At 39.2% G+C, this 121,896-nt stretch overlaps 1 protein-coding gene across 7 annotated transcripts; it reads right to left on the reverse strand.

Moving 5' to 3' along the window:
* Positions 1-42,270: 42,270 nt before the first annotated feature.
* On the reverse strand, positions 42,271-120,815 carry PPP6R3 (protein phosphatase 6 regulatory subunit 3). Of its 7 annotated transcripts, XM_049820575.1 has the most exons (27): positions 104,642-105,997; positions 103,689-103,859; positions 103,199-103,311; positions 95,326-95,453; positions 92,861-93,093; positions 91,139-91,325; positions 90,132-90,269; positions 89,558-89,623; positions 89,002-89,114; positions 88,199-88,312; positions 87,372-87,501; positions 85,356-85,508; positions 83,208-83,357; positions 82,616-82,680; positions 73,365-73,480; positions 72,738-72,823; positions 67,961-68,047; positions 63,772-63,869; positions 61,543-61,597; positions 60,676-60,806; positions 59,402-59,520; positions 57,821-57,974; positions 57,143-57,249; positions 55,475-55,625; positions 51,372-51,389; positions 50,937-51,059; positions 42,271-47,274 (listed from the first exon to the last, which is right to left on the reverse strand). In XM_049820575.1, exons 4-27 carry the CDS (start codon positions 95,335-95,337, stop codon positions 47,223-47,225), a joined length of 2,658 nt encoding a protein of 885 aa, XP_049676532.1. In that variant the 5' UTR covers positions 95,338-95,453; positions 103,199-103,311; positions 103,689-103,859; positions 104,642-105,997; the 3' UTR covers positions 42,271-47,222. The 7 variants fall into 7 exon arrangements, with proteins under 7 accessions (XP_049676532.1, XP_049676534.1, XP_049676537.1 ...); XM_049820577.1 differs by lacking the exons at positions 95,326-95,453; positions 104,642-105,997 and adding an exon at positions 120,668-120,814; XM_049820580.1 differs by lacking the exons at positions 51,372-51,389; positions 104,642-105,997 and adding an exon at positions 120,668-120,814 and having other exon boundaries at positions 63,772-63,818.
* Between the last annotated feature and the right edge of the window lie 1,081 nt (positions 120,816-121,896).

Below are 121,896 nucleotides of genomic sequence, written 5' to 3' on the forward strand. Positions count from 1 at the left end.
TGCCTGGGTGGAGGAGGGTGGAAGCACAAACTGTGCTCCAGTAGAGTCAACTCTGACAGTGGGCGGAGGAGCTGCAGGAGGAAGTTAACAGGCTATGCTGTATTAGAGAGGGTGAACAAGAAATAGATTATTATTTGAGACTTTGCAAGAAGAAATACTAGTGCCCTGTGGCACTGACCTCTAAGGACTACCAGACAAAGAGTTTCAACAGTGAACAGACAGTACCTTGGAGAATGAGCCACCATTGTCTTAGGTGACCCAGGGAAACAGGCCATCATTTCACCCTCTTTCCTTGTATGTACCAACCAGCAACAGGTATGAAGCCTTGGCAGTGGACAAAGCCAATAAGAAATATTCATAGGGAGAAATGGCACCAGCACCACACACTAAAAGCTGCAAAAGGAAGCAGCGAGTGCTAGTGGTGGGTCACTCTGCTGAGAGGCACCTCTCTGCCTGCCTGCTATACAGTGAAGGGAAGTTTGCTGCTTCCCAGGAGCCAAGACAGGGAATGTCAGAGGGACACTGCACAGACCACTCTCCACTACTTCTTTTCCATGTGGGCACCAATGACATGGTAAAGCTAAACCTGGGCAGGATTAATCAGAACTTCAGAGCCCTGGGGGCACAAGTGAAGAGGACAGGTGCTCAGGTGATCTTCTCCTTTGTCCTGCCACTCAGAAGCGGGGGTGCAGGCAGAGGTCTACACATCATGCAGATCAATACCTGGCTTCAACTCCAAGGCTTTGGTTTCTATGATCACAAGACATTTTTTGATTAATACAGCCTCTTAGAAAGACATGGGGTCCACCTATCTAGAAAAGGCAGATGAATCTTTGCTAGCAGATTGGCTGATTAAGTGAAACATACTTTATAAACTAATGAACGTGGGGGATTTTGTCCAAAGCTGTGACACTTGCATATTCATAAGCAACAGGCTGGATGTGTGCACCTACCAGGGTAGTGAGGAATGGTCCTCAACCCTCCCCAAATGCAAAAGCCCTAAGATGAGCCATCTCAAGTGCATGTATACCACTGCACATTGTCTGGGTAACAAACAGCAGGAACTGGAGCTCCATGCTCAGTCAGAGAGCTATGATGTCATAGGAATCACAGAAACTTGGTGGGAAAACTCACACGATGATGACCACAATAGATGGATGCAAGCTCTTTTGGAAAAATAGGAAAGGAAGAAGAGAAGGTAGAGTTGCACTTTATCTAAAAGAGAAATTTGAGCATATGGTGGTGAGCTATGGAGACCATGAAAGTTGTATAGAATGCCTTTGGATCAAGATTAGAGGAATTGTCACCAAGGGGGATCTTATGTTAGGTAACCTTCCAATCAGGATGACAAGGCCAACGAAACCTTACTTTGTCTGCTCAAGGAAGTCTTGAGGCCAACAAAACCTGGTCCTCATGAGTGTCTTCAATTACCTGGACATTTTTGGGGAAAACAACACAGTGGTGCACAAGTCCTCCATCTGGTTCCTGGAATGCATTGAGGTCTGCCTCCTGCTACAGATGCTGGACATGCCGACTCAGAACAGCGCCTTGCTATGTTTACTGCTCACAAACTGAGAAGTCTCACTTGACAACATAACTACTAATAGCAGCCTTCGATACAGCGATCATAACATTGTGGAGTTTAAGATCCTGTTGAGCACACTAAAGACCAGTAGGAGGATAAAGGCACTGGATTTTAAGAGACCCGACTTCAATATGCTCAGAGCCCAGCTGCAAGGGATTCCACAGGAAGCATCCATGGAGGGGAAAGGAGGCAAAGAGTGCTGGGAGTTATTTAAGAACAACCTCCTGGAAGCATAAGAACAGTCCATCCCCTATAAAGGGAAACAAGAAGGCAGAACAAGAGACGACTATGGCTTAACAATGAGATTTTGGCTGTGCTTAAAAGCAAAAAAGAAGCATACCGGCTATGGAAAGGTCACCAAATACCCATTGAGGATGACAAGAACCTTGCCAGGGCAGAGATGCAGTCAGGAAGTCAGCTGGAACTGAAATTAGTCAAAGATGTCAACAACAAGAAAAGGGTCTTCAGATGTGTGAGCAGTAAGCAGAAGCACTGGGAAGACGTAGCCCCATTACTAAATGCGGCAGGGAAACTAGTCACTAATAGTGCTGACAAGGCAGAGGTTCCCAATACCTTCTTCGCCTCTGTCTATGCTGGTGTAGCCGGACCCCAGATCATAGGATCAAGTAGCTACAACAACACGTATGTTGACCCACCAGTGGTGGAGGAAGGGCTGATTTGAGGCTTCTTGCAAGGGCTCAACCCACATAAACTCTATGGGCCTGGACAGAATCCACCCCAGGTGTTAAAAGAAATGGCTGACATTGTTGCAAGGCCACGGTCTCTAATCTTTGAAAAGTCATGGAGATCAGGGGATGTGCCTGATGACTGGAAGAGAGCAAATGTGACACTCATCTACAAGAAGGGCCTCAAAGAGGAACCAGGAAACTGCAGCACCATTAGTCTCACTTCAGACCCTGGGAAAATAATGGAATGAGTCCTCATGGAAACTATTACAAGCCAAATGAAGCAGGTGATTGGGAAAAGCCAACACAGACTTACCAAAGGCAAATCATGCCTGACTAACCTGATCATCTTCTACAGCAAAATAACATCTTCTGTTGACAGGGGGAGACCTGGACTTCAGCAGAGAGTTCAACAGTGTTCCCCATAGCCTCCTGCTTGACAAACTGGCACAATACAGATTGGATGGGTAGTCTGCAAGTTGGGTAGGAAATTGATTAACAGGCGTCACTCAGAGGTTGGTGATCAATGTTTTTTACTCAGGTTGGCAGCCTGTCTCAAGTGGGGTCCTCCAGGGATCGATATTGGGCCCCATCCTGTTTAACATCTTCATCAATGGTCTGGACAATGGGGTTGAAATTACCTGAGGTGAACATGTCAGAAGCGTGAGCCACCTTACAGAGAGACCTGGACAGGCTGGAAGAGTGGGCTAGCAAGAACTGTATGACATTTAATGAAGACAAGTGCAAGATCCTGCACCTGGGATGACATAACCACAGCCCAGTACAGGCTAGGACCTATGTGGTTGGGGAGCAGCCTTGCTGAAAGGGACCTGGGTGTCCTGGTGGACAAGCTGAACACGATTCAGCAGTGCGCCACTGCAGCAACGAAGGCAAATCTGATCCTGGGCTGCATCCACAGGGGCATTACTAGCAGAGATAGAGTTGTGATCATCCGGGTCTAGTCAGTGCTTGTCAGGCTGCACCTGGAGTACTGTGGCCAGTCCTGAGCCGCACAATTAAAAAAAAAGACACAGACAGACTGGGGAGGGTCCAAAGGAGGGCCATGAAGGCTGGAGAACCTAGTCTATGAGGAAAGACTGAAGGATTTAGGTCTTTTCACCCTGGAGAAAAGAAGGGGATCTCATCACAGTTTTCCAGTAGCTAAAAGGCAGCTACAAAGAGAATGGAGGCTCTCTTTTCACAAGGAGCCACATGGAGAAGACAAGGGGCGAAGGGTACAAGCTGCACTGGGAAAGGTTTCATCTTAATATAAGAAAGAAATTTTTTACAGTGAAAACAATCAATCTCCCAGGAACTTAGTGGAAGACCCATTACTGAGGTTTTAAAGACTTGAGTGGACAGGATGCTAGATAATAGGTTGAACCAGATGATTTTTTGTGCTCCCTTCCAACCTGGGCTGTTCTATTATCCACCTAATATATTACTTCTAAATTACAATAAGTCAGATATCAAAATATGTGTACTAAAATAAGGACCCATAAGAAAACAGGTCAGCAATTTCATGGCTTTTATTTTTTAACAGGACATAAAGCCAATTGCCTCTTTAACAAGCATGTTGCAATATCATAATACAAAAAGCCTCACAAATAGGCATTTCACATAAAGTACATTCACAGTATTGCGAAAAGGAACTACAGAATAATATTTACATCAAATAAATATTTTCCAAAAATATTTTTGTATTAAGTTCATTTAAGTATAAGAAAATTAGGCAAAATGTTAAAAGGTAGGTATTCAGTTACAAAATACAATTTTGTATCTTTGTTGTTACTGGGTTTTATTTTGTTAAAGCACAAAACGGAATTAGCAGGATGATATTACACAGCCTTTGTTATCCTACTGTAAATGCACCCAATTAGTCTTTTGCTGCTTTGATAAGAAATAACCTTACAGGCCCACTGTGTAATTTGAAAACAGGTTAGGGAAAATTCGGTGTTTTGCCCTGTATTCCAGAAGTGGAATGCTTGAGCACATTTAATCTCTTGCAAGGAAGACTGAGGGTGAGTGCTGAACAGACTGTTCTCCCTCATCTTCCCAATGGAAAAATAAATAGGGAAAAAACTTTCTTCTATTCTCCTCTAAAGTCTTTTCACCTGATGCCCTGGTGATAAGAATACACTAGTAGTAACTATGAGGCAGAAGTTGTTCTCCCCAACAAAAAAAACTTAAAAAAACCCAACAAACAAAAGAAGAAAAAAACCCCTCCAAAATTAAAATAATTTGATCTCAGGCTAAAACTAGTTCTCAGTGGTCCAGCTTTGAAATGTGGAATTTCAGCTATGATAGAAAACAAGAATTTTATGACTTCTTGAGACATACAGTTCAAAAGGGATTGTGCAAAGCTAAAAGTTACTTTAAAGTTATCTTTGTTCACACCTGTGATTCATATGGCCGCAAAACTTCTGTTATATTTGGTAGGATATATACTGAGAGCCTGATGAGTGCTGAACACTCACATTTCTGATTCTCAGTGGGAACAGAAGTCTTTAACATCTTTCAAGATCCTAACTTCCATCAATATTTTTTGACATATAAAGGTGTACATATTGGCCTTTTTTTTTGTATTTGAATATCTTTTGTTAATACATTTTTGTATTGTCAGTGGAATAAAGGGGAGAAAAGTCAGTATGTCTGTGCTGCATGTGACCTTTTCCATGGCTTTGCAGAATAAAAATGTCAATGATGTCATGCACAAGGTAGGTTAAATAAGATGCCTGTGCAATGGTGTTGTATTGTTGAAAAAGGAATGTTTATGAATTCAATATCAAAAAAGCAGTTTACATCCTGTTTGTGTGTGGATTTTTGCCCTGTAAAGTGCCTATTGTTTCCACTGGCTACAGAGAGAGCCCATGCTCTTAATTTACTCCAGGATTTAGATAATGTGAGTTGCCATGTTATTTGCATTTGGGAGCAACAGTAGAAGGCTGATGGTTTCTTGTCAAGCCAAAACCACAAATAAAAGGCTATTAAGGTTTAGAGAGGGCTCACACACTCTGCTGAAATAGTAGCTTTAAAACCAAGCAAATGAAAAATTTCCCCAACAATCACTAAACAGTCCCAGAAAAATGGAAATAAATCAGGGCAGGTAGAGAACAGAATTTTCTGTGCAGGTGTGCATGTCTTTGTAGGGGGTTACTTCCCACCAAACTCACTTCAGTTCCTTAGCAATTGCTCACCACCACAAGTTTCCTTATTACAGAAAATAAATGAGATGTTGAGGTAATCACTCGCTGCCCTGCCCCCCTCTCCCCACCCCCCCCCCCCCCCAAGATAAAGCCTGAGAATGAAGAAATAAGAGGGACACACAAGATAGGATTCAGCTTCTTAGCTCTAGGAACTTACATGTGAGTACGATACCAAGCTCCCATGATAGTGAGTGGAGAGGGAATCAATATGGTCAAGAGTGACTCCACCTAAGCTAATTTAAGTACCGACATGTGGTTAGTTGACTAGCACTCTAGATTCCAGTGACTCTTTTGGCTAACTATCTATTGACTGTTATGGAAGTTTTGACATGTAGCTTACCTGTAGGGACCTAAATTAATGGCAAATAATTCCAGCCCTGATGACAATCTTTCAAACAATTAAAAAATGTTAGAAAACAGTGATCAGTTGTTATTCATTCCTAATGGGTGGTAGAAGAAGGTAGAGCTGGATTAATCTGCAAGAAAAAAATGTTGAGGTTAGTTATTAGGAAAAACTTCCTAACTATATGGTTAGAAAAAGAATGTCGTAAGAAATATAATGGTAGAGGATTTATGTGGAGGCTTCTCTAAAGAACAGGGTCAGTGTCTGTGTCAAGAATAATGCAGGTACTCTTAATACTCCAGAGGAGTAGCACATCAGCTACATGATCTCTTTGTTCTACCTGTATGTCTCTCTCTGTGTCAACACTCAGGGACCATGTGTTTCTTAGAATTATTTCAGATCTATTTATGATATGACATAATCTGTTTTTTTTTTTTTTCTTTACTGTTGTGATTGATTGCACATTTTAACTTTGTGTACTCTCCCAGCACATTCATCATGTTTACTACCTAGCTTCCCTCATGTGTTGCCATCTTACATTTTGTTATCATCTCCCTTACTACTTCCTCTGTCATTCTTCTGCTTTGCTGTAGGATCATCACTCCTTTTCGTATTCTCTCTATCCCTGTCTCATTTTATTTCCACTCTTTTTAGTCTGTTTTCCTAAAGAAATAGAGCTTATAGTATTACTCTGTTTGTGGTCTCTTTTGTCCTTTTCCCACACAGGATTTTGGGAAAAAAAGCTTAAAATGAAGCATGACATCAATCATAAGGCATAATCTGTAGGAAACTAGGTTTCATTGACTTCAGTGATGGCTGAATTAAAAATCTTTTTATTTTCATAGACTTATACAATAATTAAATTGGAGAAATCCTCTAGAGGTCATCTAGTTCATCTTCCTGCTGCTAGCACGTCCAACTATATCTGGTTTCTCAGGGCCTTAACCAGCTGAGGTCTGAATATCTCCAAAGCTGGAGATATTCCCTCACCTCTGTGGGCTTCTCCTCCAGTGTTTGACTATCTTCAAGGTGATTTTTTTTTCTTCCTCTTATCTAGCTGCAATTTCCTATCTTGCAACTTGCATCTGTTGCCTTTCATCCTACCATTGTGCATATCCTAAACCGTGTGCAGCTGTAGCACAGAGGAAAGTTTAACTGCTGTTAGTACTTTGTGTGCCTGTGTGAAACAGAGCACATAGCCTCTTTTCTTCAGATAAATATATTAAAAAAAAATCACAATTTTTGTGTAATCAAGATGTTGCAAAAACAATAACCAGTGGGTTTTTTTTTTTTTTTTGTCTTAACTGGAACCTGAATCTGGATAACAAGAAGTCCTTTGATTTAACTCTTGAGCACTTTGGCTTATGCTATGTGAATGTTAGCAATTATCCTTATCCCTTGCCTTTCTAACAACCATGATTATGCTATGTATGACTATAAGTTAGGAGGACTTTAGTGAAAACAGCAACTGTAGTTTTCATTTTGGGATAGTGACACTTGAATCAAAATTTATGCCAAGCTATTTTTCAGAATTTCACAGAAAGGTCTGTCAGCATGTCCATCATTTTGCCTTATACCTTATCATCTGTTAGCTGCAGAATAAGACCTACATATTTTGTTGAAAATATTTTTGAAGAGTTTTTTCCCAGTTTAATACAAAGTAAAAATTAAAAAGATCACCAAAAGCAAGGCACTAATAAGAGCTATCTGATTACAGAAGCTGGTCATAGTTTACCAGAAGTTTCACTGCTTCATGTGCACATCAGTTGCCTGTATTAGCATCTTAGATTCTATAATTTTTTTAGTTTGCTTACCATTACAAATAAAATTGCAGAAGGTATAGTTTAAACCTCTGCTAATGATATATTTAATGTGAAGAAATAATGTTTATAGCTTTTCCCTAATTTCTTTTCTGAACTTTTCCTCACTAGAGTCCACTATCCTCTTTAACACAGAATATTTACAATTTCTTGTACTTACAACAATAATCCACCTAATTGTTTAAGACAAAAAGATTTCCTATGTAGTATTTTCTTCTGAGAAATATTGTTTGCTTACCAATCGATCCTTGCTTCAGTATGAGAAGATTCTACAGAGAAAAACCCAACGAAATGGACTCAAGTTGTTTTAAGGGGTATTTTTAAAGCAAACCCATTTCCTTCTCTGGAAAGGGTGGTCACTGCTATCACTTACAAAGAGCAGTTAAATCCCACTGATCCAGTCAGATATATAGTGAATATTCACTCACCCTTTAACATTATCATCCCAGTTATCAAACCAACTAACAGTATGGGTAATTCAGAGGCACACAAGAAACAGAAAGAAATCCTTATTATGTCCTTTCTTGAAAGCTTTTAAAGTTGCGTGTTGCAAGTGCACATACATGTTTCTTGGGTCTAAATTTTTAAGATCTATTATGATACATTTAAGTATGCATATTTTCTCATGTGTGGTTGAAAACTATAGGTATAATATACAATGCAATTGCTAATGTTATCTTACTTTCTAATCTATTTGCAAAATTTTCAGTATTAAAGTTCTATAATACTTGCATTAAGTCTATAGATCAGTCCTGAATGAATTTCATATGTTCATACAAGTATGTTCTCTTACTGTCTTTTGACTTCAATTTGTACTTTTTAAGTAGTACCTCATTGTTCTGAGGCTATAGAGGTGACTTCTGTAAATACCTGACTTTCATGAAGGAGAAAAGAAGCAGAGATAAATGTTTTCTCACGTTAAGGTTTTCGTGATATAGTGCTCACAAACTTATCCCTGTCAGGGTTTTTCTTCCTTCTTTTAAATTCTCCAAAGCATTCAAAATCAAAAGCATCGTCTATGATTAAAGAGCTGATTTCTTTTTTTATATACAGGAAATTAATACAATGAAACTTTATGTTAACTGTAATAGCCTCAAATGTTTATAAAGGTAACTAAATGGATTAAGTTCCATAAACTTTCTGCATATAAAACTGCTAGATTTTCTCTCCTGGCTCTCCTCTTACCAGGCAATGAAAAAAGGCTATTGAAAAAAGGGCATTCAGTCAAAGAGTTATGAAGGACTATTATTCTAGCAAATCTTGTATATTATTTGTTAGAAGGTATGACTTCTTTGACCTTTAAGCCTCAGTAGATGTCTTTAATACGTGGTACAATTCACTATGAATCTTTAAAGGTTGTTTTCTCCCCAGACATATAACCCTCTATGACCCAGTCTTTAGAGGATGCTTGTTGAAATTGTTTAATTTATGAGAAGAGAAGAAACACTGGTTTGTAGAGGAAGGCAAACAACTTCTGGAATTTATCACACTAACTTGCAAGTTCTGACATCAGAAGAAAGCTTATTAGTCCAGTTTGTTGAACATAGCTCATCCACACAAGGGAGTGTCTTTTGATTTTATGATTATTTTAATTCCCAAATATAAAGGGATTTCTGTAAAAAGTGCTGTAGAAGTGCTGCACTCTTTGTCCAAATTTAATAGAACCAGCAAAACTTAATTCCCTCACCACAAGTGAGCCTGACTTCTTTATTCATATCTCCACACCTCTTTCAATCTTTATTTCTGCTTTTTAAATTGATTTTTAAAATATATTTCAAAATTTATTTTGTCAGGTAAAAGGTAATTTTTAAAACTTACTTTACAGTTCAGTTTTCAAAAAATATGAGATCAGTGTACCATGTTTATCTTCATAAAGTATGGATGAAATGTTTTGACAGACCTTATGAACTTTCAGAACAAGAATAATGTCTTAGCAAAGTAAATTATTTCTTACTAGGCTAATTGTATTATAATAACTAAATTGTTACTGGTTCCTGAGTCAGCTTAATCTCTCGACACATAAACTGCAAAAGCTAGTTCTCTGTCTCATCGGTTCTTTGCTCTGTAGAGATTGCAATCATCTTCTGGTATGCAATTTAATTTTCTTCTGGTTCACCTGAGAAATGCTTCCAGGAACCTAATGAATAATGAGTTCAAAGAACACTTCAACACAGAGCAAAATGTAAAAAAACCCAACCCATAGCTTGATGACATATGAATTTGCAGATCAGGAAAGACTGATCATATGAGATATGATATTCCTTTGTCTTGGCTCCTGTCCTCAGATGGCATGCACCTACAGTTGCTAAAATTCGGGCTGATATAATTTGGACTGTAAATATAATGAAGATGTCTTCTGGATCAATTTCTAAAGGAGATGTTCCTTCACATCATTTTCTGTTAATGAAGAATGAAGGTGGTGTTTCACATGGATTCTACTTCTGATTTATGAACTGATTTATTTATCTTTTTGATCTGATACCTTGTGGCTGCACTTCTGCCCATTGTTATTCAATGTCTCTTTCCACTAAAGACAAAAAAATTCCTCAGGGATAGTTCCATCTCACCACCAAGGCCAGTGAGGCTGAACACTTCTACTGCCCATCTATTACTGTGATTGCTTTTGATGATAATATGTGGCTAGTGTAGCTGAGAGTATACCCTGACCTTTAGCCAGAATTCCATTATTTATTGTGTTTTTTCTGTTCTCAAAATGGTGTCCTTAAACACTTGTTTCTACCAAGCATATGGATGAAATCCAGTTCTTCTTCCAGGACCACTTTCTCTCTTTTTTCCACAAAGCCTTTTGTTCTTACTTGTCTTCACAGATTTATCCAGAGCATCTCATGCCTAGTATCTTTTTGCTGAATTTTTGTATAACTTGATTTTTTTTTGCAAATGTAGCCTTGTTCTGATGAGACAATTAGCAACCTCTGAAGCAGAAGAAAGGTGGTTGTTGTTGCTTTAAGCTGGACATGGCCAATCTATATATATTTACGGAACACTTTTATTACAAAAGAGATGGCTACTGAGTCCATCTTCATGTCACATGCCTTGCTCTCAGAATGGACCCTACAAATATTTTTCAGTCTCTTTATAGATCTAAGAGTAGATCAGTGCCTTTCCCAGCATGAGGTTTCCCCAGACGGAGTGCCTTCAAAGTTTGTCAGAATGTCTTCGAAGAGCAATTACCTTTCAACACATTCCACTAGACAAAAGAGAAAATCTCTCACAGTCCTTAGAGCACATATTATATCCACCAAATAATAATGAGTGGACATTAAATAAGCTATTCTGAAATTTATTCTGGAGCTGTTTCATCAGCTATTGGAAGCACTAATCATGGCAGCTCTCATCTGGAAAGATAACTGAAAATGTATTAATATTTCAACTTTGGTATCTTTGGTAGTACTGGAGTTGTAGAAAAGCCAGGCAACAGAGCTTCATGGTTCTGAAAGGGACAATGAAAGGTTAGATACTTTGGGCAAGCAGTCCTATTTTTAAAGGGATAAACTCAAAGCATTTTCTTATTTTATGTTTATTGCACTGTTATTATCCTGTTACTGATGAGGAAACCAAACTGTGCTAAACAGTCACAAAAATTCTTAAAGTACTGAAATCAGGAGGAACTGTTGCCAGAATACAGATGATAATAAAATAATTTAGAAAATGCTTGTGTACATTAGCTGCTTAAGCTACATATTTCCATCATGCTACTTTGGAAAGCACATTGTAGAAAACCTGAAATTTAGGTATCCAAGCCAAAGTCATTGTTGCATATGAAGTAGAAAATTTTATTATTTTCTAGCAATAATTCTGAACAGGACTTTTAGTATGAAGCTGGCAATAGAAGATTTCTTTTTATAAAGCAGCAATCACTGAGATTTCAGGTTTTGTTTCCCATCTTTCCAGGTCTGAAATCCTAAGATCATAGAGAGCTTTAAGTTTAATGTCATGGCCTGTCATAACAGACCTTGTAAATATACACCAAATGCTGTATGATGGGTCAACCAGCAGGCTTACACATCTGGAGACCATGAAGGGAAGCAGACAGACAAGGCTGCAACTTCATGGAGAATGATGTAGTCATTCCACAGGGAAGGGAGCACCATGCTCACTAAGTTTGTGCTAACTAACTTGCTGCCCACCAATAATCAGTATAATGTCCTGGAAAAGAGAAAGAACAGAGTCCAATATTCACAGAAGAACTCAAGAAGAATCACAAAAATGAACTGGTTGTCAAGTTCTTTCTAAGGAGATGCATCCATATAATGATCTGACCTCCTGTTCAGAAGGTTGTGCTATTTATCAGGAGTTGCAATCTGTGACACCACAGAAAGGTTGCCAGAGCTCATGCAGGCCTCAGACTTGATACTTAATCATATGGGCATTAATGGCATTGCTAGCAAGATGACTAAAGTTAGTAATAATATTATCACACACATATATAGAATATGCATGTTCTAAGTGAGGGTTGGTTTTCACACAGATATTTATTTTCAGGGTTTTCTATTAACCCTCTTTTGAATGGGAGCAAAACCAGAAGAATCCTTACATTCTCTTTCAATAAGCATAAAGAGGAGATGAGCTTCTGAAAGCATTCAGAGTATTGAGCAATCTTACCTCTACCAGTAGCCTCTCAGAAACTATATAGAAAAAAACACTGAGTCTCTTATTTTGTGATAACACTGAGACACATCAGTCAAATAAAATGGGAGCGCACTGTTTGGTAGGGTTAAAATATCTGTGTGTAAAAGGCAAACCCAAAAAATCCAATCTCTCTGGAGGACTGCTGCCAAAACCCTCTCATGAAAAATGTATGGAGCCTTCTCAGTACCCCAAAAAAGAATGTAGGCTAAAAAAATAATATCAGCTCTGTCTTCCCTGTAACAGGCCCCCACTCAAAGGCCTGGTTTGCAAGACAAATGAAGGAACTGATTTTGTTCTACCTATCTTCCCAAATGCCAAAGCATAGGTGTTTTGGGTTTGTGTGGTGGGGTTTTTGGTAGCGGGGGAGGGGCTACAGGGGTGGTTCCTGGGAGAAGCTGCTAGAAGCTTCCCCGGCTCCAAGTCAAACCCACCTCTGGCCAAGGCCGAGCCCATCAGCAACAGTGGTAGCACCTCTGCAATAACGCATTTAAGAAGGGGAAACCTGCAGTGGAGGAGGGCAGTGGGATGTGAGAGAAAGCCCCGTGCAGACAGCAAGGTCAATGAAGAAGGAGGGGGAAGAGGTGAGCTGGAGGAGGGATGCCCCTGCAGCCCATGGAGGGGAGCGGGGGAGCAGACGCCCACCTGCAGCCTGGGGAGGAGCCCACACTGGGGCACAGGGATGCCCCCGAAGATGGCCGTGACTCCATGGGAAAACCTGTACTGGAGCAGCCTGTACCTGAAGAACTGCGGCCCATGGAAAGGACCCACACTAAAACAGCTCATGAAGAACTGCAGCCCATAGGAAGGACTCACACTGCGGAAGTTTGTGGAGAACTGTCTCCCGTGGGAGAGACCCCACACTGGAGCAGGGGATAAGCGAAGAGTCCTGCCCCTGAGGAGGAAGGAGCAGCAGAGACAACATGTGATGAACTGACCCCAACCCCCATTTCCCATGCCCCTGTGCCACTGGTGGGAGAAGGTGGACAAATCAGGGGTGGAGTTGAGCCCAGGAAGGAGGGAGGGGTGGGGAGAAGGTGTTTTAAGATTTGGGGTTTACTTCTCATTATCCTTGTTTTGATTTGATTGGTAGTAAATTAAACTGATTTTGTTTCTTCCCCAAGTTGAGCCTGTCTTTTGCCTGTGACCATAAGTGGCGAGTGATCCCTCCTTGCCCTTGTCTTGACCCACAAGCTTTTTTTTTAATATTTTCTCCTCATCCCACCAGGGCCAGGGCGGAGGAGTGAGCAAACAGCTTCACGGTGCTTTGTTGCCAGCCAGGCTTAACCACAACAGTAGGCTAGGATATCCTAGACATAGTCTGGGACCTGATGCAATATATCTGATCAAGGAGAGGCTTAAGACTACTGCTTCCAGCATTATTTGGCCTTTTGTGCACAGATACTATGCTCTGTGTCTTGCAGTATTTATAAAGAGAAAAATTTCTCAGATGTTGGAGCAATATTAGAGCTTTATCCTAGTGAATCAACACTTCTACATTATATGAGCGTCTTGATTGTATGCCATTTTGAAAACTATCTGTTATTGCTGGGAGCCAAACATGAATTTGCAGACTTCAAATTGATTTTTTTTTTCCACTTCTATCTGAGGAAAAGTTTTGTTGACTATATACAATTTTATCAGCTATTACTTCAAAGGACTTGAACTTAGAGACTAATGACTAATTTCCTTTGAATGAAAGTTAGCTAACAGTTTCTATCAATTATCAGCAGATAGTTGCAAACTCTTTAAGAAAAAAAAAAAAGCAATATCTCATGAGGTCTTTCGAATTGCCATCTTTGGAATTACCACACACTTCTATTATGTAGCACCAAGCAAATCCAGATAGCTCAGCAAACACCACATAGAAATTTCTCCAAACTGTGTTTATGATTAGTTTTTTGTTTTGATATTGGATCTACTACCCCTCCCAGCTTTGTGCTTCTGATAGAAGGAAAGAATAGGAAAGCTTAAAAAAGGACATTCATGGGCAAATTTTATTCCTTCTATTTTCCCCATCCATACCCATTTAATTTTGTATGTTCTTTGGACAAACAGAAACAAATGTACAACATTTTCAAATCCAGGTGTACCAGAGAATATGTTACCATATTTCTGTTTACTATCTTCATTCTGTGTTTCCTGGGAGTTACTTGGAAATTTTTTGTTTTTACATGGGGAAAGAAACATCTATTCTATTTGTCTATTTATTCTATTTGTAGACAAAATCATTACTTGGTTGAACACTTCATCTGGATTGTAAAGTTTAGAAGTACTGTTCTATGGACATATTTTAATCAATTTTCACCTCATTATTATCAGTCTAAGAATGCCATCAGAAGGTTTGGAGATTCATGTTTTTTGCAGAGTTTGAACCAGCAGTGTCATTTTGAATTTATCTTGCTTAGACATGTAACAACAAAAAAAATGTTGAGTTTAGTACTTTACAAGTCACCCCTACTGGATCACTTTTCTGTATGTTGCAACTCAGAGTAAAATGACTACCATCTTAGTCTATTATATCATATTCATTTGGCAATAAAGCTAAGATAAGAATGATTCATACCTCTTTTGGAACTATTATTTCAAGCTATTTATAGGTTCAAGAAGACATCATTGCACACACTTGATGGCTGTATTCAGAACCATAACATCGCATTTTTCAGGAAGTGACTTTCACACCATCCAGCTTCAGGTGTTTAAGTACCTAAATTAGGAGGTCTCAGCAAAGTGATTCTGAATATTTGTTAGTAATTTCTCTCTTTCTACTGAAAATATGAGCAGCTAAGATCTTGTCTTAAGAGTCTTAGTTAGATGCTAAAGGTAGATGGTGTGAATGCCTTTATGTAAAAAAAAAAAAAGATTAAAAAAATTACACTTGTCTACATTACCTAGAAGCCTTTAAAAAAAGATTTAAATGTTTTACAAAAGTATAGGTTTGTTCTTCAATCAAATGCCTGACTTTATAAGCCAGTCTTCACTGTAAGATTGTACTTTTTTTCTTTTTACATAGAATATAAAAAGTTCATCCTTCATCTGAAATTTTAATTCTCTAAATGTACAAATGCTGAGGTAAAACAAATGGGTAGTTTTTCTTCAGATTAATTCAATGGCTAGATACGTCTCTGTGCATTTATTCTTTCTTTCTTACAGCAGAGCAGTTCAATTATTACTGAAAATTTACAGGCTCTATTTTCCCTAAATAATTGAATAAAGAAAATTAAATAAAGCCCCCCAAAAGCAGAAATATGCCTGGCAGACAGCTAGCTTACTAGTTTTCTTGTATAATTGAATAATATTTATCAAATAAGCTTTGTATATACTGAAAAAGCAAGAAACATTACAGACTGTTAAAATACTTGTGCCTGTTTTTCATTAGATATCTACTGTCTTGAAAAGGTAAATGGTGTGCATTAGCACTTCAAGAAGAAAACAAGCAATTTCATAAACGTTTCTGTAATAAACATTTGTACCAATGTAGATTTTGCTAGCATGATAAAAATAGGAATAATTGTGCTTATTCTGTTTCCAGTTTATTTTTTTCTGTATGTCCTGGGTATCATCAATATGTCTTTGTGAAAAGAACTGGTATCAGTAGCTGCAGAATCTGGCATGACCCACATGTTACAATTTAACAAATAAATGAAATAGCATGGGTGGCCAAAAGGACTACCTCCGCTATTGGGTCAAAATATGCACACATGCATAAAAATAGATCCTTGCTTTCCCATCTGTCATTTGCTAATCAAAATGGCTTACTGTAGTCCTTGAAAGCTAGTAAATACAGAATCTGGTGAAGGTTAAAAAGAAGTGTTTCATAAACAAAGTCCTAATACAATACTGAAAAAATACATATTTTGACAGATGTCTCAGTTGCAAGATGATACTCTCTGGGAAGAAGAGTGTTTTCTCAATAGGAGGTTTTAAATTACTGAGGATTGTATCTGGTATTTTGAGTTAGGAACAACAGGCAGGTGAGCAAAGGTGGATTCAGGAGGGGGAAAAGGAAAAAGGTTGCCTCTTTACTTGTAGACATCTCTCTAGGCTAAAGAAAAATAAATGTGGAAAAAATGGGGGTAGGATTTATTTTGCCTACCTACTTTTAGGCAACTGCACATGAGCTAGTGAGTTATCTTAGCTCCATTAGAGTTAAGAGACCTCTTCAATACGGCCATTGGAACTTAGAGTACAGGTATATCTAACTGTAGATAACTATGTACTTTGAGATGAGATAGGTCACTTCCTGGATTCCATTGACTAGCTGTCTTTCAACTATAATGGCAGCTTGAACAACTAATTTTTATGTAAACACTTACGCTGTGGACATGGCAAGTCAGTTACTTACTAAGTGGTCAAAATTGTACCTTGCAACATGTCAAATCTAGTTACTTTATGGAAAATGCTTGTTTATGAGAGGGGGACTTTTGTGCTCCATCGACTTTCAGTTGTCTACTCTGACTTGTTTTTGCCTTTATAGGTGTACTGCTTTTGGCTGAGATGATAGATTTCATTTTCTTCATAGCAGTTCATATGGTTGATAACACACCAGTGTTTCAGCTGTTGCTGAACAGTGCTTGCACAGCATCAAGGCTTTCTTTATTTCTCCTGTTGCCCCATGGGGGCGTACAAGATGTTAGGAGAGGACATTGTCAGGACAGATGTCCCCAACTTCAATACATGTTCAGTGTATTTCCATATTCTTAATATCTGACTGGTGTGGCAGCCTGTGGCAGACTGTCTGCACTGGCTTCCTGAATGCCTTTTTGTCAGAAAGTTTGTTTAGTTCATGTAAATGTAGCCTCCTTTCAGAAATTTCTGTTGGTAATTGATATTCTGGTCCTGTACATTACCCTATTGGTAATATACTTCCCCTTGTAAGTAGAATTAGTACAGGAGTCAACTGCTATAGGAAGTACAGTCTATATGTTTTGTAAGTAGGCATTTATTCTCACTGATGAATTCAAGACTGAAGTGAAATTGGACTTCAGATGAATGTGGAGAAATATGACAGATGAAAGACGATGAAATGAGAAATCTTTTTCACAATTTAGCTTATAATCTTTCAAGTTTTGTGTATTAACATTAAAACAGTATCTAGATACCCACTGGCAAAGAGCTGGTAAGGACTTGCTGAAATCCTTGGTATTTTAAGAGCTAAACTTGGAGCATAAATGGTTGGAAGATTTCATTGTGTAGTGTGGGGAAACAGTTCAAATGCTTTTGTTGCCTTATATAGCAGCAGACATCTTCTGAATGTATCAGAGAACTTTCTTTGACCTTGCTGCAAGGTGAAAATGAGACACGTGCTTTTCATTTGTTCCCCTTCAGATAAAGTGATATGCCTCAGGTTTGAATTAGGTCACTCCAGATTTTCACTGGGAAAAATGAACACTTCAAGAAGAGGAACAGAATGGAAGAATGATCACTGCCCCTTCTGTTAAATGGCATGTATGTCTTTGATTCGACACTACAAGTGATTATTTTTTCCTTATTTTATTCATTTGCCATGCAAGTTAACTGAAACTGCAACAGTAAGTAATACCTTTGCAAAGTAATTCTGAAGAATGTTACTGTTGATTAAATCCTATTTCTGTTACAGACTTCAACCTGAAAAAACAATGGCTCATTAACAAAAAAACCTAACCATGAAGTTGAAAAAACTTATTTTGTGTTGTCCTAAGGTTTCATTGAATTTTTCAATTCATGAATGTGGTTTCAAATTTCAAACTGTGCTTGTTAAAATGTGATGTTTTCCTTTTTCACTTGTAAACCAGGTATGAAAATGTCAGCTAATAAAAAAAAAAAAAAGCTTAAAGATTCATTGACTGCATAAAACAGCACAACTTCCCATGTATTATAGCTAGTTTCTTGTGTTGCAAAGGTCCTATAGACACAGTGTGTATAATACTAGTAATTACTGCAGTTTTTGAAGACTAAGAAAAAACTTACCCTTTGAAGTGGCAGGTTTTTTTTCTGATCTGAAGCTCAGATTTTAGAAATAGCTAGATCATTTTCCTTTCCATTATTTCTGTCACCACAGAGATCTTGCTCTTGGTTTCAGAAATTGTTACCATATCTTTAAAGAGCATCACATTTTCCTGTCAGTTATCACTGTATGGCCTACAGTTAGAAAATTACATTCATAGTTTATATAAATGAAATTTACTCATTTTCTGTATATTTATGGTTAGCTTGCTTATTTTATTTGCATTTTATTCCTGCATTAACTCCTATTTGAAGAATGTATGTGATATTTAGGGAAATTTTAATGCTTTGAAAGCCATTTCAATATTTAGAGGTGTCTAAAATATTTTTTATAGACTTCTCTAAAGGAAGACCTTTGAAATGCAATTGGTGTCAACCATGAAGCCTTGAGTCATTCTGGGATATTAAGAAGCAGACTCATCTTTTCTCAAGACAGCATTTTTTTAAAAAAGTACTAATTCACAGACTATTCAGAAAACATTAAATATTAAAATAGTCCTCTCATTGGCAAAATAATTCCACTGTAAGCAATGTGAATTACATTTGTTTGTGTGCAGTTCTATGTATCCTTATCATTCTATTTTCTAGATACTCTTTTATTGCTCAGTCTGGTTCCCTGGATATTCTCCATATTGAATTTTGCTGACACAGTTCTCACTCTTTGCCTTTTCCTTTCTTTTTTATTTGTTCTGAGCTTTTCCATCTCCACTCCACAACTGCACTCTGCCAATGAAACTGTTCATAAAGCCTCAGGGAATTGAGCAGGACTTGGCTTGAGACTGTATTAACACTGCTTAGAGGTGGGGGGGTGTGGAACTATTGTCCTAGTCATACATCAGTTCTTTTTAAATAAGCATTACCCTTATACCAAATGCAGGATGTGGAGGTGTTAACCACCAAGCTTCCCTATTAAGCAGTGTTTAAATATTTTTTAAATTAAAAAAACCCCAAAACAATAAACCACCCTAAATTTAGGGTTCTAACTCTGTATTTGGACACCTTAATGTAGTTTGATTACCTGTAAATTTTAATTAGCTTCTTCTGCGTCCATTTGCCTGTAATATTAAGTCTTCATAAATTTGTGGTGCTTAATGTTTGTGGTTCTATATTTAGTTAGGATCAGACTAAAAAAATCCAAACCTTCAACATACATATAACCTTATTTAAGAAAGCTCTCCAAGCAGTTTTACCTTGTAACACTGATCAAACATTTATAATTCCTGTAATTTAAAACTGTTACAGTCAGATCTAAGCAAAAAACTATGATTGCTGTTCCTTCACTAAATATGGCTTTGGAAGGAAAGTCATCATAAGAATCTCCCATTCTTCCTCAGTTTCCCCTCCTGTAGAGATTTTTAGGAAGGCAAATCAGGTGGGGATTCAGTTCCCCATGTAGTTATATGTTATAAATTGCATTCGTTGGTGTTGCTTTTTCAACCATGACATTCACTTTGATGCAGCACATGCATAAAAGCACATAATTTCATAATATATCATCTTTGTTAGGCTATTGACAACCATATCTGAGTAGAAACTGCACAAGAAAATTGGGATAAACTATAATTACTCAGATGGGCTTTTGAACATGACAGACAAGCCTGGGGTGTATATATGTGATGAATATTATGAGATGCTGATGCATGCAGGCACACAGAACAGCTCATTCAGGAACACAGCCACATAAGTTACTCTGCTGTATGCTTATCCACCCTCTGGCAGGCAGTAAGCTGTAGCTTTTTTGCCTTAGCAGTGGGTGTTAGGTATGAAGCTGTGCCTCTTCATGTAACCTGAATACAGCCATTGTGCAGGCTGTATGGTCCTGAGTTCCCTCCAGTCATCCAGCTGTGTTGCAGACTTTCCCTTAAAACTGCCTTTACCTTACATGTTTTATTTTTACCATCTTTTCTCCTACAAAATTGACAGCGAGCCTCTGGCTCTTGTCTTTCATGCCAGTTTTGCCCTATGCTATTTTTTTTGCTAGATAAATTTCCTTTTCCAGTTTTCCTTTTCTTTAATTTTTCATTTTGTCTTTTGCTTGGTGGCTTTTCTATTTCCTATATATGTCTTCAAACTTTGCCTGTTCTGTTATGGGCATATTCCTACCATAGAGGTTCACTGTTACTGTTTGTACTGTATAAGTGAGGATTTGGATTCAGATTCCCTTCAGGTACTGTAAATCCCAGGAAATTAATATGTCTTTGGTACACATTCAGAAATACCTTTTTGAGAAATATCTTGGGATGTGCAAGTGAACAACCCCAGCACCAGTACTGAACCCTCCTTCATTTTTATGTGAGTGACTTCCTGCAACTTGTAACCCAAAATAGGCTGACATTCCTCACTGCTATGAGTTATGAAAAGCAATATTTCCATCGACATGAGCCTGTAACAGATACTGCTGACCAAGGTGATTGTTTATGACCAGATCTTGATCTCTGTTTTCCATGAGTAAGCCTCATCAGAGAGAAAGATCTACAGTCTTGGTAGTGTTCCATGATGTACGTCTGCCATTCAGGAACATAAAAAGTAACATGACAGCTTTAAGGCTTAGATTTGTTATCTCCAGTCCCCAACACTGTTGTGCCTATTCACAGGCCTGTTCACAGAGAAGTCTGGAAATGCAATTATTCCATCCTCAGTATCCTCCATTTCATGGCATGCCTGTTGGGCAGCTTATGCAATTAGAGAAGATGTTGGTGGCTCTGATCCTGAGTTACTTCTTGTATCTTATGACGAGTAGTTGCACAGTGAAGGATCAGCTGTGATAATTTCCTTTCTATTGATGGCTAGTTGGTGTTTATTTACCCTTCAGCCCTATTTTTTTTAGAAGTTTGGTGAGACTCTTTCCTCCAGTTGGGGACCCTATGTAATGTATATCTGATTTTCAGTACCACCCTTTCCCCCCAGGACAGTTCTTAAATGCTTTAGCAACCTAATTGCTGCTATGGCTTTTCACTAGCATTTACAATTAACCTCTTTTAGCAGAACTGAGTCCACAGAGCCAGGCAATGATTCCCCTGTCTTTGTGTGTGGAGACTGCTTAGAGGCCAAAGGGCCTGGCTATCTCTATTCAGGTTCTGTAAAACTGGTAAACAGGCTGTGTCCATTGACTTTCAGTAAATATTAACTATGTAGTTCTTGAAATAGTTTAAAAGTGTGCTTCCATCACCTGGCTTAAGGATGAAATTATGGTATCTTGGGCTCAGATAATTCTTCAGGAAAAAAAAAAAAGAAAAAAGTGGATGCTAGTGATACTCCCCCCCTTTTTTTTTTTTCTTTCTTTTTTTTTTTTTTTTTTAAGATATTGCCAGACTGGCAGATTACCATCCCTGACTTCAAGATGATACAAGTGGCTTCCTCCATCCCTCTCTTCCCTCTTTCCTTCCTTCCTTCCTTCTTTCCTTCCTGCCTGCCTGCTTGTGTTTTCCTCAGCTGCTTCCAGCACTTTCCAGACTGCAGGTCAGATGCTGACCTATTCTGCCTTTTTGTTTAGCTATCATCTGTTATTGTACCTGCTCTTGATAGCATACTTCCTACTCAGCCATAGCTGTAAATTTTCCTTTTATTCTGTAGTTATATTTTAAAGAATTAGACATTTAAATGAATGATGCCAAGTTCCTAGAAACATTTTTATTTATGATTACACTTTCACTTACTCAAAGTTACACAATATGTATAAATGCAATACATTTAATTAACAAGAATGTTAATTTTTTGATGTACTGAATCAAAGTGGGTAGCAAAGAACTAGGCCTACTGCCTAGTTCTTAACCATCAAAAATACCTCCTACTCCCCAGAGACATATCTTCTAGAAAAAGGGATAGAATACTTAAACAAAACTTCTGGAAATTCTTTCTACTACTCTGTGGGTTCATCTTCATAAACTATAGCTATTCCTATGACCTAGGTAAATACTAATTACAGCAGAATATCAGGTACTCTCTGTAACAATGTTTGGCAATTTAGCAAATAAGAATAATAAAGAAATATTTAATGTCAATTGAATATCAATATATAATACTTCTATAGTGGTTACATCACCTAGATGGAAATATAAAATGTATTTTTTAATAGGAAAATCTTTTATTGAACAAAAACATAGATATTGGCACATTAAAAGGAATATGCATTGAGAAAAGCAGAAAAATTATTGTTGTGTAAAGATCAGCCTTGTGTAAGTCTTGTTCTAATACAGAACTTGTCAATAGGGAAAAAATGGTTCTTGCTGTGTGGCTGGCTATAAAGCCAGACTGTACTATAAAGAAGTTGTCGTGGTTTAACCCCAGCCAGCAACTAAGCACCATGCAGCTGCTCACTCACTCCCCCCGCACCCCGCAGTGGGATGGGGGAGAGAATTGGGAAAAGAAGTAAAACTAGTGGGTTGAGATAAGAATGGTTTAATAGAACAGAAAAGAAGAAACTAATAATTATAATAATAACACTAATAAAATGAAAATCGTAATAATAAAAGTATTAGAATATATGAGTGATGCACAATGCAATTGCTCACCACTCACTGACCAATACCCAGTTAGTTCCCGAGCAGCGATCTGCCCCCAGCCAACTGCCCCCCAGTTTATCTACTGGGTATGATATCATGTGGTATGGAATACCCCTTTGGCCAGTTTGGGTCAGCTGTCCTGGCTGTGTCCCTGCCCAACTCCTTGTGCCCCTCCAGCCTTCTTGCTGGCTGGGCATCAGAAGCTGAAAAAACCGTGACTTTAGACTAAACACTACTAAGCAACAACTGAAAACATCAGTGTGTTATCAACATTCTTCTCATACTTAACTCAAAAACATAGCACTGTACCAGCTACTAGGAAGACAATTAACTCTATCCCAGCTGAAACCAGGACAGAAGTATATTGTATTATTCCAAATTCTAACCAGTATTTAGAGTCTCAGTGAGGACATAAAGCATGGGGAAACTTTCGTAAGGGTAAGAAACAGTGTTTTAAAACTATTTTTATACCAATTTATCCAAATTTTGGCACAGTTAACTTACTATCACAATGGTATGATTTACTCTAAGTACCTATTAAACTCAAGTGTAAGGAAAGGATATGAAGTGTTAGCATGTTCTAACTTTCAAACTGAAATATTTCTTCAGCTGTAGTTGACAAAATCAACCAACTGATAAAAAAGGATTGTACCTGTGATTAATCTGGTGATTCTAAACCCAGCCTTGACTTTCAAGACACTTTTTATCCCTGTAGATGTACTGTATGAAAACATAACCATGAATAGGCAGATTGCTTTGGGACTCATTCCCCTTAGCTGGGGGTGCTGCTAGAGTGCTATTAATACCTCATCTAATAAATCTGAAACTTGCTGATAGAAAATTTCCATTTGTATTTTGAAATGTCCGCTTATGCCAGTATTTTCATGGTTAATACACAAGTCTGTTTACAGGAATGAGAAATGGTTTACACTTTAATACCTCCTTTTAATAAAGATCTGATTCAGCGCTTACTCTTTCAAGAAGTCATCTACTGCTGCTCTGACTCAGAGAGACAGTAATAGATGGCTGGGGAAAGAAAAAAGAAAAGGACAAGTGCAGAGGTACTGCTCCTGCTATCCCCCCAGTTATCATAGTCTGTGGCACGTGGACTTCCTCAGTAGAGGAGTGTATCTATTTAGTTATGTAGTTCCTTTTCTTAAATTTGTGGTTTAGTAATTTAGCTCAATGACCTTCTTGTGGTACAGAAAACTGTTAATTTCTATTCATATCTTCATCATGTTCTCAGTCACTTTTTTCAGTGCAGAAGACTCCAATTTCACATATGCTCTTTCTGACTTCTGATCTTCTCTGCTGTTGCTGTCAGTACCTTTTATTGTTATCCTGTGTTATGTGTTTGTGGGGGGAGCAGTATTCTAGATGCAAGTGCAAATTGGATTTATAGAGTTAAGTTTCTTATTTTGTTTCTAGTAATTCCTAAAATTCTTCTGGCTTTTTAAACTACCTCCTCAGCATGAAGTTGGCATTTTAAAAAACATTGCAAGAGTAATCCCAAGACTCTTCCTACAGTGCAGTAGCTAGATTAGAGTCTATTATAAGATTCTCTCAGTTGTTTTAACCCCAAGCATATCGCTTTATCTGCCATTTTATTGCCTGTTTTTATTCAGTATTGTGAAATCATTTTGCAACTCCGCAGATTACTTTCATTTTTGCTCCCCTATTTAAGTTTAGAGGACCAACTTTCCATGCATGCCCTTTTCTACATTACGTGAATGTGCTAAAACACAGTCTCATCATAGCTTTGTACGGGTTTCCACTAATTGATAACCATGTTTTAAAAGTCAGTGGAGATGTAGCATAGGTAGGATCCCCTTCATGAAGGGGATAGTAGCTTGAGCTGCTCAGAAACAGTTTAGGTTACAGACATGTATCCAAATGGTCCAACAATGATACATTTTTGATGTCTCCTAAGAGGGGGCTATAATTGACTTATGTAATTAAATCAGGACAGTGAAAAACCAGGGAGAATGAGAGAGAAGGGATTGTTTTTAGACCAATCCAATCTCACAGAACAGTAAGATGTCTAAACACTACAGTTAGAAAAATCTCATGGTAGCTGGTGGTCAGGCTGTCCCTGTACTCTACAGACTTAGCCAGTACCAGCTGTCCCTTGGGAGAAGCAATAGTTAAAGCTCTGCATACTAACGAACCAAAGTTGAAGATGTATGTGAACAGGGCTTGGACTCTGTTGTGTGCAAATAGCTTGACACAGAAATGTACGAGATTGGTTCAATAGTTGGCTCAGAATAACTCGGTTGTTCTGAACAATACTTAACATGCTTTGAGATTAAGCTCTCTTCCTTCACAACATCTTGAAACTGAGAGTTACATGTTTTTCTTTACTCTGTGCTTGCATTTTGCATGTGTTCCTGCTGCTCTGCATGAAAGCTGGGTTAAGATACAGTATTTCAGACTGTTCTGAACCTTACAAGCTTATTTAGACTTTTATTTTAAGAATGTAGCCAAAGAAAATTGTATAAATAAAATAGAGGATGGTAGAAGACCCTGGAAAGATCAGCACTAAGGAAATATAAGAATCAGCAGTATTAAGGAAATATATGGTTTGGGTTGGAAGGGACCTTTAAGGGTTAACTAGTCCAACACCCCTGCAATGAACAGGGACATCTTCCACTAGACTAGGTTGCTCAGAGGCCCATCCAACCTGCCCTTGAATGTTTCCAGGGATGGGGCATCTACCACTTCTCTGGGCAACCTCTTCCACTGTTTCACCACCCCCATTATAAAAAATTTATCCCTTGTATCTAGTCTGAATCTACCCTCCTTTAGTTTTAAAACATTACTCCTTGTCCTATCGCAACATGCCCTACCAAAACTATGCTTAATGCTCCTTATTAGTTCCATGAGTAAAAAGCATTTGTGACTCTCTAATGTGAATATGGTGGGTAGTTCAGCATCAGAAAATGCATCCAATATAGAAATAAGATATGCATATTTGACTACTTTAGTCAGCTAAAATACTGCCTCAGATCATGAAACAAACACAGAAAACAATTCTATTTTTCTACATTGTTTCATTCTGTCAGCCTAAACGTGGAAATCAAACTTTGACTGCTGTCTTTGAAAAAAACCTATAGCCTGTGCAAACGCAATCTGATAAGAATTAGAAGTTTACCGGGGGCATATCAAACAGTTATGAGATAAGGCCAGGACTTGCAGGGTTTGAGTCTGTTCCCCATACTTAGGAAACAGGGACATCTAAATCCAAAACTAGCCAAATGCAGAAGGGCCCAACCACCAGTCTGAATACTGTAGCTAGCAGCATTATGGGAAAAGTCATTGGCAAGGACAGAGAATAAAGTTTGCTTGAAATAGCTCTAATAGCTAGTTTTGACCATATCAGAACAAAATACCAGTTGCATAGTAAATGCGCTTTTAATTGTACCTCATCACAAAATCTCAAAAAACATTGCTAGGTCTTTTTCCTAAATACAAATTTAGGAACAACTTTAACTATGGTGGCATAATTGCCCCTTCCTTTCTTCCCCCACCCCCACCCCCATCTGATCAAAATAGTATTGCTTAGTCTATGGGGGAATGCTGCAGTGATGCAAATTTGGCACCTTGATTTCACTGGGTTCCTCACACACAGTATTGCATCTTCATGAGCCACTAACACACTGTAAATCCCTATATAAGTGAGATTTCTTTGAATAGTGCTATGTCACAAGAAGAGGAGGGGGAAAGAGGAATATTTTTGTGTAGAACAGAACTGTTTTATCTTCTCAGAGCTATTATGCCAAGCTGTGTTTCATCAGTTCAGGATGCTCACAGTCAGTGAAGAACATCTGTTGAAATGAATGTGCTGTTCCACATTTCTCTTCTCTGCAGAAAACAGCTACCCTTTCATATTAAAATGGCTTATACACTACTGAGCCTGAAGTGCTACTTCATTCTCCTTTGGGCTTTGCTCTCAAAGAACATTGACCAAGTCTTTTTTTTTTTTTTTTTTTTTTTTTTGAAAAAATGCCTGTGGCCCAGCAGAAATGTAGGGAATCCAGAACAAGATCAGAATTGCTCAATGTCAGTGCAATGGTATCCTCATTACTTCTCAAAAAAAAAAAAAATACCAACAACAATGGAAAATTTACTGCCCATCAATATTTGCTAATATAGGTGTGTCATTGCTAAATATACCTTGCATTTTTTGTATCTTTCAGGATGCAAATATGGTATTATGTTTAAAACACAGTATTGTTTTCATTTTTCTAAGTACCAGTTAATTCAAAGAATTCATGAAGAATAAAAATTACTCTCTGCAGCCAGGAAGACAGAACATTTTCTCTTCAACCTCGTCCTTGACTCCCAACTATTTTAATGCTATTCTCATAGAATGATGCTGTCATTGCAGTCTTTGACAAGCACCATATTTCAGGCAATACTGCACACTGTATGCACTCTGTGAAAAAAAACCCCTTTCAAATTGTGACCCTAACGAACAACAAACAAAAAAATGCCGCCCCCCCAACAAACCTAAAAAAATTAGGAAGCACCTGACAAGTCAGACACAAGTTGCCAAACTATCACTTTTTGAAATCCTAAGATTTCCCTTGAATCATTGCTGTGTATATATATACACCTCTGCCCTTTAACACATTTCTGTGTACTACTAGAGAGCTCCACAGCATAATCTTCAGCACAGAACTAAGAAGGGAGCCTCCATTCTGAATAGAAACATACCCATCCTGGGAATAAGTTGTGGCAGTCTGCCACAACCAAGTGTTGCTCTAGAAAGGAGAAAAAAAGTTCATTATTTGCAAGAAGAAATTGGAGCATGGGCAGATGATTAACAACATGTAGTAGTGACATCAAACACATCACAAATCTGAACATTCATATAACCATTTAATAATTTAAATTATTTTCTTACGTTTATTTTTGGGCAGCATATCTGAATTATGCTTGCAGTATATCTTCTGTTGATTCATTTCCTGGAGCTACTTTAAGTTGCTTGCTATGAAGACTGTACACTTCAAACCTATTCACTCTGTGTTTTCAGCAGTTTCAACTACTGATACCCTAGGCATTTTGGAACTGCAGAGCATGTTGTCCAGACAACTATAAGTCTGCATTTACAAAGCTTTTGAATGGTGAATGCATTCAGATAAGTTGAAAATGGATGTAAAGCTAGAAGAGAATTAAGGGTTTCATAGAATCACTTAGGTTGGAAAAGACCTTCAAGGTCATCGAGTCCAACCATCATCCATTCCCACTAAACCATGTTCTGGAGTTCCCTTGTCTACTTGCTTTTTGAATACCTCCAGGTATGGTGACTCAAGCGCTTCCCTGGGCAGCCTTTTCCAATGTCTGACAACCCTCTCCGTAAAGAAATTTTTCCTAATATCCGATCTAAACTTCCCCTGCCGCAACTTGAGGCCATTTCCTCTCATACTATCTCCAGTCATCTGACAGAAGAGACCAGCACCAACCTCATTACAACCCCCCTTCAGGTAGTTGTAGAGAGTGATAAGGTCTCCCCTCAGCCTCCTTTTCTCCAGGCTAAACAACCCCAGCTCCCTCAGCCGCTCCTCATAAGACTTGTGCTCCAGGCCCTTCGCCAACTTGGTTGCCCTTCTCTGAACACGCTCCAGCAACTCGATGTCTTTCCTGTAGTGAGGGGCCCAAAACTGAACACAGTACTCGAGGTGCGGCCTCACCAGTGCTGAGTACAGGAGGACAATCACCTCCCTGCTCCTGCTGGCCACACTATTTCTGATACAAGCCAGGATGCCGTTGGCTGCCTTGGCCACCCGGGCACACTGCTGGCTCGTATTCAGCCGGCTGTCAACCAGCACCCCCAGGTCTTTTTCCGCCGGGCAGCTTTCCAGCCACTCTTCCCCAAGCCCGTAGTGTTGCATGGGCTTGCTGTGACCCACGTGCAGGACCCGGCACTTGGCCTCATACAATTGGCCTCGGCCCATCAATCCAGCCTGTCCAGATCCCTCTGTAGAGCCTGCCTACCCTCCACCAGATCAAGCCTCCCTCCCAACTTGGTGTCATCTGCAAACTTACTGAGGGTGCACTTGATCCCCTCATCCAGATCACTGATAAAGATATTAAAGAGAACTCGCCCCAGTACTGAGCCCTGGGGAACACCACTTGTGACCTGCTGCCAACTGGATTTCACCCCATTCACCACAACCCTTTGGGCTCACCCAGCCAGCCAGTTTTTCACCCAGTGAAGAGTACACTTGTCCAAGAGTTTGTTACTTTTCAGGGAGATACTTTATAGGAGTTCACACATGCTGGAGACTTCTACTTCAATCAAATCACACATGGAAAGCAGTATCAAGGTTATAGAGAAAGAAGACCAGTTATTTTTCAACAAAGGTAAGTTTGAAAAGACTGAAGTGCATTTTAAACAATTCATGTTCTATCACTGATGGCTGTTGGCAAAGGCAGGCTTGAAGGCTAGATCCTTTAGGCTGAGGGTCAATCAGCCAGCTTCGCATAACAGCTTATAATAACAAAGTGTAGCAGTATACAGTATCAGTATGATCTACCAGCAAAGTTGTTCTGCAGACTGTCCTGGTTTCAGATGGGATAGAGTTAACTGTCTTCCTAGTAGCTGTACAGTGCTGTGTTTTGAGTTCAGTATGCGAAGAATGTTGATAACACTGATGTTGGCAGTTGTTGCTAAGTAGTGTTTAGTCTAAAGTCAAGGACATTTCAGCTTCTCATGCCCAGCCAGCGAGAAAGCTGGAGGGGCACAAGAAGTTGGGAGGGCACACAGCCAGGGCAGCTGACCCAAACTGGCCAAAGGTGTATTCCATACCATGTGACATGCCATTTAGTATAGGAACTGGGAAGTGTGGGTGGGGAAATCGCCACTCTGGGAATAGCTGGGTGTTGGTCAGCAGGTGGTGAGCAATTGCCCTGCGCATCATTGGTACATTCCAATCCTTTTACTACTGCTGTTGTCATTTTATTAGTGTTCTCATTATCATTATTAGTTTCTTCTTTTCTGTTCTATTAAACTGTTCTTATCTCAACCCATGAGTTTTACTTCTTTTCCCAATTTTGTCCCCCAGCCCCCTGGGTGTGGGGGGGGAGTGAGTGGCTGGGTGGTGCTTAGTTGCTGGCTGGGGTTAAACCATTACACAGACACAGGTATATCAGGAGAGTTAAACCTTCATCCCAGTATGATAAAGCCATTCACACTACTGAAAAGAAATTTAGGCTAGTAAAAACAGTTTTGTCAGAAGTCAGTGGAAATTTTGAGTTGCAGATATCCTGGGACTGAAAGACAGACATGGGACACTGCACACAGATGATGCAGTGAAAAACAGTGATGTAACCTGAGTGTATACTTTCATTCTAAGGACAGGTCACAGGTTTGTGGACAAAGGCAACTGGGAAACCAAAGTGTAAGGCACCTTCCTTACCTGACATTGTGCTTACTAAAATCATTTAGCATGAAATTTATTTAGAGGCCTGCAAGGCACACGTGTTACCTTGAAGAGGAGACTTCTAGAACCAGCTTACATGCAAAAGGAGACATGCATGTGGAGGAGTTCCTCCACAACACTGCAGGATGAACCTTGGACTCAGAGAATCACAGAATGGTTTCGGTTGGAAGGGATCTTTAATGAACACCTAGGTCCAACCCCACTAACTTAGGCACAGACATCTTCCACTAGACCAGGCTGCTCAAAGCTCCACCCAACCTGACACTTCCACATCTCTGTGCAACCTCCTCCAGTGCCTCACCAGCCTCAGACAGTTGCACTGCCAAGGGCAAGCCAGTGTTATCAGCCCTGCTAGCCTTTACTACCTCACTCTTTTTTTGTCCCACAGCAGGGATTCACAAGCCCTAGCAGCCTACATATAGCAGAGTCCACAGCTGATTATGTGATGTGTCCTTGCCATAGGAGCCCACATAACACAAGGCACAGGCTGGCTACTTTCTCTAGCAGTACTGCTTCTACAGGAACTGTGGATGAACAAAAGGAAAGAATAACAACAGTGCAGAAGTCAACAACTGCTAAGGTCTCTGCCATTCATTAAGATCCCTTCAAATTCAGTTTTGAACAGTGGATAACTTGTCCAAAACAAGATTTACAACAGATGGCTTAAAAGAAAAATTGCAAATTGTTATTGTAAAACATGGAGATAGGATTCCTAATTCAAACTCAAATTACTTTTCTTATATTTTAAGTCTGTAGATAAGTTTTGTCTTTTGAATCTATTATCTTTTGAATTAAGAAATAACATATTTCTGGCATATAATAAAGACTTAGAAGAAACCCATAAAGAAAAAAAATCTTATTTTGAATTTTTGTTTACAAAATATCAATGTGATTTTGATATTTCTGCAGCAATAGTTTTGTGAGTCAGTGTGGTGGTACAAATGAAATCAGCTCATAGTTGTAGTTCTGTTTCATTTGCTATAGCATTTCTGAGTAAACATACTTGCACAATGATTCTTTGCATTTTGCTAATGAAATTATGCATATTCTACCTTTTGAAGATTGCATTCTCATACGCAATATGCAAATTTGTATGAAAAATTGATACCTGTCCCACAGATCAAACATATCTTCGTATGATAAAAAAAGGAGAAAATAAGTTCTGTGTTTCTTGTGCAGCTTGGAGTACAGGTTGGGGTTTTTTTTCTAGATACCTTTAGGCTTATTTTTGCTGTACAGATTCACAAGATTTTTTTTGCATTGCTACCACCTAACGGTCATAATGTCTTGCCTTAGCTCTAATGGTAGTAATTTTGTGTCACTCATGTATTATTTCTGTCTGAAAGCTGTACAATAGCTTTTGTCTTTTTATAAAAAAATAAAATAGTAGTAAAATACTAAAATTACTGCCAGACTTTCATCATCCATTTTTTTCTATTTGCATGGTAGAGTCTTTTTTCCTCAGTGTTCCTGAATTTCTAATGATAAAGAGGGTTATGATTAATTTGCAGATAGAATAACCCTTTTCTGAATGCATACTACTCAACAAATGAACAAGCTGCTTACAGTAATTAAAGTAATGTCATCCTGTGCTCAAATTGCTTGTGCTAATAAAGCTAATTGGCAACAGCAAGCATTAACTGTGATTAGTCATATGCATCTAATGTCATCACCAGTGCCTATAATTTTCTACATAGAGGGAATTTCACATCTGTTTTAAATCACTTGTCTGTTGTCTGCATTGGTGTTCTTTCTTGTATTATTGTATCAAAGATACTTTTACTACAATAGATGACAGAAAAATTGATTTTCTTTTTCAAACAAAGAACTGCACAGTAGAGAACAAGATAAGAAGCATTTCCAAGTCACTTATTCTGAAATAAGTGTTTGATTTCAGCTAAATTAATAAATCTGCATTTTCTGTCTTTTGCATATAGTCTGATATCCCCTTCTACAGGAGGGAGATTATTTGCAACAGAAAATTAATCTAATAAATTTAGACCACAACCCATATTTCACAGTAAAACAGATGAGTCAAAAGATCCATTTTGTATTTGTTTTGGAAATTTGCAATAAATTATCAGGAAGACAAACTTTCCAGGCTTTTGCACCATTTATTATAAACAAACTCTTACCTGTAAGTAGAACAATAATTATTTGCTGTGTCAATCCAAAAACAGGGCAGACATTAAATTATCAAGAATCAGGAAGCTGAAGACGCAGCCTTAGAAACCAAAATTTACTACTTAGTTTTATTGCAGTGGTCTTTTTTTCTATTTGAAGATTTCCTTCTCCCTCCAGTTTTCAAACAGCTAACCAATAATTTCTACAATTTTTTTCATAAGTTACATTTACTAGACCTCTCTAATTCACATAGCTTTCTATGTTCTCTGTCCAAATGGGTACATTTTTCTAAAACCACAAAGGTGTTTTCGGGTTCTCCAGCTAAGGCTTTTTGCCAGTGCTGGATGGAGTAACCATTTCACATGTTACTTTGTTTGCTACACTTCTTAGTTTGCTTTTATCCAGCTGCTTGGAATTACTGAATGTTCAGCTCATGTTTGGCCTTATGCCTCACAGCTTCATTGACTGTGTGTAAGCTGAGACCAGTTGGTTTGCCTTTACTCATCATGAGGTGATATGATAGCTCTGTGTTTTTACAGAGAGACACACAGATAAAAGTAAAGGCAACATGTGTTCTTTGAACAGCTCTGGTGATCCCCTCTTGTTTTACAGCAATTTAGCTGGCTTTTTCCACTTCAGGTTTCAGGTATACCTCCATTACTCAAAGTTGTCTAGTTGCTTGTGAATTATTTTTTTTATCCCATTTCAGAGTATGATCAGATCATGAGTTTTTTTCATCATTCTTCATTTTCTAAGACTAAGTTCCAGATCTCCTCATAAAAATCCTCATAATTTTTGAATTTGCCATATTACTCATATGAATTATATGCATCACTATGACCTGCCTCTGTGGTTAATGTGACATTAATGTCAGTACCCTCACTCTTTCATAGAATAGTCTTAAGTTTCACAAAATAACTTTATTGTAAAGATATAAAGAACCTGATTCTTAACCATATCAAAGCATCAAATTCTTAATCAGGTTCAATTTCTTTGATTGTTTTTGCCTATATAGACCACAAATGGTTTGGGGTTTTTTTTTGAGAACCAGTAGAAATAAAAGATACAAATCTGAAATTGCATCTAGAACTGCAAATACTAACTTTCATTTTATCAGCAGACAACACAAACTTCATATCTTGTTCAAAAGATCTGAGCAACTTGTTTGTGAGCTCAGAGGATAGTTATCATATTGACTCACTTCTATCTATGCTTCCAGATTTCAGAAAATATTCTTTAACTTTTAATTGGCTTAGTTGGCAAAATCTTCCCATTTCTGAGAAGCCAGAGTAGTCCAAATAGGCTCGGAAGATTTTTAAATTTTGACAGCTTAGATAACTTTACAAGTACCCAACTCCTTTGTAATGGCAGCAGTAGTTGTGTTTATAAGAAACAGTCATACTGTTTGTTCGGACACATAAAATCAGCAACCCAGCTCTGTGAAATCTCTAAAAAAAAGCCTCAAGCTTTCACCTGTTATGCCCAAAAGTACTCTGCATTTGTTTTTAGAGCTTGTCACCACCACTAAAAACAGTTCATCCTTTCTATCCAATATGGCAAACTCGGATACTTACAAACCCTGCCCAGGGAGCACAGTTAGGGCTCCTAGTCTTGGGGATGACTGGGCATAGAAGCTTTGCGAGAATGTTTTATAACTGAAGATTTCAAGACCCAAGTTTAGATGCTGTTTCATCTGTTACGGAAGTATACTACCACTACCTGATCAGTGCACCCAACAGGGAGATAATTTCCTGGTATGACTGACAGAAAATGTTTCTGAAAAGAGATGAAGAGAGCAGGCATGCAGAAATATGATGCAACCACAAAAAACTATCTTGAGACCTCACAGACTGATTATGAGGAGAAACCATTTAGCCTGTAACCAAAGGAGGGACAGTAATGAAAAGGAAAAAGTCTAAGTTTCTCATGTTCCCCCTCAGGGATTTGGGTGGAGACTCTGCAGCAGTTAGTATAGCGATGTTAATGTTGCTGTATTTGTCTCCAAGAGGTTCACGCAAAAGAGAAGTCCTCTAGCATCAGTGCCGCCTGTCAAGGGCAAAACAGAGAATAACTGCTCTTGGTACAAAAAGATAAACGCTACTTTGTATTAGAAGCATGGAAAGTTGTAAAAATAGGGCCTATTTTCAGGTGTTTTTAAGGAGACCGAGTAAGCAGAGATTGTAATAAGGAATAAAATTAGAAAATAAGTAGATAAATGTGATCTTTTTGGCAAAGGTGGGAAGTTAAAGGGAAGTTGTGCCTCACAAGTCTATGAGATAGTGTTACAAATGGAGTTGTGCCCTGGAAAGCTAATCCTCATAATAGAAATGAAACTTACTTTTAAATTCAAGTTATTTAAATAACTGATCAGAATATGCATCTGAGGCACTTCATTTGTATGGTGCTACTTGAAGAAGTCATAGGATAATTACTTAATCCCTTAGCATTTTTCTTATTACTGCTTCTTCATGTAACCCATCTCAGTTTGAAGTTTTGTCTTTTTGTCATTTAAAAGCTTTATGGTTCTTGCCCTCACTTTGGATTTTACATCCTACAAAGTTATAATTTATTAGACCAGTAAGGGGCAAGCTGACCTGCCTCAGAAAGAAATGCAATACACTGCTACCTATGTAACTACTGTCCAATGCCAAAGAATATCACTTGAATTTTATTTGTATTCATTGTTCTTCTGACAAGTAAGCAAAAAATTTGCAAGTCTAACTATGAAGCTGGTCATCCTCTCACCTTCCCCAACATAGATGCTAAGTCAGTCTATCATCAAAAGGCTGGTGGAATAGGAGTAAGGAATATTATAGGGAAAGGAAACCCAAACCATTTTTTATAAAGACCTACCTGTATCATTCCATTTTAGTTAACATGGCTACTTGAGCCAGCTATTTGCCTAGGCTTTCCTGATAATCATTAGAGAGCCAGGTTCCTCTAGAGGAATACTCTGGATCTACCTATTGCATCTCAGGAATGCTGCCTTCTCAGATATAAACAATTGAGTCACTTCTTTCAGACTAAATATGAGAAGGTATTAATAGATGGGTACAGCCAGTCTAAGTTTTAGATGCTAAAAATTCAAGGTAGTCTTACATCAACTAATAATGCTAGTCTTACATCAACAACACAGTACCAATAATCTACCAAAAAAGTGTTATCGTGGTCATCATTCAAATGCATTTTCTATAGCAAATGTTTCACCAATAGAAAAGTGCCCAATTCTGACTAAATGTCAGTTTAATGACTTAAGAGTTTTTATTTATTTAAAGTGCATGGGGAGCATTACAAATTCAACAGAATCTCAGTACTACAGCCAAGACTGCTGATTTTTGTTTTATTGGTTTTTTTCCACTTTTTTCAATATGGAGTTAGTCCGCACTACTAAGATGGTATACTTCATCATTAAGAATTTTAAAACTTTTCTTGCAAGATAAAATTGTCCAGCTTTTCCTTCCTTATTTTTTCATGGGCACAACAGTCAGAGATTTATATTAGTGATCAGTGTAATGGACAATACAGGTAATTGAGGAGTTTTACTATGCTGTTCATTAGCTGTGCTCAAATCTATGAAAAGGGGGCATTTTTTTTCCCTGTACTGTTTTTGAAAGGGCAGCTATGTCTTTTTAATATCACATTAACAGCTGTCTGAGAACATGCCACCACTAAAACTTGATGAAAAAAACAAAAGCTTTGATCTCAAAGCTATTTAAGCATTCATATTCTAACACCTGTAATCTATTAGAAACAAGTTTGTATCTTTAAACTGAACAAATGTCTTCCTTTAAAGATAGTGACAGTAGTAAAATATACTATAGGAAATGCTTTGGTATCTTTAAAATCCTTAGAAAATAGGTAGATATGCAGAGTGGAAAAAACCAAACTACATGGGATGGGATAAGTGGTCATGGTTTCCCTTCTGGTTACAATGCAACTTGGCTGTGCAGCTTGTAAGGTTTTGAAGTGTTGGCTACTACCAAAGAGAGATACTGAATTTTACTGAGCCTTACCTTCTGCAAGGCATGGGGACCCTGCAAATTAAGACTCATGCTGAGCATTGACAGCCATGGGGGCTGGAAATCTGGGGACTCTGTTGCCCCTTAAGTGTTCTGCATCATCTTTGGCATCAGATCTCAAGCAAGCCTCTTCTCACTGCCCAGCTGTCAGTTCTTATTCCTCTTGCAGCAGAGTAGGCCCTTTTCTTCTCCTCAGAGAGGCAGGCTTCAGCATTCCAAAGAGGAAAAACACTTCTGATTTGGATTTCTACTGTTTTGCCAGTTCTCAAGAAGTGGGCAAGAGGAGGGAGGAGAAATACAACAAGAATTTAAGCATAGATTATCTGGAATTACCCTGTATATAACTCAAACTGAGCTAGTCACAGAGCATGTGACAGACCCACAGTTCAAGCTGATCTAGCATGCTTAAGTGGATTAGAGGGGGTGGAAAAAAACCCCAAACCAAACAACAAACCAAAACCAACCACATAGGGCAACAAGGCTACAAGAAGTTTGAGTCTAAAGGCTCAACAGTAAATGAGTTTTGGGTTGCTAGGACTCCCAATCAGTGCTTAGAAGTTAGTTATATTTCACATTACTACTAGAAATAAACTAAGCAGTTCTGACCTAGTTCCTCACTGTGGCAAACAAAACAATTAAAATTGCAGTATACTAAGTGATATCCCCCAATAAAGGTGTAAGTGTGATGCATCACACTGTAGATGTGATGTACTTAATTTTTGCTTTTGCAAAAATCTGATTTCAGATGCAAGGCACTGCAGTTGTATGGGTAGCTAGTAAGCTGAAGACAGATGTAAAACCTTTTTTCTGCATCATTTAACTCCTCAGGTATGGGGTAAGAACAGCTTTTTTATTTCAGTTAGATCTACTGCCTTGATTTATATAATATATGCCACTTAGAATTATATGCCAATTATATTATATGCCACTAATATATGAATTTTAGACCTATTATCAAACAAGGCTACTAAAATGGCGTGCTTTTTTTGATTGCTACCAGTAAGTTATTTTATCCAGATCTATTAAGAGACATCAATTAATATAACTAACTATATAATATAACTAACCAATATAATTCACCAGTCAGAGGCAGATTACTGGACTCAAAGCAATAGCACTAGGAATGAAGTGAAATGCCAGTCTTTGTTACACAGATTTGCGGAACAGATGTTTTGAATTGCCTCTCTCAGCTTTAGACATACATGCCTTTACTTATCAGCCTTCATCTCTATTTAGCTTCTAACATCTATGAAAAAGGAACACTTAATTCATAAATACTTGCCTTGAGTATGTGATTTTTGCAGTTTTAATAACAGTTTATTCTACCTTTGCACAGTCCCAAATCTCAGTTCTGTGAAATCTTCCATGAGACATCAGGCAAAAAAGAACTGCCAAATACAACACTGCCAGGATTCTTAATGCATAGAAAGCAAGAGCTACTTTTGTACTGTAAAAAATAATTCAAAAGCTGGAATCATTTATCTGTTACCCTATTTGTAATTATCATCTTTTGAGCATACAAAAACCCCTCATCTCCAGCACTGTTCCTTTTCCTTAAGTTCTGCAAGAAACTATCCTGAAGATAAAGCTCTTAAGCAAAATGGATACAAGTCTCTTACAGTGAAGAGTATTAGTATTGACATAGAGTTTGCTCTCTCCTTTACTTCTTAGAGTAAGAGCAGTTTGTTTCAAAGTTCAAATACTATACATGCTCTATAATTACTGCAGTGTTTCATCAGTTCCATCCACAGCCACTAGAGAAGCTGCTATGTCAGCAGAAAAGCAGTGAGCAATCCTTACACATATATTCAGTAAGCTGAAGACCTAATAAATGCATATCAGCTTAGTAGTAAACATCATTCATTACCTTTATTCCTCCTCAACAGAAAAGCTGTAGCTAATAGAAAAGCTTATGCTCATTTTTCAGTTTCTAAATATTCTTAGAAGTTTGTAGCACAAATCAAGGCTATACACTGTTTACAAAAAAAATCCTTCTTGCCCCATTACCCTATCCACTCTGAGGTTAAAAAAGGTTTTCTGTTCTGAGAATACACAGTGAAGATTGTCAAAGGTAGCAGTAAACAAGCAGAGACATACTAGTTTGGATCAAAGCTGGAACATATCAAAAGTCCAGAGACCATATTAAGTCCTACAGTCAGGTAAGAGCCTGTAGAATACCTTGACAACACATATGGTTGGGTGTTACAACAGTCTCAAAAATAATCTCAAAAATGAACTAATTACCCCTTCAAACATGCCATATTATCAGTCTGCATATTGTTACATGTAAGTGAAAACTAAATCTGCAGTCCTCATAGCAAGTCTAGACAGAAGTTTCTTAAGACAAATGATGTCAATAGAAAACTAATAACCTTGTGATTTTTGTCTAGCAGCAGCAATCATTTGAGTTTCTGAATCTTCACATTCCAGAGTCATATTTCAGTACATAATACTCAGCCCACAACATCAGTATAAATTCTGACTTCATATTAACAACTTCTTCAGAGGATTTGGTTACTGTGCATCCTGCTTCTTTCTTCTAGTGCAACTCACAACTTCATCTTTTTCCCTCATTATTAACTTGACACAGGAATCATGGCCATGAACTAGTCGAAAAAAAAATTCTCCCAGGAGCACAAGGTCATTCAGATGTTCTTGTTCTCAGCAGTCCATTACTTTGCAGGCAGTTAGCCAGCTAGAAAGATTTAACCTTCTTTTTCTAGCTCACTGGATGACCAAAATTGCAATGACCAAAAAGATAAACAAGAGCTTGCTTGAGATTAAGAACTCCGAATGCCCTTCCCCTGCTCTCAAAGCTTAACTTCGTCATTTATCTTCTTTATTTCTTTCAAGCCCATATCTTGACATGTACAATTGAGATCTTCCCATTCGACTCTGTTGCCTACCTATAATCTTTTGGTGACAGACTTTGCACATTTGTGAACATAAAGAATTTCTTGCTCCCAATAAGTATGTTTAAGTGTAACTGGGTGATCTAGTCCCTGTATGAATCTGTCACACTACCTCAGCACCGCTTTCCTTATTCCTCTCCAGCCACTTGGCACAAGAATGCATTAGGAAGTAGCAGCTACCCCCTCATTGAAGGAACTGGTTATGATAGCATATTTTCATACATTCTGTATGGCACATCTAAATATTTTGATGGTTTTAATATTTTGTACCTTCTATGAAAACTGGTTTGCTGCTAGGTGATTCTAAAAGTGAGATTTGGTAAATAATTATTAGAAATCTTATACTAAAATTATGGTTGAAACAATAGACAAAAGTATAGCCAAGCAATTAACTAGTAGGGGTAGTTATTCATAAGTTTTGCAGTTCTTTGCTCTTTCGACTAGATGTTCCTGTACACTAGATGAGAACAATGTTGAAACTGACCACGTGATTGAAACTGCTTTAAGTTTCAAGATCAAAGAACAAAAGACAAGAATAAAGACTTCAAGGACAGCCAGCAAGAACTTCAAATGGGTCGGTGGTCACAAAACCAGCCCTTCGACTCAAATGGATCCTTCATTGCACATGATCGGATGTAGGCAGTACTATGATAATCAGTTGCAATAATTTTTAAGTCTATGTATGCTAATCTGATTAATATGCAATTAGTTATTCTATATAACCTGTTTGTGCTAAAGCTGTGGCATGCACACTGGGTGGAATTATCCTCCGTGCATCCAGCACTGCAATAAAGAATGCCTGCTTTCTAAAACTCCAAAATGAGTCTTTGAGAGTTTTTTCAACCCGCTTTTCAATACCAGTTAGTCATTTAGAACATAGTCCATGCTTTCTCATATGACAGAGAAGGATGTTGGAGAATAGCTCAGATGAAAGAGCACTAAGCACCCTCATATGCACCATCAAGCTTAACATAACCTGCACCTCGTTTTGCAATGCAAGCCTTTTTCTGAGATACTCCATTCTACATAATTGGAGACTCCCACTAGGTATGAAAGCTTCCTTCAGAGCCGAGGCCTCTGCAAAGACCTTTCTGTGCAGCCTGCTCAGCTCAGATGCCAGGATGGCTGGGGGCAGGAGGTCCTGCAGGCACTATCTGTAGCCACTGTTCTCTGGGCTTAATATAAAGTCAAGGGCAATTTTTTCCTCCAGCAGAGACCAGGAAGCTCCAAATGAACAGCAGGTAACCATGCAGGTGAGTTTACTTCTTTCAGACTGTTTTCAGGATGCATTAGACCACTCCTTAGAGCAGCTGGAGGCTTGTTCCACCACAGAGACCCTACCTTTCCGTTCCTGTAAAAATTAACTCTATCCCAGCTGAACCCAAGACACTTTCTCACACAGGGTGTTATGATGGTTTACATCTGTGGAACACCAAATTCAAACCTGCAGTCAGTCTTTCACTGTGTTCTTGAGGACAGTACTGGTGACAGTTGCTGAAGCAGCTAGATCTCACCATTGTATCAAGAATTCAATGCAGCATGCAGAAGCATAGCAGTTAACAGATTAACAGCATCAGTGCAAGTTTACAGATGAACTACTTTTGGCTGAAATGAACAGTGTTGATTCAATAATCACAAATACAAGTTCTTGCCTTGGTTCCTGGGAAGCTATAAATATGTCAACAAAAAGGGTCAAACATATCAAGCAGTTGGACTATGAAAGAAGCAGAGAAATCTTTGACAAAGTTGAAGTTGGCCTCAATAAATCAGAGGCACCAGTTCCTCCTCCAGTCAAATTACACTCAGGCTGGCTAGCAACCAGGGATGATGTCTACGTGTGCAGAGACAGGAGCTTAAAAACATTTTATATTTACTGAAGTGCTTCCAAATGGGCTGTACCATATGCACAAGTACCTCTTTCTTCTTCCTAGTGTTCTACAGTTCAGTGCATTTAGGAAACGCACCATGCACACTGCAGTCAGCCTTGTTAAGAGAATATACCCTACCTATAGATGTGTGCGCACACAAGCATGTATCTATACATTTATTTATACAGCTTAGTTAAAAATTGTCTTAAGTGCTTGGACATCGCAATCAATATGAATTATGTATGAATCATGTAAATAACACACTTGAAACAATGTAGTTATCAAGAAGTCACCCACCACTTCCCAAGTTCAGACTTATCTTTGGAGTACTTCAAACTAGACATGCAGAGTACCAGCATTAAACAAAAAGTGCTGCACACTTCCTTAGCCCTTATATCTTTTCAAGCTACTTAATTCTGAAGGGACTACAGAGAAAGAATAGGATACCATAGTCCCATGAAAATCTCACAATTCCTAGTTACTACCTCTTCTCTTTTGAATGCTAGCTGATCAATGTGCACAGTCCACTATGGCTCTTTCCAAACCAGAACCCTTCTCATTTGAAAGCACACTGCAGAACGATGGTTTAGCAGTGACTACAGAAGAACAAACCTTTTAAAAAATACAGCATTAACAGCAAGTATTTCTACAAAGGTATAGCAGGAAAGATGCTGTGGAGAACTCCAACAACAGAAACAAGGTCACTTGCGTTTTAGCAGAGTCGGTAGGCTTATCTCAGCAATCTTGTGCCACTAATACAAGAGCCAGTAGAAGACAGTCAGTCAACCCTTCATATCTTTCATTTGAAAAAAATAGCAAAGAGGGATTTTCCAAACACCTAATTCTGTTAGGTGTACAGAAAAACAGGTTTTATTTGCAATGCATGCAGTGAGGCTCCAGTGCCCCTGAGAAAGAACTAGGTTAATTTATTACCCAAGATGTAATTGTGACAACCTTTGACAGATAACTGGTGTAGGTAAGAGGGGAAGGGAAGAACCCCCCTGTTGTGGTTTCAGCCCAGCCGGCACCAAAGCACCAGATGGCTGCTCGCTCACTTCTCCCCTCCTCTCCAGTGGGATGGAGAGAGAATCAGAAAAGGGGGGGGGGGAGGGGGGGGGGGAGAAAAAGGTACAGCCTCATGGGTTGAGATAAGGACAGTTTACTGGGACAACACAAGGAGAGAAGAAACAATAACAGTAGTACTAATAAAAGAATATACAAAACAAGTGATGTGCAATGCAATTGCTCACCACCTGCAACGTGACAGCCCCCCCACCCCCCTCCCCAGCCTGCTCCCCAGTCAGATACTGGGCATGATGTCATACGGTATGTATGGCTAGTTCAGGTCAGCTGTCCCAGCTGTGCCCCCTCCCAGCTTCCTCTGAAAACAAGCTCCACCCCAGCCGAAACCAGGACACCCCCCGCCCCCCAGGTAAGAAAGACAGGAAGAGTAGCACACAGTGGAGTTCAAAAGCAGTCCCAACAGATCTGTAAGTAACATGTCCAGGATCTATCTGAAAAAGTGAAGTACCTCTATTATGCCCTTGAGGATCAACCAACAATCTACCTAATTATCATCCACACACTAAAGTAGTGAGACAACCAAACTTTACCTGAGCAAAGTGGGTAAGCTGAATCTCATGAGACACGAGTGACAAAATCTACTCAACGACAGCTAGGCAAGATTTGGTTCTCTTAATCTGGATGACTGTATGCCAACAGACAATCATGATCTAAATTACAGTCTTCAGAATCCATGTTTTGAGATGCAGAGAACACTGATCACAGGAAAGCACCCACACCACGCAGAAGAGATCTGGAACGAGAAGTGAGAACACCCCTTCTGAAGATCCTAGAATCAGAATTGCAGTACTTAAGCTGGCCACAAAGATGAGCTAAAGGGAATCCTACCTCATTTTGCAAGGTACTTACTGATTTAGAGAAGATAAAATGCAGAAAAAGTTCCCCTCTCCGGTGGAAAAAGATGCATCAGACACTAAGCCCAGATTCATCCACTAGAAAGAAGTTCTGAAAGAGACTACTAGCAAAACACAATGTACAGTTCAGTTCTCGTTACTGCTTCAGCTTGTGGCAGAAGAGTAAGAAGCAAACACTGACTTCCCTATGATGTCATTAAGAGAAGTGTAAACACATAAGTCTAGGCACAGGGCAAATCACAGGCTTGGAACAATTTGAAACAGAAAGCCAAGCCAGGTCTGGGCAAGTCCAAAAGATTTCATGAAGTATCCTAGCAAAAGCAGGAAGGAAGATGCCTCTATTTTTATGCTAAGGGTTTTTTTTTTTATTTTAATTTTATTGCCTTAGTCTTCCTCCTTGCTGTAACCTTACATATTCAAACAACAATGGCACAGAAGAATGCCAAATCCTTACTTGTTAGGAAGCAAGATGCAGAAATTAAAAGAAGTTAAATACTTCACAAAAAGGGTTTGTTGCTGCTGCTGCATTAAATTCCATTTTCCATCTTGGTTTGGGAAACAATACAGACACTTTTATAAAGAAACCTGAAGCACTTGTATTACACTGGAGAAAGCACTATTTATTCTGAGAATCAGAAGTGATTGTTTAAGTGTATCAATAGAGCCATCGGTTACATACAACAAATACTTCCTGATATAACTGTGTAAGATGTATGTCAGAAAACAAAATCTCCAAGGAAATCAAAGCTAATTTAAACAGGAAAATAAGTTTATAACGAGCATAGTAATAACCTGATTGATCTTCCTCATAAGTCTTTCATAACTCCTCAGTGGATTTCATACAAAGAATGAATGTCACAGCAAGTTTCCACAGGAGTGTGCAGATGACAATATAGAACTCACTGTTTTCAAGAGGTAGATACTAGGCTTAACAGGAGCAAAAAGGTACGTTTCACTCAAGGGCCTGGTCACACTGGGTTGCATTTACAATGATATAATGAGATTGTTTCAACTATCTTCTTGTCTTCTCAGTAACTACCTGTCAACTCACAGAACAGGGGGAATGCTTGCTTAATTAACAACAACGTTAGTCAAGACAATGCCTGACACTTTTACTCAAAAATAATGGTTTAACTGGTCAAGAAGGCATGATTCATCCACTCTGCCAGGTAACAGAGACACAGGTCTGAAGACGCAGTGAGATATTGCACATATTGCTGGTCTAGCCACTTTTGCAACATGCTCTTACTTGAGTAAAAATCCTTTACCAGAGAAGTCCTGAGGATTAAATCCATTGCCCTTTGATATCAACCGACATCATTATTCCTCACTTTCAGATGACTAAGCCTCCAGTCATTTCAAAGAGCACTATGAAATGTGGTAATGCGTATATTATTCAGCATGAGCCATTCAAAGCAAGCTTATTTCATCCTAACTGCTGCTAAATACACTGTAGGAAGTCAAACCTGTACAAAGGTACTAGACTTCAGTCCATCTCACAAATGCATTGAAGTATGTTTTAATAGACAACTATAAATTCCATTGCATGCAAGTCAAATTTGATTAAACAGGCTGGGTAACACAGCCATTCAGAAGAACCTTCCAAGTACGTTCAAACGTTTGTAAGCATATGTGAGCAGCATAAAAGTGTTGGTAAAAGATGGCAAAAGGTGTGGGGGTGGTGTGTGTACATGCCCCCATACACCCTCCCCAAAAACACATCTCCAAAGCTTTCCCTTCAAGTTCAGGGTTCCTTGTACAAGTAATACAGTTAGTGGGTAAAACACACCCTACACCTCAGAACAAGGTCACACTACGTCAAATCTAGGTTAAATTCCAGGCTTAAACTCACATCCCACACAAGCTGTTAAAACTAACAATAAATGCAATAGTAAGGAAACACACTGAAGACCACTGGAATCAGCATGAGGGTAAGACAACCTAGTTTCCCTCTATTGCACCCTTTAATTAAAAGGCAAACTACACTGAAGGGTGAATTCCACTCACCACCACTTCTCACACCTCATGCCAACTGATATTACTTATCAGGAATGGAGGGAAGGGGGACAAAATACTCCTTTTTCAATTTTAAGCTCAGTATGAACTGTATAGTGGACTGATATGACAGTTCATTAATGGAGGGAAGGACAACATACTAGAAGACTTTGTTGAACTGCAGACAACAGGGCTGAAATACAGTTTCAACTAGTTTGCTGCCAGCATCTCCTTCACTTTTCATGGCTATGTAGCTAGTAAATTCAACTTGTTAGCAAGGGAAAAATACTGCACTGGAAAGGACTAAAGTTTCATTCCTTAAAAGCATGAAACTTAAGTAAGACAACACATTGCTCTACCTGGACTGCAAGTCATGTGTTGAAATGAGCGGTTTTGTTTCCACAATTGCTCAATAATTCCCTTAATTGTTCAATAACAGATCAGAAAGTGATAAAAGGACAGCTGCCAACCTTAAAGCTAATATACAAAACATTTTTGGTCAAGCTGATCTGGAAGCAATTCTGAACTGAAGAAGAAAACTGAATTCCATCAATTATAAAGTACAAATAAAAGGGCAAATAAATAAAATAGTTACCAATTCCACCTCTGATAGTGTTTTCCCCCTCAATTTTCACACAATTGATCAGTTAACAATTTGCAATGACAAGTGCCACAAATTTGCTGCAGAAAATGCAAGAGGAAACAATAAGGGCAATGCCATTATACATGTGTGGGTTTTTTTTTTTATTTCTGTATGCAATGTAATGTTTAGGCACGTTGCTTGGGACACCTTCTAAAATAAATCATTGGCCATTGTTTAGAGTATTCTTTTGGCTTTAAATACTGGTCAGGAAAACAACTGATGTAAAAAATAAATGAATATAACTATTACAGAAACAAAAATGAATTTGTATCTAAAAGTGCAGGAGGTGAAGTACTTTAACCCTTTCACCAGACAATGTGGCAATATACAGTATATTGCTTCTGTTTGTTTGAGAAGGCTGTTGGAATTTTACACTGACATAGAAAATTATAAATTACACAGAATTAGTTTCCATAATCACTATATATATACACAAACCAGCTGTGAAAAAAACTGGTTTAGAACATACAAATGAAAGCCTCACACAGATCAGTACAGTGAAAGTAACAATTAACATGCTCTGCTGCCAAAATTTGTATTAAAAACACTATATACTTTTAAAATGCATGTACTGTAATTACATTAGCAGCACGGGCATTTAATTTACTTGACTTGTCTAAAAGGATTATAGCGTTTTAAATACGCAGATTGTTCTGAAATGTTCCATTGTATAATGCATTGTATTAAACTAAATCTTGGTGAATGGGTTAAAAGGCAGGTGAATCACTTAAACACAACAAGCTATGTGCACTTCAAATATTCTAGTGTTTCACCTGTAAGGTATTGTTTCAAGCAAACAAGACTTAACAGAACATATGGCTTTACAGTAACATCAATTTGTCAACTAAGTTGTAGCAATAAATACTTAAAACCTCTACCAATAGACTTACATTTTTGATCTGTTTTAAACAATACGGAAAACAATTACCAATTAAAAAACCTGTTGTAAAATGTTGAACACCAAAAAATTTTCATTTAAATCACTTTTGTAAGCTAAAACAACCAAAATAACATTTATAGGGCATTTCAGTTTCAGAAGAAACATGAATTCATTTTTTCTTTTCTTTTTACAAGGTGAAAAATGTATGAAAACTGCTAAATACTTTGGTCACACTAATCATCAAATAGTTATGTCTCAAATACATTAGATTTGTGTATTCACTTTTTATAAAACTATTCTTACAGCCATTTTAACTATAGTAACACTACTGTCATCATTACATGGGTAGCAGGATCTTATTTCACAGGCCACCCATTATTTAGAACAATACAATATAAACATACGCAAAAATTATTGGTATTTCTCAATGTGCAATATTTTTTACACTTATGAATTTCTGTACAATGTCTTAAAATCTAGAATATAAATGTTGCTGGTCCTGATCCCTTGCGAAATTAGTGCAGCAGTGACTGGCTTCAACAGGGTCTAGATGAAATCCTCAAGAAACACTCAAACACCTGGATATCAGTTCACTTTCTTCAGCCAAGGTAGTAGACATCACATATCATACAGGGCCATTAACAGACGCCTCTCCTAAATGAGTGTGTTGATCAGTCCTAAGAGGCCAAAAAAGAGAGATGTAATTATACAAGAAACAAGAAGAGTCCAAAACAAATTTGGGTAGGTACAAAAAAACCCCCCCAAAACCAAACTGTCCCAGATCATGTGGAGCATGACCCTTGAGCTGGAGAGAGGAAACACAAGCTAATAGCATGCTCATCCCATTTATTTTCTGGAGTCCAGCATTTCTGGAGTCTTCATTGCCTAATTAAGCATAGCACTTTAATTAACTGAGCACACCATTGAAGAGTGTTTGATCTTTGTTAACTGAGCTATTAAGTGATCTCTAGAGATGAGGAATCTCCCCAAGAGAACAACTAATAAAAAGCACATTTCTGATACTTCTCCAAATCTTATTCTGTGAGACAAAATGTGGTATCAGGAGTATTTAAAGTTGCATTTGAAAGTAAGCAGCTAAGACACAACAGGAAAAACAAGAGTGTCTTAAAAAACCTGCTTTCATTACTAATCTAATCTACAAACTGCCATTTCACATATACTTTGGAAGTGAGTCCATTAGCATGAAAATTTCAGCAAGTATGGAGAAAAGTAAGGAGCAAACCTACAACAGTGAAAACAATAACAGTATATACATTTCTAGATAAGAAGCTTAGTGTAAAAGTGGGCTCAATTGCTCTGGACTAACACAAATAAAGAGATCAAATCAGTAGTGCATGAGAACATTAAAGAATTGCAAGCAACAAAGGCAAAAAAATCTCAACTTCCATTCAGTGGAAGTCTACTGAATACATTTGAAAACTCCTTTAAAGAATATAAATACCATTTGGAACTACACATGAGAAAAGTTACCTGTAACTCCTGTTCTCTGATGGTGTACATCACAGAGAAGCCACTCGGGTCCGTGCTCTACATGCACATGACCAGCAGGAGTCCCCTAGCTAAGTCTTTGGCTGCTATGCTCTAAAAACACTTTTTAAAAAAATATATACACATTAGAGAAAAGACAGACAGCACTAGACAAAAGTAAACAATTTTAGAGAAACCTGGAAGGTAAGAAACAAGGGCTGCGTGGACAGGAAGTCTGACAGTCCATACAGCAGTAAGTCATTTAACTGGAAAAAAGTCCATGACAGAACAGGGCTCCTAGCAGAGATTACTACTGCTGGCCACCAGCCAAAGACCTACCTAGGGGACTCCTCCCACTAGTCATACATGCATGGAGCCCCAAAACCACAATTACGTTTATCTTGATATTTATACTGCGCTTATATAAGGATCTGCTGTGACAGCCACCTTTAGAGAAAGTACTGAGCTTTGCTGAAGCCCCATGGATTCAAATGAAAGAGGTTCTTGAGATTTCCTGCAACTCAAAATCAATCCAAAGAACTGCTAGCTCTGAGGGCCCTCTGTTGATTTAGACAAGCACCTTTACTCAAAAGGCAATCACCTAGTACCCAAAGACTTCTTCCCTACATTTTAATGCTTATCAGCATTAAAACATTGTCTTGATAAAAACAGTACCTCCACTAAAGAAGAGGCTGTGAAAGACAGTTTCTGGGTTTCCCACTTCAACTAAGTATACAGGGTTAGTTTTTTTTCTTAGAATCCACTTCTTGATTAAATTTATGGAATTTATGCAGAGCAGAAAGTTCTGGCTTACAGGAAAAGGTAGCAGTGTTTTAGTATAACACCCAGTACCACAGAGGTTAGACATACTAGCTCATAAACAAGTCTAAAAAAAAAAATCTAAATTTGTCAAACATGCTTGCATCTTTCTTAGTCTGCATACAGCATAATCAGAACATGCAGCAGAGTTCTGTGTTGCATGTAGAGCTATACTCTAAATATTTGCTTACAAAAGCATTTAAATTTTGTCTTCACTAGAAAGCTAGATATAGAATATAGCATCCACAAAGTCTTAAAAATGATTACTTCTTTCACAGGATTTGTGTGAAAAATACATTTCTCTAATAATAGTTTAAAATCTATTGAAGTCAAGAAACACAACAGCTTTTGAACTACTAAATTTGAACTTTTGAACTATTTAAATACACATTCAGAAAAGATATATATGTGTATGTATATTCTGAATTCTGATTTTCAGAACCATACCCCTGTTTATACTGCAAGGCTAAAGTGACTCCTAGAATTCCTTTTAAGCAAGCAAAATACTCTCTCCCTTCAGAATATGCTTCCATTCAGAACATCCTCAGCTCCCCAACAAGAAGGCAGCATGCAGAGCTCTGACCCCCCAAGCCCTGCGCTCCTAGAAAGAGGAGCAGACCCTACATATTACTCAGGGTTTAGTAAATACACATTCAAGTTTTCCTTTTACAAGAGTTTTTTTTGAGACAGTACAGTTCCTCTGGTCACCCTCGAATTACATCCAAACCAGGAAATGGCAGCATACCACCCTTTGCCTTAACACCAAGAATCAAGCCTGTGGGATTGTACCTGATGTTCAACAAGCCATTAGTTTGCTAGGAAACCCGTAAACTCTTGCCTAGATATTAATTTTAAAGTACTCATGAATACCTAAGTTCCAGAACAAGGTCTTCACTAAATACTGCCTTCAAGGGTGGAAATCTTCTCACCTACCTTAAAGTCTTCATTGTTTTAGGCTTTTAAGATAAAGATGAATCTTGCTCTGACTGAAGTCTAGAAACTAGTGCAGATATGAAACACCTGCATTAAGCATTTCTAACACTTGGTGATTAATGTCACCCTACATGCATTTGATTTTGGTAATGCCATACTAGACCTGGAGTTGATTGTGTACGTTTCCATACCATTGTAACTTGGGAGGCAAAAAAATCCCCAAACAAGTACTTCAACAGCAAATGAAACAGGAGAAATACTGTCACAGGAGAAACTGCCTTTGTCAAATACCTTTTTTTGGAGAAAGGAGTACTACCTGACAATTTAAGAGAAAAACTTATGCAAGAGCAGCTTTCTCTGTTTGGTAGTACTCCCCTCAGAATTGTATCCTGAATTACTATTCTCTAAGACTGCACTATTAGCCAAGCTGCCAAAGAAAAATGTCATCTTTTCTTTCCTCCAATAAGCATGCTGAGCAATCCAGGCTCCTCCATATTTCAGGCAAGTTTTATTTGAAACAGATTATTTATGTACTTTGAAAAAGTCTTCTCCAAATCTACAAGTATTCAGATTAATACCTGATGAAGACAAGGGTGCAAGTAATAACTGATTCACAATCACACAAGCATGACTTAAGGCACCATTTCCTTTCCATACAGCTGCACTAGTGGACTCCCCACGAACTGTTCTGCAGTATAGAATACAGAATGAAAAAATGGTAGACCTAACTTATGCAAATTTTCAGGACAAAGTCAAACTTATTCCCCTAATGACTTTTTTTTATCATCATTTTCATTAAGTGTATCAATTCACTATTCTAACTTGATAACATATCACAAAATAGAATGGGAATATTGACAACACCCTGCAAGACAAATAGTACAAGGCAAATGCATTTTTGACAACTCAAAGAGTCTTACAATCAACAGAAAATATAACTTTTGAGAATTTCATAAAATAGATGCAAATACATGTTTAGATTGAGCTAATCTCAGAACTGATAACTAACAGGAATTCATTAATCTCTTTAGATCAATTCTATTAGAAAAACATGCAAACTGCTATTTAGAAGATTGAAAGCACCCTTAAATGCAGTTACCTCTGTTCTGGACTGCTGTTAGTAGGCTGCAGAGCTGAAGGAGCCTCTTCTGCAACCTCTGCATTCTCTTCTACTACATATTTACAAGAAGCATCCTGCGAGGTAGACAATTTTCCTTCCTCACTTAAAAAAAAACACAAAAGGAAAGAAGTTTAAATTTACTTATAAGGAAATTTCAGGCTACATGAGAAAATTGGGAGATGGGTCCATATGTCACATGCAAATGTATTTAAGTTGTGATTGCAACATGAATACAAGCACACAGCTCTAGACTTTACAAACACCTAATAATGCACCGGTGTTCACGTCCATTAAAACTTGACTGGATAAAAGGGCAGGAAATAGTGATTACAAATAACATCAGAAAGGAAATAAGGAATGTGTGTGTGATGCCTGAAGTGGTAACAATCAATCATGATCCTTTACTATACATACCGATAGGATTTCAACACTCTGAAGCCAGAAGTATGCAAAAAAGGAAAAAAGTATAAGAGAAATTCACGATTTCCCCAGAAACTGGCATTAAAGTCTGTCCATGAAACACATCAGAAGAATCATTAACTCATCATCATCTTTAATAAACTCCCTAATAACTCCACGATATATGGGTTAGGCAGTACTAAGAGTGCAGCCCAGTCTATTTAATGAACTTCCTCTCAGAGACAAAACTAAACATAGTTCAGTGAAAAAGCAGTACACTCACTATATAAGACACTACCATGTAACTAGGCAGCCTCAAAAGTCATTAACAAACAAATACTTGTGGTTTTGTCTCTTAATCAAAGTTTTTCTGCCTCTCTATTCCACCCTTTCCCACCTCAGCCACACCATTATGAGTGCACTAAAATACAAATTTGATCATACACTGGCAAGATGTATATAGATAACAGATATAAAGTAGCTCTGAAGTAGACACAAACATCAATCTTATACCTCTGTGGCAACAAAACTATATGCAAGAAGCCAGGAACATTTTAAAGCCACTCCCCTCTGCTGATTTTTCTTCCTATTCTCACAGTTCTCCTTTCAATCAATGCTTCAAATTTCAGTGAATCCCCCTCTTTCCTCCCATGCCTCCTTATATCTGCAGAGCCTGTAAAAATATTGTTTTTTGCATTTTAACCTCTCATCAAGATCCATTTTTCCCCATTGTATTGGGTTTGTGTGGCAGGGTTTTGGTAGCAGGGGAGGGGCTACAGGGGCGGCTCCTGGGAGAAGCTGCTAGAAGCTTCCCTGGCTCCAAGTCAAACCCACCTCTGGCCAAGGCCGAGCCCATCAGCAACAGTGGTAGCACCTCTGCAATAACGCATTTAAGAAGGGGAACCTGCAGCAGAAGAGGGCAGTGGGATGTGAGAGAAGCCCCTCTGCAGATACCGAGGTCAGTGAAGAAGGAGGGGGAGGAGGAGCGCCAGAGGAGGGGATGCCCCTGCAGCCCCTGGGGAGGCGGCAGGCTGTCCCCCTGCAGCCCATGGAGGGGAGCAGGGGAGCAGACGCCCACCTGCAGCCTGGGGAGGAGCCCACACTGGGGCACAGGGATGCCCCCGAAGATGGCCGTGACTCCATGGGAAAACCTGTACTGGAGCAGCCTGTACCTGAAGAACTGCAGCCCATGGAAAGGACCCACACTAAAACAGCTCATGAAGAACTGCAGCCCATAGGAAGGACTCATACTGCGGAAGTTTGTGGAGAACTGTCTCCCGTGGGAGAGACCCCACACTGGAGCAGGGGATAAGCGAAGAGTCCTGCCCCTGAGGAGGAAGGAGCAGCAGAGACAACATGTGATGAACTGACCCCAACCCCCATTTCCCATGCCCCTGTGCCACTGGTGGGAGAAGGTGGACAAATCAGGGGTGGAGTTGAGCCCAGGAAGGAGGGAGGGGTGGGGGGAAGGTGTTATAAGATTTAGGGTTTACTTCTCATTATCCTTGTTTTGATTTGATTGGTAACAAATTAAATTGGGTTTCACCCCCCCAAATCCAGTCTGTTTTGCCCGTGATCATAACTGGTGAGTGATCCCTCCCTGTCCTTGTCTCGACCCATAAACTTTTTGTTATATTTTTCCCCTCTACATCCCACCAGTGAGGAGGAGTAAGTGAGCAGCATCATGGTGCTTTGTTGCCAGGTGGGCCTAAACCATGACACCCATCAGATCTCCCCATCCAATTTGCCTTCATACTCTTTATATTTATTCAAAATAAAATACTTGTCGCTATCACCATCAGAACCGGTCTCCTAATTTTTGGGGGTTTTTTTGAAAAAACCTGCCATAATGCTTCCCTTTTCAGTCTCCATTTTGAACTAAGTTCAGAAACCACATTTTTGTCATTTTCAGTTTTCCACAAATCAACTACCATGCTTATGATGCTCCTCCTCCCCTCAATATTGACCTCAACACCATCAATTTTCTATTGGCAGGAAACGATATAAAACTTAAGTCTGGAAGCATCCATATGCCAGGTAAACAGGCCAGAGTGGGACCTGCTCTCATTACTCTAACTGTCCCTTAATCTAGACCTTCCCCCACACCCCCCCCCCCCCGAATTGTTTTAGGTATTTATTCCAAAGGAGGTACTACTTTTCTCTCCCATTTCTTGTTTTGGTGTATTTAAAAGTCGGTTTAAAGAAAGCCACATAATCATTAACTTAGTATGACGCCACATACTTATCAGAATAGAGCAGTCTCCATATTTAAGAACTCACCTTTCAGCCTCCTTCTACATTTGCTTAATCTCCCCTTTCCAAATCAAGATGCTGAGTCCCCATTGCTAGAGGTTTTCAAGATGTGATTGGACAAAGTTCTAGATAATCTCATCTGGGCTCCCATTCCCACAAAAGGTTAGACCAGATGATCTTTTGAGGTCCCTTCTGACCTGGGCAATTCTATGATATTGCCTTCCTTTGCACATCTGCATCTTTTTAACTACAAGAATTGAAATGCTTACTCCACAGCTGAGGCAGGTAATTCCATGAAGGCAGGCAGGCACTGCCACAACATGCTGCCTCCTCATACTAGTTTTTGCACCACTATCAGAAGTCACAGAACTTTAAAGTGCATGTGAACTAAAGCAGTTTAAGGAAACGTTTAAAAACACCATGGATAACTAAATCCAACTGTAAACATCTAACACAATGAGTGCCTACCATATAAAGAATTCCCCAAAACACAGAATAAACTGGAGAGCAGATGCATCATTTACTAAGTCAGCAAGGCACTATGGTTCCATGCCACATCAGTCTGCACCAAGTCACAATCTCCCTCTAAACTGCTTTGGTTCATTTCCTCTAACAATGCCATTTGATTTATAAGCACTATGCAACAATAAATGCTTCCTCCTCCATAGTGTACAAAACATGAGAAGTCAGGTGCAAAAGAGGTTAGAGTTGGTATTTATTCCTTCAATAATCAAAAGGATGGAAGCAAAAGTGACTGAAAGCTGTTAGATTTCAATTCCTGAATGATCCAAGATCAACAGCACTACCACTAATTGGACAAAGTAAAATTAATTTAAAAGAAGGGCAATATAAGGACTAGCACTGGGAAGTTTTTTCTACTGAAATGGACTGGGATTTTTTAAAGCAACTTCCAAGACATATGGACAATTCCTTTTCAATAACTAAAGCCAGAATAGGGACAGATACTAATTATTCTAAAAGAATGAGAAGATGGTTGCATGCTAAGATGCTAGTAAGTATGTTCCGATTTGTCAAGATCGGGGCGGGGGACAACACACCAGCTTCAGTTAATAAAGGCAAAATTATTTTTGCAGGTCAGACTGTAGCCTCTATTTCCTTATATAATGATTTGATACCAAATAAAAACCACTTGATCATTAAATCTAAGATCACAAGATCTTAGTATACACGATCTCAAACAGATGAAATGCAAGTGTGTTTTATTCCCATAAAAGGATCACGTTGTTGATATATCTAATATGGACTATAACCATATTTAAGACAGTTATTCCCAAATCAAACACTTTGTATAAGAAGATACCAAAACTAAGGAGTTTGTTCTTCCAGTTATTCTAGAATTCTATGTGCCACCTGTAGTCCAGAACAGATTTGACATCACCATCCATACCACCAAGAGTGATCACCCCAAATGTGTGATGAGTTACTCTCAAAAGCAGTACTTGGCTGCCAACTTCTATCCTCCATCCTCCTGGATGGGGGGGGGGGGGGGGGGGGAGTGGAATTCCAATCCAAATCTAAATTCTGTGCAAAATTTAAAAAGCTTAGCTTTGACATGCAATTAACTGTATGTTACAAGAATAATTGTACATAAAAAAATGCACAGTAACATGCATCAGGGTCAAAAGTTATTGAGTCAGTCTTCCACTGAAATTAAGGCTTGCTAAGGAAAATCATACATTACAGTAACTAACTGGAAGTAAAGTTTCAGAACAATTACTTTGGGAGAAGATCGCTAGTTAAAACATCAGGAATTATCACTTGCAATGAACTCTTTTTGATGACAGGTAGTGTTCCATCAACAGTGCTTATTTTACAAAGGTAGGAAGACAAATTGGTATTCTCACCTTTTGAAAACAGCCGTTTCAGTTTTAGCATCTACAGTAAGGCTCAGTGTCTCTTTCATGCTGCCGTTCATTACTGTTTCAGTTACCTTGTCTGCATTTTCTACATCATCCTCTCCATCTGAGCTGGCCTCCATAGCAACACTTCCTGGGGCTAGATACATAGAAGTAATTTAATAGGTGGCTGGTTATGTTTCTATTTCATGAGCAAGCATATAAACCAATATAACCAGAACAATAATTTTGCAGGGTTTGTACACTTCTTGAATTCTTCCTTACACACAGTCACCTTTCTGCAACCCCGAAGTGTAAATACTTCCTACAGATGGCTTAAGTCATATTCCATAACTATTTTTTTTTTAATTTTGCAAGCCATTTAGTGATTTAGATGTTACTGCAACAGGTTTGCCTGAACAAGACTTTAGTAGGATTATAGTGATGTATTATTTTTCTGTACAGTCAAATTCATTACACAAGCCCACACAGCACAAACTTGACAGTAAGTTTCCAAGTACAGACAAGCCTTTGGGAAGTCCAGTCTCCCTAAACTTCTCATCTGCACTTCTTGTTCTGTCTGTTAATAATATATACAAAAACCTAATTAGCACATGTTTGGCCTTTAACCAGTTCATACACGTAGAAGAAAGAATTAGTGCATGCATAGCGAAGGTAACCTGGAAAGGAATGAGCAGGAAGGGGAAATTTGAACACATTGAGCCTACTGGCCTATTGCCACATAGGAAGAGACTAGAAGTTACTAGTCTTCTCAGGCATCAGCTCAGCTAACTAAGTGCTGAGACAGGTGAAGATTCTCTAACAGAACACACTTAGCTTCTTTGTAATGCTTTTTCTGTTCATGATGTGCAGGCTTTTTAGAGGAAATAGTAACACTGGTTCCTGTTTTAAATAGGAAACTATTTTAAATAGTTCAGAAATTCTTTGACAAGTTGTCCTGGTTTCAGCTGGGATAGACTTCATTGTCTTCCTGGTAGCTGGCACAGTGCTATGTTTTTGAGTTAAGTATGAGAAGAATGTTGATAATACTGATGTTTTCAGTTGTTGCTAAGTAATGTTTAGTCTAAAGTCAAGTATTTTTCAGCTTCTGATGCCCAGCCAGCAAGAAGGCTGGAGGGGCAAAACGAGATGGGCAGGGACACAGCTAGGACAGCTGACCCAAACTGGCCAAAGGGTATTCCATACCACGTGATGTCACATCTAGTATATAAACTGGGGGGAGTGGGGTACCGCTGCTCGGGGACTAACTGGGCATCCGTCAACAGGTGGCAAGCAATTGCATTGTGCATCACTTGTACATTCCAATCCTTTTAGATTATTATTTTCATTTTATTAGTGTTATCACTATTAGTTTCTTCTTTTCTGTTCCATTAAACTGATCTTATCTCAACCCACGAGTCTTACTTTTCCCGAGTCTTACTTTTCCCGATTCTCTCCCCCATCCCACTGCGTGGGGGGGAAGTGAGTGAGCAGCTGTGTGGTGCTTCATTGCTGGCTGGGGTTAAACCACGACACAAGTCATTTTCATTACCTGGCAGAACAGCAGTAGAGCCAGATAAGAGGTCTCTGGAAGCCTAAATTTTAAAGTTCAGGGAGATCTTTCTTAAGTACAAGTCTTAAAATCAATCTTTGCATTTCTGAATGCAGAGTACTTACTCTCTAGCTGTGTTGCAAGAGCAGTTATGTTTGCACTCAATGGATCAATTGGGTCTGTGTTTGTTTCCATTTCCACAGGAGAATTACTTCTTAAGGAATCTTTTGAGCTTCAAATACAAAGTAAAAAAAGCTTTAGAGACATTTCTGAATAGCAGAATGAAAGTGTTCTTAAAACAATATTTTTAGTTCTAGATCAAGGCTATGAGTCCTAGAACTCTACTGAAACTGAATGACAAGTTTGTTTGTAGTAGTCTTGGGAAGATGTGCTAAACAGAAGTTGAGTAATGCAAAATCCACCAGAACAGAGCTGACTGAACATATTTGGTGGTGGTTTTATTTTTACTTGTTTTATTTCATTTGATTACAATTATTAGTGGGCATGTTCCTGCTTAATAAGGTAAACAAGTATCACTGGGTCCTTGTAGCATTTCCAGTATTTTTAACTGACTTTCTAAATGTACTCTTTGTAACTTGAAAGATGGTTCTCTCCTGAGACTGCCAATGCAGTCATCATCCACAACAGAAGTGATTTTATTAATTAATTGTGTATACAGTATAGCTAGACATTTTTCATTCTGAAGGAGCTCAAAAGTCAGTCACTTTTCTATCCACCATCAAATGGCAGGTGCTATTACATTTAGTAGTGAAGAACTTGCTCTGAATCACTAACATTCTTACCTCAAGGAGGATGTGAATTCAGAAAAGGAAGCCCAGCCAGTTTCTTTTGCTGGCACAGGTTCTTCTGTACTCCACACATCAGACCCAACAGATTCCAGATTGGCACCATGCGCAGTCTCCATGGGTATATCAAAGTTAGCTGACCAGTTTGGTGCTGAAAAACCACCGACAAGTTCATTAGGAACAAATTTAAATAAAGAATATGAGTGCACATATGCCTAACACACTGATTCTCTATAACGTACATTCTAAAAAAAGCAGCAAAATTCATAACTAGACTTAAAAGCACATGCAGAAAAATCCTCTATATACTGTTAAAAAAAAGAATGCATTCCCTAGAACAGAAATTCTGCTAGTAAGGCAGAATTTTAAAAGCAGTAACTCAAGAGTATTCTGCTAAAAATTGATAGTTTATCTGAAGAACAAAACCAATAAACCATACCAGATCACAAGTATCATCCCACTTTATTCTTTAAACTAACATCAACATTTGTTATCATTTTTCATTAATTTCTGTAATAACAACAAAAAAAAAATCTCAAGAGTTTTCATCCCTTTTTCAGTTTCCTATGCACATATTCCTGAACACAGAAAATGAACATGTCAACTTAGGTATGGGCAGTCTCTAAATTTTTCATGCACTAACACCACTGCTAAGTTTCAGAAAAGTTTAAGGCTTTTTACAACTTAAATATTTATTGGGATTTTAATTTTTGGAGCAACTGTGACTTAACAGCATCTAATTTAGGATAGGTCAATTCAAAATACTTCACCTACCCAAGGGGAAACATATTTGTCATTAACACTTACATACAAAAAAACAGGCTGAAAAGGAAGCTCTGACTAGCAATTAGAAATTCCAACCCAGGCAGATATGGGAGGAGACCCACATGGATCAAAACTTGTTTGACACACAGATGCCAACGACACCAATCTGACAAAAGAAAAGAAAACCCTTAACTTTTCCTTCTATTTTAAATTCTTACAGTCTAAACACAGGGCTTTTACCTACAAATATTGCCAGTTTAACTAAAGCTAGTTTAGTCTACTGTGACTTGAACGTGAAAACATTTAAACCAATTACATCGGTTAAGTTTCCACATAAGAGTCTACTGATGCACATCTTTCACTTGCACATGAAACCAGACCAATGCAAATTCCCTTGGCTTCTGTAGAAAGTCTTTTAAAACAGCATTGTTAGATGAAAAGTTGGTCTGAAAGGCTTCCAGTAAAAATAACCATATTTTAGGTTTGGAGATTAACCACCTATTAGTTTTGCAGGCATTCAAGATGCATAAATGATTACATTTCGTCCTCCCCTTTCTGACTCCTCCTCCTTTTTTTCCTCTTGAAGAGTAGAAATGTGAATTTTAGAAAGACTCAGTAACTTGACTCAAGATACATAAAGGAATTCTAACTTCCCAACATTTGCATGCTCTGTTGCAAGCAGTCTTTACAGTGGGAAAGACTACTTTATTAAGATAGTTGAATAGAAACAGTAAACGAGGAAAACTGCAAGGTAAGACTACTAGATCTAACGCTTTCCTGTAACTCAAAGCAGCTGGGAGAAAAGCTACGTACGTTCACTTAAGTCTACTTCCATTTTGTCCTCTGTATTGGTGTGCGATTCAAACAACTCTTGTTTTGTTCCATCCTCTTCTTCAGAATCAGTACTTTCTTCGCTGTCTGTACTGCCCGAACTTAAAATACAAAGAGATAGTTTACATTGAGTATTTAGTATCAGACTCTGGGCACAATGAAATACCGGCAAGTTTGAGGCTAAACAGTATTACAACAGCTATCATTTCTGATAGATTAACTAAGGTGTAATTTGTTAGCTGTTAGCATTCCCCTTCCCCGCATTTCTCCCAAAACCCCCAGGGTTTAAGGTTTTTCACTTAATCATGTAAAGAGGCTTTTTCCTCCATTTGCATTTAAAAGACAAAGATTGGTTTTACTCCTGTCATGCAAAAGGCAGCAGAACAGGCAAGTAAAGAATCAGATCTGTGTACAGAGATTGTTGGCCTATTTGGTCTCTTCACACTAAATGGAAATGCTGAAATACAAAACTCTTCAACACCAATCTAACAAGATGTAACTTGATTTATTTAAAAAAATCTAACAACAAATCTATTTTAAAATCTCCCCAACTGTATTCCAGTCCATCCTCTTTAACTTCATATATACTTTAAACCCTAGGGGCATCTCTCCCTTCCCGGTGAGTGCAACCAAGACAAAAAGCAAGGTAACGTGAGAAGGTAAGGATGTCCTTGAAACACATCACATTAAGCAACCATGACACCATCAGACAGGATAATTGGTTTTGTACAGAATATATTAGCAACTTGCATTTCAAAGGCCGCAAGGGAAGAGGAGATTGGGTTTCTGACTCAAGCCACAAGAAGGTCAGAAAAGCCAAGACTACCCTAGGACAAAATTCAGTAGATATCAAGGGAGGCTGCACAGCTCTGAGAGTTTTGGGGATCAGATGCTCCTTCCCCTCAACATACCTTCCTATGCAGTTTTGTCCACAACCACACTGGTACTGTAGAGAGGAAGGACAGCAACCTCTACAGAGGTGTCTAGAGGGACTGCATTGTCCAAGGCAAGAATGACTAAGCAGCTTTAAAAGCAGAGGGAAAGAATAAGAAGCAGGAAAAAACAAGCTACAACAGCTGAAGTGCAGGAAGAGCTGAGTAGGCAGGGCAGCTGTTGCCATCTTCTGCAAATTATGGCTGGGAGATGGCCACTAGAGCCAACTCTCTACTCATTTCTCCACAGTCAGCCTGAACCAAAAGACATGCTCAGTATTGAGGGCTCACTATACTGCCATTTGCATGAAAAACATTTCTTACCTGGAACGCCTCTGGGATTCTGGTGTAAATGCAATATGTTTTTCTTCCCAAATGTCTTCTTCATCAGAGCCACCATCATCAAACTGCTGTATCCGCTCCTTACAGCATGCCTCAAACAAGGCTATATTGCCCTAAATACAGCAAAAAGTATAACATCTGTATTTATGATTAATCATTCTGCTCCCATTAGTAAACATTTTGGAAATATATGACTATTCAGAAGAGAATCTTAAACTACTTGGGGGAGGGGGAAGAAAAAACATTTCTCTAAAAGCAGCAGAAAATCCGAATGTCCTAACAACTTAAAGCTTGTCAAGAAAACATTCAGTGGTGTTTGTTTTACTAAGCTAATAAGTTGAGTGGACCATCAAAGAACAGCTAGGAGTTTCAATCATGTTTAAGAATAGTGTGCACAAATGACTTTGAACAGTTTTTCAGATAACCATACCACCAAGTACCCCAGCGTTATTTTCTGTAGTGGAGTTCATTTCCGCTCAACTGACAAATAACGATCTAGGGTTAAAGTCTCTGGCCTTACTTTCCTGTAACCACAATCTCACTGGAAGACTGAAATAACTTCTACTGATAAAAACACAAGTGTGCAATATGCACAAATCAGATCCCAGCTTGTTTTTGAACCTGGCCATACAAATTAGAAACAATTCTGTTTAATACTGATCACAAGGAACAATAATCATGTCTTCCAATTAGAAAATCTCATGACACAGGAACAAGGTAGGGTAGTTATTTTTCAAAGATTACATATCAAAGGAGTAAATATAACAACCACCACCAAAACTCTGAGGTCACATGAATGAAAGTTTAAAAGACAGTAATTTTTCTGACAGTACAGGAACACATACTTACACTTTCATTTGTATTGAGGGTAAAGTTGATGTCTGAAACCCGATCAAAAGAAACGCTACAAAAAAAGCAGATGCATGCAATAAAACAAGATGTTGTATTATGACATGGAAGACATTTCATTTCTCTTAGGTGTCTCATTTTCCAATAATCTAAAAATACAAGATTAAAAAGAAAGTAGTTTCCAACATAAAACAGTCAAATTCCACATTGAGAAGGTCTGGCATTCATGTGATTTTTATAACTGTGAAATTTTTTTTAAACAAAAATACAAAACAATGTCATCTCTACCCTATAATTAGTAGTGAAGATGCAACAAGCCTAAGCAAGCATAACTGAAATGATATATGCAAGTATCAAACACTGTACTGTTATGCACTGGAGGAAAAAAAAATGTAGGCCTAGAGAATGCCTAATATGACTATGGTCTACCAAGATACAGCTCAAAATCCTGCAAAGATCTGCATTAGCAGTTCTTATACCTTCTAACCGATTTCAACACTCTACAGAAGGACCTTCTCAACAGGAAGAAAGTGAAAAATGTAATATCAACTTCTGTTTCCTAAACAGAAAAATTAATCTTTTTTTTTAAACCAATCACCGAAGTTTTTTTCCAAACTGAAAACTAAGTATTAGGCTTTACACATCTTCACATATTAAGTTATTGAGCAGTTTCACTACAGTAATTACAAACATGGCATTGACTAAAAATAGCATTAGGCAAACCAAATCTTTAGGGGAAGCAAAAAGAAATAGAGGAGAAGATGGGAAATACTACCAGACTTTCAGAAGAGTTAATATTTTCTTCCTCTAGCCACATATAGCAGTGCATTCAGCAGAGCAGTACTACTCTTCCTCTAATCCTCATTGCATTACAAAGTAGGGAACAAGGTAAGTGGTCTAAAGGAACATAAGTTTCAAGTGTAACTGAATTACTGAAGTAACCATCTAAATTACTGTACAACAGTAGGCAGGTAATTTAAGCTGTAATTGATTCTTGCACAAAAGGCATAACTTTAAAGTAACTTTATCTGCAGCTTAATTCAACTCATGAGTACATGATCAGTATATCTATTACAAATCTCAAGAGATCTGCTTACACAAGTAGTCATCTTCTTTCCACCAAGACCATATACTACCAAAGGCATGATCTTAAAGGAATTCCAACTCATATCCTTGCCAAAATCCACCTGCTTCTAACAAAGTTAAAGACTATCCTGAGGGGCTTCCTCTCCCATCATATCTTAATCTATAATCTCAGCACATTATGTGGTATAAAAAGGTAGCAATGCTTCTTAGACAGCATATGCAAGCTTCAGTCAATCATCACTTACTGAACATCTTACAGAAGAGCACTGAGACATTTTATTGTATTTTACCCTTCTAGAAGCCATCTTCAAGTAATGCTTTTTATTCTCATCTGCATGTTCTTGCATCCCAAGCCATGAATTCTTACCAAAGTCAAGATAAACTTTATTTTAAGTGAGAACCCCTATTCTTTCTTTTTTCCCATAAGACATCAGTTTACTTAGAAATGAAGAAAGAGATCAGTTTTTCTGGGGGGTGTTTTTGTTGTGGGTGTTTGAGTGGGGTGGGGATAGGGGGTGAGGGGGGGTGTTGTTTTGGTTTTTTGATTTTTTGTGTTTGTTTTACCTGACCATGATTGTTCTCATTTCCTCATCACTTACCATATTTGTAGAAATGAGTCTTAACTGCCTTGACCTTGAAAACAAAGGTAGATTTACGATGCCCTTCCTTACTATCCCCTATAGAAAAGTACACTCACAGATGTGTTATTCCTGTCATCTTTTCCCGGAAAGCTTAAAGGTAGAGCTATTCATCTGGTCTGGTACACACAGATGCAGAGGGGCGAGGGGAAAATCACTTTGAGGCACAGAGAAAGTGAAAGTGCCCCCAATAATGCCATATCATTGCCTAGACATAGCTTTAAAAAGCAGAGTTATAATTTAGTTATTTATTCACAAGCACTCTGTTCTCATGCTGGCACAACCAGAACATTAGAAAAGGAATATAAGCTGTGGCTTTCCTCTGTAAACTGTTCAGGAAGGCTTTTATCAATGAACACAGATGATACAAAAAATTGGGACTGATTGGCAACTGCCTCACATCAGTAAAGGCTTATATTTATCATCAGCAAAGCCACAGCCAAATACACAATAAGAAAGGAAGCTCCCGAGACTACAATCAAAGCCAGTATAATGTTATACTCACTTGCCAATGTCATCTTGATCAGCAAACTTCTCATCGTTGAAGCCAAACTGGTCAATAAAATTGGACGTCATTTGTTGCATCTGATAATCAGAAAAGGCCTGGCAACCCCAGGACCAATGACAGTGATATAATGATTCTAATAATACTCTAAATCCTATTTGCCCATTTTGCTCCAAAGAAATAAAAGTCTCCCTAATCTAAACATAAAGGGCAGGAAAAGGATTTGCCTTAACCTTTGAATTTTAAATGGTAACACTGACTACACACCTACTACATTTACTGACTTTAAAGCCAGTCTAATAGCAGCTCTCAATAAGAAAGTTAAATCTCTAGTTTAACCACATATTAATTAGCACCTTTCCAAATGCACCCCAGAGAAACAGTGAAATAACACAGTATACTATAAAAAAAAGCTATCTTTGCTCAAAATAACATGAAGAACCAGAAAAGTACATTATATATAGATACTAAAACACAGTTGCATGTTTATCATATAGTCAGCACTAGAAATGTCAGTCTCAGGCACACACACCAGCAGCGTCTAACCAACATCTCAATGCAGTGTCACCGACTCAACTGTACTTTTTTTTTCTTCTTCTTCTTTTTTAGATTTAAAGATGCCAGTGCATCCTGGGTTCAGCTGGGTTAGAGTTAATTTTTACAGGAACCTGGGAGATGTGGGGGTGGAGGGGCATAGCCGGGGCAGCTGACCTGAACTAGCCCAGGAGCTGTTCCATACCATGTGCCATCATGCTCAGTATATAAATGGGGAGCAGGCCGGGGGGGGGGGGGAGAGGAGGGGGTGTCCTCTGGACTTCCGGTGGGGGGAAGTGGTGGAGCGTCAGGTCCCGGGTGGTGAGCGGTTGCACTGTGCATCACTCCTTTTGTATACTCTTTCATTAATACCATTGTTGTTGTAAACTTTTTTTTTTTGTGCTGTCTCAGTAAACTGCCTTTATCTCAACCCTTGAGGTTCCAGGTGTTTTTTCTTTTCTCTCCTCCATCTCCTCCCTATCCCACCGGAGGGGGGCGGAGGAGTGAGCGAGCAGCTCCGTGGTCCTTTGTTACCGGCTGGGCTGGAACCACGACGCAGTGTCAACTGCCAGCAGGTGGGTACACGTTAAGGTACACATGGGCATCTTCTCTTATCCATAACAATAGTTTTTGTCCCTTATTTCCCTGGACTATAATTATCACACATTCTCCAGGGACTTGTAACAGTGTTATTTCCATGTGTAAAGTAAGCAAAAACTAAGATATTCTATGAAATACAGCTGTCACAACAACTCTCTTGGTCTCTTACCCAGGTAGCTAAAGGGACACAGTACACAGACAAAACCTTTGAAGAAGGTGGTCAAGCTGACCAAAGTGAATACGGAAAGAAAACAAGAGAATGGTCAAAAAAAGCAAGTTTGGATTACGGCATTATGAAAACTGGAAGAAAAAGAAAGGAGATACAGAAGGACGATATACAGCAAGACACTATCAGGGCTGGGAGTGGGTCTGAAAAACATTCATGACTAGTAGGGTCATCACACTAAGCAAGGCCAAATCAAGACCTCTTCTACGTTTTGATTCTAAATTTTAAGATCTGACAGTTAGTTCTAAAAAACTTAAGGATTTTATACTAACACAGTCAGTATATCAACATTACACAGGTAGACAATCAATTACTGGCTGTCCTCCCTATAAAATAATTACTCTGCTTTACACTGGTCACTGAGCTCTCCATTCCTGTAAAGTATTTTTACTACTATGGGTATTAAAATACAAATGTAACCGAAAGCAATTAGTGAATTACCTCCATGGAAAGAAAAAAAACCCAAAAGAAGTTAAACAGACTTCTGTTTACAGAAGTTAAAACCATTAAGACCACCACTCACCAGGATAAACAGAAAAATTAAGACATGAGGTTTATGACATCAGCTAGTTATAAAATTAATGTGAAATCTTATCACTACATCAAAATTGTCTACAAGTATACAAAAGTGCAGTTATAAACTGCTAGTATATCTCAGACCCTAGACAGCTCTATCCTGTTCTCCAATATATTTTCAGTATGCTTTAGAGACAAAAAGTGGTACTAAGTTGGTGGAGAACAGAACAATGCTTTCCTGGAGTAAAAGCTTCCAGAGCCACAGCAAGAGAGTACATTAAATACTGCTGGCACAAGAAACCTTACAACCCAGAACTAGGTGACAGAACACTTCTTCAAAGATGTCAGTTTTGAAGTGTTATTCAGAAACTTACATAAAAAGTGTTTCTGAGAAAGAGTGGGGGAAAAGAGAGACCTTCCCTTCTGGAGCAAAGGGTCTTCATTGGAAAACAGTATTTAACTAGATTTTGATGCCAGAAGAAAGAAGACATAGCAAATATAATTCTGCACAGGTGCACAGGCTGAAGTTGAATTTGACAAAAATAAACCAAAAATTAATAGGTCCCTTAGTATTTTCCTCCCTTATCCAATTCCTAATGGGTCCACTTGAATTCTGGAAATTTACCTCCTGTTTCCTCCTTTAACTATTGGTCTAGAATAGGGTATTCTAGCTTACGTCAGACACACCTTTATGAATGAATTTGTGCAGCTGAAGAATGCTTTAAGTAATTTCAATACATTTCCCATCAGTGATTTATCTTGTCTAGTATCATGCTTTCCTCATGAGACCGCTTTAGAAAGTATATTTCACTAGCGTAGCTTAGGGGAAAAAAAAAGACTAAGAAAATGGTGATGAAGTTGAAAGAAACAGCACTGGACCACCTGCATATTTCCAGATCAACTATCTGGGACTGCTTGGATTGCCTAGGCACAGCAGGTCACTAAGGGGATGCATGAAAAGCACAGAGATATTTGAAGATCTTACTTTCTCACTAGAGCTGGTACAGATAGCACTCAACTTAGCAAGTTCGTATTCAGGTGCACCTTATATGCACAGAAATCACATACATCAGATTCTTAAAATTTGAGCCACCACCCACAATTCAAACTTAGACAAGTAATTACTTATTATAAAAACTACATAAGATGCATAAAGTACCAAAGCCAGTCTTAGACTAGGTAGTTACTACATAGCTGTGAGCGTGAACTGAAAGATTTTGGTTAGTAACGCGTTCCACATAGGGGATCTATCGGCAGTCTTGCGCCACGTGGCTCCCACGCTTTCACCACCAGTGAAAGAATAGATAGATACGCATATAGCAGATAGGACTAGTATTATAGAAATGTCATCATTCTTCATCAAAATGACACCAATGTTCTCCATAATCACTCATCACAAAAATACTCTAATACCATAACCATAGTAAACACTGTATCATTTTCAATTAGTCAGCTATGAAAACATTAAAACTTCAAGGTGGACACAGCTTTGACTTAAACTTTCAGTCTGGTTGATCTGAAAATTCCCTAGGCATTCTAAATTTTTTTTCTTCATTAAACCAAAGATGAAATTATCTCTGAAACACTCACAAATGAGTTGTCAAAAGCATATACTGAATTTAAAAATAAGTGATCAAGTTCATTGGAAATTTAGTTCAGGAAGATTTGGCTACATACACTTGCCAGGTATCAATGGCCTATAAAGTTAAAAGCATTCGAGCTGCTAGATACTACCTGTCACAGTAGCATACTTGGCTCTTCATTTGTATTGCTGTGACAGCTGCAGACTTTAGTATTTTGCCAAAAACTAAAAACGTTTAACAATGAATAGCCAATCATCCTTGTTTCCTCAAAATAAGGTCAACATTTAAAAAAAAAAATCTATTGGCAAAACCAAACAAAAACCCGTATTCACTTTTACAGCAATTCACACTTGCCAGAAAACACAATTAGAAGCCACCATTTCAAACTTCTACATCTAAGTAATAACTAAAGTTAATATAGAGACTGTGTTCAACTTAGCCAGACGGCTGGCACATAAAATGTGTTCTTAGGCATAATGAGTAGAAATCTGCATACACAGCATGATCAAAGACTAAAATCCGGAAGGCACACCAAGAGATTGACTTGTGTTGAAAACCATACCTCTGGGTTTGAAAAACCACAGTTGTGCACACGCACACATGCCTAAGTTTTATTTTAAACTTCCTAGATTTGTATTTGCTTGTGATAGAAATAGAAGTTCCACTGCTTTTTTTTAAAACTTATTTTTACAGAAAGAGCAACTTACACTGTTAAAAGAATTCAACTCACCTGCTGCAAAGAAGAATCCTGTGAGAAGCCAGTTTCTTTAAAGTCAATTTCATCATCACTAGAAGAATGAATGTGGCAGGTAGTAACCTATACAAAGGAATTTAGTCATTTGCATAGTATGTGACAGCCACTCAAGTATACTCACACTACCTGGCTGAATCTTCAGTTTCACATCAAAACAAGAAATAAACTGAATTATTTTTAGTTTTCCCAACAGCTATACCACATAAAATAGTCCCTGAAATATTTCAATAGCATTAATACATACATGAGGATTAGATACCAAAAAAGCCAAAACTTTTGACTACTTCAGAATGACTATTTAACATAAAATAGCCAGTCCTACAGCTGACAGTTTTCTAAAACAAAATGAGACAAAACTTGCATCTTGTCTTTGTACTGCACAAAATATACTGAACAGCACATGAATTAAGTCACCAAAATACTAGATTATATACAGAGATCCTCCTCCTTTCCTATATATAAAATATATAAAAATTAAAGGGAAACTGTCTTGCCTATATACACTATTTACAAAAAGACAAAAGAATTAAACTTCAGAAATTCATAACCAATGTGTACTTGCAGAAACAAACATGGAGCTGTTGCCACCGCAACCACTGTTTTAAACATTACCCTTGAAATTAGAGATTTTTTTGATGATCTGACACAGAACTAGTGGGAATAGTTTGTTCAGTGACACTGCTATCTAAGCAACGTGTTCTTGAAGTACTCATCTTCAATCAGAACAGTACTCCAAAAGTAATTTTAGCTGGGACAGCAATTATCTAAAGTAACAGCAGTGACAGCTGACCCTTAAGACATACTGTATGAAGGATCACTAGTATAAAGCAATCTACAGATGACAAAGTTTATACTGCACTATAATATATTGCATTTTTCTACAAACCCCTAGAACTCCTTGTTACAGATTCTCAAGTTAAGTCAGGTGGTTCATGGATTCTTTATTTTTTGAAGAAAATACAAGTTTATACAAAAGGAGTACTGAAACACATACAAGGCTTCATACAAGACAGACACCTTTCTATGCTTCCACAAATATCACAGGACAGTGCTACTCAGGACACATGTACAAGAGAGAAATGAAGTTGTTAGCTGAAGTATATTCTGCTTTTATGCATTTTCCTCTGTTAGTATAACATTTACTTTAAAAAAAATAATTGGGAGTGCTTTATTCTTGCTCATCTACCATTCAGCCCTGCACTGCAATTTGCATACTAGAAGTACCCTGACTTCAAGTTAGTGAATTTCTGAAGGAAACCCAACCTATCAACACTAAAACTATCAATAAGTGGGAAGAATAGGAATGCATCAAGTGATCTCTGGACTACTTGTGTCTGGAGAAGAACTGTTACATCAAATGACAGACCAAGTCTATTGAAGGTTAGTGCTCAGTGTATATTTATGAAAATATTCTTGCAAAGTCTGCACACTTCAAGGTAATTATATGGCATTTCATACCACAACCTGAGCTGCCCTATAAACCAACCCCCCGATGTGGACAGTTTTTAAGAGGACAAAAGTTAACATACCTACTCCTTCTACAACTGCAATTTGTTGGGGGAAAAGACACCCAAACCCAAGTAAGAAGTTGTTTATTTAGTTTTAGTTACTACTAATGAACAAGTTAATCCCCAGTAGAAATCCTGCCCTTACTGCTGTAACAGAAAGGAGCTCAGGACTCTTAGCTAGACATAGTGTCTTCTTCCCCAAACTCTCCCTTTGGCAACCAGCAGATAAGATACCAGGCTTAAGATACATGAGTTACTTCTCTTGTTTTCTGACAGCTGCTTTAGTTGAAGCATAAACCTGGAAGAAGAAACTGGTATTACTCCACCCTAATAAATAAGTGGCAGAATTATGCCAGGGAAGGGAGTGGGAATGACCACTGCAAATTCCAGCAATTAATTCTTTACTTAAGCAAGCTGCTTACTGTTCAGACCAGTTGCTTTCTAACACTAACACACAGCACAGGCACTTTTCACAATAACTCATTCTAATGTGTGGCATTTTTTCCCTCGTTTCCTAGTAATACTGAGAAGGACTTCCCTCAAGAGAAATGAACTATATAGTGATTAAGGCAACCATGAACAGTTTGTCCTGTAAACATATTTTTAGGCTTAGGGGAGGTATACTCTCCTCACTTAGTCTAAGCACACCTAATGAACATTCAATGTCATGACTAATATTGGAAGGATGCCAAAGAGACATCTGAAGTTATACAAAGTCTCTTGTACAAACCTAGTATTACAAATTGTATAGCATTCTTCACTGTGCCAGCATCATTAAGGCACCCTGTCAAAAGTGAAAATGAACAATTACTCCACATTTGTTTAAACTTCAGCTAGGTAAGTGTAAGTAGGTAAGCTTAGTGAAATACTGCCTAACTTCTACCAGAAGGACAATTAGCAATGGAAAAACAAAAATAAGCTTCATATAAAGTCTGTAAAGTGTTTTGGGGAAACTCTGAGATAGTGCTGCTACATGCTCACTTCTAAGTCTGTAGTTACTGTTGTTTTAGAAAATGTAACAAGAACTTGTTTGAAAGACAGAGAAGCCTATAGAGGGAGAAAGAAAATGAGAGGGGTGAAGTGTTGATAGATTTACAATCAACAACCCTGATGTAAAACAACTGAAAAAGAATAGTCTTATGGCTGCAGAAGCAGTTCATTATGCATGGGACCCCAAGACCACATACCTTGTTCCATTATAGTAAAAGAGCTCTCTTTGTTGAGCACCAAATGACTGAAGCATTCAAAGTACTCACAAGATCAGTTATTTCCATAGCCTTCACAGAGCGAACTTATTTACATACTTTTTAATGAACTTCACATCATAAGAGTTTGCATACACAAAGATCAGATCATCTGATCTTTGTAAATCCAGTAAGTTGACTGCAGATCAAGTATAACAGTAAACCACAGCTCTGTCATTGAGGTCAGGAACTGTGTGCTTAACTATTATATCGCCCATGACTAGGTTCTGTTCAACAGCTTACTTAGGACAGGAAAACCTTGAAGTAAGTAACCTTATCAAGTAACTAAGTCTATTCATCTACCCAGCAATAAATATAAGGCTAACCCACAGAAAATTAAGAAAAGTGTGCTTAAGATCTTGCTCTGGGGACCTTGAAAATCTGCACTTTATATCAGGTATATAATTTCTCAGGTATAAACACTAGTTCTGATAAGCTGTTGTTTTAACCCAGGATGCTTTCATCAACTTACAGAAGAGCTCAAACACTCAGACATACTAGGTTGTCCAAGTTTATAGATGAAGAGGACAGGTCTAATGGAGAGCAAAGCACAGATCAAAAGCATGGGTATTAGGGGACAGTATGACTGGGAAGAAATACCATGGGGCTGTTCTTTGAGGATACACCCATATAATAACTATAACTTAAACACAACAAGCACAACAACAAGCTGAGTTTTCTGTAAGATCAGTCTTTTAATATCTCCTGCACCATTGCAGGAGTACTGCCCATTACCGCTTATCTTTGAACTACGTGCTAATCCAAAGCTCATGAGAATTGATCACGCAAGCAGAAACAAAGCCTATAACTTTAGAAATTCAAAGACACAGTATTTTCCAGATGGCATTTTAGATACAAGAATTTGTTTTAATGCTTCGTATTTCTATTCAACTGAATATTGTGGAGTTTAGAGATGTTTTAAATGAGGTTCTACAGTTGTTACATCAAGTATGTCCAAGTAAATGATTACATAACTAAAGAGCTAATTACAATGTTATTAATTATAAATCAGCTTAAAATTCTGCCTCTCTAGAGGACTCTTCTCTTGGCCTTGACCAAGAAGTAGTTTCTAACAAGAGGAAAATATAATTATTCTACAAGCACTATGAACTTCTTTGCATTCACAAGCTCATGGAAAAAATAGGACGTGTACATCATTTGGTCCTGTGCACAAGTTTCAGATTAATCTCCTATTGCTTCTACTGCCATACACATCATGTTAGCATCATGTTCCAGTTGCTGTATTATGTTGAAATAGCAAATGTAACAGTCTGTTAGTCTTATAGCCCAATTAATATGGCACCCGCACAAGTTAATGAAGCCACATGCAAAGCACTGCATCCCTGGAGAAGTCAGGTATATTAAAATTCATTAACTGGTCTGCTGCCATTGGAAACAGCCTCTGCTTATTAAAGTCTCCAAGTGATTACTCTTAAACTATGTTTAACATGATTACACAAAACCTCTTTGTACTTCTACTTAAGTTTAGCTTTTTTCTAAAAGTGTAATCACTGCTGCTGTGTGCAGAAGAAATTTGACAGGTGCACAACAAAAGTATGCAAAGTTACTTGACTTAAGCAAGGTCAGTAACATATGCAGTGGGATGCAGGTAGCATTTTTCCATTAAACTTACATAGGCTCATTTACATACTGTAGATAAAGCAATTAACACCAGCTCCTGCAGTTTTAGTTTGTACTCTTCAAGCAGACAGGAGCTTTCAATGACACTAACTTGAAGCTGTAAAGAAATCTTCCTTCTTAGCAACTGTCTGGGATGAGCTATACAAACTGAGCTACTGCAATATGCCCGTGCAAAATATTAATGGTATGGCTTTAGCTGAAAAGTAAACTAAAGAATTATCAGTTCCACAGCTCAGCAACTAGATGTACTTCTTGACACAAGTACATGGTAGTTGGGAAGATTGGTTGTGCTGCTAACAAAAAGAAACTGGGGCCCAAGTAAACAGCAGCAATTTTGATACCTTACCCATCACTACTTACCAGGTCCACTGTGTTCCTCTTGTTAGTTTCTCCTAAAGAGCTTGTGCAGAACGTCTCCCATCGCTCTCTGACCTCCTCTGGAAGCTCTACCGTAGGAAACAGGAAAAAACCCAATTTGATACTATTGACAATGGAACATCACTTAATTTTTAATTGTTCTCTTCTGCTCTAGCAGAAATACTGCAAAGAACATATATATCCTCCTAAACCCATACGGATTACTCCATCTAGCAAACAAGTCCAAATTAAGCAGATAAGCATCTCTCTGCATTTATTTCAGAGAGCTTTGATACTGTTTGGGGAAAAAGACTTAAGCATATGTTTAAGGATGGCTGGTTTTAAATTGAATGCATCAGAAATAATCAGTTTTTTCTTCTTTTATCCAACAGCTGGCTTTTAATTTAAGCTTGATTCATCTCCTCAAAATTTGATAATGAAAGCCATGAAGACAAACTTAAGACCATTAACATTACCTTTAATAAACTGTTACATCACCTTTAATGAACTGTTACATCACCTTTAATGAACTGTTACATCACCTTTAATGAACTGTTACATCACCTTTAATGAACTGTTACATCACCTTTAATGAACTGTTACATCACCTTTAATGAACTGTTACATTACCTTTAATGAACTGTTGGACTAGTGTACTGTTTGGCCCCTTATCTGTACTATGCACAATACAGTTTGCTATCCTTGTCAGGTGACCCATATAGCCATGCCGTCTTCCTCCTTCAGCCCTACAAGAGACAAAAGGAATTCAACTGCCCACACTCAGAGCAACCGTGCTACTATTTGTTACAAAACTCTACCAGAGTCAAGAAGTTACACAAGACAAATAGCATAATGGTTCTTAAGCAGAAGAGTTGCATCCTGAAACCAAAGGTTCACAAAAGTACTCAAGAATTTAAGATACCAACTGGTTTGACTACACTGAGACAGTTTAGAAGACTTAAAAAGCATGTAAACTACCAAGAAGGAAGTGCACAGTATCCGAGCAGATTAATTCTGCTTTCACTTTTCTGTGTGTAGAAAGAAAAGTATACAGCATTATTGATATACTGACAAAATTAACAATGGATCCACATTTTTTTGGGAATTTCTGTTGCTGAGAGTATTTTTCAAAACTCCAATACAATGAGCATTCTCTCAGAGCTTTGAGTAGTTGATCAAAAGAGAAAAAAAATTCTAAGTGTGCTCTAGTACTGCAGTTTCTTAACATTACCTTTAGCATACAGAGCTGGAATAGTATGACCAACTGAGATTTAAGGTAGGATCATTGCTTTCCTGAAGTTTAGGAATGACATTTAAGTGCATACCGAAGATACAATTACAAGGTGATTCAAATAGAAATTTTTTTTTAATGTGACAGAACTCGTTTGTAGAAACAGGAATTACCAGGTTTTAAAGTAGTGCTTTGAGTAGCTATCATCAGCTAGAACCATTCTGTATCTGACCAAAGAGCTACAAGTGAGAGCTCCAACTTGGACTGAATTTCTAGCATTTAGCTGCAAGCTAACCAGACATTTGCTGTGACAGCTTTTTAAGGTTTTGTGCTTTTTAAATGAAAAATCAAGACAGACCCACTCAATTGGCTAGACAAACCTCCTATGAAGTTGACTGAAATCTTTGTAAAGTGACAGCAGTTCAGGAAGTAGTTTATGTTACACAAACACAAATCACATCACTTGATTTTTCCACCATCATCATCTAAGACAAGGTAACTGAAATTATGTTCTGCGAGTGCAAGATGTCATGAATGAAACAGTATCACACTGTTTACAGAACAACTTGAGAGATTACTGTCTAATTTCAACTGCTTAGATAATAAGTACACTCAAAACAAGCAACACATGATGATGGCAAATACTAGAATTTCTAATACAGGATATGCCATAAAGTGCTTGTATTTGACAGAGTGGACGGACTTGTCATTGCCTAGCCAAAAAGTCTACAATACAATTGTACCTTCTGCTAGCAAATGCTTATTAATCCCAGTGAATCAAACGGCTTTTTACTACGTCAAATTTTCACCAGCAGAAAGCAGTCACCCTCAAGCTTCTACAGCTGCTCGAAACAACATTAACTGACAGATACAAAAGCATAAAAAAAAATATCCATTTCCTGAAGCAGCTAAGCTAAAAATACCTTTAGATTATCTTAAGGACTTATATTTTATATTTGGGTCATACCTATACAAAATTGGATAAAAGCATGAATTACTAACAACAGTCTGCTTGTTTCTCACAAATAAAAATCAATTCTTTCCAGATAAAAGCACAATCTGAGGTTTGCAACAATATTTTCCACATTACTATTTGCAAACATGAGACAAAATATTTAATTCATCCATATGGTAAGCACCAGATCAAGTACATTCTTATCCAACCAAAGAATAGTTTCAGGCTGGATCTATGGAAATAACTTTCCATACTTGTCCTGGGTTCAGCTGGGATAGAGTTAATTTTTACAGGAACCTGGGAGGTGGGGGCATAGCCAGGGCAGCTGACCTGAACTAGCCAAGGAGCTATTCCATACCATGGGACATCATGCTCAGTATATAAATGGGGAGCGGGCCGGGGGGTGGTCTCTGTTTTCGGTGGGGGAAGTGGCGGAGCGTCGGGTCCCGGGTGGTGAGCGGTTGCACTATGCATCACTCTTTTTGTATACTTTTTCATTACTGCCGTTGTTGTTGTTGTAATCTTTTTGTGTTTGTCCCAGTAAACTGCCTTTATCTCAACCTGCGAGGTTCCAGTTTCTTTTTCCTTTTCTCTCCTCCGTTTCCTCCCCATCCCACGGGAGGGGGGCGGAGGAGTGAGCGAGCGGCTGCGTGGTCCTTTGTTACCAGCCGAGCTGAAACCACAACAGTCCTTTTTGGCGCCCAACGTGGGGCACGAAGGGTTGAGATAACAACAGATCTGGCCAGAGTGTGTTGAAACAAATTTGCCAAACGCATTTCTTAGATAAATAGATGTTAGTCACAATGTTGTTTCATTTGTTTACCTGGTGGCGTTTTGTAAGCTCTTATATGCCTGTAGTCGCGTATCTCATCTCTGGGAGAGTGATTGGGATTATCATTTTGCTGTACTGGGCAAGGTCGCCTTGTGAAATGATTACATCACTGGTCATGAGGTTAAGCTGGTATCTGTATGAGGCAATGATAACATTTCCATACTTTGGGCGCCTTCTGTCGGATTTTATTAGTAATTACACCCAATCCATGGGGAAATTGGGGGGGATACCTCCCCCCGTCCATTCACCTCCCTTTTCTCCTTCCGACTAATTACAACAGCTTTTGAGAATTTTGAATATCCTTGGGATGCGCAAGCCAGTGTGCTGTTAGTGCTATGCCTCCTGAATATGTTTCAGGTCTTCTTAAGAGCTACAAAAAGGCTCTTTCCCAGAGATCTCCCCCAAAGCTGGATACTCATGGGTGGCACGGCATGTGGGAGGATATGGGCAGGTATCTAGAGAACTTCTCACCTCCAGTGGCTTGGAAGTTCACTCCCAAACAACTACAGAACCCTCATGAAGTGACAGAATATTTGAAAGAAAAATGTTGTGGCTATCCCAGAGACATACAACTCACTACATTGTGCTGGGCCCTGGCCAGTATCTACCAAACACTGCTTGATACTAGGCAGCACCCTCAGGGGGAAAAGAGGGAAAACAGAACAACAGGCACCGTGGCTACCCCAACCCTGACAACAGACACCATGGCTGCCCCTACCCCGGTGACAGACACTTCAGCTAAACCAGAGAACCAACCTGTGCCAGTATAAGTCGCCCCTGTACAGAAAAAGAAACACACAAAGAAATCAGTTTGCTTACTGAGAGATGAAGATGAACCAGGGTCATCGCGAGAACAGGAGGTAGAGGCAGAACCTGAAATAATTACCCGATCTCTATCCATGAGTGAGTTGCGTGACATGTGAAAAGATTTTAGCTGCCACCCAGGTGAGCACATTGTTACCTGGCTGCTCCGATGCTGGGATAATGGGGCTAGTAGTGTGGAATTAAGGGTAAGGAAGCCAAGCAGTTGGGATCTCTGTCTAGGGAACGGGGCATCGACAAGGTGATTGGGAGAAAAACACAAGTCCTCAGCCTCTGGAGGCGACTTCTGTTAGGTGTAAAGGAAAGCTACCCCTTCAGGGATGAAGTTACATGTCACCAAGGCAAGTGGACCACCATGGAGAGAGGTATCCAGTACCTGAGGGAATTAGCCGTGCTGGAGGTGATTTATAATGATCCAGAAAATGCGCAGTCACCCACAGATCCAGATAAAGTCCAATGCACACAACCCATGTGGTGGAAGTTTCTACGAAGTGCACCACCAACCTATGCCAACTCATCAGCAGTAATGTCCTGGAGAGAAGGCTATGGCAAACGGTGGATGAATTGGCTGTCCAACTCCGGCAATACGAAGGAAGTCTCTCTTCCTCCCTACGGGCCTGTGTCTCAGCTGTAGAGGATTTGTCCCGAGAGTTCCAGCAATTCAAAATGGATCTGTCCTCCTCCTCACCTGTACAGACCCGCATCGCAGTTATTGGGAGTAAGCGTTTCTCTGCCCAAGAGAGAGGAGAGAGAAAGTACACTCGACGGGCTAACCTGTGGTTTTACCTGCGTGACCATGGAGAGGACATGAGGAAGTGGGATGGAAAACCTACCTCAGTCTTAGATGCACGGGTACAGGAGTTGCAAGAAAAAGCAACCAGAAAAGAGAATTCTTCTTGGAAAACTGCTGGTCCATTCTCCCCGTGAGCAGTCCCCCAGATGCCGTAGATGGGCTGATCTCATTTCTGATCCCCTTGAAGGGACTTCCGATTCACGTGTGCAGAAAGTGAGTAACGGATATTCTAACCAGGATTAGAGGGGCCCTGCCTCCAGCCAGGTGGAGGAGAGGGACAACCGAGTCTACTGGACAGTGTGGATTCGATGGCCTGGCACATCAGACCCACAGGAATATAAGGCTCTAGTGGACACTGGTGCACAATGTACCCTAATGCCATCAAGTTATAAAGGGGCAGAACCCATCTGTATCTCTGGTGTGACAGGGGGATCCCAAGAGCTAACCGTATTGGAAGCTGAAATGAGTCTAACCGGGAATGAGTGGCATGAACACCCCATCGCGACTGGCCCAGAGGCCCCATGCATCCTTGGTATAGACTATCTCAGGAGGGGGTATTTCAAGGACCCAAAAGGGTACCGTTGGGCCTTTGGTATAGCTGCATTGGAGATGGAGGAGATTGAACAGCTGTCTACCCTGCCAGGTCTCTCTCAAGACCCTTCGGTTGTGGGGTTGCTGAAGGTTGAAGAACAACAGGTGCCAATTGCTACCACGACGGCGCACCGGCAACAATATCGCACCAACCGCGAGATTCCCTGATCCCCATCCATAAGCTGATTTGCCAATTGGAGAGCCAAGGAGTGATCAGCAAGACTCACTCACCCTTTAATAGTCCCATATGGCCCGTGCAGAAATCTAATGGGGAATGGCGACTAACAGTAGATTATCGTGGGCTGAATGAAGTCACGCCACCGCTGAGCGCTGCTGTGCCAGGTATGTTAGAGCTTCAGTATGAACTGGAATCAAAGGCAGCTAAGTGGTATGCCACAATTGACATTGCTAATGCATTTCTCTCCGTTCCTTTGGCAGCGGAGTGCAGGCCTCCGTTTGCTTTCACTTGGAGGGGCGTCCAGTACACCTGGAATCGACTGCCCCAGCGGTGGAAACACAGCCCCACCATTTGTCATGGACTGATCCAGGCTGCACTAGAAAAAGGTGAAGCTCCAGAGCACCTGCAATATATTGATGACATCATCATATGGGGCAACACGGCAGAAGAAGTTTTTGAGAAAGGGAAGAAAATAATCCAAATCCTTTTGAAGGCTGGTCTTGCCAGAAAAGAAAGTAAGGTCAAGGGACCTGCGCAGGAGATCCAGTTCTTAGGAGTAAAATGGCAAGATGGGCATCGTCAGATCCCTGTGGACGTGATCAACAAAATAGCAGCTATGTCCTCACCAACTAATAAGAAGGAAACACAGGCTTTCTTAGGTGTTGTGGGTTTTTGGAGAATGCATATTCCAAATTACAGTCAAATTGTAAGTCCTCTCTACCAAGTTACTCGGAAGAAGAACCATTTTAAATGGGGGCCTGAGCAATGACAAGCCTTAGAACAGATTAAGCAGGAGATTGTTCACGCAGTAGCTCTTGGGCCAGTCCGGACAGGACAAGATATTGAAAATATGCTCTACACTGCAGCTGGGGAGAATGGCCCTACCTGGAGCCTCTGGCAGAAAGCACCTGGGGAGACCCATGGCCAACCTCTGGGGTTTTGGAGTCGGGGATATCGAGGATCCGAGGCTCGCTATACTCCAACTGAAAAAGAGATCTTGGCATCATATGAAGGAGTTCGAGCCGCCTCAGAAGTGGTTGGTACTGAAACACAGCTCTTCTTAGCACCCCGACTGCCAGTGCTGGGCTGGATGTTCAAAGGGAAAGTTTCCTCTACGCATCACACAACTGACGCCACGTGGAGTAAGTGGATCTCACTGATCACACAGCGAGCTCGCATAGGAAACCCCAGTCGCCCAGGAATGTTACAAGTGATCACGGACTGGCCAGAAGGCAAAGATTTTGGAATGTCGCCAGAGAAAGAGGTGACACAGGCTGAAGAAGCCCCGCTGTATAATAAACTGCCAGAAAATGAGAGGCAATATGCCCTGTTCACTGATGGGTCCTGTCGCATTGTGGGAAAACATCGAAGGTGGAAGGCTGCTGTATGAAGTCCTACACGACTACTCGCAGAAACTGCTGAAGGAGAAGGTGAATCAAGTCAGTTTGCAGAGGTGAAAGCCATCCAGCTAGCGTTAGACATTGCTGAAAGAGAAAAGTGGCCAGTGCTCTATCTCTATACTGACTCACGGATGGTGGCAAATGCCCTATGGGGGTGGCTACAGCAATGGAAGAAGGGCAATTGGCAGCGCAGAGGTAAACCCATCTGGGCTGCCGCACTGTGGCAAGATATCACTGTTCGGATAGAGAAGCTAGTGGTAAAAGTACATCACGTAGATGCTCATGTACCCCAGAGTTGGGCCACTGAAGAACATCAAAACAACCAGCAGGCAGATCAGGCCGCCAAGATTGAAGTGTCTCAGGTGGACCTGGACTGGCAACATAAGGGTGAGCTATTTATGGCTCAGTGGGCCCACCTCAGGCCATCAGGGAAGAGATGCAACATATAGATGGGCTTGAGATCGAGGGGTGGACTTGACCATGGACACTATCACACAGGTCATCCATGAATGTGAAACATGTGCTGCAATTAAGCAAGCCAAGCAGCAAAAAGCCCTGTCACATGGAGGGCGATGGCTGAAATATAAACAGTGGGAGGCCTGGCAGATTGACTATATCACACTCCCATGAACCCGCCAAGGCAAGTGCCATGTGCTTACAATGGTGGAAGCAACCCCTGGATGGCTGGAAACATACCCTGTGCCCCATGCCACTGCCCAGAACACTATCCTGGGCCTTGAAGAGAAAATTTTATGGCAACACGGCACCCCAGAAAGAATCGAGTCGGACAACGGGACTCACTTCCGAAACAACCTCGTAGACACCTGGGCCAAAGAACATGGCATTGAGTGGGTATATCACATTCCTTATCACACACCGGCCTCCGGAAAAATTGAACGATACAATGGACTGCTGAAAACTACATTGAGAGCGATGGGGGGTGGAACTTTCAAGCATTGGGATACACATTTAACAAAAGCCACCTGGTTAGTTAATACTAGAGGATCTGCCAATCGGGCTGGCCCCGCCCAACCAAGACTTCCACATACTGTAGAAGGGGATAAAGTCCCTGTAGTGCACATGAGGAGTATGTTAGGAAAGAGAGTCTGGGTTAGTCCTCCCTCAAGCAGAGGCAAACCCATTCAAGGGGTTGTTTTTGCTCAAGGACCTGGGCACACCTGGTAGGTGATGCAGAAGGGCAGGGAGGTTCGATGTGTACCTCAGGGAGATTTGATTTTGGGAGAGAATAGCCAGTGAATTTGGCTGTATGATATTCAACTGCTAAATAACCTGCCAATGCATGTCATTGTATCTATAGTGTCTATATGCCATATCAAGGGTATTATTGTGAGAATTATCCAAATGACTGCAGGATGGACTTTTGAAACTGAGCCAAGTACAACAGCGATAGAACTTGAACTGGCACCCAGCAATTTCCTCAAGATCAACATCTTTGACCTGCAGACCAAGGGCATGAGTTGCACCAAATGTACTAGCCACAAGTTCCAGAGGCAGCGTACAACAACCCAAGATCTCACACCATCTCTCTGTTATCCTGAAGAACTGTTACAACAGATAGAGCCCCAAAATTGATGGACACATTAGAGGGATAGCCCATAGGCTAAAGGAACACCATGTGTGTGTCTGTGTGAGGTCAGGGGGTGGAGTCCATATACTTATATATAAGACAAGGAAAGTAGTAGTGGTTGATTGGGGAAAAAAAAAAGATCTGGGCATGATGTAGATGGTATAGAATAAGGGGTAGATAATGTCCTGGGTTCAGCTGGGATAGAGTTAATTTTAACAGGAACCTGGGAGGTGGGGGCATAGCCGGGGCAGCTGACCTGGACTAGCCAAGGAGCTATTCCATACCATGGGACATCATGCTCAGTATATAAATGGGGAGCGGGCTGGGGGGTGGTCTCTGTTTTCAGTGGGGGAAGTGGCGGAGCGTCGGGTCCCGGGTGGTGAGCAGTTGCACTGTGCATCACTCTTTTTGTATACTTTTTCATTAGTGCCGTTGTTGTTGTTGTAATCTTTTTGTGTTTGTCCCAGTAAACTGCCTTTATCTCAACCTTCGAGGTTCCAGTTTCTTTTTCTTTTTCTCTCCTCCGTCTCCTCCCCATCCCACCGGAGGGGGGCGGAGGAGTGAGCGAGTGGCTGCGTGGTCCTTTGTTACCGGCCGAGCTGAAACCACAACAATACTTCTCTCCTACAAGAGTCTAATTGCTGTTAAAGTTGGCAATTCTCTGTAACCTCAGGACAATATGATATGAAATAGAAGACATTTGGGAGTGCATGTTTGCTACAGTTAATTTAAGTCACATTCCTTTTCTTTGTATCACCCTCTTCAACTACTTCAACATCCTTATTTTCAGGTCAGTTACGTTAGCCATATATTTACCATCCAATTCATATCAAATAGGAAGAGGAATATTTTGGGGAGTAGAACTGTTTCAAATAATACACCAGCAAACCAGCAACACTATCCCAGTCAGTTAATTCAGTATTTTGACAAGTTAGAGCTAACATTTACTGTTCAGCATCTCCTGAGCCAAACTTTTACTCCCTCAGGTAAAGATTGAGGTTTTTGTCTGAAACTGTGTTCATAGCAGGAGAAAGTGTTAGGTACTTGAAACTTCCATCCTTTCCACAAACACTTTTAGAAGTTACTCCATTGCTGAGGACTTGGCTTTTCCTACTTGGGAGTCTGTCACTCCCCAATATGTAATATGCTTTGATGTGTTTATAAATAATCTTAAACTGCTTACTGGAGAAAAGTATTTCCTGTCCTCTCAAAACTTATTGTATGTTTCTGTACTTGAAGATCAGTAGACTTTAAAGATCGTAGTAATATCTTATAAATGGCAAGAATGAAAAACTATTGTATTCTCAAACGGTCATGGGAAAAAGTATTAGAATGCTACCAAAAAGTACTATGAGAGAAAGCTTTAATCCAAATATTAACATACGAGTGTTTTTGGAACTGGCCAGATCAGTTATGAATTGGTCATACATTCATTTCACAATTCAAGTCCTATGTAGAAGATTGCAGGGAATTAGAAAACTAGTTACTCACTGTTTCTTTTCATTCATCTCCCACGCTTCAAGTATTCGTTCTATTAATTGGCACTTAAGGAAGAGCTATCAGAAAAGCAAAATATGCTTAGTAGCAGTAAAGTAGAACACTATTATACATTTTACAGGTCATTTTAACAAATACTAATGTCTTACAAGACACCTAATTTCTGGTTGAGGATAAATACTTTCATTAAGGGTTTAAAGTTCAGAAGCAGCAGTCAGACCCCAACCACAAGCCTAAAAGCTAAACCTACATTAATTCTACTTCTCTTTATAGCTGCAGAGTTGTAGTAGCATAAAGCTATTAAAATAGCAATTTTAATTCTTAAAAGTAAGAGGAACTTTTCTTTCAAGGAAAATAAATACTTGCAGCTCTGTACACATGCTCACTTCAGGGCAGCAAAAGATCTACTCTATGGCACTTTCAGGTTTAACACCCTGAACTGACATTTTAAGAAAACACAGGTAAATATTCCTGTTCATTCCACACATAAATAAAGTAAAACTGGGGTATGTTTTGTTTAAAAGTAACTGCTACAATAGGCTGGAGACAGAAAAATTCAAGAGATTCCCAAAACCCCACAACTTACATGTTTCAGTAAGAGATTGTCCCCAGTGGAATCCTGATCTGTAATTGTGCCATTTTCTGGGCTTTCAAGAGGACTTGCAAGAATCAATGCAATACAGATTTCTACTTGAGTATGCAAGAAGTTATTCCATGTATACTTAAAGAACATGTCCTGAAAAACAAATTCAACAAGGTTTACACAAACCAAGGTCTTTTCGTTAAATGTAACCAACAGTCTGAACCCAGCAAGTCCTTTGAATGACTACACTGGAACAAATTCTTTAAGTTTTAAAGTATCATGCAAGAGAAAATTTGTGACCTACAAAAAAGTTAATCCTTGTGCTTGCTGTTATCTGAACACAAGGACTATCATACCGAATCAGAACAAAAACTCAACTGTAAGTGGATTTATCCTGGGGGTAACCAATAATACACTTTCAGAGAACAAAGACAGGAAGGAGTGACACTCCCCACTTATATTCTTTCTGCTAGCTGCAGCCCAGAAGGTCCCAGAGTCAGAAGTGTTATTTATGACTGCAGTAGCCCTTGACAGCTTGCTTTGAGTACACTTAAACTTCTAGCATCTACCATACCGTTTATTATGTGCTCCTCACTTCAGTGAGATTCCTTACAAAATCATATCTACCCGTTTTGAACCTGCCATCTAATTTTATTCTTCTATTACAGAAAGCTACCTCAGATAATCTAGATGCAGTTTAAGATTATTAAACACCTTACACAAGACAGAAATACTGAGGTTGAGATACAATAAACAGTGCTCATTGAGTCATGTTCCTGATTCTCCACATTATTCCTCATAAACATAGGAAATATTTTTTCAAGCTTTATGTCCAGCTATTTTAGACTACTTCTAACTGCAAAAGTCAAATAATTGCTGTCACTGGTAAAGTAAAATTAATTATGGAAATATGTGCAGTGACTAGAACAGTATTAAACAATTTAAGTCTCATTCAAAATACAGCTGAAGATCTCCAACTTTCCTTCAGTCCTCCTAAACTAGTGACATCATCCCATAAAGATATGCTACTGGAACTAGACAATTACTCTTCCTAACAGTCAAGTCTGCACAGAAAAGCATGTACTGTTTCAGCAAACAGCATGAAGCACCAAGAAGTTTATATGGCGATAATGACTTTTTTTATCCTTATGCAAAACCTGCAACAGAAAAGCATGTTCAAACCTCACTGAATTTAGTTTACAAAATAATCTACTTATAAGAACATGCACATGTTCATAGCACGTACATTCCCTTAGACAACGCATCTAGGAAAAACTTCAGTTACAGTGAAGTTCACTGTTTGTATACAAGTTAACACCTGTCTGCAAACCCAAGTTTTGCAGAGAAATTGAGACGAAAACATTGCAGCCACAGCTGTATTAAGGAAAAAGGGATTTTAGACTAAATCAATTCAGGGCAGAGAAAAATATTTACATTTTAAGTTTGCAACTGCCTGCTTAGAAGCAGAAGTTTACATATTGTTTTCAGAAACTGTAATATAAGTTCTAGCATGTTTTGCTAGTTATTTTTTAACTGATTCCACCATTTAAACTTTTTGGTCAACCTAAACACAAAGAACATGTCTTGCTGTAGTTGAATTATGAGATAGGAAGCACTAAAAGTACACATTCCACATTAGCAAAAAGCAGTGAGTTAACTGACTGAAAGTTTGCTGTACAACATCTTGCTTTCAGAGGTTTGAAGGCATGTGAGCTACCAAGAATAACTGTCTCTTTATAGGACAGTGCTGAGATATCATTTGGTGTGACATATATTGTTAAGAGAGGAAAAGGTGTTTTGAGGGAACAACTTTAGAAAAGAATGAAAACAGCAGGGAAGCCTTGAACATGGCTGAAAACTTGAGAACATACAGATGAAAAAATAAGCTTAAGAAAATCACTATATATTTATGAAGGTGTAGAGAATAAGAATCATTCAAGTGATCAGAGGAAAAAGCTGAGTTCAGACAGATGAATTTAACAGTAAAATCCAATATCAAAAAAGTTCTTAAAGAGTGCAATAGAAGCCATAACACAAACAGACTGAAAAGTTAGGCTGGAACACTTACTACAAATTATCTGTAGTGACAGAAATAAGACAAGATCTTAATAGCAATCCATAAAAATAAAGGCAGCAGCATAAAGTTCTTACCAGTATTACTCCTATGCTGTTAAGCTCTATAAGCTCCTGATTCACACTGCTTGTATTTGTCTGCAAAAGGCTAGATATTAATCTAATCACATTTAAACGTGTGTTTCCCACAGGTGGATCCAATACACCCCAGGTTGTCTTCATGACAGTTTTCTGAAAAAGAGAAGGGTACATACATAAAACCCATTAAAATATCTTTAAAAAACCAGCTCATCATTACCATGCACAATGACAGGGTAGTGCTTAAAAATATATACAATCAGGCCTTCAGCAACAGTCTTGCCTTCACTCTGCAAAAAAACATTTTTTTAGTTCTGAACTCTACAGCTTATTTTAAGTCCATAGACAGGAAGCACTAAGCAGCCACATGAAACCAATGACATTGTAAAAATTGATTGTAAACTACAGACAGGATCTCAAAGTAGATGCATTCTACCCACCTTTGAAAGGAATTAGAAGATACTTCCCAGGCAATGCTTCTCACTGGTTAGTCCATGTACAACTATAGTCTACATTGCTACAACATACCCAGGTAGGTAGACAGTCCCTAAGTATATTAAATGCCTCAACAATGCTAACTTCATATACTTGAAAACAATTTCATAAAAGCAACAAAGCTTCTCTGGTGTCTTATTCTGGTGTTACACATGAAAAAAGCTCCATCTGTAGTCTTTGAAAGAGTTACTTGCAACACAGCAAGAATCTCTTTCCATGCACTAATGGGTCTTTGTTATTACCATCATAAGCTTCAGGGTTCTTACATTGAAATTTATCTGGTTAACAAACCAGAACTGTTGTCACATAACTAAATGCCAGCCAATAAGAAAAACCTGGTATTCGCTACCATTAAAAGCTAAAAATCTAGTAGCAAATATGCAACCAACAGGGGAATTCACAATGAAAACATCTTCCTATCAAACACAAACACATTTTGACAAGGAGACACCACTGCCTTCTGTAACACCAGATGACATTTTTGCCTGACCAGCGCCACCCTTGCATCAGAAAAAAGATGACTGGCATCCTGCTAGTTCATTTAGTCCATTCCTTACATAAGGAAAATAACCTAAGGATACTCATTTAACTAGTGCTCAGAATAAGCAACAGATTCAATAACTTCACTAGATGACTTATTCAAATGCTAAGTATGTCCAACCACCAGAAAACTTCAGTATCTTATGTGACCCTGTTTTTACTGTAATATAGACCTGTGTCTTGCCATGTCGTTGCAACAAAGACAAGACAGTTTCTGTGCATTTTATTACCTGTTCTGCATTTGGAAATCTTGAGGTCTCATCTTCTCCAGGCTAAAATAAACTTTAACACTACCTTGACCCCCCCACATCTGGTATTTTATACACCTCTGGTCTTCATTTTCACTTTGGCCCACAGGTGCTTCTCTTATGGACTGTGGCACCCAGTTCAGGGTGCAGTGCTCCAGCTGAAATTCTACCAGTGAAAATTTGGGTGGAAAAATATAAATGAATCATAGGTAAACCCCCTATTTATACATCTTGTATTTATCTTTTGCAACAGCATGACATAGATAAGTTGCTTAAATCAAAGAATTTAACGTGCATAGAGTACAAGGTGCATGCCATGGGCTGGTCTACTTGTGTCCTGGGCAAGTCTAAAGGAACTGTACAGGCCTCGCATGGGCAATGCCAAAGTTCCAAAGAACTGAAGCATCCATAGTCCATATTTCCTATCCAGATAGGATTTCCAAGCAGAAAACAGGACCCACCTTGAGAACATATAGCAAATCTCTTTTCAGAAACTAATTGCTTCAAGGCTATTCTGCCAATTAAACAAAGTTTAAGCTGGAAAAGCATATCAATTAGCACAACATGTTGGCTCAGGGACAACAATAATGAACAGCAAAACTCACAACAGGTTGGGAAGGAGCCTGGGCACTTGCCCGAAAGTTGTCAAACTGGGTTTTGTTTGCTGTCTAAAATGCAGTCACACAGTGACAGTCTTGTTTCAATTAATTTGGTAACACAAGGTTTCACTTACTTTTGGAGGCTCAAGTAGGAGTTCGTGGAAGGATGAAAGTCGTGCTTTTATGGCTTCTAAAACACTTTTGTTGACAGAATATGTTGAATTGCTTATGCCTGGAGGGCAGATCTCTATATGGCCTTCAAATCTAAAACACACACAAGTAAAATCTGATAATTAATATCAAAACTAGTTGTAAAACATGTTTAAGATATGATTTTGAGAGTGTCACAGTTCTGAAGGCGTGTGAAAAGAATGAAGAGGCAAGTAAAAAACAGGGGTTTATATACAAATATAAATTAAGTGTGATGTAATGGTTGAACAAGGTTTTTTCCGAACACTGGCTCTAGTATTTTTAGGTTAATTGTGCTCCAATATGGTTTTGAAAGTAGAAATTACAGCTGTTCTTTTTCCTCTTTTGAGGCAGATAAAGAGCTTCACTCATCTATCCTGAACAGCATAAACGAGTTGAATGTACCACAGAGATCTGTTCAGCAGTTTCTCAAAGTAAAGTTATAATAAAATTCCACATAACTTTTTAAAAAGTCAATACCCACTCACTGCACTGTACATATTTACTCTATCCCTTGTATCCAGAAACAAACTGATGAAGTGTAATTAGTCTGATCTGTGAAGTGGCACTTAAACTAGCTTCTAAAAAGAACTGCAGAAAGACCAGTCATTTGGCGAAAGTTTAGTAATGCCAACCACCTTGCTCTTTTACTTGTTCATCTACAACAGGCTACAAAACCAGTTCAGTTGTAAGTACATGGAAGGCACTTGCTATTGCTGAACAGTGGTTCAGTTAAATTATGCAGGCATAATTTAAGAAAAATAAGACTTACGTCTGTCGTCTTGTCTCAAGTAAGGTCAATAGTATTTGGATTGCACTGACTATTGCAGATTCATTTTTTTCTCTATGAAAAATGTTAGACAGCAGTTGCTCTATGATTTCTTGTCTGAAAAGAACAACACTGGCATCAGATACAACACTACTTCAGGATACATCTGTCAACAGAAGTAGCTACCATTTGCCCACGTAAAATTAATAAGGGGATAATACAAAGAAAACCAGTAGCTATTTCGAACTAGCAGGTACCACTAGGACAATCACTCCCATCCTTGCTGCCCCAGTCATATCTTTCTATTCCTTCCATTGATTTTTTTTTTTCCTGACAACCAACACTATAACAAGGGAGTTTTCCTTCAGATCAAAAACCTGATTCAGCTTGCCAGAATGGCCACACAAACCTAAATCTATAACCAGCAAAGGAAGAAGGGAATACAGGAGAATCTTCTGTGGCAGAAACACACACTTAGATTGACTTAAACCAAGTAACAGATCAAAGCCAAAGTCTCCCATGTGTACTCTGCACAGTATCAAGCTGACCTCCACATGTCTGATCCCACTAACTTTGGCAGCAGAGGAAATACTTTAATAAGACACACACCCCTCCCCCCCAGGAAGTCCTCCAGGTGGGCTCTGCTTACTTGCTGAGTTATTTTAAATTACACAGATGACAGGTAGCCAAGAAAATTCACCTGGAAAGCACAGCTTGCCATTTCTAGAGGTTTTCAAGGTCAAAAGTTGAAAACTATGGGTTTTATGAACTGAAAATAAAATCAGAAATTTAGGAAAACAACTTACTTCTCTAGACTTGCAAGCAGTGGGTCTGGTTCTGAACTGTTCTGTACTTGTAACATCTGGTCTCTGCTTAGACGAATAATTTCACAGAGTGACTGTGATGCGTTTGAATGCCTCTGGAACAGAAAAACGTAGCTTTTCAGTATAAGAGTAATAACATGCTGGACTGTAATTCTTCAGTTAAAAAAGGCAAAAGTGTCAACTTGGACAAGAGTCTCTCCTACCCAAAAAACATTCAGGCAATAGCTTTATGCCATAAGTAAATATTAGCAACACAAAAAAAACTTGAGGCACGAGGCAAGAAACTACTTCCAATATTAAGGTGGCAAAACATTAGAGTTGACTCTTTAAACAACACTGAATGTGCATAAGGCTTTGACCTGGATCTGATAACAGGTGGGCTGAACCACACACCTTCCCTCAAATGACCACACTTAAAATACTGCAATCAGCTTACTCAAAGAAACAAGCACAAAACAGTAAAACTGAAAGTTCTAACACTACATTGTACAGCAACTTGCTGAACACAGAGCCAGAATAGTGTCAGACCAATACTTACATCCTCATCCTGAGATGGATGTACAATTTCCACAAGCCGTTGGATAATTCTCTCCTCATTGAGCCACTGTAAAAGTGCTTATGGGTGTTAGTAAGAATGTTATCCAAGTGAATGAATTACAATTAACAAAATTAAAAGTAGTCATTTGACAATTGCCATGAGTCATACCATCAATATTTCTAAACAAGCACTAACAATACTTCAGAAAAAAAGGAAAAAAGTAAAGTTAGTGCTTCTGAGCAACTGTAAAGAAGAAAGCCTTGGGTATAATTCTTAAATAAACTTTCTGATGCCAGAAAAAAGTGTTCAGTAAGGTCCAAAACGTTTTTAAAACTGCATCTGGCAGTTTTAAGGTAGATATTAAAAACCAGGGGAAGAGACCAGCCACTCAGGTTCTAAGTTGTCCCCACCAGCGCTGTGGCTCCACTGGAAAAGTATTGGCATCTCCAAGCAAAAAAATCCCTGCATATTTAATTTCAGCACAGTTAAGAAATAAACTTAGTAAAATCAGCAGAAGATAAGCCATCTCACAGTTTACACATCAGACAAAAGTCCTTTGAGACATTTTACTTACATTTAACACTTCTTGCCGGGGCTGTGGTGGTTCTATGCAAGTCAGCAGCCTGAGCAACAAGTCCATGATAGCAGAGGTCCCTATGTGCTTAATAATGAGATCTACAAAATCATGTTTTCTCTTTAAAAAATCCACAATCTAGAAATTAAAAAGAAGTAAGCTTACACTTGCTTATCTGTATTTTACAGGGTAAATTACACCAAGCAGTTTTAGTTTCTCCTACCAAAGGGAGAAAATAAATGAGAACTTCTTAAACACTTTTGCAACTTAAAGCTTACAGTACAAGGCAAGATAAAATAATATACATGTATAGAGTAGCAAAAGTGAGACAGGACAGTGTGTCCTGGGCCTCCTCTCAAGCCCAACTTGCTGACCATAAACTACTCATAACCCAATGCACAGTCAGTTTTCCTTTTTGGTACGAGTTCCTCTCATCCCTGCTTAGTGAGCAAAGCTCGACAGCAAAACCTTAACATAACACAGGCAAAGGCAGAGCTTGCTAAATAAAAAATACAGAACAGAGTCAAACTTAATTTGCTCAGGTATGAGAGCCAGTCCTTGCAGCTGTTTGCAGCACTGGGCCACACGAACGCAGAGTACAGCACCACTTCTGAACAAGGACTCCAAATACCTCTCACATTGTTCTCTAACAATTTTTCACACCAAATGGGACCCACTCCCACTGATTCAATCGCTTATGTTTACCTCTAACAGCAATTAATGCAAATATCACCATATAAAATACTGAGCTAAGCTATGCCAAAAGGTAAGCATTCACACACCTATTTCACAAATAGCTCAGGCAAATCAAATACATCTTACTCATCCAGATATATTTTTTTAATCTTCTGCATACCATATAAAATTTAAGTGTCTTCCGCTAGTATGGAAGCTGAATGCTCTTGACTCAGCTGCTATCCCCCAAATGTGTAGTCTTAAAGCAGCATTGCTGAGTACTACAATTTTATTAGAGCACTTGTTAAACTGGAGAGCTTGTAAGTATTTACCTGTTCTGGTTTTCTGCTTATAAGAATACTTAGCACCTTGCTGAAGAAACTGGCCAGTAAAGGGTTTAGAGGAGATTCATTTAAGAGGAAGCTGTACAGTTTCATAAGTAAGGATTCTTCTTCTCCCAGCCTATCATTGATCTGTGAGACATCTGATGTAAGCAACTCACATGATATGTTTGGATATCTGGGGAAAAGGAAAAAAATTATCCATCACTCATACTTCAAAGTTGTCATACTTCCAGCTCTGAATTCAGAACGTGGTAAGGCTTCTGGCCAAGTTTTCAAGCAGGGTTGGTCTGGACTAATTAAAGCAGCAAACTATTGCAAGATAACATAACTACACATTCAGCCTACAAGCTCTGTTGTTTTAATTAAGAAATGGACTACTCTGTTCTTCAGTAGCAATAGGACAACACTAGGGAAGTGGGAAAAAGAAAGGGCAAGCTTTTATTTTAAGTTCTATTGTTAAATCCATCTGTTCTATTGTTAAACCCATCTGTTCAAGTACTGATGTCTCATTTCAGAAGCTGCTTCTTTTTTTGAAGGGAAAAATAGTTACCAAGATGTTAAGCAGACTGGTAGTACTAGACCGATACTGGGGAGGGAACAGTGTGTTTGCCCTTTCTAATATAACAGGGTTTATATTTAAAAAGTCAAAAGGAATGGCTTCAGGAGTTTTCTATACACATATATATACACACAGACACATATTTTATGTATTTTTATATATGTATTGCAATTATGTAGAAACTCAATAAACTAGTCGAAATCTGACAAAGCCTGCAAAACTAGCTACCACTGCTTCACGACACAGAGCCAGAAGTACCGTTCAGAACACTGAGTAATTAAACTGAGAGGCCATCAAGACCAGTAATTTCCTGCTTTTGACAGTACTATCACCCACTCACACTAAAGGTAATTTTGACAGCAGCAGCAGCTTAAGGTTTCTAAGTGAAAGATGCTTCACTTTCAAACTATACTAGAAACACTTACAGGAGGCTTGGTTTACCAGAAATGGTGAAGTGCTGCAACTAAGAGTGTAGCTTATTTCACATTATTTTTTTACATACTGTTTTAAGAAAAAAAAAAAAAAAAAAAAAAGCAAGCAGCTTTCTGCATAGACAACTCTGAAATAGGCCAAAAATGGCAGAAGTGCTTTTATACAAATTGCTATGTTGACTGTTGAGTTTAAAACTCAGCAAGCTAGCTGAAGTCATGGCCATACCCAATTCTTACATTTCTAGGTCTGCAAAGGAAAACACCAGCAATTAGATATTAAGTACATTCTTCCAAGGAGTGCTACAGACCTTCTAATAAGCATCTTCAAAACATCTCAATCATCAATAAAACAAAGCTAAGCACTTAAAACTATTACCCATATAGGGCATTTCATTCAACTATTTTCTTAATAATCACTACTACAAGATTCTTTATGTTAGTTCCGATTATTGTTTTTTGTAAGCCTCCTTTGGCCAGCAATTGAATTTGGAAGCATTTATGGATAAGAGTCTTCCTTTTGAAAAACATGCAAATATTAGAATGATTTATTTAAAAGGTCTATAAAGCCCCTGGAAAACAAAAGCCCCTTACTCTAAAGATACCAGTACTGTACTACACACCAGAATGCAGGAATTCAAAATACACTATCAAATTAACTGTAGTAATCTACCCCTTTCCACCTTCCCAAGTCTCCCCCCCCACCCCCAGAAGTTTTCCTACTTATATCGAATTTTTTCATCCATGTCTTGAGGTGGCTCTTCAATAATAAATGAAACTAAGTCTTCCAAACATTCTGACTTCAGCAGAAACTCTATAAGTTTGCGATTCTGAGCCTTGCACTCTTGCAGAACATCCTCTTCATCCATCAATTCCTTCAGTGTTACATCTTCTCTCTCTAGAAGTGTATCTATGTGGGATGACGAATGGAGATCAAATTTCCAAAACATGCTGGTCTGGATGAGAAGAATATACACAAAGCATTAAGTTTACAAATCTATTTAAGCAGTATTTGTAGTAACACTTCACAGTAGTATTTTATAGCTTCTAACCCCAGAGGTACCTGCATGCACAGAAACTTTCTAAAATTCAAATGAGAAACAACAGTAGATGCTGATGATCAAAAGCTACAAAATCAGGCTTGATTAAAGATGACTGAATACTCCATAGTAATTTTTGTACCTTTAGCAATAGCCAATATTCTAACATCCAAAGATAAAGTTAGGCAGCTCCAGGGTTTTACTTACACGAAAGTAACATGCTAATCTGCATTAAAGAAAAAAGGACAACTTTGGTTGTCAGTTTATTGAATTTGCTCTTCACAACCTTCATTTTTAACCTATACACCAAGTCTCAGATTCAGAACAACTTGCTCAGCAATTAATAGAGCTGGGAGAAGATAAAACAGGCACTGCATAAATGCACTAGAGTACCACCCCTACCATTGAAGAAAACAGCTATAAAGGTACAGGAATCATAATAATTTTAACTTGCAGGCAGTGGACATCTAAGTACTGGAGCTAATTTCAACACAGGACCTACTCTGTCACTGTAGTTCCCTCCACAAACTTGGCACAGGAGGAAGAACAAGGGACAATAAAATATCTTATGCAAACACATGAAAGGGCAGTAGCCGCAACCACTGAAATATTGTAAAAGGCTGTAACAGGAATGTGTAAGGATGAGCAACTTCACCTTTCCTTATAAAATGCTTTGGCACCTCCATGTTAATTCTGTTGCTCTACGACACCTTGCAAACAGTTGCTACCGAGACAACTGTGCTATCAGAAAAGAATATTTCAGTCTATGATAGATCCAGTACACTCCTGCTTTCACCTCTCAAGCTCAATAGAAGCATTCGCTCCATTCCCCTCTCCATTTAACCTCTGACATGGTATCAGCTGGTCTAACGTGAATGCAGAATTTAAGTGGATTGAAAGAGATACGACAGATACTAGAGAAACTTTTCTTTCCTTGTAATTGGAAGCAGCATGCTTTTGTGCAGTACTCATTTAAATAAGGAAAGAAACACTCCTTTCACTCCTTTAGTAACTGCCTTCCAAGGGCGAAGGATTAATTCAATACATTAATTACTGTTGTGCATTAGCAACATCATCAACTGTGAGGACACATATTTACTACAGAGAATGTAGGTGAATAGTACTATTTTAGCAAAAACACTTCTGTAAGCTGCAGGCTGTATGCAGGAGCAAGTTTAAAGACAATCAAACTATGCTTTTGTCATATGCTATTATAAAAACCTACAAAAACTAAAATAGAAATATCTAATTCTTATGCAGACTAAGAGGTAGACAGCTTGAAGCACTTATTTCCAAGTTAAAATGAATTCAGCATGCACAGTACAGCTATTTAGAACAGTGAAGTGTCAAATTTAGTACTTGAGCAGTTTAGAAAACAGATACAGCAAAAGGATCCAGCAAAACCTTTATGACTCTTCATTAGCAAGACTTCCAGTATTTGGCCAAAATATTGAAAAGCCTGGCATACTCACTATCAAAAAGTTTTAATTGCTTTTAGGGTTTTTGTTGTTGCTTTAACCATTACACACCGAGCACTTAATACCACTTCACTTTGTTTAGCTTTTTGTCAGAAGTTGTAAGCATACATAACTGCCCCTAGATTACATAGCTTTCTGTTTAAAGATATGGGAGTCCACATCAATCAGGAAAACATACAGATAATTTCAATTGCAGTATCAATACTTATAATCATCTGAGATCCCATACAAGGATTAAGTGGTTAAAAAACAACAAAAAAATTCTTTTCTGCTGAAAGTACTAGTGAACCTACAAGCAGGGTTCAAAACACCTGATCTCACAAATTAGCTTAAATCAAATTATACAGAGTTGTTATTAAAAACACTAGCTTGTGGGTATTCAGGCTATACACACTTACTGTAAGCAAGTGAAACTAGTGCATTAAAGTCACAGGATATTTTTTGTTTGGGTTTCCAGAAAGTACATCAAACCCCCCACTCCTTGCCCCAATTAGTGAAAGTAGCATCTTTGCAAGTAACCACTATCAATGATAATTCCAGATGTAAATCTCTCTGCAGCGATTAAAGCTCATTTTAGTAGTATCGATGTATTTCTCAGTTACTTATTTCAAGAGAAATTCAACAATGGAAAATAGCAACAAAAAAAAGAAAAAAAAAAAGAGACGCATACTACTGCAAACATGTTACTGCGTTATTTCACAAACTGTCTCCCAGGCAAGCTCTTTTAGGGGGTGCTCCCTCAACATGTCAGGTGCCGGCCAGAGATTATTCCATCACTTTTCAACAGGAGCCCAGGTCCTTTGAAATAAGGAAAAATAAACAACATAAAACGTGCCAAAGAGGAAGTCCAGGAACCCTGAAGAGAATTTTCTTAGGTGTTACCACGGGCAATAATCTAAGATCAGCCTACCATAGATCTGAATTAAAGTTTTAAAAACAAAAAGTTATTGTTATTCTTCCCACAGCCTACTGTTCTACCTTCCCTCCCCAAATCTACCAATTCTGAAATTTTGGATTATCCTCATGCTTTTTCAAATTTCAGTCCCATTAACAGAATCAGAATTAGGCCTTATGTCCACAAATCAGGAGTGCTCCTCCCAAAATTTTACTGTCTGTAAATTTACAACAAACTCCACAGGTCAATTGTGTTGTTACTCCCAGTGTTGAATTCCACTGCCAATATGAGCAGAAAACAAAAAAAAAAAAAAAAAAAAAACACACACACATGCTCAAGATTAGATACTACAAGATGCAAATAATCCAGGATAATACTAAAGCCTCTCAGAAGTGGAAAGAAAAATTGTGTTAAAGATGGTAAAGCTGCTGCAGATATTTGACTGTCTTTTGTAACTTGAGTTAGCTTTCTGTTATCTCTGAAAGTTCCCAGCAAGCAAGACTAACAGACTTCCAGTTCATGTAAAGAATACTTCTGAGAGTTTACATCAACTTGCTGATGTACAAGTTATGATAATTCAAGATTCTAAGGAACACCTAGCATTCAGAAAAATACTGCTTTCTTAGTTAATATGCTTCTCTGAATGAATGGTGAAATAACATTCTATGTAAAACACCTGCCTTAAATCTGAAAGGAAACAAAACAGTTCACCAAAATGAAGAAGCCTGTCAATTGCTCTGAGATACAGGTAGCTGAAATTCTCAATTGAATTGTTTGCTAAAGGGAAGAAATAAAGCTTAGAAGCAATCCTTTCAGACCAGAAAAAAAAAAAAGGAAGTCATCTACCTACCACAGCTGAAGAAAACCACACTATGTACTTTGTTTAACAGTAATACTCCGTGGTTCTTTCTAGTGGCCAAATGCTTAATTGGCATCTCCATCAAAAAAAAGCTGGTAACAATTCTATCAGTAAGTTTCTCTGTAGCTTCCAGTTGACATAGCTGTCAAACACCTTTCCTGAATACTGACATTGCTGTTTTCAAGCTACAGGATGAAGATGTGAATTCCAGTCAGACAAGCACATAGTTTAATTTTGGACAATGTCTCCTCTACTGAACCTGTTACAAAACAGACTTGTTACTTTAAGGCATCCAGAAATCCCTTCAGTAAATAAGAAAACAATAGTTTTATTATTTTCTTCACAGAAGTAAGCTGCTCATTTAAGGTAAACTTTTAAGCATTGTACTTAGGTAAAACAAACATGAGAAACATACTTGCAAGTTGCAACTTGGTACCTCATACTTCTACCCAAGAGTTGAGTGGTGGTAGCTACAAGTAGACATGGGGATCTAGACCAATGCAGAAAGAAAACTAAAAGGACCTCAGCTAGCCAGCTGAAGGCTCTTTTACCTGACAACTGGATGTTAAAATAGGTATGAACTTCACAGATTTTTACAGCAATAACCAGTTTCATTCTTCCAGGAAGAGAAACTTTTTTTAAAAAAAAAAAAGTATATCAGTGTCAAGCTGAAGATTCTGTAATATAAATGACAGTCTAAGAAATGCTACATAGTATGTTGTAACAAGAACTGCATTATAAAAAAACTAAACTCAGAACATAACTGTCAATTTTCTTTATGTACCATCGTATTTCTTACTACAGGGTTCAAGAGCACAGATAAAGCAAAAAACTCAGTTACTTTTGCACCAATAAACTTTTCCATGATTGAAACACATGCTGAATTACATAGCCTACTTGAACAAAACAGGTTTTTGGTTTCTACAGCTGTGTAGCAAAAGACAACTTAGTTGGTGAATGCAAGGAGAGCAACCGCCAAAGGAGTCCTTGGTGCCACCACAGGCTTTCAAGAAGGTCTTACATTCCTTAATGATAGAAGTATTTTCAATGCAAACAATCCATTGCCTTCTAAAAACCAAAGAGGCAGGTAGGTTTGGGGAAGGACAAAGTAATGGTGAAGATAAATTCTTACTCTTTTATTCTTAAAAAAAGAATTTACCAACATTTTAAAAACCTTTAAACGCATTAAGTGATTTCTTCAAAATGCTAAGGATGCCCTTCTGCCAGCTTCACATAACCTCAACCAGTTAGTCCCTTGGTATATTTAATCAGTTTCCAGTTTTGGTGTTTTGTGGGGTTTTTTTGTGTTTTGTTTTGTTTTTTTTAATTCTTTCTCCAAACAATGGACAGTAATTAGACAGCATACTAACATTCATAAAGTGCTTATTTTGACACTGGAAATGGACCATCTGTTCAAAATAAAGCTAAGCACGAGTGGATGCCTGGAAATATTTAGAGCTAAACAGAATTACCAGTCATCCAAATTTACAAAGACGACATTCTAGTAGCTACTTTTTAAACTGCTTATTTCACTCAGCCAGAACACTACCCATTGTAAACCTGTCTACAACTGCCTATCCTCTGCAGGCTGGGGCACAATTCCTCAAAGTATTAAATATCCCATGACATATTAAATTGGAAAATTAAGCACTTATGCATCTAGTCTGGAATTTGAGGGCAATTTGAACAAAATACAAAAAAATAAGATACCTGCATTCCAGCTTGAAGATCTGGACCAAAGCAGTTCTTTTCCGTAAAGCAATGATTATTTATAGCCATACACAATCATGCCATAAATGAATTCCCCACTTTTTCCACTTGATGAACACAAGAAATCTCTCACATGCAGCAACACACTTACATTGCTGCTTCTGCACTGAGAGTTTAGGGGAAAAATAAGTAATTCTTTATCGTCTATCCTATTAAAATAGTATTGGTTTTTAGTGTAAAAACTCTGCCCTTAATTATTCCTTAATTTCTAAATACTTCAAATACAAGAGACCATACTTACCCTATAACCTATTTGAAAATAAATTTATTTAAAATTAAAGCTGTGACATTTTTTATTAGCTATAAAGATATAAATTACTGTTCCAAGTCCGTAGATTTAACTACATTACATTACATCGAGCAATCACAAATAAAAAAATAGTATCAGTTACACAGGAGTGTTTTTATGGTACAGTTTCTACATTTTTTTAAACAAAACATAAGATCAGTTTGACAAAGAATAAAAAACTCCTGTGAACACAAAGTAAGATGTAGCAGTCTCTTCAGTGTTGGAACAGCCTGTTCAGGCCATGAATGTGAGCCCTAGTAGAAATTAATTTTTGAGAAATACTCCATTGCTTACAGTAACAATTAGACTTTATTATAAACTAGTGAAGTTTCAAAGAAACTTTGTGGAAGAGGGAGCCAGTAGATGGTTGGAAGTTAAAAGGAATTAAATAAAACACAAAATACAAACACCTTTACCTCAACAATTCAATACATATCACACCCATATTTCAAATACTGTGTACAGTCCTAGTCCTCCCATTTCCAAAAGGGCATAACAAACTAGTAAAGATACTAAAAGAGAAACAAAATCCGTTAATCAGCGATTCTTTTACAGAGTACTGGGAGTCCTTGTGCAGGCTGGGTGCACCTCCCTTTCCCACCTGCAGGACATCTGGATGCTTTGACTCCTCTCAGCCACTGTTGGGCACAGGGGGCTGCACTACTTGAGGTGAGGCCACTCAGGCCACCCCCAACCCCCCCCCCCCCCCCCGCAACACTGTTGCCACTACCTCATCCCCTGGACCCCAAGCACGGGATGAGGAGGGGGCTGGAGCCCAGGCACAGGAGAAGAGGTAGAGGGCAGTCCCTGTGCCCAAGGAGCAGCAGAATAGCACAGGGGAGCAATCCCCAGGAAAGGGGCCCTCGGCACCCCCGACCCTCCACCTTCTGCCACATGAGGCCATCCTTCAGGCCACAGCCCCCTCAACTCTCAGAACAGCCACATTTGGCCACATGCATAGCCATCCCAGTGGCCTCCTAATATCATGAGCTACCTTACTGCCTTCTGTTCTGGGCCCTATAAATACAGAGACACAGGCAGCTGGCCTACAATTCGCTGAGCTTCGAAGTCCTCAGATTCCAAGGATGATAGGAACAAAGAGGTCCCACAGGAGCAAGGCAAGTGGCTGCCCACTTACACATGGGAAGGCAGATAGGTGGTTGCAGGAGACACAGAGGAAGAGGCAGCATCAGAGGGGGGACACTATCAGCCATATGGTAGCGATGGCCATGTGGCTGAGCCCATGGAGGTGGATCCAGCCAAAGATCGAGAAGAACCAATGGAAGTGGATCCACCTCCAGTATGGCTCCCCTGGCACCATTACATACTAGGGCTCCCCTCCAATGCACCATCAACATGGCATCAGAGGAGCACCTAGCCAACACCCTACCACAAGCCCAGCCTCTGCACCTGGCATTAGCTGGGAGACCCAGCCTCTGCACCTGGTTGTCCTGCAGGCTCACCCATTTCATCTCCCAGCATTAACAATTATTTTGTTGATTGCCACAGGTGGTGTGAGCCCTTCTCTTTCCTATCCCCCACACCTCCTGAAGGAGTGCCATCTCCTCTGCACTAAGCCCCAAGAAAAGGGGATCAGACAACCTGGCTTCCACCAGGCTGCTGCACCAGGAGGAGCCCTTTGGAGGGCCACCAAGGTCCCTGGGGCCTCGAAGTGGGGTTTCTTCAATCTGAGGACAAGAAGGCTATCTGATGGGTGGCTGAAGTTGAAGGCAGACCCTCCACAGTGGTGCACGAAGAATAGCAACAGATCAAGCAAAGAAGTTAGAGAGTTATTCCTTTAAAGAAGCAGAAGACTGCAGTTCTGCCAGGAAGAAGTGCTGGCCTGCAGCATTAAGGTCCCTTCCATCTGCTTCATTAGTAGTTCTTTTCAAGGCTGGGCAATAAACAACTTAAAAAACCCAAAACAATAAAACAAGAAGATAACAGTAAAACTACTTTCTTCTCTTATTTGGTGACTGCATCTGGACTCCTCTGTCCCCTCCTGGTCTCCCTAGTCCAGGAACTACACTGATGCATGGGGTGCGGCCCCAGCCCAGGGCCTTCGAGATGGTGAGGGGCAAGGGCACAGAACACACAACAGCAGTCTGAGGGAATGGTCTCTGGTCATGAGGGTGGTGAGACACTGGAGCAGGCTGCCCAGAGCCTTGGATGCTCCATCCCTGGAAGTGTTCAAGGTCAGGCTGGCTCAGGCTTTGAGCAACCTGATCTGTTAAAGCATACCCATTACCCGTCAGCCTCACCTCTGTATCTGGGAAGATCATGGAACAGATCCTCCTAGAAGCTGAGGTGATTTGAGACAGCCAGCATGACTTCACCAAGGGCAAGTCTCGCCTGACCAACTTAGTGGCCTTCCATGATGACTACATCAGCAGGTAAGGGAAAAACTACTAAATACTGTTTAATATCTTCATCAACAACATACACAGTTGGATTTAGTAGACCTTCAGCAAATTTGCAATGACTCCAAGCTGAGTGGTGCAGCTGACACACCTGAGGGATGGGATGCCATTCAGAGGGACCCGGACAAGCTCAGGAAGTGGGCCCATGTGAACCCCATGAGGTTCAACAAGGCCAAGTGCAAGGTCCTGCACCTGGCTCAGGGCAATCCCCAGTTATCAATACAGGCTGGGTGCTGAAGGGGTTCAGAGCAGCCCTGTGAAGGACAACTTGGAGGTACTGGTGGATGAAAAGCTGGACATGAGCCAGCAATGGGTGCTTGCAGCTCAGGTGGCCAACCATATCCTGGGCTACATCAAGAGAAGCATGGCCAGCAGGTCAAGGGAGGCGATTCTGCTGCTCTATGCCACGCTGGTAGGACAGCACCTGCAGTACTGCATCAAGCTCTGGAGTCCTCAATACAGGAAAAGACATGGACCTGTTGGAGCAGGTCCAGAGGAGGGCTGGAACACATCTATGAAGAAAGTCTGAGACAGTTGGGGTTGTTCAGCCTGGAGAAGAGAAGGCTCCAGGAAGACCTTACTGCAGCCTTTCAATAGTTAAACGGGGCTCATAAGAAAGGTTAGGACAGACTTAGTAATAGGGTCTGTTCCAACAGGACAAAGGGTAATGGTTTTAAACTGAAAAAGGGTAGATTCAGACTAGATATGAGGAAGAAATTTTTTACAATGAGGGTGGTGAAACACTGGAAGAGGTTTCCCAGAGAGGTAGTAGGTGCCCCATCCCTGGAAACATTCAAGGTCAAGCTGGATGGGGCTCTGAGCAACCCAACCTAGTGGAAGATGTCCCTGTTCATTGCAGGGGTGGTGGACTAGATGACCTTTAAAGGTCTCCTCCAACCCAAACCATTCTATTACTCTATAATCATCTTAGTAAGACCTTACCATCATTAAGTTGCAAGATCCAGAAATTGTGGGGGAGCATTCCTTGAACAGAAGCTAGCAACATTTCAATGTTTTGAACTACTTGCAGGTGAAGTTTCACTTACCAAAAACCAAAACTCTGTACCTTCTCCCAGATACTATCAAGAATTCCTGGGTAACCAAACGATGTTTCAGAATGCAAAAGAAACACTTCAGCATGTTTGCTGACTAATGTACAATTTTAGCTTGTACTACATATACAATTCCTTCCAGCCATTATACTTATTACAGCAAATATGCTCCTCAGCTAACTACTATACTTTCAGAGGGTACCTACATACTCTTGAGCGAAATGCAAGCAAAAGACACGATGTGGTAGTCCTTTCTTGATTGGGCGAAAAAGACACCAAGTGGTAGTCCTTTCTTGACTGGGAGAGAAACACATCAGAAGACTGTATGAAGACACAGTAATTTTCATAACATCCTATTTAACAGCTGCCACCTCCTCCTAATGAGGAGGCAAATTATCTAATAAGTAAGGACTTTTACTATCAAACAATGGAAGAAGAGGGAGCCTGCTATGGTTGCAGAACAGTTAAGAATTGAGATAGAAGTGAAATCACTTTCACCCTTATTTATCACATTAGCCTCCCTTATTTATGCACACTAGCTGCTCTTCTATCTAGATCAGAACTATAAATATTTATTTTTTTTTTTTACACAACATATAGATAATATATATCCATCATATGCATATAGACACAGCCCCTATTATGACTGAATGCCACAATAATCAACCGCTTTGACACACTGAAGTACATAAACAAGTCCAAACTAGTTAATGTTTACTCAAAGATACCGATCCTTCAAAATTCAAGGTCGATAACCATCCAGCAAAAGTACAAAAATCAGCTGAAATCTATAGTTTGCAATTTTATACCAAGCAACAAGAGTATCCTTATCAATTCCTACACTCTATCTCAAACCACAGGTTAGTAAGTGTTAATAAATGTAGATCTTAATTACCTGCAATAACTACAAATTAGACACTGATCTCTCCTGCCCAAGTATAAAAGACGAATAATTTTCTAGTAACTCCACTTCAAAAGCCAGACATTTACATATTTAAAATATTCATTGGTCACAGAATTGTTAGATTCTTTGTATTTTGAATTCATTTCCATTTTGAAGATAATTGGGAGAAGATATTTATGTACTGAGAAAAGCAGATGGTTCCATAATATTATAAAAAGCAAGCTCAACGATGTATAGCTATCCAGAAGACAGTTTTACACTGAAGCATGCGGTTTAGTACCAAAAATTCAATTGCAGAAGACATTATTACTATACTTGAATATAATAACCTCTAGTGCTAAACATCATTCATACCTAATATATGTCAGTTCGTGAACACATTTGCTTTGAAACTCTTCCAAAGAATTGGAGGCTGGGCAGCAGATACACCTCCTGGCACAAAACCAAAACACTTTAAAACATGTTCCCTGTAAAACAAATAGAATAACCACAACAGTGTATCTAGATGACCCTTGATTCCCATTGTAAGATCAAAGCAGGGCAGAAAAAGATAGCACAACAGCAGGGTGGGTTAAAAGATGAAGTTAGAAACAGCCAGCTACAAAGTAGTCAGAAAAAAGCTACAAGGAAAAGGAAGGAACGGCCACAAAGTCTGAACTGCAGAAGAAAGAGCAGCGTATAAGTAGTAAATATGAACCTACAGAAATCAGGTAAATAACCCTTTAGTGGACATCGGGGACATGAAAAACTTAGAGCATTCAGGAACCACTTAAATTTTAAGATAAGGCTTTATAGATGCAGAAGCTAAATCTACTGCTGTAGGTGAAGTTTAATAGTTTCTTACCTGTTAAACACAAAAGTTTTTTAAAGTTAAAAAAACAGAACGATTTGTATTGTCTCAGGCTCCTTGCCCATTACAGGGTATCCTGGCAACAGCAAAAAAATCTTTCAATCTACAGTATTAGCAGATTAGCAGGACTGAATTAGGATTGAATTAGATGAAGCAGATTCCTTCCTACAACAAAAAACAAATAAATTTAATACCGTTAACAGCTTCTATTCAATAGCTCAACAACTGCATGAATACTAAGCATTGCTTTGCAGAGAATAAGACATATGAACTGAAGGAGTAAACAACTTGCTAGGAAGAAGTGTGTCAGTCCAGTGCAGTATACTCTGAGAATAAATTCAAAAGCAGCTTGTCACCTGAAAGACTTATTTATTTTTAAATCAACTTTAATTAAACATTCCCCTTTACTTTTGGAAGACAAAGGAAAAAACTTCATTGCCTCACTGAAATAAAACTGCCTGAATGATCTGCACTTGACTATGCAATCTAACACAAATCCAGATTTTTTTCTTTTTTATAAACTATTAGCAATTTCATATGAAGTAATGTCTACAGATCTAGAAGATCTGAAATACCCATTACTAGAGTTATTTGCAGCAGTCTCTTCTATTCTCATAACTATTCTCTCACTATATTAACATCTGATTTATCTACAAATCTGCACAGAAATAAATGTACAAGCATTAAGAAAGCCCATTATTTTGGCATCAGTCCATATAAGCAATTCAGCCAGTTTCAATTTGAAATCATTTTAACTTAGAAGAAAATTCAATCCACATACAAACTTACAAAGTAACCAGCTGTTTTAAGGCAGCATTCAGTTACCTAAAATTCATCACTAAGACAATCTCTGCTTTTGACAGTTTAATTCTTTCAGTGTAAAGCAAAGTAACTAACATTGAAGAGCTTAATTAGATACCCATAACTGGCTTCAGAGTGACACTTACCTGCCTGTGCTTTGGTCAACACCAAATAGGCAAGAAAAAGCAACCTATCAATTGATGCTTCTTTCTGATGTAGCTGTTTCTGGCAGTTGTAAGATGAATTTCTAATACAAAAATTCACCTTCCCTTTCTACCAGTTAGAGATGGCTTTTTGATTTTGCTTTTTAATGCAGGTTTCAAGACGAGTTTTGTTTCTTTTGGGAACATGGGTAATATTGTTCATGGAAAAAAAAAGGAGAAGTACTAGCAACTAAGAAGGGTAGCAAATATAGTAGCATGTTCATTAATTCATGTCAGTGACTACCTAGTATTTGGCTGAAAAGCTCTGCTATCAGAGTTTGTCACAAATGTATCTTCAGCTAAAAACACCAAAACAACCAAACTATGCACCTCAAAAGCATTTCAAGTATTCTGCCAAAGAGAAGAATGATTTAACTTTACACCTTCGATGTTAAAGCAGCTGTGTGTCCAAAGCTGTTTCTTGATCTTTTCAGGTGATTTTTAGATAGCCTTTGTCAACATAAAGATATAACATACAAACAAATTCCTCTTGAACTAAAAGAAACCCTTGCATTCTAGTTAAGCAATCATGCAATAAAAGTGTTTTTTCTTAGCTATGTTAGGGCTAGTAGTTTTTGTGGCTTCAAATACCACGTTTCTTATCTCCAGCAATTCTGGAACCAAAAGCCACATTTGCTTTTTATTCACAACAGCACAAAGACTCCAAGCCTTAACATACACAAACACAACTTTCTCTAAGGCTATTTTAATAACGAACATACACATGAACTGAAGGCCAGTGTAATACACTGACCATAATACTTTCAAAGGTCACAGGTGTTTTTCATCCGTAGACCTTCAGAGGTCTACATGTCAAGTAGATTTGCCAATCCCTTGTGAGCCAAGTGACTAACTAGAGCAGGAAAATAAGTTTACTGGACTTCATTTGCTCTGCTAAAGTTTCCTTGGTTATCATTTCTGCATTTCAAATGCACACCCAAGTTCAGAAGTAAAGATCCAAGAAGGGAGAGAACATAACTTCCTCAATTATGTCATGTGGACGCAAGATAAGTAGCCTGCTTAGCTTAAAGCACTTTCAGAAGAGTTTATAAATTCTTAAGACATTGTCCACAGAGATTTCAATTGCCAATAAAACTATCCAAATGAAAACCACTATTATTATTCCCCTTACAAGGATGTCTTTCTGATATTTCTCTATTCCTCTTTCTGTTTGAAAAGAAAACTTCAGTGTCTAAATACCATTGTTTAGCACCAGAACAGTCAGCTTCTGAATTAAATACAGTAGGACTATATAGGAAAATAAAAACACTAGTGTAATCAAAATTAACAAGATACTAGCAGAGCAAGTATTGTAGCATACCCTGGGAAGGGTGTTCCACCAGAAGCCTGCTCTGGTCAATCAGGACTTTTTCAGTTCACCTCAGAATCTACAAGAGTAGAGGGTCTGGTTTAAAGAATGACTTTTAGCGGTACAGATAGTTTATTGGCTCAGACTGTTCCCTTCCGGAGCACAGATTGGGTATTGAAAGAGCCTGCAGTATGGATAAAGGAAACAAAAACCACAGGGTTCTTCCCTTAAAATAATAAGGAAAAGAATCAACTGACTGGATGAAGTTCAAGTCTACTTAAATCTGGCTTTCCTACATCCAGGGACGGCTCACATCCAGCAATAGTTCAGCCATATTAACATGGTACTTTTGTCAGGGAGAAGTGGGACCATGGTGGAAGGTATCAGAACTTTAAACCTGAAAATAACATGCAAAGGCAGGATGGAAGCATTGTCACATACACATATTACATTCAAATATAAAACTATGGAAACTCATCACCACTAGAACATATATCCACGCTCACACGTTTGCCTGATACACCTGAAAAATAAAGCAAGGCACAATATCCAGGGTAGCATGCATCTTCATGTGGAGTGCAACAGCATGGTAGAGCCCATTCTGAAGTATTATCTGATGAACTTTATTCACACTTTTTTAGAGAAGTTAATCACTATGTAATCAGCTGCCATAAACAGGACTAAACCAATTTTATTAATGCTGCATGGACTGGGATATGTCTACTTCTAAAACCATTCCCATGCATCTCTATTGGCCCAAACACTGCAACTAGACAGGTCTCTACTTATAGAAACCAACACAACATTTAAGCCTCCTGATAAAGTGCAAGAACTGCAAGCTACTGAATTGTGCTGCTTTTACAGTAATTCATTCCATGCATTCAAAACAGTAACTTATATAACCTACTATATCTGAAATAAAGTTGTTATGTAAGATTATTTTTTTGCGATATAAAAAACTTCAGTGAAAAAAATCAAGTTTCATTTTCTAGCCACCACACCATCACAGGGGCAATCAGTTTGACAAAACCATTAGCAGAACAGCAGCATCTCTTCAGAAAGAATGAAGGTGTCTGGGCTGCAATTAATAATGGGAAACATAGGCATCTGTATGGTTTAGGTCTATTCCCTCTTTGGACCATATTGTACTCAGAACAAGTGCAAGTGTTTTTATACAACACTGTGCTTAAGTAAGAAATAGCAGATTTTTTTCCCCTTTTTCCACTGGCTTATTGGCCCAGAAAGATTCCACAGTGAAGTTAGTCTACCAATACAAAACTGTTTAATGTTAATGCTCAAGGCAGAGCACTGTGAAATCATGATTTAAGACGTGTCATTGCTCCTTACCACACCTCTCCAAATGTCTGATGGGAAAACTAAAAATAATAATGTGTCCTCCTTAGAACAGTCATGTCTTAGGACTTACTACAGAAGTTAATCAGGAACATATCTTCACAAAAACTTTTATTTAAGCAACCCCTTGAACAGATGGTCTTTAAAAAAAAAAAAAAAAAAAGAAACTTGGCCTTAAAATGTTGTCCACCACCATGAATTTGGTAGGGTGGAGACAGCTGAAGGGCAGAGAAAGTGCATCTGATTGAGTGCAGAATTCTAATTTGTGAACAGTGACATTTATTAAAAAACATGCATGATGACCAAGGCAACTTTTAAACACTGTAAGAAGTGGCTCTCTTATGCTAGGACTTAAAACTTTGAATGCTTTGCCTATCAATTTCAAACAACTTGCTTAGAAGGCACATTTGTATGCTGAAATGTCACCATCCATGCTCAGAATGAGGACCAGGATTGCAATTCCATCCAGTCTGACGGGAGGGCTACGGGAGGCTAAACTGGCTATGCAAAGCAGCTCTGCGCTACCCCTTGCTGTGCAGTCTCCCTCTGTTGGCTCCCTGACACTGGTCAAAGTTCTGCCAAGTCATTTATGAGTGAAAAACATACTTTAAGAGGTGACAAATACAGTTGGTGGGGGAAGAAGGGAAGGCATTTTTCTGCCAAGTCCACATGGTGACACAGCTCAAAGGGTCTGTCAATCAACCAGGGCCAGCATGGCCAAGGAAGAAGGAACACACCATTAGGGACAGGGCAACCAGGATTTGTGTCTTCCATCTTTGCCTCAAATTATATCACCTTAGACCTGCTGCAGGACTGCAGAGTAAAAGTTCTCCTGAATCTGGTAAGTAAGAACAAGACATGTAAGGCTGTATTTGGACAATTCAACATCAGTTCTACTATTGTCTCAACGACCTGATAATCTGCAAGCGTAAATGAGTCCTGAATTCCTATACCACTACTCTGGAAATGTAAAAATCAGTAATGCTGGCTGACTGCTTCAGCAGTACACTTTTCCTTTTTTGTTTGAACATTTAAGGAAAAACTATTGTAACTTAAGGAGACAGCCTTAAGGTTAGATGTATGAATATTAGCAGATTTCTTTTTTGTAAGCATTTATTCTGTTCTGTTCCAGTCATTACTCAAAAAGTGTGTGGGTTTGGATTAATTTTTTTTTTTCCAAGTCTAAGACAATACCATCAGATCACAGGGATACAGTTACCATGGCTGCACTGGTGCTGTGCATGACTTGAGCCACAACTTCAATTTTCAGCATTTCACTCAATCTGCCGCACTCCACCCCAACCAGATTGAACACTGCTGAAAAACAGCACACTAGAGATAAGACTACTGTTTGAACATGCTTACCAGTATTTGGCAATAGTATGATAAAGAGTTCCCTAAGCTAGGACCAGAAGCAGTGCTACTAGAAGGTGATACAGCTGCATCAGACACTTTGCTGTACCAAAGCTACTCAGCGTTGTTTCTCACTTCCCTTAATTAACCTGAGTACAACAACATGCTAACTGGCCACACAGCTTTTGAACCCGAATCACTACTTGGCATGGCACACTAAACAAAAGCATATGCATAACTGGCTTGGACATTTCTAGCAAGGCATTGTAGGGTATCATGTAAACACACCCATTTTCTCTGAACAAACTTTTAACTGTTCAAATAAACAAGTTCATCCTCCTTTTCACCTCGTTGATTAAACCTTGAAAGTTGGATGCAAATCAAATGCTGAGGCACATGAAAATACATGGAGACAGAAGAAAGCTGCTTACTTCAGCAACTTCTAACCAGGACACCAGAGTGCTTTCTGTATAGACAGTGCATTCAAGTCTTACAAGCTTTTTTTTATTTTTGCAAAATCTTAGTCTTGTTAAAAGGAATACTTAAGATCTTTTGCAGTTCAGAAGTGGATGTTGGCAGCCTCTAGGAGCCTGCCAATGTTTTGCCTCCTGAAGCTCCAGTCAGCTATAGCTGCTGCCAGAATTAGAGTGGACTCTTGCATCAAGATAGCAACTTCAAAATTTAATCTAAAGCTGTCTGTCGCTCTTCACTTTCATTAAAGGTTCCTTGGACCTGTTGTTCAGGTAACATGCATTTTCATTGCAGGTTACCTGAACTGCAATAGTTAAAGGCTGTGGGCAAGATTATCTTCCTGCTTTTCTTCATACTAAGGTTTACAGAACTATTAAAATAAGTTTTGACAGCTACACATTTTCAACATGTCAGGCAGGACTGCCCTTTTATTGAGGGGATAAAAAACTGAGCCACTAAATATACTACCTATTATTTCTGTGCTACCATATCCTATGAAAACTGACAGAACTAATCAACCCACCCTGCATGCATATACAGCCTAATACTACCCTAACATGACAGTATCACAAAAACATGTTTTGCTTTTCAAATTGGAAGTTGGAATCCTTAACACTCTTCAAAGAGTGTGCAGGTCCAATAGCATGTTTTGGGTTTGCGTGGCAGGGTTTTGGTAGCAGGGGAGGGGCTACAGGGGCGGCTCCTGGGAGAAGCTGCTAGAAGCTTCCCTGGCTCCAAGTCAAACCCACCTCTGGCCAAGGCCGAGCCCATCAGCAACAGTGGTAGCACCTCTGCAATAACGCATTTAAGAAGGGGAAACCTGCAGTGGAGGAGGGCAGTGGGATGTGAGAGAAAGCCCCGTGCAGACAGCAAGGTCAATGAAGAAGGAGGGGGAAGAGGTGAGCTGGAGGAGGGATGCCCCTGCAGCCCATGGGGAGAAAGCAGGCTGTCCCCCTGCAGCCCATGGAGGGGAGCGGGGGAGCAGACGCCCACCTGCAGCCTGGGGAGGAGCCCACACTGGGGCACAGGGATGCCCCCGAAGATGGCCGTGACTCCATGGGAAAACCTGTACTGGAGCAGCCTGTACCTGAAGAACTGCGGCCCATGGAAAGGACCCACACTAAAACAGCTCATGAAGAACTGCAGCCCATAGGAAGGACTCACACTGCGGAAGTTTGTGGAGAACTGTCTCCCGTGGGAGAGACCCCACACTGGAGCAGGGGATAAGCGAAGAGTCCTGCCCCTGAGGAGGAAGGAGCAGCAGAGACAACATGTGATGAACTGACCCCAACCCCCATTTCCCATGCCCCTGTGCCACTGGTGGGAGAAGGTGGACAAATCAGGGGTGGAGTTGAGCCCAGGAAGGAGGGAGGGGTGGGGGGAAGGTGTTATAAGATTTAGGGTTTACTTCTCATTATCCTTGCTTTGATTTGATTGGTAGTAAGTTAAATTGATTGTGTTTCTTTCTCAAGTTGAGTCTGTTTTTTGCCCATGACCATAATTGGTGAGTGATCCCTCCCTCCCCTTGTCTCGACCCACAAGCTTTTCTTTATATTTTCTCCTCCCCATCCCATCGGGGGGAGGGGTGAGCAAGCAGCCTTGGCTGGGCTTAAACCACAACAGCATGAAAATAAAAATTAAAGATTAAAAAAGCAAATATCTTCAATTTAAGCAGTTTAAAATATATCTTTGATTTTGATTTACTGTTGGGGAAAGATTACTAATTTGACTTTATTTACAAAAAAGCTTAAGCCCCATCTATACTTATTTCTACAATCCCTAAATTTTCATGTTTATCAATACAACCTCTAGGACAAAAGTAGAAAAGTTATTCCAATGTCAAGAAAGAAAAATAAAATACAGCAGCAGCACCTGAATACAAGGTTAGTCATGATACTTTACCATACTTGCTTATTTAAATCTGCATTTAGACAAATGCTTTAGTGCCATCTGGAATCTTCCCTAGTTTACTGCCAATGTTGGCTTTAGTTGAGCCTTTAACTGAGTAAGAACACTCTCCTTTCCTTCACAGAACATACTTCATATATTCGGGAAAATAGTCTATACAACTGTTTCTCCATCTCTGGAGATATCCTGAGGATGAAGTTAGATATTGGAAAAGAAAAATACTTGACATTCCATATGTATTAAAGTACCGAATGCCAAACAGTTGGGTTGTCTTAATCTTCAAGTGATAAGGTAACTGAAAAGAGATTCAATATCCTTCACAAGCATTTTACCACCATTTTTTGTAATATGAAGTGCTAGAAAACCCCCTACCCCATGTTATTTAACAATGAGCACTTACCACTACATAGTGAACTACAGATAAAGGCTTTACTTTTCTGAGAGAATCAGCTTACAAAACTAAGAAAAAAACCTGTTTTGAATGAGAACATTTCACCAAGTTTCACCTACATAAATTTAATGAATGACTATCATTTTTATTTGGGTATATGCAAAAACAAGTTCTAAAAGAGAAATTAGAAACCCAGCAAAATAATGAAAGGTCACTAGAAGGCATTTTGTACATAAGAGTTTGAAGTGGCTATTAAGTTAACATTTTCTTTCTTCCTCCTTCCCCCACCTCCCAGGCAATTTATATTATGGAGGAAATCACTCCAGTAAACCAAGTTTTGCCATGCTATGCCTTTACAAACCACGCACATTGCGGTTACACTACATTTTTCAGGCACAGATGCCTCTGGTGTCTCCACTGAACAGAAGTATGCCTTCCCCATGGAACTCCTCTATTTTGATGGACCATACTAGAAAAAAAATAATCAAGATTGCCTAACAGAATAAGCTACCTTCTTCCAACTGCAACACACATCCTACTTATGAATAAAAACCACAAAGTTTTATACAGAAATACCAAACCTACTCTGTTTTCTCTGTAATCTTCAAAAAAATCTTTTTTAAAGCTGTACTTCAATGCTTCTCTCTGGAGCAGCAGCAGAGTATATTTGTGTCTCTCAAAACAATCATAGTTGCAAGTAGCAAACTACAGGGCAAGTCTACTTCAAAGATTTAGTAGCATTTCTTAAGAAAACTGTTTTCAAAGGGAGATTACTTTCATATTCTAAATCTTTACACTGAAATGAACATCATCTGTACAATATTGTAAGTGTAGTAATATATATATATGCAAAAAGAGTTTAAAAAAGCCATTTAACCAACATGCCATAGTTTAGGGATAAATTGTTTTGTAGTGACCCTTATTTCAACTGGTTATGTTTCCTCTCCATTTTCTTCATGCCTTTTCAAGACAGGGCTACACCACAGTAATTGACTAAAATATTTCTATCGTCCATTGTTTCCTACAAGTCCCTTTTCTGGCTACCAATACATGTCAGCAGTTTTCTCCCACTGCAAGAAGAGGTCTCAACTCTCACCAAGAAGCATTACTTTACTAACTAGTATTACTGAAATAACAATGTTATAATTAATCCAAATACAACACAAATAGTTACCAAAAACTACACTGATACCTCTGTGCTGTATGCCTACTCACAGGATTTGAAGAATAAAGTTTCAGAGAAAGCAAACCATTTCAAATGCTAGCTCAGAACTTAAATTGGTATTTATTACAGCATTACATGATATAGCCCTAAAAAGAAATACCCTGCTGAGCCAAACTTAGAAGTCAATTTACTTAAGACCTGAACTTGAGCCTTCTATCCTTTTAAGTAACATTTAAGGTTCCACACAGATTTTGTCAAGTTAAATCTTATTACCATTCCATAAAGTTAAGTCACTAGTGTGGTAAGTGCTTCAAAGTCTACAAACAAAACTTTATAGGTGGTTTAGCTGCAATTAAAACAACCAAAAAAAGATAACTTCATCTCTTTCCCTCTCCAACTTTTCTCGCTTTATTTTCAACTGCCAGTTTACTTTTAGTTTTGGGGGGTATGGATTCACTGACTGTTGCTTGCAGTTTTTCCTATAATAAAAAAAATTCAGATCACATTTTTCTCCACAAAAACCCATTTAAAGGTTTACCATTTTTACTTGCATTCTGCTGCTTAGTAACTATGTAACATCATAGTTACCAATTCACATTTCAGATATGACCTTAATCTTCACACTCAATCTTCACAATCTCCGATAAATTAAAAAAATATAGACATTGAGATAGTCTATAATCCCTCCCTCTCATGAGGATGAGACCAGTAATGTAGTTACAAATTTTCCATTGTATCTATTAATAATATCATTCTTGGCTACATGGGAGGGAAAAAACCAACCCCACTGCATTCTAGTCTCCAGCCTTATGGCTACCATATTATTCTGAGGAGAGTTAAACTTCAGAATTCCTGAGTTTGGAGAAGGGGAGGATTGGACCAGTGTATTTCAGAGAAAAAGCTATTGTACAATCATTAACATAATTGCTTTCTGTTGTGCCCTAGAAGGAAGCTGGTTTCCTATAATGAAAAACATCTCAGTCACACACAGGTGTTTCCTATATTACAAAAGATATCAACCTATGGGTTTTTCAGACTATTAATCTTTTTTCACAGACACCCACATACGTAAGAGATTCAGAATTTTTTTTTTGTCTGCCTTCAATATTCCCATCTCTATTTGCCCAGATTGGAATTGTAAATTCCCTATTCAGTAACTGGAAAGTTAGGCATTAATATGTATTTATAAACTGCATTTTTGAAGGGGAGCATCCAAGCCAAGTGTGGCTGGTACTCAGTTCAGCCATCTCAAGGTGGGTTTTTTTGTTGCTCTCAAAATAAAGAAATAATACTTAATCACAGCAGAAGAGCATACAGGAACAGACAACCACAACAAAATAGTATGTGCCCCATCTATGACTGAAATCATACTAAGACAACTGCACCTGGCACAACTACTGAGAAATAAAAGCAATCAAACATTCGTAATGGGTTGAAAAAGAGTAAAGTTGCAAATTCAGTCCCCAGTCACACATTACTGGTCTCACAACAGAATTTATAGACTTTTGGATTATAAGTGATTCTAGAAGACAGCCTTAGCCTGAAAAACAATAAAGCTACAGAATTACAGACACAGCTTTCATAATCTGATGGCAAAGTAGATCCCTTTTAAATGGGGAAAGGCATCCAATAACACTCACTGGTAAAGCAACGGGAAGGACTCAGTTATATCAAAAGGAATTGCAAAGTTTTACAAGTGTCTAACAGTTAATTAACTATTATCAAGTCACAGCCACGATGACAATTAGCTTTTCTTATAACCTGCAGAGCTCAAGTTATGCAGTGATCTTACATCACCAATCACTGTATTTCTATCTGCATTGCCTTTAAATCTTCCTCCATTTTCATTCTTTGAAAGGAAGGGAGAAAAAAAAACTTGTTAAAGTGAAAACGGCACATTGATCACTACGGTAAAGGCAAGCGGCATGAAAGGATGCATTTAGGTTTTTTATGCTGACCATTAAGAAATGCAGACCCCTCACTAACATTATCTGTACCACCTCCTTTATCAGACAAATTTCATCCAAATACAGTGTTCAGCATACATCTTTCTGCCATTAAATGTGGCTTGAACCTATAACAATGAGCCCATCATCAACATCAAGTACACACACACAAGGATCATTTGATGAATGTTTGCTTGTCACAGCCAAAAGGAAGAACCAACTACTTCATAGCCAGTTCAGTCTAACTTCTACAGCTGTCACTCACAGGCAGGAAAAAAAAAACCACTTACCAAAATGCTAGCCCTCAGAACAGCTGTGAGCAGTGACAAACTCCTCCTTCATAAGAGCCAGAAAGAACACAAAGACAAACTTGGAAGATGGGAATACAACCCCTATGCTGTTGCAATTTTCAAACGGACTTCCATCTGGAACGCATGCTGACCAGTATCAACATGAAATGGAAGTTGGTTTCCTATAGAAGCAAGCCACTTACAACACTAGCATGAAACCCAGAGGGGGGTCTGCTCCTGCCACTACTACAGCTTTGTTATAGCAGTCTCTAGACTTTCCATTCTTTCTCAAGATGTTTGGTGACAGCAGCTAAACTTCTCAAACAAGTGTAATCTACTACTTACTATTTTCCAGAAAAGTTAGCTTCCAAAGATACTTGGATATCTGGAAATAATGTGAATTACTATAGTTCAAACCAGTCCTAAAGTTTCCAGCTGGGCTCTTTAGATTGGAGATTGGTCAAATTAGTACATGTTAATTAAGAACAGATTATGAAGAGAGCCCCAGATCTGCTTTAAAGGTAAAGTTACAGTGCATTTCAAAGAATGAAGAGGTTTTTTTCACCAAGACCTTACCTATGATTTTGCCCTACTGTAACTCAGTTAAAAAGCAAAACAACAAAAAAAAATGCCACACGTGACTTGGTTTCCACTACACTTACGCAAAATAAAAGCAAATAGCATTGTATTTTTTTATAGTTTCTATATGAGAAACACTAACTGTATAATGACTCTGGTACAAAGATGCAAAAATCCACCCTGTGGAGGCACTGGCTGATACTTTTTTCACAAATGCAAGTAGCATTGAAGTAATATCAATTTGTAGCAAGCCATGCCTTTAGAAATGTCTATTACTCCCTTGTTTTCTCCGCTAACTCAACTGCTCAAACAAGTTAGAGTACAATGAAAAAAGAAAGATGCAATCACATCTCTACTAGCATTGCCTACAGCCTCTATATAAAGCACTACTTGAAATTTTATTAACTTGCTTTTGATTTATCTATCAATTAGGGCACTACTACAAGCGAGAAATGTGCATCACCTAACTGGGGACTGGGGTCTTATGCTTCACTCTTCTAGAGAAGCATAATATACATTTACAGAAAGCGTCTTTCTCTCTACTCCTAGTTTGGGAAATAATGAGATTCACTCCAAAAACCTCTAGTAGAAGTTAAATTTGCACAATAGAACCTAACTTTATATATTCAGATCCAGTTAGATGTTTTGCATACGGTCACTGAAGGTGGGGACTATGTCACTACTAGCAGGGATAAGAGGCCTAGGATTCACTTGATACATAGTAACAAAGAAAATGCTTTTAGTATTGGAATTGCTATATTCTAGAACATATTTAATAAAATCAGAAACAAGTCATTGGTTTTTACAAAAAAAAGTTGGAAGTTTCCATCCTCAATCCCAACCATGCTTTGTTACCAAACTGGAAATCACATGGCCCTTTCACAAGCCTTACCCAGGACCTGCTTGGTCATCATAAAAAGACTTTTGATTTCTTCATATTTGGGAGTATTTTTTGGCATAACTGACAAGAGCTGGCCTATAGTCTTTCAGTACTTATTTTCCAAAAGACCCAGCGGACACAGGATGGAGACCACTAGGCCACATATTCCATCTCCTTGCAGATACGCAAGTTAAGACTCTGTGCAAGTGCTTGGAATCATCTTATTCAAACTGAAATAGGAATGTTCTCAAAACTTCCTCCAAGGAAACTAACTAACCCTCAAGTCTCACTATGAGGCAGTTTCTGCTTGTGCAGAGTGTTTTTTACTCAATTCTGCCTCCCTTCACATCTTTAACCAAATACTCACTACCAATTTCATAGGTGCTCTTAGCCATTTTGCCAACATGCCTAACAACATATACCACCACTCCAGCAAAGTGTATTACAGCTTCACAGTTCCATACAGTTATACACTGAGGTCCTTTTGGTATTCTTTTCCACTGCTGGCATGCAACACATTGCATAGGTTCTGTGACTGAGCATTGCAAGTTTTTAAGTCCCATGGAAAAGGAAAAGATACATCCATTTAACAGGATTCAAGGATGACTATACAGAGTAACAGCAAGAAGAAAGAACAGTGAAAGGGTTTAGTCAGGAACTTCTTCACCCACTGCAAATTGCATATACCACTTCAAACATGCTTTCTGGCACTTTATGGAAGTTATTAAATAAAGAAAGGTCATGAAGAGTCTTGTATTTTACAGTAACAGATTTTTTCCAAATAGTGTGTGAAGAACTATTCCATAAACAAGCAAGCTGTTAACAGTTTATACCAAATTTCTTCCTGATCCTATCTATTTGGTCTATCCCATTTCCTGAAAAGTGTCCCAAGCTAGCTATACAGCTGCATATAATATCCAAGAGTAGAAAAACATTTTACTTTAGTTGCTTAGTAGCATATGGTTTCCAAAACAGGTGCTGGCACTCTGACACACCACATAACCAATTAGACATGCTATGCAAAGATTTCAACATTATGTTCATATTGTCTACCTATTTTCTGATTGATCTTTCAGGCTTGCCTCCCACCCCAAAAATACCAGGATCAAACATGATCACTAAGTAGTTTCCCAAGTTCTTTGCTCTATTCCTCCAACTCGACAATATGAGACAAGCAAGATATTATTTCTCATTTATCCCTACTTGTTTTATTATTGTGGAAAGTTTTGCCAAAAACAATGGCTTCACAACTTGCTCTCAGGATAATCCAGACATCTGGTCTTCTAGAATTTGGATGTGGTGTCTACTTTGAGATAACATGCTATTCCTAAGCCTGGCATATGAAATAACACAGTAGAGAGGAATCTTAAGGGTCACAGATGAAGGTGCCACTATGAGAGCCAAATCTAGATGGAAGACAATATGCTTAAGACATCCTACCTCACTACAGCAACAGATCACTATGCTCATACTAGTGCCTCTTCTGCCTAAGCAGAAAAGCCATGGTTTCCATCATAACTTCCAAAGGCCATAAATTAACCCAGTCATATGCAAGACGTGAATATGCAAGCCTCCTACCTACAGAGATTTTGTGTAGTATGCTGGAATACTGAAGCTAGAAAAAGTCTTATTGCAATATACTGATACAGAGTGATCCTAACTAACTGCAGTTAAGTAAATATTTTAAGGCCTTTTAAGCATTTGGACAAAAGAGGACATCAATGAAGAGAAAGGAGAGCAGACCAGACAGTTCTTCAAAGTGTTTCTCCATTCTGTTTCAATCCCATACTGGTTGTTTTTGAGCCAGCTCTTTAGCATTTCATAGTACATGCATTTCAAGTTTAAAGCTGAGTAGAGAAGCAAAGCTGTTGAGCCATAACACTAGAGTTCACTCTCTAACCAGCTGTTAATAATAAAACTAAATACATAATTTTCTGCTTTAATACTGCTAAACTCAGATTCTGTTCTATTAATTCACTTGAATTTCAGTCTTAGAACATCACCTCATTCTGAGTGGTATACAGGCTATAGCATCACCTCCGTTAAGTGCAAGAGAGAAAGGTTCTGAAGGAAAGTCACATTTTTCTCACTTTAGCAAGTCAACAGAAGTAGAGTGAACAGTTTGCAAGCAGTATTGTGAAGAGACACACAAACTATTTAGTATCATTTATTCCATAAGGGAATAATAATGGCTAGTTGATTTATATTTAAAAGAAAGCAAAGATATTGGAGTTAGAGCAGTTTACATATAAATCTAACTTGCTTGCAAAGATACTGTAATGCATTACCCTACTTAAAGACATTCCTGTTAAAAAGGCTCCTTTTCCTGAATTTCTAAAGTACAACTTTCACTTTAACTCAGTGTTTTCCTTAAGCTCGTTGTAAACGGACCTCTTCAGCAGTTCTTCTGGCCAAAATAAAATCTTGTAACAGTGTTAGAAGATAAATTCCTTTACTAACTCGGACAGTGCAGGATTCAGTACTGCATATGCATTCTGCTTTTCACACAGAAAGCAAATAGAAGTATCATCTATGTTCAAGCAATATCATAGATGAAGGAAACAAATCACTTAAGTGAACTTAAACAAGTACTTCGAACTACAAACTGTCAAGAAATACACAATGCAGACTGGATACCACATTTGCATGAAGTCTCATTAACAAGTTATATACCAAAAGATAGTTCTGCAGTGTTCTTTTATATTTGTATAATAAAGATTCTTGCAAGTTACAGTTAGTCGATGCCTCACTACTGAAAACATAAATAGCCCAGAGCTAAGTAATCACAGACTCTTACTAGAATGTATGTTGTACTGAAAATACAAACTGCAGTTCACATTAACTTCAGTTCCATCCTTTGGAACACTGAAACAGGGAGACTTCCTATCTTTCAGCATTCCAGGGAAAAAAAAGAAAAAAAGCACACCTTATTTGTGCAGTTCAAACCAGCTAAATATGCATCAAATAACAAAAAACCAAACAAAAAACCAACAAACTCAAACCAAACACACACTGCACTATTAGAGTACATTTAGATTCCTTCCACTGAATATTTTAAACCTAAGTAGTATCACTAGCAGCAACACAACCTTTCATTTTGAAGTTGTCAACATCTCACAAGGAACGCTTCCTAAAGCTATCCCAGTTGCAAGTTTTCTGTACTCTTCCACTCAGAACAGTTTTTTAAAATAGCAACACACCTATTCAAACTATCCTACTGCTCTATCTTAAATAACATTTATCCTGACAAAGATGATCTTTAGCCTCAGTTGTATTTATGTCATACAAGACACAAGACTACAACACTAATTCCCTCTTACATGTTGAGAAGTTCTTGGGAAATAACACAAAACTAACCAAAAGAACTGGTGGCTTAAAAGTCAGATTTTGCCAAATGTATTTAACAGGAGTTAAAGCTTACCCAAACACCACTATGCTCTTAAAAAAAAATAATTGAAAGAAGTTGTCTTGTTAAAAATAAACAAAAAAAAGAACCCCCCCCAACACCAACCCCCAATCCCCCCCAAAAGGGCAGCATCCTCACAGAAATACTGAGGCACTGATTTTAAAGAAAGGAAGTGAATGTAAAATTAGCTATCAGCAAGGCTTATCTGTTTTATTATCCGAGAGATATCAGTGAAGCCACAGTAAACTTCTGTAAGTTACAGCAACAACACAAGTGACTGCCGGGGGAGGGAGCAGTGCAGACAGCTTCCCCCATTTCCACAAACACTTCACCCAGTTCAGAGCTCCTCCGGTCTACCGGGAACAATGCGCCGCCCACCGCACCCAACCCAGCCGCAACCCACTTCGCACCGCAGCAGGCCGCCAACGCTCCGCGCCCAAAAGCTGCCGTGGAACGGCTGCGGCGGCGTCGCCCCTCCGCGCCTGCCGGCCGGCTCCCCACCCCAGATGAACAGCCAGGGACGCCAGGAAGCAGCTTTGGGCAGCTGCCGAAGAACCCACCGTCACGGCCACAGGAAGAAAGAGGCAGCGGGCGGGCAGGGCTCCGTCCAGCGCGGCCCAGGCCTTCCCCGCCGCGCCCAGGCCCGCGGCGCCCTGCGGCCGCGCTGTCGCCCGCCGCGCCTGGCCCGGGCGCTCCGGGCTTAGTGGTGCGTGTGCAGGGGTGGGGAGGGGCGGGGGCACACGACAGGCCCCCAACAGCCCCGCCGTGCCCCGAACCGGCGGCGCCTGAGAAGCGCCCGGAGACCCCTACGCGGACGGCAGCAGGCACTAGACCCGCGCCGCCGCAGAAGAGCCGCCACCGGAGCGCCGGCCCGCTCGAAGCGGCGGCAGGGAGAGCTCACCACTATCCCGCCCGTACCTCGGCAAGCGCGTCCCCCCGCCACAGGCCCCAGGCTGCCTCCGCTCAGGCGGGAAAGCCACCACTTGCCACCATCACCAACTCTCCAAGATGGCGGACATATCAGCTCCTGCGAGCCCTCCTCTCCCTCCGCCCCGCCTGCCAATCATACTGCCCCGGCACCACCTTCCTCCTCGGCTCGCGCCTTTCTATTGGGCGGTGTGCGGAGCTCGGCCTCTCACTGGCAGTCTGGCGGGTGCCAGTTACTCAGGTACGGGACTGCAACAGGGTCGAACGGCTTCCTGTTGGCCAGTTAACGGATGGGGCGGGTACATCTCTCTTCCCACCTTCCCGACTTAGCAACAAGGAAACGTCACCCTGACAGGCGTTTCCCTCGCCCAGTAGAAAGAGCAGGTTCCTTTTAAAAATAAACCCTTTCCGTCCAATCCAGAGCTGAGGTGTTCAGACCCGGCAGGAGGCCACGGTGGGAGGCGTGGGCGCCAGTGGTGGCGATCTTACCATAGCCTTGCCCCTTACGCCTCGCCATTGGCCAGCGCTGGGAGTCACGCCCCTCAGGGCGCGGTGCGGGCGCCAAACTGCCTGACAACAAGTCGGTGGCGCGCGAGGAGGCTGTGCGATGTGACACCCTACAGAGGAGAGGAGGGAAGGTCTTGCTAAGAAGGGAATTGGCTCGGCCGGTAGGGTGGTCGCTTCATGTGCGAAAGGTGGTAGGATCGATGCTGGCAGCTTCCACAAGCGGCGTTTAACTTTTTTTCTGAGCTTCCGGGCGGGCGCCCGTGGGACCTCCAATTCCACCTAAGAACTGGCAGTATTTTTTAACCAAAGTGCACCAGAATAAACGTGTGTGAAAACCACGGGGAGCACTGTGCCCTCGCCCTGGTAACCCTGCCTGCACATCACCTGCAGTGCTGCTGGCGGAGGTGGCAACTTCGCAAAGCTGGTTGGCCAAACCCCAATGACAAGGACCTCTGCTTGAAAGCTCAGGTGACAGCTGAACAGGCGGCCTCGTGTGCCCCACAACTGGCAAAAACCCACCTACAATGGGGTGTTTCACAGCCTGAGTCTTAAAGGCACGAACACATTCTGGCTAGCCAGTGTGCCTGCGGCCTTCCCCCACAAAGCCTCCTGAATTACCTTCGCCCAAAACGCCAGTGACCCCTCCAGCCGCTCCCCTTCACCCCTCAGGGCAGCCCTCCAGGTTTTGAAATGTCACTTGGCAGGAGTCCCTG

The sequence above is a fragment of the Accipiter gentilis genome, chromosome 17 (assembly GCF_929443795.1).
Source record: "Accipiter gentilis chromosome 17, bAccGen1.1, whole genome shotgun sequence".
Classification (NCBI taxonomy): domain Eukaryota; kingdom Metazoa; phylum Chordata; class Aves; order Accipitriformes; family Accipitridae; genus Astur; species Astur gentilis.

Coding starts and splice junctions, on each gene's coding strand:
- PPP6R3 (XM_049820575.1), bottom strand. Junction 83,358..85,355: donor ACAGCATAGGAGTAATACTG/GTAAGAACTTTA, acceptor TTTGTTTTTCAG/GACATGTTCTTTAAGTATAC. Junction 82,681..83,207: donor ACAATCTCTTACTGAAACAT/GTAAGTTGTGGG, acceptor CTTTTCTGATAG/CTCTTCCTTAAGTGCCAATT.